The sequence below is a fragment of the Ambystoma mexicanum genome, chromosome 14 (genome assembly GCF_040938575.1).
Source record: "Ambystoma mexicanum isolate Mex_15411 chromosome 14, UKY_AmexF1_1, whole genome shotgun sequence".
Lineage (NCBI taxonomy): Eukaryota > Metazoa > Chordata > Amphibia > Caudata > Ambystomatidae > Ambystoma > Ambystoma mexicanum.
In genome coordinates this window covers 503,193,097-503,337,275 of record NC_090940.1, presented here as the reverse complement: position 1 = coordinate 503,337,275, position 144,179 = coordinate 503,193,097, and positions in this window count along the sequence as shown.

Below are 144,179 nucleotides of genomic sequence, written 5' to 3'. Positions count from 1 at the left end.
GTGGACTGCCTGGACAGTACCCCTATGGGAGCACCTCCATGCGCCACCACATCCAATACAACCACTGCAATGCTCTCAGAAAGGTTGTTCCTTTCTTAGCAAGTAGTAGGCGTCTCCCTCCACCTTAACTTCCTCAACCAATAGAGTAATCATACAGCCTCTTCTCTGGGACACAAAATCCCGCCAGCCACCTTGCAAGCAATAAAAGAGGCTGTTGATCCATATCTTTTGAAGACAACAGTCATCTGTATATACTGCAACACACCACTCTGCAGGGGGGAGCAATTTCGAAGTGCCTTTGAAGGTGTAATCAAGGAGCCTGAGAAACACTGCCCCCTACTTTAGATGTAACACATGCACAATATCTTCCCCTGTCCACCTGCCCCTCCATATTAGTAGTTGGTGCCTCTTCCCTCATTTCCCTCCCCACCTTACTTTCTGACTTCTCCTGCAAAAACAAAAAAGAAGTTGCCCTTAGGAACCACCTTTCACAGTTAAAATATAGAAGTAAAAGAAATACTCTTATAGACTCTGTCTACTTTACATCACTCTGTACGATTCTCCAACATTTACATTGGCATTTTGTCTTATACTAATGGGAATAATTTGGCCTTTATCCCCCGTTCCAGGGTCTGGAACGGGAATAATGGCCTGACAGCCCAAGTTATCGCCCCAAGTTAAGCGAGGGCAGATAACTAGGGCTCCGGGCCATTATCTTCCTGTTCCAGCCCCTTCAACAAGGGATGAAGGCCATTAGCACCCGGTTGCCAAAGTGGTAAACAATTCCTTTCCCAAAATGGCCACCATGGAAAGGGTAGGCCGGACTACATATGGAGCCCCTCTTCCATTTCCATGGCGGTGTGCGGGAGGTGAAGTGAAGGAGCGAATGCAGTGGCGGCACCCACCGCTACTGAAATAAGGTAAGTAGAGGGGTGAGGGGTTAATAAAAGAAATGGAACGGAGGGTGGGGAGATGGGGTTGGGGAGAACCGGCTGTCAGGTGGCTTGGAACAGGGGCTTATAATGGGGGTTCAAGCCTGCGTTCCTAGACACCTGATTGGCTGGCTCCCCCGCCCAGGGTGGCTAATGGACAATTGTATGCTAGAGAAAAATATAAAAGGACAGAAACATTTTCTGTCCCAAATACTTTTCTCTAGCATGTAATCGATGGATCTTTGTAACTATCCACGGTCTCCACAGTCCCCTTTCCAGGCCATGGATCATTAAAAGACCTGTATGGCATGTGCACACCATTGCACAGGGTACCCCTTATACCCTTTGTATTTTTATATTTGTAACGCTCCCTCAGGCCTGCTTCCAAACAGGCAGATCCATCCACCAATCACTTCCAAAAAGTGTACCTATAACCCTATGACCATATTGAGCTGTAGAATGCACCGTAATGTCTCTTTTGGCTTTGCAGGTGCCGAGGAGCCGCGCGAACAGATTGGAAGCAAACGTAACACAGGTGAGCAGTCGTGTAACAAAACGTTACTAACCGAAGTATCTTGCCTTGCAGGTGCCGGAATGCAGCGCGAGCTGAGTTGGTATGAGCGTAACACAGGTAAGCAGGCTCTGTAGTTAAATATTACTGACCGATGTTCTTTCTCTTTGCAGATGTCGGATGCCGGAAGAGAAAGGCAGAAAAAGGCGCTTCGGATGCTGCCGTTGGATTAGGTAAGTAGATTCGCTGCCTTTGCTTTAGCCTAACCTGTGCCCTTATCTTGCAGGAGCTGCAGTAGACTGAAGAAGACTGAAGGTTGGATCCCAGCAGGTTATTTTGTATTCACAGGATCTGGAGCTGGAGGTTTCCTGGAGCTGACACGGTGAGCGTCCTGCTGCAGATGCAGAATAACGCGAAGCACGTGAAACCAATCGGGTGTGATTTAAATAGCCTTCCGTAGTGCTTAGGCGTCTTCTTCCACGGCCCCACCCAGGTAAGAAAAGAGTTCCAGATTTCTAGAAGAGTTCCTGTGTTCTGCTTCCAGGGAGTGGCTCCTGCTCCACCCAGACAGAAAAGTAGTCCCAGGCAGAGAAGGATCAGGAGACCAGTTAGCTGGTAAGTAAGCAGCATGGTCTGCTACAGGTAGGTCCACCAAGCACTCTTACCTAATATGAGATATGAGCCCGGCGCTTCCAGTGCCGGGACCGGTCACCATCATGAGCCTGGCACCACTGACGCCAGGACAAGGTCCAAAAGGTCCCAATCGGGACTGGCTGGTTCCTGGGATCAGAGATATGGGCCTGCTTCCAAGGTCGTGGGGCAAGTCCTGACCCCTTGGAAGCAGGGATCATGACACCATAACTACAGGGTCGCTACCACAGGGAAGAGGGTAGTTTTGTGGCAGGGGAGCATATGGAGAGGATAACAGAGGAGATTTGTGACAGTTTGGGGACTGTGGATAATGTTGATCTGTTATCTTTTCTGGAGAGCTTCCCGCGAGATTGTCATCAAAGCTCTTTGATTCTTTCCAAATGGCAAAAGAAAAGGGTATATACTCCACAAATATAAAGTATGATTTTGCAAGCACAGTATACGTGAGTCACAGTAAGATAATTATTTTAAGTGAATTTAGAATGTGATTATTCCTTTGTTATTATACAACTGTTATTATAAAACACTGCATGGATTGCTTCCTAAATTAATCTAAAGTATGTGGGAACCTGGTATTAGGGGATTTTATGATTTGAGGATGCGGGATTGTTCAAGAAAGCATTCATTTTTGAATAGATATGTTAAAAAATGAACCGCCAAAGCCTAAAAGGAATGGATAAGATTTTCACATGATTTAACAATGAAGATTTAGATTTTTTTTAAAGTATCTCAATTATCATTGCTATCTAAAAATCTCAATTCTTATTGAGGGCTCATCAGCGGTGAAGATCTCAATCTTCATATAAGACCTGTGCATTTAAATACAAATATAAAGAGAAGAGAAATGTCTTACTGTATCTATCAAGGGGGCATTTAAGAAGCATTAAAGAGAGGTAGGGGTCGATTCACTTTGGAAATTGATAAAGAGAGGAGAGGGGAAAAATACATACTATCTTTTCAAGGATCTTGATTCCCATCTAAGATATGATTTTTTATCAAGCAGCAAAAGAAAAGAGTAAATCCTTCACAAATATAAAATAATAAATGTTACTTGCCCAGAATATGCTAGTCAAGGTAAGAGTAGAATTTTAAGTGCATTTAGGAAGTCATCCCAGTGATTTTATTATAACATAAATGCAGGGATTTCTTCCTAAATTAACTCAAAATGGGGTTGATGGTGGTATTGTGGGCATTGTACGGTTTGGGAATGTGGAATTGTCTTTCAAAGCTTTAATTTGTGGATTAAAATTGATTTGAAAAAGACTGCCACAGAAGAGCAAATGGCGGCGAGGCATGGTTTTATCATCCTTTGTTTTGACATGACACACATTTCAATTGATTTATCAACAAAGATCTTTATCTTCTTTGCATGTCAGTGGTGAAGCTCTCAATCTTCAGATATGATCCATGTTTTTAAATACATATATAAAATAGTCATTTGCAAGTAATGGATCAAGGGAACATGTAAGCAGCAATAAAGAGAATCACTTTGGAAATTGATATAGTGAGGAGGGAGAACGTCACCCACTATATTTTCAAAGCTCTGGATTCTTGTTTCAATTCGAGGAGCAGAACATTAAAAAAAACAGATATTTGCGATGGAAATCATGACTGCAGAAAGAAAAGAGTATACACTTAAAAAATGTAAAATAATATGATTTGACAAGCACAAAGTATGCTAGTTGGGGTAGAGATGTATTTTAGGCAAATTTAAATATGCAATGAAGATCTTAATTCTTTTGGCCGTCATCTCTGACGATGTTGCTTCTTATAGAGTGGACGAAGAAAATATTAAATGCTTGCTAAACCTCATGTTGCATAGCTTAATTACAAACATTGATAATGAAGAATATGACCTCAGTTTTGTTATCAGAAGAAAACAAGTTAGTATGCAGGTGGTGGGAGGTGTAGCAGAACACAATCCTTGAAATGTGGTGAAAAAACTTTAGTTAAAACACAGTTAAGGGGAATACGTTCAGTATAAAAAAATCCCTGAAAGTCAGTGAAAAAAACTTTAGTTGAAGTGACATTAAGGTGCCAATTTAATGCACCAAACCTCTGACATTTAACAGGTGTTGGCAACAACACTACCTTAACTTTGAACCCCCATTGCACAGCACGTAAGAACAAAAGCACTGCCCTTTAAGACAAACATACTTTCCTAGCGATAACGGCTTCCATTTGGGCCAATTTGCATACCCACAATGCTTTGCTCATCTGGTTCTGAAGTGGAGAAATTTACTGGGTGGCACTATGGCGTGTGTGACTTGGCTCAAATTCTTCAGGAAACCTAATATGTTTTACTTGACGTTAATAAAAATGTTGGGGTGGCCAGGAAAGGGCCCACCGGAAGATGGGTTCATGCTGCACTCGCCATATTTGTGTCTGGGGGTGTGGCAAAATTGGCGCGATGTTACAATTTCATTTGTATACAGTATCATTAAAAGTGAATGGGATATGATACTTAAGTGTTAATTTGTGTTCAGGATTGATACATAATAGATTTGCACATGCATAGAAAGATAAAATGCCAAAACCACCATATGAAATATAAAACATGATCCAGATATGGTGTGCTACAAAGTATTTAAAAACTGAGTGACAGGGAGTTTTGTAATGCGCATGCGAAGAAGGGGCCTGTCCTGAAGAACCCACCGTAAAGGAGAGATAATTTTTTTTCATTGTATTCGGTTTATATAAAAAGCCTTTACAAAAACATACATGCAGACAGAGGAACATACAAAGGGAATTTATAAATCTGTAAGTAGTGAGCTTTCATGAATTAATTTTGAATCTGCAGCGAGCGGTTTGTTTGGTGATTTCAGGTGGCTGATAAAATCTAGTTCTGCAGGGTTGAGGGCTGGGGGAGGAACAATGATTAACCAAGCAGATGGTCAGTCTTTGAATAGTACACAGTATTTATGGCTTGGTAGTTCCACAGGAGGCAAATTTAATCTCTTTAAGTGCATTGAAATTTTGCAAAGCACCTCTGCCATTTGTTTTGACCAACAATAAATATGGGGTGAAGTACCGCTCGAGGCTAAAGTGATCGATACCCAGGAATTTCAAATGTATACTCAGGTGTGCCATGAATGTTGAAATGGTAGTGATTTAGATTAGTATATTCCAATGGCACCAGTAAGTCGGGCGGATGAGATAGTTATCGCCTGTTCAAAGAGAACCTGTTTATTCAGCCTTCCTCATGCTATTTGGAGTATCCGTGCAAACCATGTGCAATTATGATTAAGGTTAAAGCTCTCAGGCTAGTTGTTACTTGAAATTAATCATTTTTGTAAACAAATGTTTAACTGTGTGATGATGTCATAACCTACCACGGACGAATCCCAAGAGGGGGTGTGCTATAAATATGATCTGAAGATGGTAGTTAAGATAACAAGTTTCCAATGAAAATGGAAGAAGCAGAGAAAGATGGGATTTCTTTGTATAGGTCTTATCCAATCACACGTGGAGGATGGATTGTAATAAAATATATGTGAGTGTTTTAACTGTTGCAAAATTGTATATAATGTATCAATTTATGTGAGTTGGTGAGACTTGGGCTAGTTTGACTCGGCAGCATCATCTAGCTGCTCCTTGGATGATTGTACAATACATGTGCTTTACGTACAAACATGCACTTGTTCCTTCAGTGGTGGGCCTGCTTGGTAAACTGGTTAGGGGCCCACCCCAAAACAAGGAAGATCCAATTGTTTGAAGAGAACCTAGGAAGAACTGGGATGGAATATTGATATATTTTAATTTTAGGCTGGTTATGGGGCTAAACAATTGAGAACCACCAAATGTTTCAACAGCCAATGGTCTCATTTTTAAACTTTTCTGGTTGGTGTATTAAGATGGTTGGCTAAATAGCTTTGTTGGGTCAAATTGTTGCTTATTTTATGATCCACCAATAATGTGGCTTTCTTTTCTTTTTATAGTGTAGCAGTGCTTTAAGTGGGGCAGTAAAATGAGGGGGGCTCTCCTTAGGGGTATTGCCTAAGTATGACTGCGTAGGCCACACCCCCATGAGAGCCCCCAACAAGAGCCTCCCAGCCCTTAATTCAAGGAGCCATGATTAAAGAATTGCCTGGGGTCGCTGAGCCTCCAAGACAACCCTTTAACCCAGTGGTCTTCAAACTTTTTTGGCCAGGGCCCCCCTGAGCAAAATTTGGGCAGGTCGGGACCCCCCAGAAATGCCAAATGGACAGTATATATTGCGCGCCGTCACCTGCTCCCATCAAAGTCGCTGGGCTCCCTCATCCCACTCCTACCCAGTCGCTGGTCTCTCCCCACCCCATCACACACCCAGGGCTCTCCCCACTCTGCTCCCATCACTATCCCATGGTTCCCGCCCATTGTGCTCCCACCATAGTCCCTCGGTTCCCCCATCCCGTTCCCAACACAGTCTGAGGGCCAGTGGCGGCTGGTGAATCTTTTTTAAGTGGAGGGGCATTAAGGGGAGGTTCGGGGGGGTTTCCCCCTGTGAATTTTTTTTTAAATAATAGGTTAAAATGTTGCATTGTAGAGCATACTTTTAACAAAAAAATGGGTAAATAGCCAAACAGTTTGCAATTGTTGCTGGGAGTCCAGGGGGCAGGCATTGATATTTTATTTCTATCGCGCTCGTACACAAGTGTTTCAGAGCGCGACAAGGCAAGGGAGGGGAACAGAGGAGAATAAAACAGCGATCTTACTAGGCCCAGTGACATTGAGAACGCGCAAGTGTGAGGGGAAAAGTGCATGGAAGGGGGGAGAAGTGGAAAGTGCGAAGCAGAGGAGAAACAGATAAATAACAATAAATAAATAATAAAGGCAACAAACAGTGGTAGTGCAGCCAGCAATTTGCAAGTGCTACGTTTAAGGCAGCAGACAGGGTAGGTCTGATAAGTGCAGGAAGAAAGATGGTTCTCCTCAAGTTTTAGAGTGGCAGGGCGCTGTTCCAGAGGGAGGCCCCAGCCGAAGACGGAGATCTACCCCCAGCTCGTTTCTTTGATAAACGACTGACCCTGAGGGAGTTGGAGGTAGAGGAGTGAAGAGCTCGAGAGGGGAGGTATTTGCGGAGGAATAGCTGAAGGTATTTTGGACCGAGGCCCCAGAAAGCCTTGTGGACAAGGCAGAGGGTTTTGAATGATAGATGTCCGGTAAAAAGATACCATCCCTGTCCCCTGGGCCCCACTGGTCCTAACACAATGAACATGATTATGTGTATATGCAAGGCGCTGCACATTCATACAGCAATCACTCTATCATTCACATGGGCATCCATCACCATACACTCACTCATAACGCATCCATACACATGTTTAAATAAAAACAATGAACATAAACGTACCTTCTGCATTGGCCTGTGTGTGGGTGCTGCTCCAGCTGCTCTGTCCGTATGTGCGAGGAGGCGCAGGAGCTCCCCCTCGGACATACAGACATGCAGTGCCCCAGCCAGCATTTCCAATGAGCTATGCAATGCTGGCGAAGCAAAACGCCCCAGCACTTGCATGGCTCAGTGAGCATGTGCGGCTGGGGAACTAAACTGAACTGTCAAAGGGAAACAGTGTTTCCCTTTGACAGTTCAGCCAGCCCAGGAGCACTCCATTAGCTGGATAAAGCAGCTGAGGGAGTGCTCACTGTTTCACTGGGCTGGCTCCTTAGCTCCTCCATAATGGGTGAGGGGCCACTATGCAGTTAGTAATGTTGACCATTGTTGCTGAATATATCACAATTTACTTACATTTTAACACAAAGCATCCCTTTGGGTACTATTGAAACAGTGGGCTTCATAACTACTCTGACGGTAGCTGTGCCGGTAAAACCGGCACGGCTGCCACTGGAGTTGCATCCGGGTCTGGCACCCGCGAATGGGCAATTACTAGGTCATGCCGAGTTAGGCGGACATGATAATTGCCCTTTCGAAGGTGCCGGTAGATCCCATTCCCATTTGAGCCCCATATGGCTCAAATGGGAAGGGGGAGCTCGGATGCACCGGCACCGTTAATAACGGTGCTGGTGCATCCGACGAGCTGAGGTCAGACCTGGCGGGGGCTGTCAAGCACCCACGAGCACAACTCTTACTATGGCGGAACGGTAGCAACGGTGCCGGTAGCTTACCAGCACCGTTGTTACTGGTCCGCCATAGTAGTAATGAGGCCCAGTCTGTGACTAAAGGAATGAATATCCATTTAAAACTGTGGGCCACTTTTTCATTGTTGCCTGAGACAGTTTCATGCTTCAGCCCGCCCATGTGGGCCACCCCTGCCCATTTCTTCCAATCTAAAAAAAAAAAAAAAAAAAAATAAAAAATCTTTTTTCATGCTGAGCTCTCAGGGCCCCCCTGGGATGCACCCGCGGACCCCTAGGGGGTCGCGACCCACAGTTTGAATACCACTGCTTTAACCCCACGTCTCCTTGAACCCAATGGGGTGTCTGCTGTGTGATGTCTCTTCATTCCAAAAGAGGAGGAGGGCAGGGTTGGCGAGCATCTTTTTATTTTCATATTAATGAGCTAACGCGCAGTGGAGGCCCTTTAACCAAGCCCGGTTAATGGGCTTCCTGCTGCATGTTAGCTCTTTGCTCGGAAAGAAAAGGATAGGATGGCCGACCCAGCCCTCCTCCTGTTTCTGAATAAAGAGACATCACCCAGCAGGTTTACGCGTAGCGCTGCTCGGTTACACGACTGGCTTCAGGTTTCAGTATTTCGGATTAGAAAAAAGAAAGGTTGATGCCTTTTCTTTTTTCTAATCCAAAATGCTGATATCTACAGGCAGCTGTGTAATTGTGCAGTGCTCGGCTAAACTGCTGCCTGAGAGGTCGGTGTGGCTGGGGCTGGAGTTAGTCGGTGGGAGCCCTATCCCATCTCAGGGACTGCTGGGGCTTGACCCCGGCTTGCCCTGGCCCACTTAAAGCACGGCGTTTAGTCAATGGTTGCTGGGGTGTTGGTCCGTTTTGTGCTACTGGTGGACAGAACTGCAGGGGTGCAGGGAGCGTTTGCAAGGACATTTGTACCAACACACAAATTACACGTTTAGTGAAAAGATGACATTTTACACCAATAAGCCAGTGCAAATGTCAGTGTCAAATTGTCTTGCAATCGTATCAAAGTGCTGGCACAAAGTGTGTTATGTAACGTGGTACAAGTGGAATATCACCGAGATGTGTGCATAAATTGCACCACCAAATGCAGTTTATGTCATCCGTCTACAAAAGTATTACAGCATGGCCTCCCTGGCCGGACAATGGGCCGTGTATTTGCACTGATTGGATTGATGTGCACCAGTGAAAGCTTCGTTCGGAAAGTATGGAGTAAGAAAAGGGACAATATTTGTGGCAACCACTTGAATATGCAATTCTGGCGTTTTCCTTTTCTGGAAAGGAAAAATGACATGAACCAGAGTTCACGCCAGGGTGGTCCTGTGCACTGGTCCAATTTGGCAACTATGAGGAGGGGAACGCGGTCTCTTCTACGCATTAACGGTAGCCATGTGAAATATCCTGGACACGGCGAGTGAGTGTCTGGAAAAGGGATTCCTTTCCCGCTGACTGGATTTCTGCAGAAATTAACATTACACTCGTAGTGGCTGATCAGCAGAAAGGGGCCGCCTTTGAAGTGGAACCGGACCCCGTTCTGTCTGCGAGGCTGGGGCTGCTTGATGAAAGGAAATTAACCCCTCAGGAGAAGGGCCAAAGAAACGGGGCCAGGCGCAGAGATTCAGCGTGCCAAATTGGCCTCTGTGCTCTGGGGGAAGAGCAGGTTTTATTTTCAGGCGAACATAGTACATGATTAACATCAAACGGCAAGGCGCCGTGAAACGAGTTGTTTTGCATGTAAGCGCTTTACATGAAAAGCAACAAAAATGACAGTACGTGGGCTCATTTCTCAATTACCTTTGGGCATAAAGACATCACTATTTTTCTCCTTCTAGAAGTTTGATTGGAAATGATAGCCGAGACAATGACCTGTTATTTTAAAGCAACCATTCCTTGCAGCTAACGTTATTCCAATCTTTTTTTTTCCCTTCGAGTTCAGAATTATAACCGTGCACTATTACGGTAGGAAGATGCTAATCAATAGTGGCACGACGCTACCTTAGTGATGCGACGTTCGATTGCATTGTTGTGGTTTTTGCTCCAGTGGTGCAGTCTTGCACCGGGACTACTGGGCATGCCGATGGTGAATTGCACCAGATAACATTCTTCACCTGTAGTGTGAGGTGTTTATAGGCAATGCCAACAGTTTTGGCTTTTGTGTAGGCATGGGAAAGGCATTTACCTAATACCAATACACAAGCCAAGACTGTTGGCTTTGCCAATGGTTGTTTTTAACAGGACTTCAGTGAAGGACACGCATAGTGCTTATAAATCGAGTAGCGGAAGGCAGACCTGTTTAAGACATTTTTATTACACCAGTAGCAAATTTACAGCTCCAATTAAGGGGCTGATTCATGGAATTTTTGTGCTGAAAAATGGCGATTTGTGCACCATTCTGCCCGCAAATCCCCATTTGTTAAACAGGGATTTGCGGGCAGAATGGCGCACAAATCTCTGTTTTTCGGCGCAAATAATTCCATGAATCAGCCCCTTAGTCATTAACTCTAAGAAGACTGCTTTGAAAAACACTGCAAGGTACTTTGAGAAAAAAGTTTGATGGTGAAGCTTGACAAATCTACCTCAAAGAGATTTCAGGAGGGTGTGTTTTGGGAAAGGAGGGGCAGGAAGTGGGTGGGAATGGTCAAAGGGATGAGCATTACAATGGGCAGTCAATGGATGGGTAAATGGCCAAACAACAGCTCCAACCTTTGCGTCCCTCCTCATATGCCAGCTCACCCTATCTGTACCCTCTAGCAATAGAGTGGTTTATAAGCGGTGCTTTAAAACAACCAAATAGCCAAAACTAAAAAACAAAAACGCTCTTAAAAAGTGAAACGTATCAACCAGTGCTAATTACCACCATCAAGTGCAACTTTACTCTGTGCCATTCAGCACCGCTGGCGAAAAATAACACACAGAAATGCAAGTTAGCCCAATATTCCTAATTTACGCGGCCAAGGGCCCGATTCGAAGGTTAGGTTCGAGTGAAGAAAGCTGGAAAGCTGGAATGCTATTACTCCTGTGCCAAACTCACAGGCCCTCATTTTGTGATAGGCCTGTGACTCGTCTCGAATGACATATCTTTAGATGTAAAAGGATGTAAAGCTACATAGAAACCTATATTCTTGTCACTGTGACATTTTTGACAAATACCTCTACTTTTCTTAACTTACAAAAGTGCTTCCGGTGATTATAACCAGCGGCATTTTTGTAAATTCAGAAAAGTTGAGGTACTTTAGGAAAATGGTACTGCAAATAACTATTAAATGGAAAAGGGACAATTAATTAATATTTCATAATGCACTGAATACTGGAGACCAGTGTCCAAGGGCAGGACCGGTATTCGAACCTGTGTTTCTTGCTTCCCAAAAAAGTCTTTGCCCCTTAGTTATCCTCCTGGATACTCTACTTGTGGGAGATCATTAGTTCTGTTCAGTTTTTCTTTTGGTGTAGGCATGTAAATATTGAGCAGGCAGTTGTGGGCGATTGGCGTTCAGAAGCAGTTATGTGGATAACGAAACAAATAGTGACAGGTGACATGTAATGATAGCCCAGCAAGTGACATCGCTCTCACCGGATGCCACCAGGGTACTTTAAACACCCATATTTCCACGTCCCTCATTAGTCCCTTCCTCCACTGCTGGACTAGAGTGGACAAGGATATGATGGGGATATTAGTATCCAGAGGTTTCAAAGCGCGGACGTGGGGATCGAACCTGTGGTGATCTGTGTTGTCTTGCGAGCACGTTGCCCTGAGCTATTCTCCCGAGACCATCTCTCGGGCACTAGCAGGTACTGTTGACTTGTGCCTTGCTTACTGCTTCTTTGTCGCTACTTGTTGTGTACATGAGAAGGTACGGCACCATCTAACTTTTACAAACAAAAGAAAAGTGGGGCTAACGGAGTGGTAAATGCGCAGAAATCCCTGTCAAAATCCTCACTACAAAAAATGAAGTTACTGGTGAAGCTTCTATGCCGTAAGGTGAGGATGTCCAAAACCTTCCAAAAGTGGTGATCAATGCTGATTTCCACCACTTTCTTGCTCTCAGAATGAGGTGCAAATATATTGTTTTTCTAATCTACAACAAGAGTTTCCTTTTTTTAGTGCCTACTCAGGCCACCAACAAAGTTTACGTCATTTGGTCCCTTATTTTTTTTTTTATATAAAGAGTGTTGTGTTTTTCAATATGTTTATATCACACTTTTTTTTTTAAAATGCGCAATTGATGAGAACAAACTTTGACTGCACGTTTTAATAAATAAATAAATAACACCCATGATGGCGGGTGGTGAGGAAGAGCTGGGCGGGAACTGGGCGGCGAGGTTGATGGTGACCCACTATATTACTCCATTTGCTTTACTCGGGCGTCCAGCTCCTGCCAAGCTCTCATTGGAACATGAACACCGACTCCGGGCACTTCTAGAGGAGAACCAGCGGCAGGTCAGCATATGCACAAGGAAAGGAAAATTCCAACACAAATGGTGTTTTGTCATCTGTGCGGCCCACCCTTACCGGGCATCGACGCCCTGGAGCGGTAGAGGGTAAAGCGGCCATCACATGGCCCTCCTCCTTCCATCCCGGGTCATTGATGAACAGCTGAGGAGGTGGGAGAGAAGCCGCCAAGCTCCTGACACACATTAGGAATGCTGATTCCTGAAGAGTTTGGGGACCATGGCCACTTTGATAAAGAACCCTAGACAGCGGCTTGACTGGGGGCTGGCTGCAATGTTCAAAGATCATTGGCAACCACCAATTGAAATACAATCTAGAGAAATAAGAACGATTTTCCTACTCCCCAGTCATCTTTGAAGAAAAGTAAGAGCACTCAAGCTATTGTAATGTTTCGTGGAGCTTATATGGGAACCTTATACCAATTAACGGTCTCCTGGTGATAAAAAGGGCACAGATTGGACCTTGATACCAAAATATATGAAGTTATCGATCAAATGGTAAACTGAAAAGAAAAGTCTTGAATTATTTCTGTGAGAGAGAGAGTTGAATAATGTTCAAAATGGGTGAATTTGGGTGTGATCTTTTGAAGTCTTGAGGCTGAGAGTCAAGCACCTGTGGGATTTAATGATTCAATGTATCTAACAGGAATGAGAGACCATAGCTGTAGAATACAAGATGTGCTACGCATGATGTGATATCGAACTTCACTCTCGACACGATGGGAAGCAAATGCAGTTCCTGAATGCAGGACGGGCCGAACCGCTGTATTTTGAAAATGTTGAAGACACTGCAAGAGGTAAACTGGTAGTCCCAAATAAAGAAAATGTGCATAGTCAGATTTTAGAGAACAAGTGCAATGGTAACAGTTGCCATCTGCTACTTCTGTAAACATGGGAGTTTTTCTTTTAACATATCCAGCAGCCAGAACCCAAATTGCCCATTCAGAGTAATGAGTAGTATCAAAGACAAAATGTCATCTAAAATCAACCCTTGGATTCTACCTTGGGCCGCAGGAGCTGGATAAATCCCCAGCTCAGCTGGTCAGGTAGAGGTTATCTAGGTCTGAGGGTGAGGTCTGACTATCACACCTTCTGATTTAGTGGGGCTCATCTTTAAAAGATTCTCATTCAACCAATTGTTGATGGCTGTAAGACAGGGCGTGAGAGGAACAGGTGAATGTTATACAATGAGCTCGGTATCATCAGCATAGCCCTAAAAACGCGGTCCAAAACTCCTGGTAAATGTCTTATAGAGGAGAATATACAGGTGAAAAGAAGGGGAAAGAGGGGTGAGCCCTGTGGGACTCCACAAGCTGAAATCATGAAGTTGTATTTTAAAGGTGAATGGGCGATCACAGAAGCATGAGCGCCCATGAAAGAGGCCATCCATTGAATTGCAGACCCATCAATACCCAGATTCCTAGATTTCTCCACCAAGATGCCTTGCGTACCATGTCTACTCCATTGGCAGATCAAGGAAGATGCAGGCCAAGGCGACCCCGCTTAGACTCAAAGGTAATGCAAAACAAAGAGTAAGACTGATTCAGTCCCACTTGTAGGTCTGAAGCTGGCCTGTAATTGATTGAGAATATTAAGGAGGGTCAATAAACTGTGAGGTTAAAGCCCTTTCAAGTAACTATGCTGGCTACAGGAGGACCAGACTTCAGACATTAATGCAGAGATGTGAAGGATCAGCATTTGGTATCTTTAACAGTGACAGAGCAGTGGTAAACAGAGCGGCACTGTTGCAGAAGGGACAAAGGCATTCATCATCTTCTTCATTATAAGAAGTTCTTTTTACATTTCTTTTTCATATTATGTCTATTTAGGTCATACACATATTTTACTGGAACTGTATATAGATTTGCTATTTGCACGCACATCAGCATTGGAGCTGGACCCAAGGAAACGCCATGTAGTGTAATAATCTGACTTTGATCCTTTTCCCCAGCACCTATGCTCAAGAGCGCAACTCTTTTTTTAAATTGTCAAGTTCTTCTAAAGACATTTTCTAACATGTTTGCTATTTAGGCCTTCGATATATTTTATTGAAAATGTAGCTAGGTTTGCTTTCTGCACACTTACACACACAAGCTTGGACCAGCAGCTGCAAGCGTAGTCTGTCTTTAGTGTTTATCATTGGAGAGGGTTTGACACTGGAGCCAGGGCGACAGAGCAGGAGGGGCAATAGCAACTTGCCAAAGGTGCACCAAAGACAAGCCTGCCCGCACCCGCCTGCCCCTGTCTGGTCCATGGTGGCCAGGGGCCTATTCACTCAGCCTCGAAACTCGCTTGCACATCTATCTCCTGGAAGGGTGAAATGGAATGCTAACTACTTGATATCCCATAAGACTATTCGAACCATTAATGTACTGCAACTTACACGTAAAGACCATTAACCCCCCTGTCAGTATATGACCACATAATGATTTGATATGATGTGGCATTCATAATGTGCCTATACACAAATGTTTCAAGACGCAACAAGGAAAGGGGGGAAACGGAGGGAAGACAGAGACAATTATCCTACTAGTCCAGGTAACATTGAGATTGCACAAGTGCAGGCGAGGGGGGAAGGGGAAAAGTGTGGGGGGAAAGGGGAGGGGGCAGTGCAGTGCATAGGATAGCAGTAAAATAATAAATACAATAAATAAAATTGTGGCCAGCTGGTGGCAAGGGTAAGTGCAGACATCAGGGGTCAAGTGCTAGTTGGGGCTGTAGGGATACAGAAACAGTTCCCGAGTGCAAGGGTTGCCAGCGGGGCAGTGCAGATGAGCAACTGGCAGGGAGGGGACCTGGGCCCGAGGTAAGAGGGTAGCCAGGTAACCGGTGTAATTTCAGATTCAGCCAGAAGATCAAAAGGGGAGAGGAGAAGAGGAAGCAGAAACAAAGAGGAAGGTCTTGAGGTGCTTCCGGAACCAGGGATGGTTCTCCTTAAGTTTCAGAGAGGCAGGGAGGCTGTTCCAGAGGGAGGCCCCAGCAGAAGAAAGAGATTGACTACCAACTCGCTGCTTGGAGAAGCGACTAACCCTGATGGCGCTGGAGGCGGATGAGCAAAGAGCTCGAGACAGAAGATATTTAGGAAGAGAGAGTTGAAGATATGAAGTCCCAGGCCCCAGAAGGCCTTGTGGACAATGCAGAGGGGTTTGAACTTAATCCTTGTTGCCACTAGGAGCAAGTGCATGGATTTCTCTCCTGGAGAGATACGATCCCTGGGCTCGAGGCCAAGGACAAGTCTTGCAGTCCTGTTTTGGATGAGTTGCAGAGGGCGGAGAGTAGAGGCAGGCAGATTTAGAAAGAGGCTGTTGCAGTAGTCCAGCCTAGAGAGAACCAGAACTCTGGAGACAGTGAGCCTCTGGGGGAAGGAGAGGAAAGGAAGAATACCTCTGAGGAGCTGCATCTGGTATTGTGACTTCTTAGAGACATCAGAGATGTGAGGAGAGAAGGAAAGCGTGGAGTCGAAGATGATCCCTAGGTTTTTTGCTCCACATGTGGGAGCATGAAGAGGGCCAAGAGAGGCCGTCCAAAGGGTGACAGGAAAGGACAGAGCAGGTGTGCCGATGAGGAGAATCTTGGTCATACTGGCATTAAGGCAGAGACCATTGGCGGCACACCACTCATGGATGGCGGAGAGACAGTCAGAGATGAGAGAAGTATAAGAGGTGGCTGAAGGGAGCCTGAAAATGAGTTGGGTGTCAACCGCATAGCACTGAAAGTTGGGGCAGAGAGCATCAATGCGGTGGGCAAGAAGTGCCAAGTATTGGTTGAATAGCCAGGGAGAGATGTTAGACTCCTCTGGAACACCACAGGTAGAAATAGAGATAGAGGAGAGGAAGGACCCAAGTTGGAGCTGGGAGGGTCGATCAGACAGGAAGGAGGTACGCCAAGCCAGGGCCTGATCGGTGATACCAAGTTTATCACGGAGACAGTTGAGCAGGATGGCATGGTTGACCATGTCAAAGGCAGAAGAGTGATCAAGTAAGATGGGGATACAGGGGAGAGTTGGAATCAAGATTGGAGAGCAGGTCTTCACGAATGTTTAGGAGAGCAGTTTCCATGCTTCTGGCAGCTCTAAAGCCAGACTGATGGTCAGGGAGACAACCCACAGATTCAGTGTGAAGATTTATCTGGGAGATGGCCAGCTTTTCCAGGAGTTTGCCGAGGAAAGGAGTGATGGAGATTGGGCGATAGTTAGTAGGGCAGGAGGGGTAGGCAGATGGTTTCTTAAGAAGAGGGTGCATAAGGGAATGCTTCAGAGGGGAGCGGAAGACTCCAGTGGCGAAGGAGTGGTTGCAGAAATCATCCAGAGCAATGAGCCTTGCATGGATCCAGTAGGCTATTAGCTGTCCATGCAGTGATGATAATGATCAGTATTGCATGCTAATCAATGTTTGATCAAGCATAGATCCGAAAGGTTTGCTATGATTACTGATAATTACTTTGATTTCTTGTTTATAACCAAAACCTTTCCATATACTTGAGCCCAATATTGGATGAGGTGGCCCCATCCAATATAAAAATTACATGTATAAATTATCACAGTGTCAATATTATGGGTTAACCTTAATATGAAAACAAAAATACACATTAAAAGTCGTTGTCCATCCATCTCTACCACACGGTGAGTCGAAACTAGAAAATCCCCCGCCGACTTTACACACTTTTTACTCATATAAAGATCACATTTTATGCCATCCTATTTTCGTGGCAATCGCACCAATATAACTTCTCAAGTCGGTCACGGACACTCCCATCATCATCTATTGGGAGATCCTAACCTTTGACTTCCCATAGCTCAGTGGTAACGTGCTCACTTTGGAAACACAGGTTAGGTCCCCGGGTCCGCACTTAGAAACCTCAGGGTATTCGGCGGGTTATAAATAGCCAATTATAATTAGAACTTCTGCAGAATCTATGTCCACGGCAATTGGTTGCGACTCTGTCCATCATGTAGGCCACATTGTTCCTTGCCCACGAGTCATGGTGTTGGTCCATACATCGAGCATGATCCACACAGGACACCTTCCACGCCTGCTCTGGTCTGCCCTCCTTCTTTCAGTGGCCCACAAGTGTCGCATTCCTAGTTTTTCTATGCTCTCTCTCTCTCTCTTCTTTACTTTTCCCTTGCTATACCTGCTTCTCAGTGCCTCCCAACCATTCATTTTGTAGTGTGTGCTATATACCCATTTAATTTGAAAGATACACGTAAATTGGTTGGTATATGCTGACATATGAGGTGGCGCCTGACATCTGATGGCTGCAAATGGGCATGTGTCTCGTGCCCTGCGATTCTATGACTGCAGTCTCTCTGTAAATGAACCTGAAGTGGGAATAAATAAATAAATAAATGAATGAAGGTCTACTGGCTTTGTCCATACGTATTGAAACTCGCTCCAAGTTGTAGCTTCCTGCTCTCAAGTCAGACTTCTTGCTCCTCACATATAAGAAACGACACGAAGTACTTTCACAGATTTTGCACGGGGGAAAAATTGATTTGGATCTATGAGGTTTCCGAGAACAACGTTGCTGAATTTGTTTTGCCCGATTTTACCACTTTCTTTCACCACTGAAACTGGGGGCTGCATCCCCTTTCAACCCCCCCACCGCCACAACCTTCTATTTACCAAGCCCAAGCATACCATCTATGGTTTGGCTGTAAAAAAAAGTAGTTAAAGCATTTGGAAAGTTGTAGTGGGGAAAGTGAGGAGTACGATTGTTTTTACAGTAACTTTGTACAACAGTTGACAATTGCTAAGTAACCAACATATTTTTGCTACAGACGCAGCGGGTCAATTTCCCTTGAATAAGAAGCACGATGGTGTTCACCATTCTTTACTGACACATTTCAATATCATTCCACATTTTTCCCCATTTGAACTGTTCATAGAGTAAGTGGCTAGATTGAGGGTGCCCTCGTAGTGCTTCAAAGCAGCATTGACTCCCCAAGCAGAAGAGTTCTCTTTGAAGAACTTAAAAATGAAATATATTGCTAAACAGCACCAGGTCCTGGACAGCACTAAAGTAAACCTTGCAACAAAAATATAGGCAATATTTGTTGCCTGGAACCTCTTGCAGTGGCTGTATTTGGTGATGCACCAGAGGACTGAACTGTTCTCTTCTTCCAAACTTTCCACTCCGAGTCAACTTGCATGATAGGGATGTGTTTGTACCCCGGGATGAAGGCCATCTTCCCCCTTCCCTGAGAACACTTTCATCTTCAGCAAAATGTATCCCTTGATATAGTAGCCTAGTATCTCATTGAGGCAGAATTTGGCATCACGATCAGCATACGAGCCCGTGGCTTCAGGGGTGGCCGGCTGTTGATTAGAGTCTGTTTTGTGGTTGCACTCTTGATCCTGAAGTTGTGGTCTATAGATTTGGGAGCAGTTCAGTGCCACCAGGCTCAATGGTGATCGCGTTTTGGGGTGGTGTGTTCCCTGGCAGCTGTGTCCCGGCTTACAGTGGTGTTGTGGTAGATAGCAGTAGTAGCCCATTGTTGTCTCCTGTTATTTATTACCATGTCCCCCTTCCTGGTACCCACCGCTTTATATTACTGATCCACTATGGTGACTTCTTTCTAGTCTAGGCTTTCTAGCAAGACAGTATAAAAAGCTGCCACAGACGGCGGGAAGACACACATGGATCTCATTCAATGGTCAGTTCGCTAACAATGTGGAAGTATAGAGATTGTTCTACATTTACCATACCACTGCAAGTAAGTGTTTTGATATTGATATTTTATTTGTATTGCGCTCGTAGACAAGTGTTTCAGAGCGCGACGAGGCAAGGGAGGGGAACAAGGGAGAACAAAACAGCGATCTTACTAGGCCCAGTGACATTAGGAAGGCGCAAGTGCATGGGAGAGGGAAAGTGGAAAGTGCATGAGGGGGGAGAAGTGGAAAGTGCTGAGCAAAGTAATACAAATTAATAAATAAATTATAAAAAGCAACAAACAGAGGTAGTGCAGCCAGCAATTGGCAAGTGCTAGATTTAACACAACAGACAGGGTGTGTCTGATAAGTGCAAAAAAAAGGGGGGTGACTGTAGGGTTACAGATACAAACCCCACTGCAAGGGATTGCCATGAGGCAGTGCGGGTGGTGACAGGGTAAGCAGGTACCTGGGCCCAAAAGTCAGAGGGTACCAGGTGCACGATGCTGAGACAGAACAGATCAGCAGGGGAGAGGAGGAGCGAAGGCACAAGCAAAGAGGAAGGTCTGGAGGTGCTTCCGGAACCAGAGGTGGTTCTCCTCATGTTTCAGAGTGACATGGAGGCTGTTCCAGAGGGAGGCTCCAGATAAATACAGAGATCTACCCCCAGCTTGTTTCTTTGAAAAACGACTGACCCTGAAGGAGTTAGAGGTAGAGAAGCAAAGAGCTCAGGAGGGAAGGTATTTACCGAGGGACAGCTGAAGGTATTTTGGACCCAGGTCCCAGAAAGCCTAGTAAACAATGCAAAGGGTCTTGAATTTAATCCTTGCAGCCACTGGGATCCAGTGGAGAGATTTCAGGGCTGGAGAGATACAATCCCAGGGCTTGAGGCTAAGGACAAGTGACATAGTCCTGTTCTGGATAAGGTGCAAAGGGCAAATTGTAGAAGCAGGTAGATTTAGAAAGAGACTGTTTCAATAATCCAACGTAGAGAGAACCAGGGCCAGAGAGACAGTGAACTTCTGGACAAAGGAGAGGAAAGGCAGAGTACCTCTGAGGAGGTGCAGGAGGAAGTTTGACTTTTAGAGACATCAGAGATGTGGGCAGTAATGAAAGCGTGGCGTCAAAGATGACCCTGAGGTTCTTAGCCTCACAGGTGGGGGTAGGAGGAGGGCCAAGGGAGGCCGGCCAGAGAGTGACAGGAAGGAAGGGTGAAGGTGTGCCGATTAGGAAGATCTCTGTCTTGCTGCCATTCAGTCAGAGATCGTTGGTGGCACACCAATCCTGAATGGCAGATAGGCAATGAAAGATGAGAGAAAGAGAAGAGGTGGCAGAGGAAAGCCTGAAAATGAGTTGAGTGTCATCAGCATAGCACTGACAACTGGTGCAGAAAATGGCAATGCAGTGGGTCAGAGTTGCCAGGTATTGTTTGAAAAGCCAGGCTGACAGGTTAGACCCCTTGGGAACACCACAGATAGAAAGGGAGACAGATGAAAGGAAGTGCCTAAAATGGATCTGGGAGGGTCAATCAGAGAGGAAAGAAGTCAGCCAGGCCAGAGCCTGATCGGTGATACCCAGGTTATCATGGAGACAGTTGAGCAGGATGGTATGGTTGACCATGTTGAAGGCAGAAGACAGATTGAGTAGGATGAGGACAGAGGGGATGTTAGAGTCAAGGTTCGAGAGCAGATCTTCACAGATGTTCAGCAGGAGAGTGGTTTCCATGCTTCTAAAGCCAGACTGATGGTCATTGAGATAACCAACAGAATCAGAGTGAAGGTTAAGCTGCGAGATGGCCAGCTTTACCAGAAGTTGGCCAAGAAAAGGAGTGATGGAGATTGGGCAAAAGTTAGCCGGCAAGAAAGGTCAGCTGTGGGTTTCTTGAGAAGAGGGTGCACACAAGAGTGCTACATAGGGGAGGGGAAGCTCCTGAGGAAAAGGAGAGGTTGCAGATATCAGCCAGGGCAGGAGCGAGGGTGTCAGGTGGTCCTTGATGGTTTTGGAAGAACTGGGAGTAACCTGTTTGACCAGACTTTCATAGATCAGACTTGTCTAGAGTCCTTTTCAGGGGAGAAAAGAGGAAAGGACGAGAAAGAGGGTGGAGGGTGGCTGTAGAAGGGCCGAGTTCACAGAATGAGAGTGGAGAAGATGGGGGAGGGGACGAGAGGGTGGACAGGATATCCTGTTTTTTTAGATCAAGTGAGAGGCAAGGGCTTTGCAAAGGGCCTGGGAGGCGACATGAGAGGTAGAGACTGCAGCAGGGATAGCCAGCTCCTTGCAGATTTTAAAGAGTTTGGCTGGGTTGTAGATACTGCAGAGACGCAGGCTTGGATGTGGGCTCTCTTCTTAGTGTGGACAGAGAGTCAGTACTGCCTTTGGAGCAGGCGAAAGGCCAGTTTGTCAGAGGATGAACAAGAAACCCTCCATTTCCTCTCAGCCACTCTACACTTGCGTTTAAATATAGCCAGGTCAGAGTCATACCAAGAATTGCACTTGACTTTAGGCTTCAAACGGATCCTCATGAAAGGTGCAAGAGCATTAAGAGTATTGGAAATAGAAGAGTAGAGCATAGACAGGGTCATGTCAGGATGTGAGTCATCCAGAGGTGGAGGGGGGAGAGTGGGTGGTGGCAAAAGCCTCAGCTGACACATGCTTCATGGGCCAGATGTCTGAGAAGATAGGTGGCAGTGTTGGGGTAAGCTTGAACTGGGGGAAGAGAGGGAGAGATGAGCGGAGAGAGGAGTGGTCAGAGGGATGGAGAGGGGGAGGTCAGAGAAGATCAAGACATCAAGTGTGTGCTCTGCAGAGTGAGTCGGGCCAGAGAGGAGGATAGAAAGGGAGAGGGAATCACAGAGGTCACGGAAGAGTACAGAGGAGGAACAATGAGATGCATATTTAGGTCACCAAGAAGGAGGAGTTGAATGGATGAGGCCAGGAGGGAGGAGGAGAGGTCGGCCCCCTGAGAGAGAAATGAAGTGATCTGACCAGGAGGCCATTAGATATTAGCCACGGTAAGACAGTGGCTAGGAGAGAGAGAAAGCCTGCAGACAAGGCATTCAAAAGAGGAGTATTTCTGCATGGGAATGATAGAGGCAGGAATCCACTCAGGAAAGATCAGGGCTAAACCCCCCAGATCGGGTGGTTCCGGGTGCAGAGAGAATCTTGTAGCCATCAGGGAGTGGAGTGTCAAAGCTCATGACAGAGCTGGCCGTGAACCATGCATCAGTAAGACCTAGGACATCAAGGTCAAGTTCTTCCAGGAGGTGGCAGATGTCAGAGGAGTGTTTGACAGCAGAGCGAGAGTTCAGAGTGGCAAGATGAAGAAGGTTGCCAGCCCTAAAGGCATTCCGTGAAGGGGTACAGATCTGAGGTACGCCCTGCGCAGTGAAGAAGGAGCCTGAGGTTGGGCAGGAAAGGAGGGAAGAGAGGGCAAGGTAGCCAAGGGGGAGGAGGGGACAGCAGGAGATGAAAGGAAATGATTCACAGATGAAACTCAAAAGAACGGTATGGTTTTATGCAAAGGAAACTGCATCCCCATGAAAACTTTACAGCATTCCATCATATCGCATTTCCCAAATTGAGTGCCATAGAACACGATGATGGGGATTAATGAAAGATTGCGCGTGACTCTGCATGCAATAACAGTAAGTCCTTTTGGCGGTATTACTGAAGATGATACTGCTAAACTCTGAATGAGGCCCATAGCAGTGGCTTTTCTATTACTCACTTCAGATTGCCACTTTTTAGTCTTCTGTTCAGTTTTCTTCTCTGGCTTCTCAGCCCTGATTGTTCCTCTGAATCTTACCTGTGTTTTCCTTTCATGACTGGACCCTTTTCCCCCAGAAAGTGGTCCTGTCCGTGGGTCGCTCTACATTTGTCTTTGTATTTGTATTTTATTTGGGTTATACCTGGTTTGGCTGTACATGTGATGAAAATGGTACAATAAATGAAGATTAGCAAAACACAAAATCAATTTAACCAGAATGAAGTAAGTAGGAGTGCAAAGAGTAATGGAAAACAGAATAAACAGAGATAGAGCGAACAGAAATCGGAAGAACATTCCAGTGCAAGGGGTCCAGCAGGGAGAAAGGGTGAAAACATGACTGAGCACAAGGAGGAGGAGGGACAGCAAAACTAAACTGGAAACAAGAACAAAGTAAGCGAGTGGGAGCAGAGAATGAGACTAGGGAAGATAGGTAATCAGGAACCAGGCCATAGAGAGAGATTTAAAGACCAAACACAAGACATCGAATTTGATGCGAGACTGGAATGAAAGCCAGCTGAGAGATAAAAGAGAAGAAGAAATAGAGCCACGGGGGGTAGGTGGTAGAAGACAGAGTAGACGAAAGGAAGTGTTAAAGACAGATTAATGAGGAGCTAGACGAGTAAAAGGGAGACCAAAAAGCACTGAGGAGCAGTAGAAAATATGAGAGAAAATTAACGAGGAAATCAGGAGTTTGGTGACTTCAAAGGTCAATAATGACGAACCTTCCATATATTGTATAGGTGAAAGCGTCAAACTCATGAAGAGAGAGAAATGTGATATTTAAACAAAAGATGAGTTTCAAAGTTGAGTCCATGGTTACAAGCAGTAGGGGAGATAGGTAGGTGAGGGGGTGGAAAGGAGATGAAGAAGGCGGGGAGAGGAGGGGGTATTGTGCTCGCAGGAAAAAATGTGTTCTTCAGTTTTGGTAGTGTTAAGAACCAAAAAGTGAGCTGACATCCAAGATTGAATAGCCAATAGACAAGTAGATAGTTTGTTGTGGATATCAGAAGAAAAAGATGAGAAGGACAGAAACAGCTGGGTATTATCAGCATAGAAGTGATGGGAGAGACCCGAGAAGGAGATAACACCAGCTAAAGGAGAAGTGTAAAGATAAATTAGAAAAGGACCATGAACAGACCCTTGAGGAACACCATAGGTAAGTGGAAGTGTGACAGAGAAAGACCCTGCCCAAGAGACTGAGAACGTTCTTTGATAGAGATAGGACCTAAACCAGGAGTGAACTGAGAATGAGAAACCAAGAGAAGATAAAGATGCAAGTAAGTGGGAATGGTTGACAGTATAAAAAGCAGCAGAAAGGAAGGACAAATGTTTGACATTCCAAGCAGAAAGAAGAGAATCAAGAACCGAGAGAAGAGCCATCTCAGTGGAATGAAAAGAGTGAAATGCAGATTGAAAGCGAGGAAGAATAGCATTATCAGAAACAAAAGTAGAGACTTAAGAGTAAACACTGTGTTCAAGTAGTTCAGAGAGATAGGGAAGTAGAGAAATAGGGCAAAAGTAGAGACTTATGAGTAAACACTGTGTTGAAGTAGAGAAATAGGGCAAAAGTAGAGACTTAAGAGTAAACACTGTGTTCAAGTAGTTCAGAGAGATAGGGAAGTAGAGAAATAGGGCAAAAGTAGAGACTTAAGAGTAAACACTGTGTTCAAGTAGTTCAGAGAGATAGGGAAGTAGAGAAATAGGGCAAAAGTAGAGACTTAAGAGTAAACACTGTGTTCAAGTAGTTCAGAGAGATAGGGAAGTAGAGAAATAGGGCAAAAGTAGAGACTTAAGAGTAAACACTGTGTTCAAGTAGTTCAGAGAGATAGGGAAGTAGAGAAATAGGGCAAAAGTAGAGACTTAAGAGTAAACACTGTGTTCAAGTAGTTCAGAGAGATAGGGAAGTAGAGAAATAGGGCAAAAGTAGAGACTTAAGAGTAAACACTGTGTTCAAGTAGTTCAGAGAGATAGGGAAGTAGAGAAATAGGGCAAAAGTAGAGACTTAAGAGTAAACACTGTGTTCAAGTAGTTCAGAGAGATAGGGAAGTAGAGAAATAGGGCAAAAGTAGAGACTTAAGAGTAAACACTGTGTTCAAGTAGTTCAGAGAGATAGGGAAGTAGAGAAATAGGGCAAAAGTAGAGACTTAAGAGTAAACACTGTGTTCAAGTAGTTCAGAGAGATAGGGAAGTAGAGAAATAGGGCAAAAGTAGAGACTTAAGAGTAAACACTGTGTTCAAGTAGTTCAGAGAGATAGGGAAGTAGAGAAATAGGGCAAAAGTAGAGACTTAAGAGTAAACACTGTGTTCAAGTACTTTAGAGAGATAGGGAAGTAGAGAAATAGGGCAGAAATTGGAAGCTAGTGACGGATCAGCAGAAGGTTTTTTTTAGAATAGGAATAACTGAAGCATGTTTAAATACAGAGGGAAATGTAGAGGTGGGAAGACAATATCGAAGAAAGAAGTAAGATAGGAAACGAGAGAAGGATAGATTTTAGGGATAAGTGTCAATGGTATAGGGTTGGTAGGGGAAGCAGTAGGATGTGCCTGAGCCAACAGGCAAGAGGTCCCTTCATTAGTGATAGGAGTGAAAGAGAAAATCATTCCTTTAAAAACAGGAGTGGGAAAGCTAATTGAAAATTGGGAAGTCGAAAATTCGATAGCAGAGTGGGCAAAGTCAGAAGCTGAGAGTGTAGAATTAATAGAGTGATCAGGGAGGGAGGAGATAGGAGACGAGAAAGAGTTTGAAAAAGACGTCTAGGGTGGGTAGAATGTGCATGTAAAAGATCAGAATAATAGAAATATTTAGCTAGGAGAAGACAATCATAAAGAACGTGATAAGAAGAATAGGAACTATAGTTACCCTCAGTCATGGATTTCAGCTAGCGTTGTTCAAGGCATCAGGGAACACGACGCGTAGCGCAGAGCTGGAAAGAAATGCATGGCTGAGGAGGTATATGGGAAGGGTGAAAAGAAGAAGCAGGATAGAGGATATCAAGTGAGGAAGAGAGCGAAGAGGAAAGGAGAGATGCAGCTTCGTCGGCCCGTGTGAAGGCGAAGGAAGAATGAGCAGGCAGAGTAGAGATTCAGGTAGAGATAAAGTGAGGGGCATTTAAGTTGCACAAGTCATGGCCAGAATAGAATGGAGAGGTAGATGAGGAAGAAGAAATGGTAGCTGTAGACGTTTGGAGGATTTAATCAGAAAGAAGAAAGTGATCAGAGAGGTAGGTTGGGAGTGACGTCACGGAAGTACATACATTTGGTTCTGCTTCAGGGATAGAGTACAGGATTTAAAGAAAGCAGGTCCATGCATTTTGAACAAGAAGTACTGCAGGGCCAATATGACAAGAACAAATGTGATCCGCACCCAGGGAAGGGCGCTCAGCCAATCAGGTGGCTGGAACAGTGGGTTAGAATATACATTCTGCTCCCACTTTTTCCAGCCACCCAAAGCCCTTCCCGGTGTGATGCCATCTTTTTCTTTTTTTTATGTATGAAGGCAACAGTGAGCCTCTCCCCGTTGCATCCCCTCTGCCCCAAAACAATCCACACCCCTTTCCACCCTTACCACTTAACTGCTGGACCGGAGCTTTGTGCTCCGGGCCCACCGCTCCTCCTGTCTCCCAGCCACAAAAGACATAGAAAAGGGACGTATTCCCTTCTACCTATGGTGGTGGCCATCTTTCACTCCTTTTTTTTTCCTTGGAGATTGGCTGCGCAAGCAACGCCAATCTCCAGAGGGAAAAAAATAAACCATTTGCACCCAAGATCAACTGAATGACTTTCACCCCCACTGTGAGGGGTGAGCATGGCCGGTAACAGCCCCCAGCCCTCACTGAGGCAGGCCGTTACCGGCCATGTCCACCGTCCACAGCAGGTGTGAAAGGCATAAAAGCGTATGTAAAGAAAATAATTAATTAGCATTCCTACAAAAGCCTTGGTCCTGCATCTTACAGGAGCAGAGGTAAACCAAGACTCTTCAAGTTATAGATATCTTTAGTAACTTTAGTCGAGCGCAGGACTAAGCTTAAACTCAGGAGATATAGCCACACTGTCACTTGCATTATGGAATAACACACATTCATTCTTCACAAGTTGAGGAGCTATTGGGAGGCTTTATAAAGAGGAACGTCTGTAAGGGATCCAAAAAGGAGGTCATGTCAGGCTGAAGGCTCACCTAGATGGGTTTATCCCCACTTAAATAGTGTAAAATGCAGCCATAAACTGGTAAGCAAGCCAAGAGCCTGTAATGAGGTAAACTAGTTCTGCTAAAGATAACGTGAGCGACAAGTGTGGCCTTAATTTGAAAGTTGTCACTACTCAAAAAAAGGAGTCCTTATTAAACAAGCTTGCATGTGCTTTCCAAGGTCCACAAGAAGAAGGATCCACACTCTGGCCTAGTGTTCAACTAGGAAAAGGAGCTGCAATCTTTGGCTCGCTACATGTTTTGGACTACATCTCCCAATACCCTCAACCAGCATAGTTAATGGTGAGGAATCATGTGAGTTGTAGTCCAAATAATCTGGAGAGCCTAAGGATGCAGAGCCCTGTACTAGGACTACATCGCTCAATCTCCTCTAGGGTTTTCTGTGTGTGGCTGGAGTTGGGATCGCTAGGTTCTCGTTGCTGGTTACAAGCGGATACAAGAAGACATTCTGTGGCTTTGTGACAGCGTCTTGAGATAGTGCAACTGGGATATGACTTATGGAATCCCAGGGTTATGGACCAGAGTACGGGTTGGGACAGGCTGCGAAGGCTGCTCAGTGAATGGTTCTGTGCAGCAGGTCTCAGTCGTACTTTTGCGTTTAGGTCTGGATACAATGATGCCATTTTCTCATTTTTTTATCTGGGGAAAATGATGCTATTTCTCCATTGCCAAACCGTCTTCCCTACTTATAAATCAGAGATCAGCAGAATGCTCACTAAAATGTATGTTTCATGGGAAAATGCCAAATATTTAAAAACTCCCAGAAACATAGAGGAACGGGCTGGCATCTCAAAGAAACAGCATCTGGAAATAATTAATGAAGAAGCAACCATCAAACCCAGAAGAGGAGATAATAACCAACATTTTATAACTGTTCAAATCAATCAATTGACTATCATATTAAAAGGAATGTAGCGTACAATTTACCAACAATATTCAAAAATTATATACTCAACCGATACTACAGATGACAATGAAGGAGCCATGACAAGAACACACAAGTGCTGGACATCTAGAAGCGTATATATGTCCAAACTCAAGAGAAGGCCAGAGCTGTCAACCAATATCAGTTTTGGTAAATTCCAGTGGAGTCCCTTTGTCTCTGTTCTGGGGCTGAGACTGTTGTCCTCCATCAAGTCCTGATGATGTATGCAACCAAGTTACCTCAGCTTTCCCACACCATCCTAATGCACTCTGTGACTAAGGCCATGAAGCATGCGGTGCCCTTGGCAGCACTCAGGCTTGATACTAACACTACTGTCTACTCCCCTGTTGAGAAGCTCACAATGTTCAAACAAAGTCCAGATCTGACATATGTTTACCAGGACAAATAAAAATAAATGCCCTCAAGGACAAAAATGTGCATAAAAGTAACTCAACCGTGGTCAAGATGGCCGTGCACTACATTTCGTGTGAGGGTCTCTCTGAAAGGTTCAAAAGATCCAAAGTAATAGTTCTTTCAGTTATCGATAAGGCCACAACAAAACTAAATGTGGGGGTAGGTGCTCAGTTTCCCAAATCAAATGTAGACAGTTATTAACAAATGCCTCTCCAATTCTCGTTGTTTCAGTCAGCTGCACATATTCAATCTCTGGTAATCTCCTTAGCGATATTCTTGTGCCTGTAGCATATGATGGGGTGCCCTCCTTGTGGGACTTAAATCTGCACAGCACCCTGGTGCTTGATCTTGCAGTTGTGAACATGCTGGAGCGGGCCCTAAAATAAGTCCAGTAGTCTTAGGTAGAAAGGAGGCCACCCTGGAACATCTATAGGGCCTTATAGGCACTGGCCACCCTGGGAACATCTATAGGGCACCCTAGGAACTGGACTTATAGGGTCCTTCAAGGCACCTCAACACCTTCCTCGCTTGGGGTCTTTGTTCTATAGCCTACAAACTCAAAATCTCGCTCTTCCTTGAAGACCCACCACAACCACTGAGCTAGGGGACCTTCTCTTTAAACAACCCTCTCTTTCTCTCTGTTCTTGTGCTCCTCCTGCACCTAATTGATACTATGCCTCCTGCTTGGTTCTCCATCCATCCCAGGTTTTCCCTGACACCTTTTCTAATTCTCCTCCTGCTCTTCTACGTCCCTCCCTAAACTTTCTTTCCACCACCTCTTTCCCACTACGGGCGATGTCCTCCTTCACCTCACCACTCTGGTCACCCTTCTCTTTAATCATCTCCTCATTGATTTCCACCTTCCCTTTGGGCACCTCCTTTTTAGGCATGTCGATTTTAAGAGATGGCTTATACTCCCCCTCTTTTCCGTTTCCTCTCACCAACATTTCCCTATCTTTAATCAATACGTCCGCCTTAAACACCTATGTAACCATAGCTAGCTACACAATCCCTCTCTTCAAACTTTCTGGGTTCTTTTCTCCTGAAGGTCCGGGTTTTCCTCCCAATCCCAATATTTCCTGTCCTTCCTTTTCCCATCTTCCTGGGTTTCTCTATCCACACGCTCCAGGTTCTTACTCTTTACCCAGCCTCCAGAGTCTCCATCTCCAAACCGCCACAGCATTTTGCCAGAGTGCCTTAATTGAACCCACCTTCCATACTCAAAGGGAACTTGTGTATGTCTCCTAAGCGATTGGTATGGAGATTGGTATATGGTTCCCACTCATCGGGGTGGCTTTCAGTTCTGATGCAGTACTTGGAGTTGGTTAATCCCTCTGCTGGGCGGTGCTTTCTCTGCTGGCCACACTCTGGCATCACCCGCCTGAAGGGCCTTCTTGGTTTAACAATTTTTTAGGCATATGTGTGTGCGTGGTGTCATTGTTGTGTAACTGATCAATTGCTTGAGTTTCCTTTCATAAATTCCCTGCTTCCTGCACGTGGCATAGTGGGAGTAGCCGGGGCATCTTCTGAATGCAATCCCAGGGCATAGAATCACCTGACTTGTGGCAGCTGCTTACCTCCTTGGCACTCCCATTATACACCTGCAAAGTTAGTAAGGGAACATAATCACACCCTGCAACATGGAGCTTGCATAAACCCATGGCAAGTGAATACTATTTGCCAGTGGTTTCGAAAAGCGTGCTTGGCATAGCAGTGCTGTTACGCTCTTGTACTCACTGTGTAATCCTCTAGTCCTCTATTCTTGAACGACTCAGCTCAAAATGCAGGGGCTTCAGCATGGGCTTCTAAGACCCTTAGATCTTGACTGCACACCAGACGCCAGTCTCTACACGTGTTTTACTTATTTATTCCTGGCCCCATAGGCACATGAGCAGCCTAGCTTTCCAAAGCCATTTTTTTTAGGAACTTAAGCAATTACATTGTCTCTCGGTGCACCACATTTGATGCCTATGTTTAGAAGCTTTCAAAGCTCGGCTGAAGTCAGTCCGATGGTTACATTTTTGGAGCACATCCAATGCATCAGTCAAGTCAACATCAGCCTCCTTTGCAAGCGATACCTGGAAGCATGAGGCATAATAGAATTACAGCTGCTGCTTCTTCATGGTCATTGCGGGAAAAGCTACTTCCAACCTGATAGAATTGATGGGACATTTCAGAAAGTTTGTACTCTTTTCCAGGTTTTCCTTTCTGTTAATTAACAAAAAAGATCCTTGACTTCAGCCCAGAGCTTTTCTCCTTAATAAAAATAGGAGCCATGGTTTGGGCAAATCTCGCCCAACCTTGGCTATCATTTTGGTAGCAAATATGAATTTGCATCTGGGACTAATGTGGAGGCACGGTCAGCATCCTGCACAGCGGCAGATCACATCTGCGTCTAATGTGGAGGCGCAGTCAGCATCATGCACAGCGGCAGACCGCATCTGGGTCTAATGTGGAGGCACAGTCAGCATCATGCACAGTGGCGGACCGCATGTGGGGCTAATGTGGAGGCACGGTCAGCATCCTGCACAGTGGCGGACCGCATCTGGGGCTAATGTGGGGGCACAGTCAGCATCCTGCACAGTGGCGGACCACATCCAGAGCTAATGTGGAGGCACGGTCAGCATCCTGCACAGTGGTGGACCGCATCTGGGGCTAATGTGGAGGCACGGTCAGAATCGTGCACAGTGGCGGACCGCACCTGGGGCTAATGTGGAGGCATGGTCTGCATCATGCACAGTGGTGCACTGCATCTGGGGTTAATGTGAAGGCACAGTCAGCATCCTGCACAGTGGCGGACTGCATCTGGGGCTAATGTGGAGGCATGGTCAGCATCCTGCACAGTGGCGGACCAATCCGTCATGCGTTCTTGGGAACTAACTGCCTCCAGAAGAAGAGCAACACACATTTCTCCACACTGGGTTGGTTGAGGATAGATTCAATCTGAATTTCCTTTTTTCCAGTTCTTGGCCATTCTGTGCGAACCCCAATGGTCCCATTTTGTGGGGTTGGACAAGTGGGTGCAACCTTCCTGAGGGAAATGTCTCACGCAAAGAGAATTTGCTGCAGAGTCAATTGTTTAAGGCTAAAACTTTCCTCAATTATGAAGTGTTTGTGTTATAACGGAAGTCTTGCTTGTTATGTAAATGCTTTAAAACTTTGAACCTGATTGGGAATTGTAGTAAACAGTTTAATCTGGGCTTGAAATTGCCCGCAGATTCCATACCCACCATCAAAAACGATGGGTCTCTTCACAGGTTTGGCGGTAACTCTGACTTGCCACCAAACTCGTTTACTGTTACTGCTGTATGGTCCCGCAGATCTATCATGTGATTACGGGTGGTGGAAAGCTGTGTTAGTCCCCATTTTTGGAGACTGCAATGGTACATTTGATAATTTTTGGCTGTGAAGAGGGGATGTGCCGGGGGAAATCCTCCACTTGTCCTTCAATCGGTGCGGGGAAAGTGGCCGTAAAGTGGTGGTAATTCCCTTGATGCTATTTGACCACCATTTTGTCAGACACCATCAAATGTGTAATGTGACCCAAAGTATTTACTGCATCTATTAAGACGTGTATTTGAGTTAAAACCCTATTTAAGTTAGACCTTGGGGTGTGACTGACAACACTGGCACCCATGGGCGCATGGAGGCAGCTATCTAGTACCACTAGGTTCACTCAAGGCGGGGTGCATTTCTCTGGTTGGCTGGGATGTCAGTGGCCGCCCCACATTTTGCAGGAGTAATGCGTTAAGTCACTGAGCCGAGTGACAACAATCGCTTGGTGTTTGGATGTACATCAGTGCTCTTTCCTGAAACCAGCTGCTGTGGGTGTCTCGCATTTGCGAATATTTCACCAGCTTTCGCCTTTATTGTATCTGGCGTTTGATTGCAAACATCGGCGTTGTTTGGCTTTCCTCCCACGATGAGACGCGACTTGGATGATCAACGCTCCATTTCACGTGCCTTTATAGCAGGATTCAGTGTCCGGGTCTGGTTATTGAATTTGCTTCTTCGCGTGTGTGGCGCTAACCCCGCACTCTGTTCTCAGGCCAAGCCTGCCTCGGCAGACCCCAAACCAGATGTGCACCCGAGCCACTGCTGAACTTAACTTTGCCACTGGAGCTGCACCATCAGCTCCTTCTCCCTTGGCCTCCCTTTCATGCCCTGTACTTGCGATCATATTAATTACAGTGCAAGTTATTGCTTTAAGTGTGATAAGGCCCCGTACACACCACAAAATTGAAAACGTGTCCCGTCAGCTGTTTCCAAAGCATCTTGTTGCAATTTTGAAGATCGCTAACTTATAATGAGTTGAGGCAGCTATTGTGAGAAATTGACGAGGATCTTCATTACAGAAATATTGCACCGTGCAAGTGAAAGTGTGCACGGAAATAGGACTAAGACAACATTTTCCCTAGTACAGAAAATGAATTCTTCCAATGCAATTTTGCCATGGGTCAATTTTTGAGCTGATGCTAACAGCAAGCTAGCACCGGTGCACAGTTTCAGTAATGAGACCCCGGATCTCCTAAAGACTTAAGAACAATAATGCTTTTGCGCTCTTTAGCTTGAGCGAAAGCGATTTAGGATAATTCATCGTCGCGCGGAGCATGTCAGTTATCATTACTGCGTGATCTCCACATGAGATGAAAGGAGGAGCCCCGTCGAATCCAGGATCTTCACCTTTACATTGTGTTCCTGTAAGTTGGATGGCTGATTCAGGAAAATGCCAGTAATTTCGCTCTGCTCTAAACATCATGAATATTCAGTTGTTGACAATAGACTGCACGCAGATGGCAAACCATAGCATTTAGCTGTCAAATAGCGCATTTAATGATTCCCTTTGAAAAGTGTGCATTATTTCGAGCAGCCCAAAATGCTTTGGAGGGATTCTTTTGTAAATATGAAGGCGGTGACAACTTGAAAGCCGTGTTGTTCTACTGGCGCGTCTCACGCGCACAAACAAATGTGACAAACACTATATAGATGAGCAGGTATAAGAGATCTTAGATCTTTTAGGATTTCCATGGCGGTGAAGCTTTAATTAAGCTTGTGATTTTTTCTTTGTGCCTTCTGCTTTCATTCAGAAGCCCTGTGATAGTTAGCAACACTAGTTTCTGTCTAAACCTCTGCATGCATTAATATCTAAGACTTTATCTGGATTAACACCTACAGGGAACATTCCAGTACATCAGCATCACACACCGTTTTGAGCGTACACATTTATTGGGCGTATTATTGAAGATCTATTAGGATATCCATATTATTTTCTGATCACTTGCCGATTGAAAATTAAGGTTGCCAATTCTTCGATAACGGATAAGACGTCTTCCACATTGCACATTCCATCACTAGTCTTTCAGTGCCATGGCGGGGTGGAAATATTGGTTGCGGAGGAGAATGTCTCTACTTGGCTATATTACTCAAGATCAAACTCTAAATTCATGGCTACTTTTTAATCACATTTCTATCTCCAGCTTGCTTGAATTCAAAGGTTTAATATAGTGATTTCATGGATGTATGGAATTCATGAGGCCGCTGTGAGAATGCTGAGTGAGTGAGTGGAATGTTTGTCGTTGAAGTGGGGTCCAGCCGAGGCAGTTACAGAGATGTGAGCCTGAGTGGCGGGAGTCAGTGGGTCTCCCTCAGGTATGTCTCCTGATGTAACTTAATCAAATGAACGTAATCCAATGTACCTGATGTCCCAGCTTTCATTGATTATATCAATTGCGATGAGGATGGGATAAGGAGTAGTTTTTTTTGGCCAGGACTAGTCATCTAGTTTCAGGTTATGCAGGGACAGTGACATCCGGCTTGCTGCAGCCCAATAAAGATTTCAGCACAAGGACAACTCAGGGTAGGAAGTGGTCTGGCTCCGCCCCGGGAAGACTATTAACGAGCTGGGTCATGTGCACCATGTTAGTTGACTGGACCTCGACACCATAGCGCTCCACGCCCAGAGGTGAGGAGGTTTGGAGTACTTACCCCATGACACGACGGGGGCAAGTACGTTGGACAGGTTGTGAGCAGGAGCTCCGCTGTGCTCTGTTGACCGGTACTGAGTGCTGACAGGGATGGCGAAGGCTGGACATTTCCAGTGGGCCGTGTAGCGCAAGAGCTCCGAGTAGCTCCATGATCTGAATGCCCACAACGATGTCAATGGTATGTCAGCTGCATTGATAAGCATCTGAATGAGCACAAATGTTCAGATCCTTAAACTGTGACGACAAGGAAAATGAGAAAAGAGGACCTTTAAACATTCTCTCTGCGTTATGACGTCCATGGTTATGCAGGAACGACCATCCTTTGCTCGATTTTGTATATATGGAGGGAATTCATTTTTTAAGAGCAGTCTTTCACGTTGTATTTAGTTTTCGGTGAATCAGTAAAATTGCTTTATGTAATTAAGTGTCTAATGAAAGAACATACAATGCTTAAGCTTTGCTCTGATTGTGTCCAGTGTAATTTGAGGGTTACTGTTTTAAGTTATGTAACTATCAGTCCTGAAAATGAAAACTAAAAAAGTATGTTCATTAATATTATGTTTGAGGCCTGGCAGGTTTACAGCTGCTGCATGCTAAGATTTAAAGGTGGTTTTCTTGGATATAAGGTTTTCAGGTTTCCTCTTTTGGAATAGCATGTAGTAATGTGGATCGGGTGTGCTGCTGGTTGTTGATATGTGTAATTACTGTAAGGCTGTAGAAGAAGGAAAACAACACCCAGGTGGGATTGTTGTGATTTACAAGCTTTATATTCAAAGTAAAAAAGGGTTGGGAAAGGCCTAACAATCCCTAACCACTAAGAGGGTTTGCCATGCCTCAACAAAAGGAGAATACTATGGACTCTGTCAGGATATCCGTCAAGCAAAGGGTCCACCTTCCTGTGTCTAATCCTGTTTCCGTCCCTTACAGGTTATTTCTAAATAAAGGAAACATTGGTGTCTTCTACATTCCAGAAAGAGGCCTCTCCTGTTCTGGTTGTTGATACCCAAGTGCAGTTCTTCTGCCAAAAGAACATAAATTGTGCAATGTTAATAATTCAATGTTCACTATTCACCAGTTCATCCAACTTAAAGATAACCCAGTTCCCTGGTCTCCTGAGGGGAACCTCTTGCTGGGGTCTTGGTTCCTTCTATCTGCAAAAATAACTTTCCTCATAGATCCTCTAAGAAATTCTTCTTTCTTCATTTCGAAGCACAAAGAATGATCCTTCCCAGTCTCTTGTCAAGATTGGTTCACCAACCTTCCAGACCTTACTGTACACTTTTGCAATAAGGTATAAAGCCTGGTTTACTCGCCTGCCAGACTTGACTTCAACAAGTTTCACTTTCCTTGATATTCGTGTTTTGGACTCCAGCCCACTGGTTATATTTCTGCTCATGTAGATGCGGGTACTCAACCTTCCACTGTTGAGCTTTGCCTGCTTTCAGCTGGGTCCCAGACCCTGTTCCTCTGACTTGGTGGGATCCCTGACCCTTCATTACCTGGTGTCCACTAGGACAGACCTGGTATACTCCCCTGCCCGGTTCTGTGCTACCTATGTGTACTTTCAATGTCCTTAACTGTCCATATGGCCTGCTTTCTTTTTTCTTGTGTCCCTTGGGACGAGGTTTTTTGCTTCACACAGTTTGTAAAGTATTGTAGGTTCTCTTTCACCTGGTTGTGCTCTTTGGGATGTCCCTACTGGGCTTATAACATGTGCAACTATTTGTATGTTTCCTTTTTCATCCCTTTGTAATCTTCAGGGGGTTTTCATAAAGTTTGTAAAGTTTGTATTGTGATGCACAAGATTGCTTTCACACCCTTGTGCTCTTTGGGATATTATCATTAGCTTCCACAGCTCCCTTAACTCCCCCTCTGACTGATCTAGCCCTTTGCCTACCTTTGGGAACTCTCAGAAAGTCTCTGGTCTCTTCGGGAGTTGAAGCAAAGCTTCTCCGCTCCTGCCGTGCTCGGCACTCCTCTTCCCACAGCTCCACAGCCGCAGCGTCCCTCTCCCACCTCCAGCTGCCTGCGTCACTGTTCCAGGTCGGGCTCCACTGGTCTGGCTTCCTGCATCTCTGCAACTGATCAGGTCTACCTCCTGGAGACTGCTCAGGCACCTGTGACAGTCCACGTCCCAGTGTGCAGTTCTTGGGCTTTTTGGTACGGAACCAGATCTCCTTCCCTACTACTACTGGGGATGGTTGGGAAACCAGAACAACAATGTGAGTCCTTCTTCCCTTCGTACCATCAATCATGTCTTTGGACAGCTGAACCTTGTGTGTTGGTTCCACGGTGGGATTTCGCCTCCTTGCTTCATCTTCCTCATCACAGTAATCTTTTGAATCAGGTTCGGGTGAGTCTCCCTCTTCCTCTTTGCAGTCCTTTTACGGATGTCCTCTGTTAAACAATTACATATAGTGGTGTGGGGGACCAAAAGGACTTCAGTGGGGATTTAGAAAGGTGGAGACAACACAGGTGTGAAGGAATACTGGCTTCTCCCAAGGCCATTGTCCTCAATCCCATGAGGGATTTCCCCTCCCATCAGATCCACCCACTGAGTCCACCCCCAGGGTTACTATTGGGTAGCAGCCTCACTTCCCTGGCCTCATAGAAAGCAGCCTCCCCCATGGAAGAATTGACAATACCCTGGGATTTGTCACATTACAAATGTTGAGAAGATCCTATCTGTGCGTCCCGCAGACCAGCGTGAGCGAATCAGTTATGCCTGTGAGTATTGAAGGAAGGGAGGTGTGTTATGTGGTGTCTGATAGCATGCAGGAGGTGTGAATGTCTTCCCCTGTTGTGTGTGTGTAAAGGGGGAGGTTTCTTATACATTGGTTTCATGCACGTATGGAATGCATGAGGATACCTTGAGAATGCGGAGTGAGTGATGGAATGTTTATCCTTGAAGTGGGTTCCAGCCGAGGCAGTTACAGAGCTGTGAGCCTGAGCGGTGGGAGCCAGTGGATCTCACTTAGATCTGTCGCCTGTCTCCTGATGTTACTTAATAAAAGGAACATAATTCAACTTACCTGATGTCCCAGTTTTCATTGATTATAACGACATGTTTTGGTCATTTCCAGAATGAAGGCATCTGGTAGCATGTTCTTCGGTATTAAGACAGAGATATCAACAGTAAACTTGATGTTTTATTGCCAAACTGAGATTAACACCTGAAAATGACTTTGTAATAACGCATCTAAGGAGAAATGTTGCTTAAAGAATCTTTTTTTAAAAACATTAACATGCTCCTGTAAAACATCTGCCATCAATAAATCATGAGTCCATTGTGAAACACTAAAGGTAAGCTGAAATGTTTGGGTAAGATGTGGGCCTTACATCAGTAGGAAATAACAAAAATAGCCCCCACAAAAAAACAAAACGTTATTTAAATAAGGTAACAAATTAAAAACGTGTGAAAAACGAAATTAAATAAACATTCTATTATTTAAAAGACTGTATTCCAAAAGCAATACATTAAAAGCAAAACCGGAATTATTTGGAGTGAAAACAATTAAAAAAGAATATATTACATGGAACCATATTTAGAGATTGGCTTTACGAGAACGAATGAATAATCCCAGCTATTGCCTCGTTTGACAACTAAGTTGTTCCCATTTGCCTTGTTAGTCACACTACATTGGCAAACACATACGAGTCACTGTTCATCATCAGGTAATGCACATCAAAGGCACAATTCACCCACATACAATATACATCCAAAGCTGCATACATCCACAGGCAAAACAAGTCCAAGGCACCATTTACCAACAGGCAGTACACATCCAAGGCACCCTTCACCCAGAGACAATACACATCCAAGGCACCATTCATCCACAGGCAACACGCATCTAATGCATCCTTCACCCAGAAGCAATACACATCAAAGACAGCATAGATCCACGGGGAAAATACCTCCATGCACCAGTCACCCAGAGGCAATACACATCCAAGGCACCATTCATCCACAGGCAATACTCATCTAAGGCACCCTTCACACAGGGGCAATACACATCCAAGGCAGCATCCATCCACAGGCAAAACACATCCATGGCACCATTGACCCAGGGGCAATACACATTCAAGGCACCATTCACCCACAGACAATACACATCCAAAGCACCATTCATCCACAGTCACAACACATCCAAGGCACCCTTCATCCACAGGCAATACATATCTAAGGCACCCTCCACCCAGAGGCAATACACATCCAAGGCAGCATACATCCATGGACAAAACACATCTATGGCAACAGTCACCCAGGGGTCATATACATCCAAGGCACCATTCACTCACAGTCAATACACATCCAAGGCACCGTTCACCCAGAGGCAAAACACATCTAAGGCACCCTTTACCCACGGACAATACACATCCAAGGCGCCATTCATCCACAGGCAATATGCATCTAAGGCATCCTTCACCTATAGGCACTATACATCCATGGCACCATTCATCCAAAGGCAAAACACATCCATGGCACCATTCATCCACAGGCAATACACATCAAAGGCAGTGTTCATCCATGGGCAAAACACATCTAAGGCATCCTTCACCCAGAGGCAATACACATCCAAGGCAGCATACATCATCCACAGGCAAAACACATCCATGGCACCATTCACCCAGGGGCAATAGACAGACAAGGCACAGTTCATCCACAGGCAAAACACACCCTTTACCAGAGGCAATACACATCTAAGCCACTATTCAACTAGGGGCAACACACATCCAGGGCACCATTCACCCACAGACAAAGCACATCTAAGGCACCATTCCCCCTATGTTATGTTATGTTATGTTCAGGACAGTTGTGAGAGTAGGGAGAGTCGACGGCGCATGTGCGCACCGGGTATGTGTGCAGCTTGTGCAGTATTCGTGAAATAGCTGCTTCTTATCGGTAGGTGTGGTGGTTGAGATCAGGGATATGTGATCGTTCTGGCAGGATTTATCCAGACCGACTGTGGCTGTGTTAGGCCTGAGGAGAACGCCTGGCTGGGGTGTGTGTAACCAGCAGTGTTTATTTAGAATGATGGGGAGTGAGCGGGAGATGTTAGTATGAGAACAGTTATACCAAATGGTGTCATAGTATCTCTGTGTTCTAGTTGAGTGGTGGTGTAAAGAAGAGAGTGAGTGTGGGGTGTGATATGATGGGTTACATGCTCTTTCAAATGTTCCCTGCATTCCAGACCATACTATGTATGTCCCGCAGTTCTATGCGCTCCAGTCCGTTCTATGTACTTTTATTCATTCCATGCGTCCCCGTATGGGCTACACACTCCGGTCTGCTCGATGCACTCATGCATTCCAGTCCTCCCCTGCGCGCTCAAGTCCGCCCTGCGCGCTCCAGTCTGCCCCATGCATGCACTCCTGTTTGCCCCACGCATATGACCAGAGGAGGATTTGATACAAAAGTAAACACAATTTAATTTGTCCATTGATTAGTGGTCTAAAACAAACCCATACCTCTTTTGGCGGGTGTCACCTGCCACTTAGACAGCTCTCTCACCCGCCAAGCTTCCTACACGCCCATAGGAATCAATGGGCTTTCACCTGCCAAATGTAAAATCTGGTATTTTCACCCGCCCACTGACCATGAAAGGTTGAGAGCTATGACAAACCCCCACAAGTTTTACAGTAAAAAATGTTCCTGTCATATTGTAATATGGTCTTGTTTGTTTGAAATGCAAAAAAATATGTTTTTTTAAATGTTACTTTTACTTATTCAGGCACAAAATAAGTCGTACCACAATGCAACCCAATTGGAGAATTCCATTCTCCTGCTTTCTGTAGCAGAATCTTCCTCCCAGGTGCTGCAAAATGTTGGCATGTATGGTTTGGGATTTGTGCGTCCTGTGGCACATGGGTGTGTCGCGCTTTATAAAAATGTAAATAAATACAACTCCCATCAGCCCTAGCCATCAATGTCTATGGTGTCCTCATGGGAGTTGTAGTTCAAAAGATCCAGCGAGGCACTGGGGTGACAGACAGTAATAAATGGCAGCATTGTTCTCATATGACTAGGGAGTTCCCTCCTTAAATAAGCAGGGTTGGCATGTATTCCGTCCAGTCCTGTTTTATAATATGCTCTTTATATTGCGAGGCCTTTTAACAATAAGTTAAACGTGGTGAGGGAAAACATCTGCGTGGCGGGTTCCTTCCGGGTACCCCATAGCTAACGTGGGTACGCCCGACGTCACACACATGACGTACTATGAAGTGCAGCATGCATCCACAGGCAAAACACATCCATGCCACCATTCTCCCACAGTCAATGCACATCCAAGCCATCATTTATTCAGAGGCAAAACACATCTAAGGCACCCTTCACCCAGAGGCAACACACATTCAAGGCACTATTCATGCACAGGCAAAACACATCCAAGGCAGCTTTTACCTCGAACCAATACACACGCAAGGCACCATTCACCCACATGCAATGCAAATGCAAGACACTATTCAGCCTATTGCCTAACCTACATTCTAGGATACGTCAAAAGCTTCGCTAATCTTTTTAAAAGGATGTGTTATTTGAAGGTTTATTGTTTATGTTATCAAGAGCTCTCAAGTTTCCTCTGCCAATGCGCGACAAGGCTGATCCAGCCCTATTTTTGCTTTGAATTCTGGGACTTGTAATTTATCTATATTGCAAATGGGAAATAAAAAAAACAATTGTAGTGTTATTATGGTAGTGTTGTATTCTCACGAACTTGCTTATTATGCAGCATTGTTGCTTTATTAAACAACGTGCAAACAAAAAACAAAAAAAACTACAAGTCCCAGAATCCAAAGAGGGAAAACCAGGACTGGGTGGTCTTCTCACGCTTAGCCATGACAAACTTGACAGCTCTGCTCTCACTTGCTGCTCCTAGACTCAAACAGTCAGGAATATTTAGAGCTTTGTTTTTCATACAGCGGGAAAAGAGCATATCATAAACATTTACAAACAATCATGAACGCCCCCAAAATCTAGAAAGTTCAAATTGCAACCAAATCGAAAAACCAGATTCAGACGTGCACAATATATCATATGTTATATTCCTTTGCATGCAGCATTCTATGCTGGTTTATATTTTGAGGGATTCAAATGTTAATTGTCTTGTCACTAATCTGTGTTTTTAACCTGGGACTGGACTGTGTCTTGGCCTTGCTGTAATCAGTGTTTATATCCTGAGGGAAGCAACTTTACCTCGGTCGGGCAGTAATCTGTGTTTATATCCTGAGGGAAGCAACTTTACCTCGGCGGGGCAGTAATCTGTGTTTATATCCTGAGGGAAGCAACTTTACCTCGGCTGGGCAGTAATCTGTGTTTATATCCTGAGGGAAGCAACTTTACCTCGGCCGGGCAGTAATCTGTGTTTATATCCTGAGGGAAGCAACTTTACCTCGGTCGGGCAGTAATCTGTGTTTATATCCTGAGGGAAGCAACTTTACCTCGGCCGGGCAGTAATCTGTGTTTATATCCTGAGGGAAGCAACTTTACCTCGGCCGGTCAGTAATCTGTGTTTATATCCTGAGGGAAGCAATTTTACCTCGGCCGGGCAGTAATCTGTGTTTATACCCTGAGGGAAGCAACTTTACCTCGGCCGGGCAGTAATCTGTGTTTATATCCTGGGGGAAGCAACTTTACCTCGGCCGGGCAGTAATCTGTGTTTATATCCTGAGGGAAGCAACTTTACCTCGGTCGGGCAGTAATCTGTGTTTATATCCTGAAGTATGTCATTATGTCTCGGTCTGACTGTAATATGTGTTTAGGTTCTGAAGTTTGCCATTGTGACTCGGTCTGGCAGTAATCTGTGTTTATATCCTAAAGTATGCCATTGTGACTCGGTCTGGCAGTAATCTGTGTTTATATCCTAAAGTATGCCATTGTGACTCGGTCTGGCAGCAATCTGTGTTCATATCCTAAAGTATGCCATTGTGACTCGGTCTGGCAGCAATCTGTGTTTATATCCTAAAGTATGCCATTGTGACTCCATCTGGCAGCAATTTGTGTTTATTTCCTGAAGTATGTCATTTTGACTCGGTCTGGCAGCAATCTGTGTTCACATCCTGAAGTATGCCATTGTGACTTGGCTCGGCTGTGATAGGTGTTTATATGCTGAAGTATGCGATCGTGAGTCGGTGTGGTAGCAATCAGTGTTTATATCCTGAAGTATGCCATAGTGACTGGATCTGGCAGCAATCTGTGTTTATACCCTGAGGTATGCCTTTGTCACTGAGTGTGGCTGTAATCTGGGTTTATGTCCTGAAGGATGCCATGTGACTCGATCTGACAGTAATATGTGTTTATATCCTGAAGTATGCCATTGTGACTCAGTCTGGCTGTAATATGTGTATATCCACTGAAGTATGCCATTGCGACTCTGTCTGGGAGAAATCTGTGTTTATATGCTGAAGTATTTGAATTTGGTTTATTTATATTGCGCACCTGGCCATGGGGCATCTGGGCGCATATCTTACAAAGGTTACAGGTAACAACCTCTAAGTTACATTACTTGAGGTACATGGTACATAGAGGAAGGGCAAGTAATAGTGGAACATAGAAGTAATATATTACATTGAGCACGCATGATATACACAAGTACGTACACAAGAATTATAGCAAGTAACTGAGGCTGACGGCATAAGAGGGTCTTGACAGGTATTTACCATTTATGCGTTAGTGGAGGCTAGGTCTTGCTCAGTGAGCCAAGATTTGGCTTTGTTCTTGAATGTGGTGTATCGGGGTCCAGATCTCAGTGAGTTGGGGAGTGTGTTCCAAAGTTTGGAGGCAAGGACTGGGAAACTGGACCCCCCTGCATTCTGAAATTAGGTATAGCAAGTGAGTGTGCTTGTGCAGATCAAAGTGGTCGGGTAGCTGTGTGTGCTGTTAAGCGGTTGGCCAGGTATTCAGGGGCTTGATTAGCTCGGCACTTGTGTGTAAGTGCAAGGGCTTGGTGAGAAATTCTGAGTGCCACAGGGAGCCAGTGGAGGTTCCGTCTGGTGTCAGAGATGTGCATTTTTCTAGGGATATTGAGGGCCGCTCTGATAGCATTATTCTGGGTTACTTGGAGCTTGTTAATGTTCTTTTGGCTAGTCCCCAGATAAAGGGCATTGCAATAGTCAAATTTGGCTATTACAAGGGTTCTTGCCAAAATGATGCAAATTGGCGTGGTGATTAAGGCTCTGCAAGCTGTCACCAATTTACAAGTGTAGGCAGATGCTGAGCCATTGTGGCTCGATTTTACAGTAATATATGTTTATATCGTGAAGTACTGCATTGTGACTCGGTGTGGCAGCAATCTGTGTCTATATCTTGAAGTACACCTTTGTGACTGGGTCTGGCTGTAATAAGTGTATATATCCTGAAGTATGCCATTGTGACTATCTGGGTGCAATCTTTGTTTATATCCTAAAGTATGCCATTGTGACTCGGTCTGGCAGCAAACTCTGTTTATATAATTAAGTATTCCATTGTGACTCGGTCTGCCAGTAATCTGTGTTTATATCCTGACGTATGCCATTGTGGCTCTGTCTGATTGTAATATGTGTTTATATCCTGAGGTATGCCATTGCAGCTCGGTCTTGTTGTAATATGTGTTTATATCCTGAAGTATGCTATTGTGATTTGGTCTGGCAGCAATCTGTTTTCATATCCTGAAGTATGCCATTGTGATTCTGTCTGGCAGTAATCTTTGTTGATAACTCAGTGGCTGCAATCTGTGTCTATATCCTGAAGTATGCCAATGTGACTCGATCTGGCAGTAATCTGTGTTTATATCCTGAAGTATGCCATTGTGACTTGGTCTGGCAGTAATCTGTGTTTATATCCTGAAGTATGCCATTGTGACTTGGTCTGGCAGCAATCTGTGTTTATATCCTGATGTATGTCATTGTGACTTGGTCTGGCAGCAATCTGTGTTTATATCCTGATGTGTGTCATTGTGACTTGTTCTGGCTGCAATGTGTGTTTTTATCTTGAAGTATGCCATTGTGACTCGGTCCTGCTGCAATATGTTTTTATATCCTGAAGTATGCCATTCTGATTTAGTACCCAGCACGGCACAAACAGCAAACGATCTTTACAGTGATTGGCCAATTTTAAGCCTTACCTCACTCTAATCCAATTCACCAATGGTGTGCATCTTGTGCCGGAGCCAGCCCAACTTTCCGGTTCCAGAATTAGCCACCTTTTTCTTCCTTACTTACTTTTTTTTTTCTTTCCATTTAGCAATCCATTAATATGGAGCAACAGGAAGCTAAAATAGCACCCTGCTGCTCCATATAAATGAATCACAACGCGTAGTCAAGTCTTATTGTGACTAGCGCGTCCTGCAACTGCTGCAGTGAAAACCACAAAGGCAGACGCCAAATTTAAATGTGATTCCATTAGTATGCCAGGGTTTTAACCCCGGAATACTAATGGCAATAAGCCTCTCGGCACCTGATGTGGTAATACCCCCGGGGCCTTCACTGAGGCCCTTGCTGCGATCGGGTCTGCAACTATGGGCCCCGGGGCATTACCTGACAGGGTAATGCCCCAACGGCTCTGGGCATATTGTCTAAGTATGCCATTGTGACTTGGTCTGGCAGTAATCTGTGTTTATATCCTGAAGTATTAGCCAAGTGTTTATCTGGGTTAGGTGTCCCAGATGACTGGAAGGTCCTGTGTGGAAATCCACATAATGTATTCTTCCCTTTCTATCGTAGCAGTCTTTATGTGAAAGAATGATGATTCATCAAACGTCTTAGTGATTTTCGCAAACGATAGTCTTTCTTCTAAATAAAACGGTTAGAGAATAGGCCTGTTGCAAATTTTGTCCAATGCATTTTGGTAATCAGTGACCACCTTCAGGGACTGTTACAAAAAATAGAAAAGAACATAAACAAATAACCATAATTAGGCTAAACGTTTCATGAATCTATGTTAGTCTAATTTCATTGCATGCTAGGTTACTTTTTCATTCATATTCACCAGGCTCCTTATATATTCACTTTCTGTTTGCCAAAGTATGACTTGCATTCATTCTGGTGTCCTCAATGTATCTGTAATACATCAGTGAATTTGCTACTCTTGCAATTTCTTATAGAATCTTAGATTATAATGATGTAGTCACAGTTCTATTGCATAAAAATATCAGTTGATGTTGTACCTTACTGTATAATTGGATTGGTTCCAGAAGTGCTTGCAGGACCTGTGTGTGAAAACATTTATTTGTTTCAATTGGTACCCCGATTGTTTAAAAGTTAAAAAATCCTTAGTATCAAAATTTATCTCCAACATGGAGTAGGTCTTACCTCATTTTTCATGTGGGACACCAGATTTGCAATGATGTGCGTTTCTCTGTTTCCTGCTTGTTTTTTATATGCCAAAATGGCACCGGTGTGTGTAGCATGATGTCTTCATTGCGCGATGGCAGACATTTTGAATTGTACAAGAAATTTGTGGTGTTGTTGATATTCATATAGCAATATTCTTGTGTTGTGTATACTCAGAAAACATGGATAAATAGTTACAGTATGGTAGAAACACAATGGTGATGTTTCTTCATGTAAAGTCAATTATTGTAGTATTTACAAATTGAATCTAATGCGTTTGTTTTGTTTGTTTGTTTTATTATTTATATTGTGCACCAGACCCGGGGTTATTCGGGCTCGAAGGCATAATGAGTGTTGTTCAGCTTATGTTTAGGTTACAAGTTATACACAGGCAAATACAGCTGTGGTTACAATGCTGTGTACATGCATAGTCAATGGTTTATATACAGTGAAATTACAAGAATGCAGGTATGGTACAAATAAAACGAGGCAAATATACAAAAGATCCCAGAGGGCTATCATTGGGGTATGGTTAGGCGTCATGTTCTTTTAGCCAATGAATGAGAGTGGTTCTGAATTGAAGGTAGTGGAGATCTTCCCTTAAGGCAGGGGAAGGGAGTTCCAATATTGTGCTGCTTTAACAGGGAAGCTGCTCCCACCGGATTTAGTAAGTTTAAATCTCGGTACTAGCAGGAGGTTGGAGTTGGCTTTTCTTAGGGGGCGAGAGGCTGTTTGTCTGGTGAATCTGTCTATGAGGTATTGTGGGGCTGCGTGTTTAAGGCATTTGTGTGTTAGGGATGCAGTTTTGAGGAGGATTTTGTCTTTTGTGGAGAGCCAATTGGTGGATCTCCTGAGGTCTGATGTATGGGCGTTTTTAGGGAAGTTTAGGGAGGCTCTCAGGGCATTGTTTTGGAGGGTCTGAATTTTGAGGTGATGTATTTATTGCTGCCTATGTAGAGGGCGTTACAGTAGTCTAGTTTAGACAGGATAAGTGCTCTTGCTAGGGTGACACAGTTGTTGGGTGTGAGGAAGGGCTTAGCTGCTATAATTAGTTTGCAGGTATGGGAAGTGGCTGAGGCCATGGCATTTACTTGTTTGCCAAAGGTAAGCATGGAGTCTATGTAGAAACTGAGAGTTTTGACTACCTTGGCCACAGTAATGATGTTATTGTCGATTATGAAGGAGTCATAATTGGGGCCTAATTTTTTGATTTTGGAAGATGTGCCTAGAATGAGGAGTTCAATTTTGTCATCATTCAGGCATAATCCATGGGAGGCCATCCATGCCTGGATGATGAGGTAGACTCTGTTCACAGAGGCCAAATCCTTGTCATAATCTCCCGACAACGGGATGAGGATCTGTGTATCATCTGCACAATTAGTGTAGGTGATACCTAGACCGTCTAGATCATCGAAAAGGGGCTTTGTGAAAATGTTATACAGAGTAGGAGACACATATGAGCCTTGGGGTATGCCACATGTTATGGGTGCGGGGTCTGCGCTGCTAGGGCAGAGAAGACTCGCATTGTCCTGTTATCTAGGAATGACTGGATCCATGCGATTGCCTCATGAGAGAAGCAGGCTGCCGTGGCCAAATGCTTGCAGAGTATTGCGTGGTCTACGAGATCAAATGTGGCAGAGAGGTCGAGGAGTAGTAGGAGAGACGTCAAGCCTTTGTCTCTTAGTGTGTAGATTTGTGCCTTAAGGTCTAGGAGAGCAGTCTCAGTACCATGCTGTGGTCTGAAACCAAACTGGCGAACTCCTAGGAGTTGGTGTAGTTCCAGATGGTGCTGAATTTGTAGGCAGGCTACTTTATACAGGATTATAAGTAGGAATGGCACAGTGGTTATAGGGCGGTAATTGGTTGGGATGGAGGGGTCCAAAGTTTGCTTTTTAAGGAGAGGTGGGACCCAGGAGTGTTTCAAGTTGATGGGTATAGTACCTGTTGTGAATGAGGCATTTAAAAGTTTAGTAATGAAGGGTGAGAGTTCACGGGCAGCATCTTTTATAATTTGAGCTGGACATGGGTCGCCCTGGCAATTGGAAGGTTTGAGAGTAAGGATGACTATCTCGACTTCTTTGGTGGAGACTTTGCGAAAGTAGAAGCGGGGGTGTCTGGTGTGGGTGGTCTTAGGGTGGATAGCGGAATAGGTAAAGTATTCATGGTAGTCTTGGAGGTGCTGCCATTGCTAACAGCTTTTAGAGCAGTTAGGGTAGTTTTTTTGTTGTTAATCTTCGCCTGGAGCATTGTTATCTTGTTGGCAAGGGCATTTTGTATGCTTATACAGCAGATCTTATCCTTGAGGCAATGGTCAGGAACTTGTATACGGGATTCTACTTCCTTTAGGATGGCGACAGGTCTTTGGTGTTAGATTTGGCTTGAGCGATTCGGGAATTGTAGGAGGTTTGTTTAGCTAGGATGATTTCTTTTTTGTACAGGGTAGCTAATTTCTTCAAGTTCATTTTGTTGATGTCTGAGCGGTCTGATCTCCAGATTTTTTCACTTAGACGTTTCTTATGTCAGATATCTTTCAGAAGAGGTGTGAAACAGGTATTTAGGTGTTGGCGGGGGTTTGCTCTTTCTAGTCTTCAGTGGCACGATGGCATCCAGGGAAGCGAGCATCACAATTCCACAATTCTGGTGGCTGGGTCAGACTGATCTGGGATGAAGTTTAAGTTGGGGAGGATGAGGGGGATGAGATTTTCAGGAGTAATGTTTTTTCTATTTCTGGTAGGTGCGGTAGGAGCTAGGGTACTAATATTCATGGGTGGTGTGACTTCTAGGTTGAAGGATATCGAGTGGTGGTCGTACCAGACTTGGGGTAGTATGGAGGTAATTGTGGTTGGGCAATTATGCTCGGCAATCCAATCAAGGGTCCTTCCTTTGATATGTGTGGGTTCTGTAATCTTTTGGGTAAATCCTAGTTCCTCGAGGGAGCTATTGATTTGTAAGGCATTAGGGTCTCGTGAGTCATTAAATCCAAGGTTGAAGTCGCCTAGGATGAGGCATTGAGTAGAGTTTTTTAAATTGTCAGATAATAGGTTCATGAGGTCTTCCTCAAAGGAACCTATGGGGCCTGGTGGTCGGATATCAGGTGAATGTTGATGGTTTGGTTGTTGGCTATGGTGAGTTTGGCTGTGCGGGATTCACAGGAGTTGGTAATGTGGGGTTTGGAGAGTCTTAGCGTTAGGTTATTTTTAACAATTATAGCAAGGCCGCCGCCTTTAGACGTAGTGCGATCCAGGCGTATAAGGGTGTAATTGTCTGGAATGGCTAGCATGATATCTGGTCCTGCTGCGGGGTGGAGCCAGGATTCGGTGATTGCTAGGAGATCTATGTTTTCATTTTGGATTGTGTCCGCTATTTCAGTGGCCTTGGCGACCATATAGCGGGCATTTATTAAGGCACCTTTTATTCCGAATAGGGTGGGTGGAGCAGAGTGTGGCTGATATTTGTGTTGGTGTTTTGAGGGGGAGGTTGAATCTCTAAAGATTAGACAGTTAAGTTGTAGTGGGTGTTGGCCATAGTTCTCTATGTGGGGTGGAGTGTTGGTAGTGTGCATAGTGTGCCTAAGGTGACTTTTGGTAGGGTGGACTTTAGTTAGCGGATCTTAAATTCTTGGGAGTCTAGCGCAAAGTTTTAAGTTTCGTTGTTGGAGGCTGCAAGGTTTGGTGGTCATGCTGGTAGGCTCAGCGGGTACACTTCCGTGCAGTAGCTGGATACGTAGCTGGGACATGTTCATGTTATGAAAGGTGATCAAATTGAGGGTAGTTCTAAATAGAACCGTGTAGAGTAGTGGTAGACACATAGTATGCTTATTTGGGTGACTTAGAAAGCTGGCAAACTAGATGCAGATTTGCTAATAAAAGCACGAGTAGGTAGGCATTACCTTGTGGCTGGTGGACATTTATAGGCAGCCTAAATGCAGATTTGTTAATAGGTGCAGGAATAGGTAGACACTGGCTGGTAGCTAATGGGCATGAGCAGGCAACCTAAATGCCACTTTGCTAAAACAATAGTATATGCAACCTAAATGCCACTTTGCTAAAACAATAGTATATGCAACCTAAATGCCACTTTGATAAAACAGTAGTATAGGCAACCTAAATGCAGATTAGCTGCGACAGTAGTATAGACAACCTACATGTCACTTTGCTAAAACAGTAGCCTAGGCAACCTAAATGCCACTTTGCTTAAACAATAGTATAGGCAACCTAAATGCCACTTTGCTAAAACAATAGTATATGCAACCTAAATGCCACTTTGCTAAAACAATAGTATAGGCAACCTAAATGCAGATTAGCTGCGACAGTAGTATAGACAACCTACATGTCACTTTGCTAAAACAGTAGCCTAGGCAACCTAAATGCCACTTTGCTTAAACAATAGTATAGGCAACCTAAATGCCACTTTGATAAAACAGTAGTATAGGCAACCTAAATGCAGATTAGCTGAGACAGTAGTATAGACAACTTTGCCACTTTGCTAAAACAGTAGTATAGGCAACCTAAATGCAGATTAGCTGAGACAGTATTATAGGCAACCTAAATTCCACTTTGCTAAAACAGTAGTATAGGCAACCTAAATGCAGATTAGCTGAGACAGTAGTATAGACAACTTTGCCACTATGCTAAAACAGTAGTATAGGCAACCTAAATGCAGATTAGCTGAGACAGTATTATAGGCAACCTAAATGCCACTTTGCTAAAACAGTAGTATAGGCAATCTAAATGCAGATTAAATGAGACAGTAGTATAGGCAGTTTAATTGCAAATATGCTAACGTGTGGCACAATGACTAAATGTGGAGCGGGTAAGGGCGTCTAGATTGATTGGCAGAGAAAATGATGTGAATCAGTTGGAGACAGGCCTGAGAGGGGATCAATGGTGTTAAATTCAAAGCAAAAAAAAGGTGATGGCTGCAAGGTTTTGAATTAATCATAACCACAGGCATAGCTCTGGGCAACTCTCCAGACAATCGTTTTTCAGCATGCAAAGCCATTACAGAAGTGGAAAAACCATATGCAAATCAGGCTTGGTCCTACTCCAAAAGGGGCAGTCCAGCCCAAACTGCTAGGTCACATCCCTTCTGCACAAGACCACAAGCATTCCCAGACATGTTTCAGCCTTGTTGGGTATCATCAGTGAGGAGTAGCTTGGGTCTCTAGGCCTGGAAGACTCAGGGCCCACATCTGGGCATACCCGTCCCACTCGGGGTGACTTTAGCAAAACAAAAAGTTGATGGCTGGAAAGTTTTGAATTAATCATAACCACAGGCATAGCTCTGTGCAACCCTCCAGACCATCGTTTTCCAGCCTGCCAAGCCATTACAGAAGGGGAAAACCATATGCAAATCAGGCTTGGTCCTGCCCCAAAAGGGGCAGTCCAGCCCGAACTGCTAAGTCACATCCCTTCTGCATGAGAGCACAAACATCCCCCAGACATGTTTCAGCCTTGTTGGGCATCATCAGTGAGATGTAGCTTGTGTCTCTAGGCTGGGCAGACTCGGACCCACGTCTGGGCCTACCCGTCTCACTCGGGGTGACTTTAGCAAAACAAAAAGGTGATGGCTGAAAGATTTTGAATTAATCACAACCACGGGCATAGCTCTGGGTAACCCTGCAGACCATTGTTTTTTCAGCCTGCCAAGCCATTACAGAAGGGGAAAAGCCATATGCACATCAGGCTTGGTCCTATCCCAAAAGGGGCAGTCCAGCCTGAACTGCTAGGTCACATCCCTTCTGCACGAGACCACAAGCATCCCCAGACATGTTTCAGCGTTGTTGGGCATCATCAGTGAGGAGTAGTTTGGGTCTCAAGGCCGGGCAGACTCAGGACCGACAACTGTGCATACCCATCCCACTCAGGGTGACTTTAACAAAACAAAAAGTTGATGGCTGAAAGATTTTGAATTAATCATAACCACGGGCATAGCTCAAACAACTGATATTGAACAACAAGACAGAGGGGAAGGAACAAGCACTGGCCATAGAAACCCAACAACATGACGATTTACCATCACAAGTACTATTTTTTTAGGAAGGGGAGCAAGAGGAAACGGACCAAGAGGGGATGGATTAAGAGAACTGTGACGCCCAAACACAGGACAGAACCCCCGGAAAACCAAGCAATGAACCTATCAGACCAATCTCGGAGCACAAACTACTACAAAAAGGATTGAATTTTTTCCCAACATACAGTGCAAACTTGATTGAGAAGAAAGTAAAGGTGTGTAAATTCTCAAGGAAACTGAGACTTAAAGCATTATTTGCCTCCATTGACAATGCACCACTAGAAGAATCATCAGAGGAACTTGTGATCAAAGAATTCAAGATCAAGGGGGTCATCACAAGTTGGGAGTAGCCCTTAAGTTTAGCGGAAACTGTATTTTTCCGCCGCCAATACCTCTCTGCTGGATCATGACTGCAAATCCTGGCAGCGCTATTACAGCTGGCACGAATAGAGCCGGCCATAATAGCGCTGACTGTAATAGCGGCGGCAACCAAACGCGCTGTTAGAGACCCATCACAAGTACAGCGTTGGTGCTCTTAGCACCGGAAAAGTGGCGCTAATACAGCCAAAAATAGCCCTGGCGAAATGCTGGAGGCAAAAGAACACATGAGACAGCAATAAGGGCCCAGGTGGAAACAAGGCACACAAGAAGCCTACAAAAGACCCAACCATGGCCTACACACCTTCCCCAACCCCATGTTTTCATTTGGAGCCGGGAGCCTTGATGTGGACATGTACATGCTGTAGCTGGAGGTACAGAGGCCTGACAACCTGGCCAAGGCCCTGGGATCACAGGGGGGTGGGAAGGAGGGGGAGACCAGCAAGGTGGCCAGCTATTTCCATGGTCAGGCCAAAACCCTGGGCCCTGACTGATGGACAGTTGGTCTCTGAGTACAGGATAGACAGGGCGACCGTCACCCATTTGCTTGACACAATCCAGGCTGACATAGGCAGTTGTATAGCAATTAGCACCGCAGTGCCCCCACTTGTGAAGCATGTGTCCGTCCTACAATACATCAGGACTGGCAGCTTCCAAAACACTGTTGGCATGATGCATGGTATGGTCCAGTCCACATTCAGTGCCGTGCTGGGATAGGTGCTGGATGCACTGCTGCTCCATGTTAACAAGCAAATTGCATTGCCAGCCACACAGGCACAGGTCAACCAAGTCAATGCCATTGCCCAAGTCCCAAACGTGATTACAGCCCTAAACTGCACTGATGTTGCACTTGAGGCACCCTGGGACCATGAGGCAGCCTACAGGAATCAGAGGAGTTTCCATTCCCTTAACGTGCAGATGACATGTAACCCCGACCTAACTTTTAGCCACTGCTGCGTCCGCTACCCAGGATCTACCCACGACTCCATGGTACTGTGCAACAGTACCCTGCCAGCCTACATGGATAGGCACCATGGACAACAAACATGGATGTTGGGTGAGTACAATTCCTGCATGAAATGCATGACAACGTTCACCTGATGGGGGAAGGGCATACACAAAGGAATCCCTGCATGCCACCAGGAGACAGAGCCAGCACTAGCACTGCACCATTTCCATGCATGTGAGTCACACAAGAACCCCTGCACACATTCCCCAAAGCAGAACACACCGAAGTTGAATGCCACACACTTGTGAAAGCACAATCACATGAGAAAACACAACAACTACAATGTATCTTGTCTGTGTTGCAGTGCTGCTACTGACCATGACACCCAAGAGTATTCACACCCTGGCCACCACACAGGAATTGAAGTGAGTCAAATTGTAAGCACATTCACAAAACCACTGTAGATGAGCAGTTGGAGTCACAACCATAAACATCCCTGAGATAGTGACCCCTGAATGCCCATTCGCATGCCTGGCCAAATGTTGAAAAATGTGCACAGTAGCAAACACGACACCAGCCATAGAGAAAGCCACAACACATCACCTAACAATATATTACATGATCAGGCAAATATGACTTGAGCCTCATCCTGAAGTAAGGGATGCACCACCGTGGCAATGAGACACAGGGGTGGTGCATGCAGTAAGTACCCCATAAAGGAAATGGCGCACATTGCAGAGCACACATGGTGCACAAGATGACACTCTAATCAAAGTAGTAATGTAATAATGACCGTACTTGTTCAGCATGAGTGTCACATACATAACCATGAATATAGGGGGTCATTACAAGGTGGGCGGTAAGGGATACCGGGCACCGGTAAGGAGATCGGTGCCGGTAATCCCTTACCACCCTATTCCAAGGTCGCCTGGCGGGGACCATAAGGAACGTCTGGTCTGACCACACGTCCCTTACGGGTCCCGCTAAGGGACCAGGGCGCTAATAACGGGCTTGCAAGTCGCGAGCCCGTTATTAGCACCCTCCCCATTGGGAATGGGGAATGGCATGTTTAATGGGGATTTACCGGTCCTGCCAGGGTTGGACTACACTGGTAAGTCCCCATTGAACTACACCGGTGCCGGACCCGTTATTGGTGGCAGTCATGGTGCAAATTGCGCCATGACTACCACCAATCTTGGAATGAGGCCCAAAGTCTTCGATCCACTGCTGCATGTACATTGACACCAAGTGCATGAAAATTGAACCTGCCACATAACACCTCACTAATTTACACAGGCTGTAGGTCAGGCCATGCATGTCCGTAAATATGATGGATGAATACCAACATTGCAATGAGACAACATGTACCTGTTGCACACATACCTGACCATAATGCTTACTTAAATGATGTGTAACCCTTTCACGTCCATTGAACTGACCTAGGCCTAATGTACACGCTTGTCCCCTTGCAGGTGATTCCCGATACCCGCAGTACACATGGCTCATGTCCCCTGAGCGTAATCCACAAACTCCTGCAGAGCTGGCATGTAACATTGCCCATAGGGGTGCACGCATCTGTGTGTGTTAAACTGTATTGGTATAATACTGCTTTGTTATGAATATTGGCCTAAGCCCATTCACATTTCACAGAAAACTGCGTCTGAAATTTTTCGACTTCTGATCAACTTCACTGCCATTTTAAGAATCATCCGCCATTTTGATTTCAAATCTTGTTCTGTGTCCTAAAATGGTGGACTGTGTTTTGAACTGCAGTCGAGCTGAACGACCTTTGAGTTGTTCAAACATTTAGGCTGTCCAGGAGCAGACTGTTTGTCATAAGCAAAGAAACCTTGTGACTTGTATGAACTGCAATCCAAGCACTGTCTGCACTCACAAGCCTCATCCTCATATATAGCTGGCCAAGTGGCACAGCGAGTAGAGCGCTCGCTTTGACATCAGTGCAGAGCCTGCTGACGCAGGTTCGAATCCCGGCAGCGCCAAACTCAGCGTTTCTTCCTTCCGAGGTCGATAAATGAGCACCACACACCGTGAGTAATAATAAGCAGCGCTCAGATACCTGAGGGTTCTTAGCGCTATATAAATGCCGAATTATTATTATTATTAAACAACGAGACAATGTAGAACAAACTCAGATTGTGTGTTTTGCTGAACTGCATTGTAGCGATTATTGAAACAAGGCTTACTGTGGATCAGAGAACCAATGTTACCAATGTCACTTCATGAACATGCAAACTTGTTAAATCCGTTGTACAATATTGTAATATTTGTTATATGAATTGGGCACGAACCTAGCATGTAACTCATCAGTTTGGAGAGGGGCTGGACAATCTTTGGAAAATTGTATAAAAACGTCTGTGTTAAGATGTCCAGCACTCTCAACCCTCACTGTGCCTGTTGGTACACACTGCGAAGTGTTGGGAGCCAGATAGCTATCTGTTTGCTTTGAAATCTGTACAGAATAAAAGATACTTGTATCTTTTCGACCCGTGATTGGCGTATTTCATTCTGTGGTACTAAGCCTCGATATTTATTTGGTCTTTCATGTGGAAATGGCATTTGGATTGATGAAGGCATGTTTCCGGTGGCTAAACCGAACAGGAAGGGCATTGATGCATGCGCCAGAGAAAGTGGGGATAATTGTGCTCACCTGTGCCATGATGCACAACATCTGCTGCCGCAGGCATGTGCCACTGCCCCCGGATGCTGATGGCCAACAACATGGGGATGGGAGTGACGATGAGCATGAGCTCGTAGCCGGGGCAAATGCACACAGCGATGGGGTGAGGGAGGGGAGGTTGGCCAGACAGGCTTTGATTGACAATTGTTTCTGATCTGGTGGATGAGTACATGTCACATATATCACTTGTCAAATAAAAGGCACTTAAACACAATCATGAATGCCCAAGCCTTCTATGGAGTGTGAACGGGATTTATTTTGCATTTAGCAAACCCACCCAACTCCCAGCATACCTTCCCCACCAACACCCCAGCACACATCCCCCCTCCCCCAACACCCAGCACGCATTCCCCCTCGACCCCAATACCCCAACACACATTCCCCCTGGCCCCACCAACACCCCAAAACAGTGCATGTGGGTCCATGTGGCCAGCCCTCAGCCCAACTGTTCTCTCTCCATCTATGAAGGATGTTGAGGCTTCCCATGTCCAGGTCCCTATGGTGAGTGGTGTTGGGGATAGTGCAAGGAACGTCGCCTGGGCGAACCCTGCAGAGATCCCTCGGTGGGTGTCGTGGAGGTTGATGATATTGATCCAGCCAACTGTGCAGCTGCAGGCAGAGGAGATTGTTGGCCTCCCGCTTCTGCTCTGCATGACCAGATTGGACCTCACAGAGCTCACAGACTCTCTCATCAAATCCAGTGAGGGCCACAGTGCACCCCTCAACCACTCGACAGGTGCAGGCAGTGTCCTGCGCCATGGTCTTGGCTGCCCCACGCGTGGCACGGCTAATCGCCTTTATGTGGCAGTTGTGTTCACCCGCCATGGCCTCAATTTTCCTCCAACATTCCTCGATGATGTCCAGCCGTACCATTAATGCAGCTCCCATGACTATGGGTGTCTCAGGTGTCTTATCATCGGCATGCCAGGTCTACGCAGGGCGGTAGGGGAGCTGTCATTGGACATGGTGGCCTGTCTGGTGTGGCTGCCGCGGGTGGAGGGACTGCCTTCAGGGGGCCCAATAAGAGGAAGTGTCCACATCGGGAAATGGCATGTAGGCATGAAGTACACATGCAGGGACATGGGGAATGTGCATTTCTACTGTCACTTGCTCCGGGGTCCCTTAGGGTGTGGCAATTTCCTGATTGCCACTCTGGCTAGGTGAGAACACTGGTGCACCATATTCATCATCAGTGGATATGTAGCCATCCTTGGATTTTGTCCTACTGGTGGCTCCCTCCCGATATTGCAATGCCCTGGTGGCTTCAGGCATTTGAGGCGGTGACACGCTGGTGGCTTTGGGCGTTTCAGGTGATAACACCGTGGTGGCTTGGGGACACTGAGCCAGTCTGACTGTGCTGCGGTAGGGTGAGCTGGGGTGTGTCCTGCATATTGATTTCTCAGGCCGGTCCCTTCTCAGGGTGGTGGTGCTGGTCGATGTGCGTCTGGACGTGCATATGGATGGGCCTGCTTCCTCTTCATGGATGTTGCCCTGCGATGATCGCTGAGTCCCTGTAGGTTACATAGGGTCTGGTATCTGGAGAGGGCAACTTACATTTGTATCATGCATTGCATGCTTTACAGGGGGTGAGGGTACATTTTGTATCATACTTGGCCATTACATGTTTCTTATTCACTATGTTGGGATTGCTGGAACATGCTACAGGAGTTGGACACTGCATGGACATGTTGGTGTGGCATCTTCAGATGTCTGATGTGAATGCACAGCTCCCATGGTGATATACGTTAGGGGGACTTTGATACGCAAGCATACATCACATTGCTGTGGCCAGACCATGGAATTGTTTTCCTTGGGGCTAACATTGACACATTGTAGGAACTTCAGGCTAACTGGATACCTCGGGGCGCTAGAGTACGATGGCACAAGGGCCCACTCATGGGTGGCAGCAGTGCATCACACGCATTGCAGCCACAAACATTCACACTGGGTATGGAGGGGTGGGGCAGACACAATGAGGCTTTTTCAAAGGTTTGGGCTTCTCACCTGCAACCTCCTGGGTGCCAGTGCCTGCCTCCACTCCTCCAACTCCCTCAATTGTACCCATATCAATCAGGGTAGTCAGCTGTTCCTCTGAAATTGTGAGCTCGGTGGTGGTGGTGGTGGCCCTCCACCTGTCACCATGGTCACACTCCTATGCTGGGCCTGGAGCCCACAGACACGGACCAGCAAGTAGTTGATCTGCTTCCGGCAATCCTCCCCGTCCCTGTGCACACAGCCCACCACTGTCACCTCATGGATGACTTCTATCCAGATATGTGCGCGCTACTGTGTACTGGTATTTCACTGCTGTGGCCCATATCGCTCATCTTGATGGCCCAGTAGCTCTTCCACGGGTATAGTTAGTTGTTGGTCAGAGGACTTGGGTTTTCTGACCCTGTCCAAGGTAGACTTGCCCCTGGTATGCTCCTGGGGCATATTGCAGTATTTTCAGTAGTGGATGGCTTCCAGTGGCTGTGATTTATGGTGGATTGTGATTTCCAAAATGGCCACCGCTTTATTTCCTGTTCCGGCGGTGACACATTTCCTGGGGCGCTAATAGCGCAGTTTCCAGACCCTAGTGCAATGCGTGCTGGATTTTCGGGTTCACAGCCACTGTGCCCACCGGGTGCTATTTGCGTTAATGCCAAAGCCGTGTGCACGTTCACGCCGACTCTTGATCTGTTTTTATTTATGCCACAAATTGTGGTGTTAACACAAATGGTGCTCGGTGGATTTTATACAGGGATACCACCAAACTCATGATGACCCCTCAAGAGTACATTCATTCCACCTATAAGTTATACAATTATAGATCTTTTTCAGAGAATGGTGACCACTGACCTCAAGAAATTATCCTATGCACCACCAAAAAGGAGCAATTTTCCAAAAAAAGGATTTGAATATATTCAGAATTTGTTCTGCAACGAGAGGATCACATTCAAACCAGTGGACAAAGGAGGAGGATTAGTCATTCTCAACACCAAAGACTATGAAGAAGAGTGTGCGACCCAATTGGCAGACCGATCAACGTGCGCTCCTATAAACTCAGACCCCGCACCAGATATACAAAGGAATTTAGAACACCTTTTTAAAGTAGCTGAAGAAAAAGCGTGTAGAACAGACAAAACACATCAATTTCTCACAGCTTCTCACCCAAGAATAACAGTTTTTTACACAATTCCCAAGAATCCCAAGAGACTGATTAAACCCAAGGGAGACCCATATTCCCAGCAACCAATGGCATCCTCCAACTACTGGGAACTTATCTCAACTACTTTCCACAACCCCTAATTCAGAGAACTAAGATATACATTAAGGACACCACCCACTTCCTCAATATCCTACAGAAACTACCAACACCAAACAACACATCCTCTTTACAGCAGACGTACGAAGTCTATTTACCTCCATACCCCACAACCTAGGACAAGAAGCTTTCGAGTGGCTATTCCTACACACCAGAGACATGAAAGCTTCCAAAGAATCTGTAATGCTGCTACTATAGTTCATTGCTCAAAACTCATATTTCAGATAAAAAATCAGTACTATATTCAAGTAAGTGGAACATCAATGGGAGCAACCATGGCCCCAACATTACGGCCCCAAGTTACGCCAACATTTTCATCTATAGGTTTGAAACAGATCACATCATCAACCACACTATCTGGCAAGAACATCTACACTACTGGGGTCATTACACTGACAACGTATTCGGTATCTGGAAGGGGACAGAAGAACAATTCAACACATTTGTGGAATATATTAACACAATTGATGAACAAATCCATTTCACGACGACACACAGCTACAGCGAGGTTAACTTCCTAGACATCACAATCAAGAACATAAAATCCAAATTAACGACGACTCTGTATCGGATGCCAAGTGATCGGAACAACCTGTTACATAGACTGAGTTTTCATCCACCCAACTCTCTAAGAAGCTTACCATTCAGCCAATTGCTTTGAGGCAAAAAAAAATAGTACAAGACGAGACCGAATGCACCAGACTATTAAAGGAAATGGCCAAAAGATTTGAACAAAGAGGATACCTCGAAGACGAGATCAAGCGCTTGTTACAAAAGACTGAGACTATCAGTAGGAGAACCATATCAAAGAAAGAGAAAACCACAAAGGAAACCCCCTGATATATGTAACAAAGTCTTCCAACGAAGAGAAAATTGTAGAAAAGCACTGGGATTTCCTATAAGAAGACAGTATTCTGCGAAACCTCCACACCACGGCACCCATGTTCGCATATGCTCGCAGCAGAAATGTAAAGGACATGTTAGTAAGAAGCAACTTAAGGAAACTCAGCGAGAGACCAACAAGGAGGGGCACATACCCCTGTCTGAACTCTTCAAATTGTAATATGGTGCAAGAAGGAGAAGTAATATTTCAAACTAACATCGGCCAAACTTTTTTTGAAGAACTACGCAAGATGCGATACTGCCAATGTGATCTACAGCATCAAATGCCCATGTGGCAAGTACTACGTCGGGCAAACGTCTAGAAAAGATATGCTGGAATGAACATCAGTTCGGACTGGATACATCAAATCCCCAGTATCATGACATTTTAGAGAGGCACAACACCATTTTTCACAGATGAAATATCAGATACTAGACATCATAGAAAAGAGAGGAGATGCCAATGTGGACATCAACAAACTTCAAACTTTTAAACCAAAAAGAGACTTACTGGAAATAAAGACTAAATTCCCTACACCCAGGGGGCATGAGCGAAGAATGCAACTATGCATGTTTTATCTAAATGTAACGACATTGCTCTGTCCACATCACACAACTAACACTGAGCATCATAATAAATCACCATAGTTCCTTGATACCCAGAGTAATGGCTTAAATACCATGAAGGACTTTGAACTTCACACCCTTGAGCCCCTCTAGGGCCTGTCTCCAACTGATTCACAACATCATTTCCTCTACCAATCAATCTAGACACATTAGATTCAATTTGAAAATACAACAATAATTGAATTTACATAAAACAACTTCACCATTTTGTTTCTACCATACTGTAACTATTTTTTCTATGTTTTCTGTGGATACACAACACAAGAATATTGTTATTTGAATATCAATACCATACATTTTATGGCCAAATCAAAATGGCCACTGGCGTGCGATGACGTCATCATGCTGATGAGGTCATCACGCTATGCACACCGGTGCCATTCTGGCATATAAAAAACAAACAGGACACAGACAGAAACTCGCATCCCTGCGGATCTGGTGTCCAGCTGGCCAAGCTCACGAAAAATGAGGTAAAACCTTCTCCATGTTGGAGATGCATTTTGATACTAAGATTTTTGAACTAAGGATTATTGAAACAAATGAATGTTTTCACACACAGGTCCTGCAAAGACTTCTGGACCCTATCCAATTATACAGATTAAGGTATGACATTAAGTGATATTTTTATGCAATAGAACTGTGACTACTTCATTATAATATAAGATTCTGTAAGAAATTGCAATAGTAGCACATTCAATTGATGTATTACAGATACATTGTGGACACCAGATTGAATGCAAGTCACACGTTGTCAAACAGCAAGTGAAGATATAAGAAGCCTGGTCAATATTAATGAAAAAGTAACCTAGCATGCAATGAAATTAGACTTACATAGTTTCATGAAACGATTAATCTAATTATGTTTTTTTGTATATGTTATTTTCAATTTTTCGAAACAGTCCCTGAAGATGGTCACTGATGACCGAAATGCATTGGACAAAATTTGCAACAGGTCTATTCTCTAACGGTTTTATTTAAAATAAAGAATATCTTTTTTGAAAATCACTAAAACATTCAACGAATCATCATTCATTCACATTCATACTGCTGAGATAGAAAGGGAAGAATACATTAAGTGGATTTCCGCACAGGTCCTTACAGTCATCTGGGACACCTAACCCAAATAAACACTTGGCTAACACAACGGAGCACCCCACTGTGCGAATAGTGTGACATCTGGCGACAGGACCAAATCATTTGAATATGAATAAGAACTATCTATACATCATCAATGAATTGAGCTGTGCCCACTCAACCCTACTTGGTAAACCTATATCCTCAAGTATACCCTATGCCATTGTGACTCGGTCTGGCAGTAATCTGTGTTTATATTCTGAGTGATAGAAAAGCCCCATTGCATGGAAACAGTCTGTGTTTATAATGAGAGGGATGGATAAGTGTCTTGTCCTAGAATTAGTCCGTGTTTATATTCTCAGTGATCAAAATGTTTTTACTCTATGCTCTTCGGTGGGAATTTTCATTTCCAAATAAAATTTGTATCTACTCTAATGTGTCCCAAGTGGCGGCAGTAATCTTGACTTCCTTTATGAGGGCTCGCAATGTGCCTTGGTCTGGCACTAATCTTGGTTTATAGTCTGAAGGTTGGACATTTGCCTTTGCTTGGCAGTAATCTGGTATTACGGTCTGGTGGTTGGACGTTTGCCTTTGCTTGGCAGTAATCTGCTATTAGAGACCGAGGGTTGGACATTTGCATTTTCTTGGCAGTAAACTGGTATTAGAGACCGAGGGCTGGACATTTGCTTGGCAGTAATCTGGTATTTGAGTCTGAGGGTTGGACATTTGCCTTTGCTTGGCAGTAATCTGGTATTACGGTCTGGTGGTTGGACGTTTGCCTTTGCTTGGCAGTAATCTGCTATTAGAGACCGAGGGTTGGACATTTGCATTTTCTTGGCAGTAAACTGGTATTAGAGACCGAGGGCTGGACATTTGCTTGGCAGTAATCTGGTATTTGAGTCTGAGGGTTGGACATTTGCCTTTGCTTGGCAGTAATCTGGTATTACAATCTGAGGGTTGGACATTTGCCTTTGCTTGGTAGTAATCTGTTATTTGAGTGTGAGGGTTGGACATTTGCCTTTGCTTGGCAGTAATCTGGTATTTGAGTCTGAGGGTTGGACATTTGCCTTTGCTTGGCAGTAATCTGGTATTAGAGACCGAGGGTTGGACATTTGCATTTTCTTGGCAGTAAACTGGTATTAGAGCCCGAGGGCTGGACATTTGCATTTGCTTGGCAGTAATCTGGTATTTGAGTTTGAGGGTTGGACATTTGCCTTTGCTTGGCAGTAATCTGGTATTTGAGTCTGAGGGTTGGACATTTGCCTTTGCTTGGCAGTAATCTGGTATTTGAGTCTGAGGGTTGGACATTTGCCTTTGCTTGGCAGTAATCTGCTATTAGAGACCGGGGGTTGGACATTTGCCTTTGCTTGGCAGTAATCTGGTATTAGAGACCCAGGGATGGACATTTGCATTTGCTTGGCAGTAATCTTGGTTTAGAGTCTGAGTGTCGGACATATGCTTTGGTCTTGCAGTCATATATGTTTACATTTTGAGGGGTAAACATGTGCTCACGTTTTCATCCCTGAAGGTGCATGCCATCTGATATGGGTTTCAAATGGGTGGAAACATGTAGACACGTGTGGCTAGCCTGTTCTTTTTTCAAAGGAGAATAATTTGTATATTCATGTAATTAGGCACCCTACAGACACCAAGGCATGGCAACCAGTGTGCGGAATTAACATGGGTGTACCTGATGTGTGAACAATGTTAGATTATGCAATATTCCCTCTGAGGTAGTTAAGAGTGGGTTTGGTTTAAAGCTATAGTGGAATAAATTCATTACATTAGTCAATTTGGAAATCTTTTTCACTATATCCCAACAATCAGCAAATGTAAGGGTGTCAATCACCACACTGTCCTTTCAGCCACAACATCATGAAACAAATTCATAAATGATATAACCTACGGCGAACATTTGTGTGGGTGTGCAGACGAATCTGTCGATATATATATTATACATGCTTAAACTGTGTATGTTGGTAATCCATGTGTGTTCATTGACTTCCACTGAGGCACGACTTGGGTTATAAATCACGGATGACATCTGTCCCACGGGTCAGGAACCACTCCCCTACGATGTCTGAAACGAGCGGATGTGGCGGTATGAGAGGCAGACGAAGGAAACAAAGGCTGTGTTGCTCAAGACACAACACTGCCATTCAGAGCCCAGTAGGTTGCCTTGAAGTCAAGTATCTTAGTGTTACCCATTGTGTGAAAACAATGGAGCCAACGTGTTTCTCGTTGACGTGTAGCCGTGCCTACCTGGGACCCACCCCACCCCACTTAATGTCTGCTATTACTTTCCAGTAGACCATTGGATGCGCGGCTATGTTCTGCCGGCTTGCGTTGCATCATTCTAGTAACTTGTGTGAAGACTCCACGCCACGCTCCTAGACATGCTCTCTCCAAGCTACACCAAGCAAACAAAACTCTGCAAGTGTTTGCTTTTACATGAGCTGTAGACTATTTAGAGTAGACCACTGCGTGCGCGGCTAGGTTCTGCTTGCTTGCGTTGCATCGCTCCTTGGAGCTGGGGGCGCAGCCCTCAGATAGGGCTGCTAGAAATACTCTCCCCAAACAACACCAAGCAAACAAAACTCTGCAAGTGTTTGATTTTACTAGAGCTGTAGACTATTTAGAGTAGACCACTGGGTGCGCGGCTAGGTTCTGCTTGCTTGCGTTGCGTTGCTCCTTGAAGCTGGGCGAAGCCCTCAGGGCTGCTAGAAATACTCTCCCCAAACAACACCAAGCAAACAAAACTCTGCAAGTGTTTGTTTTAACAAGAGCTGTAGACCATTTTCAGTAGACCATCGGATGCGCGGCTGGGTTCTGCTTGCTTGCGTTGCCTTGCTCCTTGAAGCTGGGCGAAGCCCTCAGGGCTGCTAGAAATACTCTCCCCAAACAACACCAAGCAAACATAACTCTGCAGGTGTTTGCTTTTGCTAGAGCTGTAGACTATTTAGAGTAGACCACTGCGTGCGCGGCTAGGTTCTGCTTGCTTGCGTTGCATCGCTCCTTGGAGCTGGGCGCAGCCCTCAGATAGGGCTGCTAGAAATACTCTCCCCAAACAACACCAAGCAAACAAAACTCTGCAAGTGTTTGCTTTTACTAGAGCTGTAGACTATTTGGAGTAGACCACTGCGTACGCGGCTAGGTTCTGCTTGCTTGCGTTGCGTCGTTCCTAGGAACTGGATGAAGTCCTCACATAGGGCTGCTAGAAATACTCTCTCAAATCTACGGCAAGCAGATAAAACTATGTGAGAATTTGTTTGGACTGGAGCTGGGTTGAACCAGCAAAGGAATATTATGAAGAATAGACGCACAGAGGTCACTTGTGTATGCTGCATGGATGTGCACTGAGGAGGAGATATCGGCCCTCTTAAGTGGATACACTGTGGCTAGGCGTGGTGTGGAGAATAGATTATGAATCCTGCCTTCATCACTTGACTACATTGACTGATGCTGTGGAAATCGCATCTTCATGTCACTTTTCAAGCTTTTCTGTGAAATGTTGGCATTTTCAAAATAGCCTATATATGAACGCCTGGAGACTAGCGGTAGCGGTGCGCTGTGTAAATCAACATATCAGAACATCAGAACATCACCTTATGCTGCTGTTAAACAGTATGCACATTGGGGCTCTGCAGTTTCCTCCACACCACATGCACATACATGAATGCACATTATTGTAACCGTCACAATAATGCACATTTGTACAAGAGATTGACAATGCACCAAAAATGTAAGGGAGAACAGAGAGGAAGCCTTTAGAACTACAACTTCCATGATCCCTCGCCTTTGATGATGCTAGCTGGGGTTGATGGGAGTTGTAGCCTGAAACATCTGCAGAGCAAAAGATTGCAGGCCCTTAGAGTAGGGCATGTTAGTGTGTAGGATTGAAGGAGTGGGGTGCGACTCCGTAGGGATTTGGGCGGAATTGTAGTGAGAAGTAATTGTTGGCAGTCTCGGGAGGATAGCTCAGAAGCAACGTGCTCGCCTTGGAAGCAAGACGACACGGAGCAACACTGGTTCGATCCCTGGGTCCGCTATAAATAACCTATCATATCTTGTATCATATCATTAAAGTGGAGGATTGCTGTCCAGTCCCAGAAAATGTTGCTAACGGAACCACTGCCACCTTATTACCACTCCGCAAAATTCTTTATGAGCTCCATGAGCCGGATCACATATTCCACCCGTCACATGCATACCATGCTTTTCTCATGTTTCTCTTTCACTAAACATATAGTTGATGTATGCCCACACTGACCTCACATTTAAAAAATATAAACACGCATACAGACCCATTTACTATCCCGTGAAAATTGCATGCATGGGCACACCAACTTTAGCACTTACATGCTGTTGGTTACCCTGCATGCAGTTTTAAATGTTCACAAAGTAGAGTGGACGGAATACATAAGAGCTAAACAGGGCTAATTCCCGTTTACGCTTTAGTTTTCCTCTCTTTCTCGTGAAGAAATAAATACCGCCTGCATATTGCGCTTTGCAGGCGGCATTTACTGACGGATTCCCGTGGAATCCACCTGATCTTTAGCAGGTGCAAAACTAAAAGCCAGTTCTATAGGAATCCATTAGTTGTACGCCGGCATTACTAATGCCATAATGAAATGCATTGACAAGGCGGGGACGGCAGCACGGCCGGGATCTTATCTCTACAGTGCCTTGTCACTGCAGGAAAAATGGGGACGACGGGAAATGGAAGCGTAAAAGCATCACGGCCCGCTTTCACCTTTACATTGACCGCTGCAACCCATTAAAACGAGGCTGATCATGTGTAGAGCATGCCATGGCAGAACGTGTCCATCAGCACGGTCAATACTGCGCTATGCAATTCAGTCCCACGGAAGAGATATCACACATATGATCGGACAGAAATTCAGCGCGGGAAGCGCTTGCCTCGGAGCGCTGAGTGCAACCAGCAGGAACAGGTTTGAATCCCAGCATGGCCGACTCAGCCTTTCATCATTTCAAGGGCAGTACAGCGTGTACCATTGAACGTGCTAAATATGAACACCAATTATTGCAGTGCTTATTAGCCGAAGGTATGGGCACAGAAAAATGTTTTTTTTGTGTTTACTAAACAATGCTTTTTTCTTGCATTGCACTTTTCAGTGCACACGTCTCTTATGACACACCTTTCAACCGATATATTGACTGGTCATTTTGTAATGTGCTATATGCCACTGACAGTCTATTTTAAATAACCAAATTGGGCACAAATGAATATGCCCCTAAAAGACAACGAGACGGCCAATCGGTCTTCAGTAAAAGAAGGCTAATTTTCTGAATGGTTGATTTCATTGCATGAACTCTACCGTGTCGGCCAATTGAAAGCTGGCGCGCTTCTACGTCAGGGGTTTTCCTGCCTTGATTCGCATTTGATCAGCGTCACCTCTTTTTTTTCCCCTATAGAGAGAACATTTGCCTTGCTTTTTCATGCTACTTTTGATGGGTGACCCTGTCTGAGCAGAGTGGTCTGATTTACATTTGAGTGTTTGCACAAATTGCTATTTCCCGCTGACTGCGGGGAAACCGAAGAAATACCTCACCTGGGACGGGTGAAATATGTCTGTTATCAGTCATGGCTAGGCGCAGGCCATCAAGAAGCCACCCGACTTTCGGCTCCTTCCTGTGCATATTAAAAAGGCTTCAAATGTAGGCCTGCAATTCTTCCTGTCGACAGGAAATCTGAATTGGAAATTGAGTTGCGTTGCGCAGCGGCGCAAATGTGCAGCGGAAAGTCGCAATTTGCTAATTGCAGAACACCTGGTCAAATGTAGCATTAATACGAGCACTATCGCTTCTGAACAACAATGCTTAAACATGTTTGCATTATTTCCATGAGTGGTTTTCAATTTGCTCTTATATTCTTAATATATGGCGTACATCACTTGGATTTTAACAAGCGCTGCATTAGGTAGCTTGTTATACGTTTAGCCCCAAAATATCCCCAGCAACACATATCCACTAAATATACTGGACATGCATTTAAGATCTAGGCCGTGATTGATAGAAGCATGTTATAAAAGTGCAAGTGAATCAGGCCTTACAGTTTAATAGCACCATGAAAAGGAACGTCAATGCTCGACATCAACGCTGTGTCCCGACTATGCTTTCAATGGAGTTGGGTGTTTCAAATGGGCGGTGTTACATCAATTTTGCACCAGTGCAGGTACAATTTTCTTTCAATGTATTTTTGCACCAGAGCGATGCTTAACCTACTCCTATTCCTTTGCCTGTTGCAAACATGTATTGAAAGTGTATGTTTTCTCACTTGGGTAATTTTTGTCCATGTGCACCCTCACTTTTGCAAAGTGACCGTAGTACCACCTATAGACCTACACGAGCGAACCATTGCATCAGGGATGTTCAAGTAGCACTAGAGCAATAATTGCTCTGTAGCAAAAAACAAGAGGCCTCATTACGAATTTGGTGGTAATTCGAATTACCGCCAAACTCGATATCTGTTACCACCACTCTGTCCAGTGGATTTACTACAGGATTACATGCGGTGGTTATTCCTAATTTTTGAAGTCAATAGGTTTTTTGGTGGATTTACCGCTGGTGGTGTTACCGCGTGGTAACTCTGTTGATTTTTGGTTATAAAGTGGCAGGTTCGACCCTTACTTACTATAGTCACCCCAAGTTGAAGGATTATGCCCAGATGTGGGTCCTGAGACTGCTGGCTCTAAAGACCCAGGCTACTCCTCAATGATGAGGCCCAACAATGGTGAAACATGTTTGGGGATGCTTATGGTCTCGTGCAGAAGGGATTCGACCAAGCAGTTTAGGCTGTACTGCCCCTTTCGGGGTGGGCCCAGCCTGATTTGCATATGATCTTTCCCCTTTTGTAATGACTTGCCAGGCTAAGAATGATGGTCTGGAGGGTTGCCCAGAGCAATGCCAGAGGATAGACCTTCCAGCCATCATGCCTTTTGTTTTGCTATAGTCACGCCAAGTGGGACGGGTATGCCCAGACTTGGGTCCTATGCCTGCTGGGCCTAGAGACCCAAGCTACTCCTAACTGATGAGGCACAAGGAGGCCAAAACATGTTTGGGGATGCTTGTGGTCTCGTGCAGAAGGGATGCTACCAAGCACTTTGGGCCGGACTAAGCCTGCTTTGCATAAGTTCTTTTCCCTTTTGTAATGGTTTGGCAGGCGAAGAACGATTGTCTTGAGGGTTGCGTAGAGCGATGCCAATGGTTAAGATTGATTTCAAACCTTCCAGCCATCATGCTTTTGTTTTGCAGATTCACCTCTAGCTTGTTGCTGGATCTGAATCCTCCACTTCATCTCCAATGTTATCTGGTGGTGCGGGAAAAGCAGAACTATTTGCATTGCTGGCCAAAAAGTGGCACTAACAGAATTACCAACACTTTATTCCCGCTCCACCAAACTTGTAATGAGCCCCATCATTCAATGACTTTTTGCACAAGAGCAAATTTTGTGCTAATGCCCAGAATAGAGCAAATATTGCCTTGGTGCAAAAATCCATTGAAAGAATGTGTTTTGTGGCACGTGGGATTCTTTTGCTCAATTGTTAATTCCACTTGAAGCTGTACATAGTTTATATAATCCCAACCATTGCACTGCTTCCAGGCCTAACACGCACCTAGGAGCTGTAACTGCAACCCTACAGCCCAGCCCCTCTTTGTTCTCCTTGCACAACCCAGACTCTCGGGAGGATAGCTCAGCGGCAACATGCTCGCCTTGAAAGCAAGACGACACGGAGCAACACAGATTCGATCCCCGGCTCCGCGCTTAGAAACCTCTGGGTATTAAGCACGTTATAAATAACATATCATCATCAAGAGCCGCGCAGCCCTGGGTACACTTACTTATGATATGATAGGTTATTGCTACCCTGTTTTCCCCTCCCCTCTCCCTTGCACTTCCCCCCTCCCTTTCCCCTTGAACTTCTCGTTCTCACACTTGCATGATCTGAATGACACAAGGCCTAGTGAGATCGTTTGTCTTGTCCTCCCTCTGTCACCCCCTCCCTTGTCTTGCGCACCTAGAAACACTTGTGTCGAGGCACGTTATAAATGACTTTATCATATCATAACCATAATATAGCTTCATATAATAGGGAGAGCTTCTTGTAGGGGCTTCCATTTTCTCTGCATGCTGAGATTATGTTATGCAGCTGTTAAGTGCATGCTCGAGATGGTTGCTGTAGATATATTTGTATGGCATTTGTGCAGGAGAGTCTTTTAATCATTAGGATTTAGAACATTTAGGTACTGTAATGGAGTTATAAAGTTACTTGTCTTTTGTCTGAGACTTATAAGTGGGTGAAACATGATATATTTTGGATTACCATAAACAAATTCACCTATTACATTAGCGTGAGAGAGGTGCTCTTTTAAGTCTCCACCCAATTTATTATTATTATTATTATTATTAGTCTATTTATTGAGTGTGGATCTAACTCCGAGAAGCAATGGAGCGCTTTACAGAGGTGTACAACATTATAGATGCATAATAGAGCGCTTTACAGAGGCATGCAACAGTACAGATGCATAACAGAGTGCTTTTCAGAGGTAACACCAGAACAGGCATACAGTGGGGGGTGGGATACAGAGGCAGACAGAGGAGGGGTACAGCTGTATAGGGTGGTGGGGAGGAGTGGGGGATATGGTGATATAGTTATGCGATCTGGACCACGGCTGTGTCGCTGCTTCTAAAGACAGATCAGGAAGATAGGACATGATGCTTCATATCCTGCTGAAGAACACCTATGTGCAGTGCCGTGAAGGCATGCGAAGCAGGGAGGGTGAGGAAAGGGGGACACTTAGGACACTTGGGTGGCAGCCTACCTGATGTCTGACCGAGTGGAGACAGAAAAAGAGTAATCAGTAATCCTGCCAAAAATGAAACGCCGACAGCCAGTGATTGTGGGCTGGATCAGAGGCTCGCTAAATGCTCTAGCTCGGACCTAAAGAATGAGTGGTAAGATTAGACAGAGACAGAAAAAGCAGACCATGAACATTGGAACCCATAGAGTAAAGCAGCATAGTGATGCCACAGAGTCTGGAAGCACATTGAGAAAGGATATGGCCCTACAAGAGCAGCACCATTAGGGACTGGCCCGTGGGCCATGCCACGGTCCTTTGATTTCACTGCTCTGCTGCAATGTCTTCCGGGTGGGGAGGGGCAAAACAGCAGACAGGTGATGGTCTTCCTTACCTGCATCCGGTGGGCCTGCGGGTATGATAGGGCAGAAAGTGCCATTCTCAGCCTCTTTCCCGCCGCCGCCAGCGCCTCAGGAGAAGAAAGGTCAAGGCCATGGTAACCACTTATGGTTGATGTAAAGGCCACGTGGGGTCTCCGTCAGGATTTGCGAGAATTTTTCAGTGATAAAATGCGGCTTGTTTTACCTCCAAAACTGATGTAATATTTTTTGTGTATACAATGTGTGTGTCATGAAGACATGGACATATACAAGTGCACCCACTGTAATGGGATCCTCAGAAGGAGGCATCAAATAAATTAAGTGCGCTTACAAGGCCATGTGAATGAAGCTCCACAACACCCTGGAAAACGCTGCATGCTAGGCTACTGACTTGCTGTGAAAACGCTGCATGCTAGGCTACTGACTTGCTGTGAAAACGCTGCATGCTAGGCTACTGACTTGCTGTGAAAATGCTGCATGCTAGGCTACTGACTTGCTGTGAAACCGCTGCATGCTAGGATATTGACTTGCTGTGAAAATGCTGCATGCTAGGCTACTGACTTGCTGTGAAAATGCTGCCTGCTAGGCTACTGACTTGCTGTGAAAATGCTGCCTGCTAGGCTACTGACTTGCTGTGAAAATGCTGCCTGCTAGGCTACTGACTTGCTGTGAAAATGCTGCCTGCTAGGCTATTGGCTTGCTGTGAAACCGCTGCATGCTAGGCTATTGACTTGCTGTGAAACCGCTGCATGCTAGGCTAGTGACTTGGTGTGAAACCGCTGCATGCTAGGCTATTGACTTGCTGTGAAACCGCTGAATGCTAGGCTATTGACTTGGTGTGAAGACGCTGCACATGGAGATTAAATGTTATGCTATAGTATGATATTGGGATTTATAAAGAGCACCACTACTTTTTGCACAGTCCCTAAGTGATCAAGTGGGTTCGAATGGGAAGGTGTGTCTGTGCGTGAGGGTGGTTGGTTTGTTAGGAGAGGAGAGGGAAAAAATGTCTCATTAAAGGTTTGGCGGTAAGCAGCAAAAGTGGCGGTAACAGTATTACTGCCACTTCTACCACAACGCTGAATTACAGACTTGTTACTAATTCCACTGGTGGAATCACCCCTGGCGGAATTACCACTGAGATACAGCTGAATTAGGCTGGGGCTAATTCCACCAGTGGAATTACCGCCATTACCAGAAATGGTATTTCCACCGTATTACAGGTTGAAAAACAGCTGAATTACCACAGAAAATAAATGGGTTTTCAGTCAAAAACACAGTACAGTTACCTTCATTGAAAAGGTGGAAGTAAATGCACACAGGTGATAGAAGTCAAATCACAGATGCGCCTAATCCACTCAGGAGGAGTATATACGACCCACACCATCCCCAAACACACATCCAAGCAACATGCAGCCACAAGCAGACGTTGATTATGGGATTAACAACTTCCTACTATTCATCCAGCTATTGCACCATGCAAGACCACCCCAGCAGGGAAGGAGAAACCCACCACAAACGTGCAGGAGACATGTGCTGTGGAGAGCACACATACCACCTGCCCGCCCATCGCCTTGGACGCTGATGGGCAATAAATTAGTGTCACTGTATCGTTTGGACCGTCACACCATCACAGATCTGCTTACCCTGATCGAGGTTGATCTCCACAGCACGATCGCAATCAGAACTGCCACCTTGTCCCCCTGGTAAAGCTTGTGTCCGTCCTACAATTGTGCCATGGACAGATCCCAGCCCACTGTTGTGACGCTGCATGGGTTGTCCCAGCCAACTTCCTTAAAGGTGCTGGAACAAGTCCTGGATGCGCTCATGAGAGATGCCCAACAGCACATCTTCATCTTCATCACATCTTCATCTTCATCTTCACCCAGGCCTAGGTGCACGCAGCAAAGGCACATTTCTACGCCATTGCCCTCATCCCCAAAGCCAAAGCAGCAGTGGATTGCACACATTTAGCATTAGTGCCCCCCAGGCAATGGCGATGCATACCGGAACAGGGAACAGTTTGATTCCATGAATGTCCAAATGACATGTGATTCCGACCTCATAATTATCCACTGCTGTGCCCGATACCCTGGTGCCACAGGATGCCATGATACTCAGAAACAGTACCCTACCAGCGTAAATGGGCCCACACAGAGGACAGCGTACCTTGCTTGTGGGTAAGTAGTAGTAGTCAATCAGACAAACACATAGCACAGTGACACACATGGAGAAGGGAATGAGAATGAATGTGAGCAAACTCCAAGTCCCATAATGCATCTCCTAGAAAGCAATGAATAGGCGATGAGCCATGACTGACTTACCCCAGTACACATAGCAAAAACAAAGAGGGATGTGGCCTAGCAGTTCGGGCTGGACTGCCCCTTTTGGGGTGGGGCCAAGCCTGATTTGCATATGGTCTTTCCCTTCTGTAATGGCTTGGCAGGCGAAGAACGGTGGTCTGGAGGGTTGCCCAGAGCATTGCCAGTGGTTAAGATTAATTCTAAACCTTCCAGCCATCACCTCTTTGTTTTTGCTATGTCACCCCGAGTGGGACGGGTATGCCCAGACGTGGGTCCCGTGCCTGCTGGGCCTAGAGACCCAAGCTACTCCTCACTGATGAGCCCCAACAAGGGCGAAACATGTTTGGGGATGCTTGTGGTCTCGTGAAGAAGGGATGTGGCCTAGCAGTTCGGGCTGGACTGCCCCTTTTGGGGTGGGGCCAAGCCTGATTTGCATATGGTCTTTCCCTTCTGTAATGGCTTGGCAGGCGAAGAACGGTGGTCTGGAGGGTTGCCCAGAGCATTGCCAGTGGTTAAGATTAATTCTAAACCTTCCAGCCATCACCTCTTTGTTTTTGCTATGTCACCCCGAGTGGGACGGGTATGCCCAGACGTGGGTCCCGTGCCTGCTGGGCCTAGAGACCCAAGCTACTCCTCACTGATGAGCCCCAACAAGGGCGAAACATGTTTGGGGATGCTTGTGGTCTCGTGCAGAAGGGATGTGGCCTAGCAGTTCGGGCTGGACTGCCCCTTTTGGGGTGGGGCCAAGCCTGATTTGCATATGGTCTTTCCCTTCTATAATGGCTTGGCAGGCGAAGAACGGTGGTCTGGAGGGTTGCCCAGAGCATTGCCAGTGGTTAAGATTAATTCTAAACCTTCCAGCCATCACCTCTTTGTTTTTGCTATGTCACCCCGAGTGGGACGGGTATGCCCAGACGTGGGTCCCGTGCCTGCTGGGCCTAGAGACCCAAGCTACTCCTCACTGATGAGCCCCAACAAGGGCGAAACATGTTTGGGGATGCTTGTGGTCTCGTGCAGAAGGGATGTGGCCTAGCAGTTCGGGCTGGACTGCCCCTTTTGGGGTGGGGCCAAGCCTGATTTGCATATGGTCTTTCCCTTCTGTAATGGCTTGGCAGGCGAAGAACGGTGGTCTGGAGGGTTGCCCAGAGCATTGCCAGTGGTTAAGATTAATTCTAAACCTTCCAGCCATCACCTCTTTGTTTTTGCTATGTCACCCCGAGTGGGACGGGTATGCCCAGACGTGGGTCCCGTGCCTGCTGGGCCTAGAGACCCAAGCTACTCCTCACTGATGAGCCCCAACAAGGGCGAAACATGTTTGGGGATGCTTGTGGTCTCGTGCAGAAGGGATGTGGCATAGCAGTTCGGGCTGGACTGCCCCTTTTGGGGTGGGGCCAAGCCTGATTTGCATATGGTCTTTCCCTTCTGTAATGGCTTGGCAGGCGAAGAACGGTGGTCTGGAGGGTTGCCCAGAGCATTGCCAGTGGTTAAGATTAATTCTAAACCTTCCAGCCATCACCTCTTTGTTTTTGCTATGTCACCCCGAGTGGGACGGGTATGCCCAGACGTGGGTCCCGTGCCTGCTGGGCCTAGAGACCCAAGCTACTCCTCACTGATGAGCCCCAACAAGGGCGAAACATGTTTGGGGATGCTTGTGGTCTCGTGCAGAAGGGATGTGGCCTAGCAGTTCGGGCTGGACTGCCCCTTTTGGGGTGGGGCCAAGCCTGATTTGCATATGGTCTTTCCCTTCTGTAATGGCTTGGCAGGCGAAGAACGGTGGTCTGGAGGGTTGCCCAGAGCATTGCCAGTGGTTAAGATTAATTCTAAACCTTCCAGCCATCACCTCTTTGTTTTTGTTACCCCAGTACACATACTGAACTCAGTTGACTCCACACGACATCCTGACAAGCAAGGTAACAGAACGCAATCAGTGACACCAAGTAAGGCAGCTGTCGAAACCATTCCCAGCCAATGTATGGTCATAAAGTGGTACATGGTCTACCATCATTTCCATAGTGTCAACTGCATGGGAGACGTCAGTGCAAAGACAAACACACGATGAATGATGTTGCATACACTGTGAATGACTGAAAGTGCACTCTGTAGGCCAATGCCTCTCCACCACAATTGATGCAAGGTGTGCCATTCAAATGCACAGATGAGTGCACATAGGCCAACGGCACAATAGGTCCATATACAGGTACTGCAACAGACAAACAGCCATGTCTGACACTGCACATTCAATTTCCTGTAGGTGGCTCAAGCTATCCACAGTTACCCTGGCTGATGACACCTGTGAGTAACCCTGGTACACCACAGTAGGTTGCCTATACTGAGGCCGAAAGGAGGACCAGGACAAGCATTGAGCAGACCAATGGAATGCTGAAGGCTAGATTCAGGTGCATCCACCACACAGGTGGGGCACTCATCTACAGCTCTGCAACAGTGCGTATAATTGTATTCCTATGATCAATGCTGCACAACACATGCATACCAAGAAACATACAAATGCCTCCAGATGAGGACCATTCCACCCCCTGGCTCTGATGAGGAAGTTGTTGCAGGTGACTACAGGGCACCTCTTGACATACGTCTGGAGCTGAGGGAAGGACGAATGGTGCACCAGGACCTCAGGTACAACTTTTATTGACTTAGCACATATGCACCTCTGACGTCACTGATGATTCACTGAATGTACATGTATCACCATCATAGAATAAACACTGTACATATTCTCTACACTCAACAGTGATTTATTACCAAATCAACAAACCTGATCCCCAACTCCACACCCACCCTTCTCCCTGATCCTCAACTCCATCACCCACCCCACACCCTTATCACCAACTCCATTACCCACCCTAAACCCTGATCCCCAACTACATCCCCCACCCCACATCCTGATCCCCAACTCCATCACCGACCACAAACTCTCAGTCTGTCCCATGTGCTTAACCACTAGTGCTTCCTCTTGTCCCCTTTTTGCATGGCCAGAGGAGCATGAAACGTGTGGTGCCGGGAATGCCTGGGTGGTGTGCTGGCCACTTATCCCTCAGTAGGGGTCGCTGACACGGTACTAACTGGCTCACTGCCCCCGGCGGTGTTGCATGGTTACATTGATGCCCCTGGCCATGGTCTTATGTGAGGCCAAGATTTGTTCAGAAATCTCCCTCACCCTCTGGCTAATGGGGGTATTAGTTGCATTTGAGTGCACCGTATTCTGGCACAGTCGGTCAATGGATGTGGCCACCTGCCTGGAGGCCCCCTGTATTACATTGCACATGGACTGTGGATGGTGGAATTGCTCATGGGCGATAGCATGCATTTCTTCCTGCCGTTCCTCTATTCTTTCCAGCCACTCCCAAATGACCTGCAATGTGGGGCCCTGCACTGCCCATAATATCATTTCCGGATGCCCGGCCTGTCTGCTCTGCATGGCCATACGTGTCACCCGAGTGCTCAAAGTGGAGGGCATGGCGAGATGACAAGGGGAGGAGGAGAACCACATGGGTAAGAGGCTTCACAGGTGGAGAGGAGTCGGGTGAGAAGTGTCTCACAGGTGAACCTGTAGGACTGAAGTTGGAGGAGGCAGGCTCAAATTTCATGGTGGCAGAGGGTGCAGTGGGCTGAGCCCATGTCTGGATGTTGTCAGCATTTGGGCACGTGTGTTTTACTCCTGAGTCCCCAGCAGTGTTGGAGGGTGCCCCTGTTGCGGGTGGAGAAGCAGTCTCCATACTGGGCAGATTAGGTGGTTCAATTGTGGCCGGTATGCCAGTGGCCATACAGGTGGACGCTACTGTGGCCTTTGCTGCGCCTGCTGGTGCCGGTGTGCCCGAGGTAGTGGCACCTTCCAAGGGTTCCTGGGTGTCTTGTGTGCCTGTTGGGAGACATGAACTTGTGTGTCACTACCTTGATGGAAATGTGTTAGGTGTGTTGTCATGTAGTGTTGTGTGTACCATTGTGTCACAGGGTGCTAGGCCTCTAGAGTGACATACTTCATGTTAAGAGAACACATGCAATGAGGAGGGAGCCGTGTCAGGGCTTTCTTGCCTCCAACTTGCTGCTCTGCCTCGTCAGGTCCAACCACAATACTCATCCTTGTCTAATTCACTAGTTCATAGTCCCTCTTCTCTGACTCGACCTGTCAGAGAGGTCGTAGAATTACCCCCCTCTCAGCATAAAGCAGATAGAACTTTAAAAATAGTTTTGCTGAACACAAGATCACTTAATAGCCATGCTATCAACATACATGATTACATTTCTAAAAGTGACCTTGATTTCATGTGCCTCACAGAAACTTGGATCCATGAGGACAGTGGTCCAATGATAAACTTGGCTGTTTCAAGTGGCTATTTTTTTTTCTTTAGCAATATAGAGCCTGGTCGGACTGGTGGTGGTGGGGGTGGGGGGGTTGTAGCTATAATTTAAAAAACTGATTTGGATCTCTTCCCTTCACCTTGTCACTTTGAAGGCTGTGAGATTTTACATATCAGGAGGCCTGCAACTAATCCATCTTGAATCCATTTTATATTGATTTATCATCCTCCCTATGTGATGTCGGATTTCAATAACAAAATCACTCAGTTACTGTCTAGATTTAATGGACCAAACAGTTGGACCTTGTTCCTAGGTGATTTAAACTGTTTGCGAGGTAACGTCCTTGATAAGAAGCCATTGATTTGGAACAGTCTCTGTTAAACACTGAATGTCATGTCATGAACAATGAGCCCACAAATGTCAAGGATAACATATTAGACTGGGTTGTGACAAGAAACCTCACTGTTCATGTTGATCAAACATCCCCATGTATCTGGTCTGATCATCACACAATTGAATTTTCAATCAATCCCCAGTTTCGTTTGAGAAAACCTTGTAACCCTATGAAGAAGGTTCTGAGTCGGAATTTCAAAGTAATATGACTCACAGATATTCAAAGATGTTTGACCTCCCTCGTGTCATCTACATCAGACTACGACTCAGTAGAGTCCTTAATAACATCTTGTTCCTCCTCTTTTCAGGCAATGATTGATCGAGTTGCTTCTTTGCGTCCGAAGTTGGTCAGAGCCAATTCCAAACATAAAAATTGATTTAGGCATGAACTGTGTACCATAAGGGAGCCAAACACTCTCTCGAAATGTAAATGGTTGAAATACCCAACCAGCGAAAATTAAGATCGGTGGAAGGCCCAAGATAAGCATTACAAACTACAAATCATTGAAACAAAAAAGAATGTCTTCAAAATCCAGATTAACGAAGCAGCAAATACATCCTGGAAACTTTTTCAAATGTTCAAACTGCTAGAAAAGCCAAAGTGTGTTCTACCACGGTCGTTCCTACAGTGTCCGATTGTTTGGAAGTTCAGGTAGCATTCAAAGCCAAAATCACTAAGGCCAGGAACAAGAACACTATTGGGAAAAATTCTCTGAAACCCAGTGATAAACCTGCAACTCTTGCCCAGGGAGATCATGATTGTCCGCACTTCCCCTTATCCCCAATATCCATCTCCAACATGGAGAAGTTACTCTACTCTATGAAGCCTACCTCATCTGCCAAAAATATTCTTCCTCCTAGAGTGATTCTGAGATATGGAGCTACATTTGCATCTCTTTATACTCCCATAGTCAATGCATCTTTTCATGACAAGTATATTTTCCCCTCTATTAAGGCAGTTTGTGTGATGCCCCTTCCCAAAAAACAGGATGCGAACCTAGAGATCCGGCCAACCTCAGACCTGTTACTAACCCTATTTTGTGTAAAAAATTCCTGACACTGTGCTTCTCGATCTACAGTGACAAATGCAGGGGATCCTTGCAAAAGGCAAGACTGGCCTACTGGCCCTTTTAGACCTTTCAGTGACTTTCGATTTGCTCAACCATCGGCAGATCTTTAGTATGTTGGAGTGCTAAGGAAATTGCTCTAAAGAAGCAATTGAATGCATCAGTTTCATCGAGTATCCAGAATACACTGGGGTAATGTGTTTTCATCTTCTGCCTCCATCCCTTGCGTGTGCCTCAAGGTGCTTGTCTGTCATCAGTGTTTTTTGACATCTACACACAACCCCTTTTCACCCTCCTTGAAGGCTTTGACATATTTTCACCAATTATGCAGATGATACAGAGCTGATTCTGAAACTTAGGGTAACTATTCCCACAACTACTCAAAACTTGATTGAGTCATGGATGTCCCAGAATTGGATTTGTCTGAATGTGGAATGACCAATCTTTTCATTTGTGGCTCGTCTCAGTCCAGATCCAAATTGAATATCGAATATGAACGTTTGATTAACGACAGTTTCATCACCATCCAGAATAAGGTCAAAACGTTAGCCATTATTTTGTAATCCTATCTCAATGCTGATGAGCATATCAATCTGATTACCATAAATTGTAATTACTATCTTTTCCTTTTAAGAAACTTTCGGCGTCTGCTATCGGAGGAGAATTGTGCCACCATTGCCCGTGCTACCATCTTGTCATGGTTAGATTACTGCAATGCCCTGTTAATTGGGGCAAACACCTCTTGTTTAAAGAAATGTCAACTCATTCAAAATGATGCCGTTCTGATCATTAAGAATGCTTTTAGAAAGGAACACATCTCGAAGCACAGGAGAGATCTCGATTGGCTACCTATTCAAGATTGTATTAATTTCAAAGCTTGTAACTTGGTTCACTGTTGTATTTACGATACCTCCCCTCCTATCTAAAGTCTTCAATTTACCATTACACTCCCTCCAGACCTCTGCGTTCATCCAATCTTAATCAGATCCACTTTCCCGGTTTCAAACGTTTCAGAGGCTTAGGAAGATATTTTCTTACTTGTGCTGCTAGGTTCTGGAATTCTCTTTCCCCTGATTTAAGATTGAATATGAATTTGATTTCCTTTCACAAGACACTGAAAACCCTGCTATTTAAATGGGCTACTTCCCTCTCCTTGCTCTTTCTATCATATCTTATTCTGCTTGTAACATTCTTTTTGTATGGTCCAATGTGTTTTGGTGTGCCCTGATGCCTGTGGGTTGCCGGCGTGTAAGAAATCAATAAATAAATGAATAAATAAACAGTGGGACAATGATGTCGGAACTCACTATGAATGCAAATGTGAGTAAGTATAATGTAGCCAACGCCAGCTCTTGTATCTGGTGCACAGTGCGCTTTAAGGTATCCTTATTTAACATTGAGAAACACATTACACACATTGTAAACACATGGTGTATAATATTTATGGTGGCCATTTTGAATGCTAATGTTACTTTGTTTGGGTTAGATAAACTTGTTACCTAAACTTTTAATGATGAATTGATAATCATTTTTTTTACTTTTATGTCTTCAGGCAAAAATACATAAAAGGCATTACATTGCGTAAGAATCATTACTCCACTGAACAAACAATACTGCAATTAAAACGTATCTACTCATTTCAACATAATAACGATTGACATTGGTATAGACATAACAATTCCTTATTCTTCAAATTAGTTAAAAATCAGCAATTGAAAGCAATATTTGTTTTCATTTTTGAATTTATTTAAGGAGCATTTAGGTGTCATAAAACAAACTTTCACACACAAACATTAAACATTACATACAATGGTGTAAAACAAGATAGAGAATTAAGTAAAATTGTAAAATTGTAGATAACAATACTTGTCAGGATTTATCATTTTGTTTCAAATATATGACAAAAGTGCTTTTTTTAACCGTACATTTTTAAATCACATCAAAAGTTAATAATTTAAAGAAATAGTACACAGGATTAATCTTAAGCAAAATTTGAGAGAAAGGGCACCTGGTTAAGGCCCTGCTCTACCCAGGTAGGTAGATATTTATATAACATAATTGAGCAAGGTCATAAAACCCAAGAACAACGTCGAGGCTCATGTCATCCCCCACAAGGGACCATAGAGAATGTAACTGCTGATAATTCTGACCCAAAAAATTCATTTGGGACACACATTCATGTACTATGTTATGTATGTTCTATGTATTTCATTGTGTATCCTATGTTTGCCTCACTTATATATAACACATGCTTCTTATGTATTAAATCATAATCAAAAGTAGCAGTCATCATAACTATTTGTTTGCATACTGACTGTTAGGAGTTAGTATTAATCTTAAACCAGACATGGTAAGCCGCAGTAATGATAACATATGACTCTGCACTATACAGCATACTCCAGAACTGATCAGTGCCGTAGTCAACACATTTTGCATGTCCCCTTTCATAAAAAATATCTAATACGGACCACTGTCAGCATATGCCGCACTGCTTCAATCTGAGAGCTGCAAAGCCTACAGTTATGCTCCTCTCTCTTAATTCCTCTCCAGGCTCCTGTGTTTACCAAAAGCTGGAGCAAATGAAGGTGAACATACAAAATAAAACGTATACCTGCAAGAAATCGAAGCGTAACAAGGTATTTCCTTGGGCAATTATCAGAAAGACCCAGTGGTGAATAGATCGCATACTTGCGCATTACTGCCAATCTACTCATAGAGGAAATACGGTCAAATAAACGTGATTTCCTGTTCAAATCCTATCCTTCAAAAATAGTGGAACATCAAGCAAACTAGTACAGTGTAGTTCGATGTCCTGACAGTGGCTTCAGACCATGGATTCCAATTCCCAAAATCAAATACTCTTAGATAGGAGGTCACTGTGTATTTGTGTGTTATAAAGCAAAGAGACCGTGGACTCCAGTTATATTTGATCTCAACCCAGAATTTGCAAGCCGCAATTTTCCAGGATGACAGAAGTGACGCTGGCTCCATTCTAATCTCAAGACCACAACGGGAACCAGTGAGGGAAGATTTAAGATAGAACGTAAAATGTTTGCCTCCAGCTTAGTAAGCCAGAGAACTTACTTAAGAGGGAAAACTTCCAATGCATACAGAATCATAGGTGTTATAGCCCCCTTATATGCCATAATGAGTGCTTCGATACTTCCCCCTTATCACAAATGACCCTTCTTGTAGCCAGCCACTAGTTCCATACTTTATCCACTGTACGTTCCTCAAGATGCACTAATGAGCCTGTAAATACATGCTGAGATACTTGTAGGAATGGACTAGCTCCAAGCGTACATTATCTAATACCCAGGCATAGGAACCCTTTCCATTGGATTTTCTAGCACATATCATGACCTATAGTTTCCTGATGTTAATTTTCAGGCCATTAGCTGCCGAGTAGACTTGAAGCACATTTAGTGGGTAATTCATAGAATTCGGCGCAGAAGTGGCGCACGCGGCTGGCGCACAGTGTGCGCATGCGGCAGTCTGCGCCAGCCGCGTGCGCCAAAACCCATTTCAGCGCACAGTGTATTCATGAATTTCAACATCCGTAACCAGCCGTGGCGCAGAGTGGCGCAGCGACCCTGCAGGAGCACCAGTTACGCCCCCAACACCGCCCCGTGCGCCATGAACAGCGCACAAATCCAGTACATGGCGCAAAGGCCAGTGGACCACCATACAGCCCCTCAACAACGAAAACGCATGTAAAACTCCCTGCGCAACCCTCAGAATAAACGTACCCCTCAAGCGCTAGCAAAATCGCATGTAAAACTCCCTGCGCACCACTCAGAATACACGTACCCCTCACGCGCTAGCGAAATCGCATGTAAAACTCCCCGTGCACCTTAGAATACACATACCCCTCTCGCGCTAGCGAAATCGCGTGTAAAACTCCCCGCGCACCCTTCAGAATACACATAACCCTCTCGCGCTAGCAAAATCGCGTGTAAAACTCCCTGTGCACCCCTCAGAATACACGTACCCCTCTCACGCTAGCGAAATCATGCGTAAAACTCCCTGCGCACCCCTCAGAATACACGTACCCCGCTCGCGTCAGGTAAATTGCATGAAAAAGTCCCCCCTGTGGTGTGGGCTGCCTGTGGGGCATGGGGTGGGTGGATGGGCAGCCTGTGTGATTTTCGGGGGTGCGTGGAAGTTTCAAACGCGATAGGCCCTGTGCAAGCGGGGTAAGTGTATTTGTGGGGTGCGCGCAAAGTTTCACACGCGATAGGCCTTGGGCGAGTGTGGTACGTGTATTTGTGGGGTACACGGGAAGTTTCAAATGCGATAGGCCTTGGGAAAGTGTGGTACGTGTATTTGCGGGGTACATGGGAAGTTTCATACACGATAGTCCCTGTGTGAGCGGGGTACGTGTATTTATGGGGTACGCGGGAAGTTTCACACGCAATAGGCCTTGGGCGAGTGTGATACGTGTATTTGTCAGGTACGCAGGAAGTTTCACACGTGATAGGCCTTGGGGACGGGGGTACGTGTATTTCAGGGGTGCACGGGAACTTTTACACATGTTTTCGCTAGCGCAAGAGGGGTACATGTATTCTGAGGGGTGCGCAGGGAGTTTTACACGCATTTTCGCTAGCGTGAGAGGGGTATGTGTATTCTGAGGTGTGCGCAGTGAGTTTTACACACGATTTTGCTAGCGCGAGAGGGGTACATGTATTCGGAGGGGTGCGCGGGGAGGTTTACACGCGATTTTGCTAGCGCGTGAGGGGTATGTGTATTCTGAGGGGTGCGCTGGGAGTTTGACATGCACTTTGGCAGTGTGGGTCCTCCTGGGTGTGCCCTCTGCCCAGGGCCTGCAGGCAGCCCACACCACAGGGGACTACCCTACACCCCTGGCCATGCCCTGCATGCAGCCCATCCACCCTGGCCATGCCCCGCAGGCAGCCCATCCACCCTGGGCATGCGCCACAGGCAGCCCACATGGCAACATGCACTTGTGAGCCCCAACACATGTCCCACCCAGCATTGACAGGCACCTGCCAGCAGGCCTGGACTCATGCCCCGCTGAACCCTCAGCCATCCAACATTGACGGGCACCTGCCAGCAGGCCCCGACTCATGTCCCCCTGCACCCCCAGCCACCCAGCATTCACGGGCACCTGCCAGCAGGCCCCGACTCATGCCCCCCTGCACCCTCAGCCATCCAACATTGACGGGCACCTGCCAGCAGGCCCCGACTCATGTCCCCCTACACCCTCAGCCAGCCAGCATTCACGGGCACCTGCCAGCAGGCCCCGACTCATGTCCCCTGCACACCCAGCCACCCAGCATTGACGGGCACCTGCCAGCAGGCCCCGACTCATGCCCCCCCAACACGTCATCACGATCCACACTCATGGCCCTTATGGCCACCCAAATCCCACCCCACACCACCCCTGTCCAAACACCCAACCAAGTATTCCATCCACCCCACATTGAAATCCCCAATCCCCATTACATGATACATCCCAAATGGCAAGCATGCACATCCATACATGTCCGTCACACACACACAATGGGTGCAAGTGAATGAGAAAACCCACATCGTGACATGCATGAAACCAATGATAGAATACCACACAAATGAAGTATGAAACCAAAATGTATTAAATATAAAATCAAGGGAATGAAATAAAACCTCACAATAATATAAATAATAAACAAAAGGTTGCATGTCCAAAATAATAGAAAAAAAAATAATATGAATGCAGAATCAAAATAAATCCAAATGAAAATGGCTCCAAAGGGTTCGTCCATCAAAGCAAATCTAAAGGAAAAACATTAAAAAACATCCATTGCTCCATGGTAAAAAATAGAAAAAATGAAGTCTAATCCAGTCTTTAACTATATACAATGTACAAATCCAGGGTCCATGAGCCCAAAAATCCAAATAAAACCTACAAAAAACCCTACCTAATAAACAACTATATACAAAAAGGTGGGGCATAGTCCATGCGCCCCAAATGAAAGAAAAATAGAAAGGAAACCTAAGACTAACTAACTTTATACAATGGTGGTGGGCAAGTCCTACGGCTCACTCTGTGATGTTCCGGGCCAGGGCATCATCGAACTCCATGTCGATGTCCCGGAGGCGGGCCTCTTCCCACTCCTCGAGGTCTAGCAGGGATGCAGTCATGGCCTGTTCCAACTCCCTGCGAGTTGCCTCGAGGCTCTCAGCCCGCCTCAATGCCCTGCGCATGGAGTTCTCTGCCCTGACCATAGTGAGCCGTGCCTCCTCCACCCGCCGCCTCTCCGCATCTATCCGCTGGCCCAACCGCTGCCACACGGAAGACACTCCCATTCCTGGGTCCTACTGCCCTCTGGCCGATGCCTGCCCCTCTGATGTTGATGGCCCCTAGCCATGATGCCTCCCACGTTGAGCCTGCCGCTGCCTCCGACGCAACTGCCTCTGCCAGCACGACGGCATCCGGGCTGATGGAATCCCTGCCCGATGATGCCGGCACATCCTCCATCTGCTGGGGTCCAGTTGCTGGGGTGTCCATCCCTGCTGGACCTCCGACTCCCGACTGTGGCAGGGATAGGATCTCCACCGAGCTGGCTGCGTTGGTCTGGGCAAGTTCACAGGGGAACCCTGGTGGCATCTGGGCCAGAAGACGGCATGGAGAACGACTGGCGCATAGTCTGCACAGAGGAGGAGAGAGCCGCCAGAGTGCCCGACACATGTAGGAAACCCCTGACCGTGTCCCCTCCCAAATGGGCCACGTTGGCACACAGCTCTTCGTGATGACGTGCGTGGTCCCCCCGGAAGCACGCATGTCATCACGAATGTCACGCGTGCGCAACGCGACACCAATCAGGATGGTCTCCATACGGTCACGGGTCCCCTCGTCTGCAGGTAAAGGAGTGCCAGATGAAGTGGACCTCCCCCCTACCTGCGGACGGGCCTGGGATGGGGCATCCCTGCTGGTGCATGTTGGTGCAGTCACAGTGTCAGGGACAGTGACATGCACAGGCCCCTCCACAGCGACCTGTGCTGCCTCCTGCCCCTGCCCCTGGACTGCACCACTTGCACCAGTGGTTCCACCCCCACCAGGGCCCATGTGCGGCTCAGTAGCGGCCTCCTCCTCCTCTGTGCAAACCACCAACCTGGATGGCTCCACACCGTCTTCCGCCATCGCAAGCCCCTGTGGGGGCTCACTCACCCCTTCCACTGCAGCTGTAGTGACAGACGAGGCACCAGTCCCCTCGCTCCCGGATGATGGTAATTCCTGGGAGGGTGACTGGGCCTTGCGTCGCCGGCTGGTGGAGGCCTCCCCGCTGCTTTGCTCCACAGCGCTGTCTCCGCCCTCCTCTTCACTCGCCGCTGTGTAGAGGGAGACATAGAACACAAGCATCAGGGTACTGTACAATAGTCCCCTAGACAGGAAGCAATAGCACATGAGTGGCACTGTCAAACGTCACTTCCATCATGTCCCTCCACAACACATAGGTCAGTGCAGGCAACACACATGCAGAAACATGCATGGTGCATGCAAAGAACATTTGCATCCATGTCCAAGGAACTGTTGAAACTTACAATGGTGGTTTGAAAGTCACATGCATCATGGGTCATACTGATCACATGCACACACATCACCGTAGTTTCATGCATCTGGCCTCGTACACCCCAGGCTCAGTGGATACAAGGATGACTAGGCTGCATCAGTGAATCAGAACATCGTCACGGACATGTGTCATGCATCCATGGTGTTTACAAGTCACACACACGCTACTCAGACACACAGACATGTACACCATACATGTCCATGACAGCAGCATCCATCTCTCACACCCCAACCATGTCCAAGAACAGAGACAGGCATGCATTCATATGTGCATTCCACATGCTGCTCCGCATGTTGCATTGTCACACATACACCATCCATGTTGTTCACGCCTGACTGTTCTCACATGCAGCACAATCATGTCCCTGCACACACACATCCGTACATGGCCCATGTCACACATGCAGGCAAATAGCTAACTACCAGCACACTGCAACATGCCCTGTTTCACACAGCAATGCATGGCCACTTACCGCTGGACTCCACCACGGGCCTGCATCCTGAGGATCTGGTGGTGAAGCACTGGGCAAATGCACTCGAGGACCCTCATCTGCTGGTTGGTAAGCTGGCCCTGGTGCTCCACTGCATCCACTGTGTCTAAGAGGAGCCAGGCCTTCTTGAGGGTCCTGGACTTGTAGTTCTCCCAGCGCTTCTGGACATGTTTGATGTCGCGGGGTGCCACCACCTCAACGTTGATGGCACCCACTATGTCCGTCCAGATCCTCATACGTCCTTCCTTGTCGGCGCGCGATGGTGTGAAGAGGGCATCATAATGCCCCAGGACTTGCTCCACCATGATGCCAACTTCGTTGGAAGTGAAGCTGGCGCTCAACCCCCGAGGCAGGTGTGTGTGGGCAACTGGGTCCTGGGCTGGGCTGTGGAGCGATGGAATACCACTCAGGAGTCCTCCTTTCCAGCAGGGGTGATCACGGCAACTGGACCCCTGGAGATGGCAGATGTGCAGGCACCAAATGGCAGGGCACGGTGGCAGCAGACAGGCAGGCAGCAGCAGATGGCTCATGGGAGGCTGCTCGGGGCTCTGGGGGGCAGTAATTCGGCCTTCTGGGCAGGAGTGTGGTCTTCCATGTGTTGTCGCGTGGCCAGCTTGATACGGAGTGAATAGGCACGTGAAAAAACTGCACATCAGCATGTAATTCGAGGAAAGGCCCTTAGCGCGTAAGCGCATCTGTGACATTACGCGCGCGGGCGTTTCCCTCGTGACGGGTGCATAGTGATTCAGCACGTGAAAAAACACTCGTGTAATCCGAGGAAAGGGCCTAAGTGCATAAGTGATGTGACGCACGTGGGTGTTTCCCTCAGCACGGGGTAAAGGTGAGCGGGGCCGCAGTTCGCTGTACGTGCTTTTCATGGAGACAGACGTGTGTGTTGTTACTTCGTGTTGTTTCGCGCACCATCACAACTTCACAGCGGATCAAGGTCGTATCTCTTCTTTTGGCGGGGGTATTGGCTACGTGTGTTTTTCATTATCACACTAGTCTGACGGTGAGTCGCACATGCTTTTTTCGTGGTCATAGTAGCCTGCGTGTCCCACACGTACGTGTTTTCCGTGTCCCTGGGTGCCACGGCGTACTGCGGGAGGTTAATTCCACACACGAGGGCTAATGGGGGTTCCATGCACGGTTTTACTGCAGTTTTCGGGTGCTTGAGCATTGTGTGACCCGTCACTTTATCACTGGGGTCACATACAGCCTTGCAGGTGCAGTGGTGCTGTTAACATCTTGTATCCCACCCCCTCCACACCAATTTGCCCAGGACAATTGTCGTGTACACCTTCCATTGGCACTACTACATCTGTGCCGGCACTACTCCATCTTTGCCATGGCAGGGAGGCCACGAAAGGTGAGGGGCGCCTCAGCTGGGTGTACTCCAAGTGGCGGGCATGGTCAGGGACGTGGCCTTGGAGACCAGGGAGTAGGGGGACTCCAGGGTGTCAAGGGTGGCTGCAGAGGGGGAAGAGGCAGGGGTGCGCCAGCTCGGCACGATGTTGTGCCATGTGTTGGTGCAGTCATGCCACCACCCCCTGCGGCTACGGGAGATACAGTTCTTGCTTCTGACACTGGCACCCATGTGACCCGGCAGTCCGTTTCATCGACTGCCACGGGCCCAAGGATAGTGGTAGCTGCAGGTGCAGCTGTGGACACCACCACCCAGGCTCAGGGTCTGCCAGCGCAGGCTGCGTTGGCACCTGAAGAGTCCATGGAAGATTTCAGGAGGTCCGGAGGCACACCGTAGGTGCACACAGGGCTGCCCTGACCGAGGCACGTGTCCCTGGGGCAGTAATGTCATCTGCTGCCCCGACCAGCTGGGTGTTGGCAAGTGCATGAGCAGATGCAGCTGACACAACCCCGGTTGTGACTCTACCATCCAGGACAGTCCCGGTCAATGACCCTGGCACAGCGGATGTTGCTACGCAGGGTCCATTCCAGGGCACCCAGCAGCCACTGACGCAAGTCAGGGCTTCCGTCCTTGTTCCACCTGCCACTCCCTCAGTTCAATCCACCAGCGCCACTGCCCATACTGATCAGGGTGGCATTTGCCAGCCAGGGCCCACACCACTGTCCAAGAGGAGGAAGGTTGCACCTGCAGTAGAGGCTGGGACCCCAGACACAGCTCCGGCCTTCGGCACCTCGAGGAAGAAGCCTTTCTGCAAGCAGGAACTGGACTTCCTTGTGGACTATGTGCGGGACCACAACCGTGATATGCTAGTGGGGCTGAATTGTCAAACTACGGCTGCCTATCGTATGTCCCACTGGAAGAAAGTTGTGGATCATGTGAGTGCATTCGGCCATGAGGTGACACAGCTCAAGAGTGCAAAAAGCGTTGGGATGACCTCAAACGCAGTACTAAGGCAAAGTGTGCCTCTAATTACAACATGACTCTGGTGACGGGCAGTGGGCCACCACCTGAGGAGGAAGACCTCACTTTGCATGAGTCAGTCGCTGCAGAGTTCATACCAGCGGGAATGGTCGAAGGAGTGGGAGAGATGCTGGACTTTGATGCCCCGTCCAGTGAGTCTTGTCACGTGTTTGTCAAGGCCATGTGTGTTTTGCTTGTGTGATGTGGTGTGCTTGACTGCCACTACATGTCATGTGTACATGGTTCTCATGTGCAAGTCATGCAATGCTTCACTGATGCCTGCCTGCTGTGCAGGATAGTGGACATGTAGAGCAGACTGGGACTGTCCTTATCACCACACTTGCACCCTACTCACATGCTAGTCACCCGGCTGCCCCTACGGTCCATGTTCCAGCACACTGGACCTTCTGCATGTAGCCTGGGGTGTCTTTCATCTCAGCACTGGACTATGTCATTGCATGACTGACGTGCATGTGTCTTCGGCCTGCATGCGGGTACTCCACGTAGGCATGCTCCCTTGCCCCTCCCCCATGCACCACCATTTCACCATGGCACTGGTGTGCATCATGTTGGCGTGCTGCAATGGCCTGTTCAAGGCTCCGGTGTACATGCAAACTTCCACCAGCCAACCTGCCCGACACATGCAGGGGGGTACATCCTCTGTCCTTGATGCAGGGTGTGTCACTTGGACTGTGCAGATGGTAGATGCTCTGCAGGGACATGAGTGCTCATTCATGCTCCATGTGCATTCCATGCATGCCCCTATGTGTCCTTGACTGGATTATCATAGTAGTACGTGTCCAGGCTGATCTACATATCATGGCATTTTATCAACAATTCCATGCCCACTCTGGCTCAGGCCAGCATCACACACAGGTTTATGGTGTCACAGTCTGTGTGGAGCACAGGCCTCACCCTGTTTCTGGCCCACTGACTCTGTTCAACTGGTGTAGTGGCTCCTGCACACATGGGTGTACTACTGAGAGTTCATCATGTGTCCTGCTTACTGTCCCATCATCATCTACTTTGTTGTCAGTTGACTCTGATGATGCAATTTCGCTAGTCAACACTGTCTGGCAATACACAGGTCTCTGGTCCCCCTTTCGCTGCCATGCAATGCCTCCCTGCATTTTACACTTAGGTGGGTCGGGGGTTTGCCTGTAACCATGCAACCAATTGCATGCATATTGCACGTGATGCCTGAACTTGCCCTTGCACTGCTCACATGTGTATTTGTAGACTTCATAATGTACTTTTTCATGTAGATAGTGGGGCACGTACACATGTTCTGCACTGCATCAACAAATTCCTGAGCCGGGTTACACCCTTCTACATGACTACTCATTGATGCTATGTCAAAGTCACCTGGCATGTATGGACTGTTTTTCATCCCTTCTCTGTCATGTATGCGACGGGCACAGGTGCATCCTGTAACACATGTTATAAGTGTTAGGACTACGCAGTTGTTGTTTAGATTAGTTTATTGGTCAATGTGCGGCCTATACCAACTGGCAAAGGGCACTGATTGGATGTAGCTGGCCAATTGGGTTGTGATGACTGTGGAGCATCCTTCACGTGTGTATGTGTGCACTTTCACATACACCTAAGCAAGCAGTGTTATAGCTGCTTGCTTTGGTGTATTGGATGCTGGTCATGTTCACAATACAACTGTATGGGAAAATGTGTGTTTTTGAACGCTTCCACATGTACAAAAGCAAGCAGCTTCAACTTTGTCTGGTACAACTTTGCGAGTACTTACTTATGTGTTTGTGAAAGTGTCCATTTACACCTGTGTCTTCCGCAGATTTATTGTTGACTGACTGATATGTAGTTGATAGACGTTTATGCTGGTGAGATTTCGGCATTGCGCATGTTATGTGAAAGTGGCATGATCCCAATGGTTCACTGTTGTGCAGTATGTGTATGCCCAGGCCCACTTACCTACTATGTTGGGTCCTGGGCATGTACTTTTCCTCAGGGAATGATGTAACAGGGCACATTCACAGCCCAATCTGGACAATCAGGCGCTGAGGGGTGTTGTGGAGGCCTCATGTCCTGCAGTTCGGACGGTACAGGGCATTATGTTCCCTCATGCCTGGTTGCTGGGCCTTACTTTGCTTGTGACATTCACTATTTCTACATGGGCCATGCCACCCGGTACGGGGCGAGCTGCAGATTGATGTAGCTATATTGATGATGATGCTTCATTGATGCATGGCTACATGCATGTTACCTGTGTCATTGTGTGTTTGGATTCACTTGCAGCAGTGGTCAATTTGCAGTTCAGGCATGCTTATGGTGTGTTGCATGTCTTAGTTGGAATCTGTCTTTTCTGCCTGTGACATGTGCCTGAGAGAGGTGGTTTCTAATGGAGTTCATATAGTACATGTTTTAATAGTGTAGGCTTTGCTATTTACACACATCCATTTCTGCTTTTGTGATGTGTTTGCATATCAAGTCCACTGGATGCATGCCAGGTTCTCATTTGTGTGTGACATGTCTGCTTCATGTGTTGGCTGTCTGTGTGATGTCTATGTGTGTGTGTGTGTTATGTGTTTCGGACATATGTACTAATGTTATTTTTTCTCCACTTTTCAGATGATGACGCAATGGAGCCAGAGGATGGTGTTGTCATGCCAGACACAGGTTTGCTATCACACCAGCAACCCGGCACAAGTGGGGGTTGTGGGGTGGTAGACCACGAGAACCCACATGTGTTACAGACCATCTTGTCTGTGGCTGGCAATGAGTCAAGCCCGGATAATCACTCTGACGACAATGTCGAGTTGGATGTGCATCGGGTCCATTCGTCAGGGGTGAGCGACTCTGATGTGGACGCTCCTCTGTCCGCGACACTTGCACTGAGGGGCCAGACGGTGGTGGGACCTCCGCCTGTGGTGGATCGGGACGCAGGGTCACCCTCCACACTAGTTTCTGATGTGCCTGGGGCATCACGTCGACGGGGGAATGTAGTCCTGCAACCGCGGGCGGTGCCAACCCAACAAGGACGTCGGCTCCTTGGGCCCCGCAGGTGTCAAGCCCAGCAATGCGGTGGCCGCGTGCCACTGGGGTATACTGAGTGGGAGCAAGCCATGGTTGCCAATTCAGAACACCAGGGGGCAGCAATTGATAACATCGCTGAGGGCTTGGACTGTGCAGCCCAATCCGTGCTACCCCCTGCTAGGCAGGTGGAACTCCAGCAGCGGGTGGCACAGTCCACAGCCCGCTCGCTCAGGCTGCACATGGCGGCGACAGACAGGGCACACCGGCTGAAATTGTGTCTTGCGTCAAGCAATTGCTGCTCACGCACAGGCACACATGGATGCCATGAAGTTTGAGTATGATTCCCTCAGATCTACTCTGGGTGTGCTCTTGTTGTCCAAAAGTAAGCGGTCAGAGGAGAGGTTGGAGCAGCTAGAGAGTACCATCTCGGCTGAGCTACGTGCTTTCCGGGAGGTATACCAGTTGTCCAGCCAGGCCACGCAGGAAGAACTCCGTGTTAGACGTGCTACCTTGCAAGAGGAATCACGCGTATCACGCAAGGTTCTACATGCTGACCTACGTGTCATCGCCACACAGAACCAAGCTCACCCGTCCCGCAGACTTGCTGCCGACGAGGGGCAAGCTGCGCCTAGGCGTGGTCAGGGTACTGTGCCACGTCAACCTTTTCAGGAACAGGGTGATGAGGACGATGAGATATCTCCCACAGAGGACGGGCTGTGCAGGCGTTGAGCCCATGGAGGTTTTTCTTTTTGTCTCAACATCATCGCATGTGGGTGTTGAGGTGCACCCTGTACCTCCTCCCTCCTGGGTGCCGCCCCCTCCCCGGGTCGTATGTGGCCATTTCTGATTTTTCTTCTTAGTTTAGTTAGTTAATATGGTTTTTGATAGTTAGTTTAATTAGGCAATGTAGGTTTTTTATAGTTAGTTTAATTAGTTAATATAGTTTAAAATTGCTTGGTTATTGTGCATTCATGTGATGCTGTGGTGCTTTGTGGCTTTTGAAAGTATCCACTGTCTGTTCCAGCTGGGTCCTTCAAGCTTGTCTCGTGTATGTGTTTGAAGCTTGGGGTCCTGACTCACATAGGCCACTCCTGCTTCCCTTATCCATGGGCTCGCAAGGATGGTTCGGTGTAACAAACATTTACACAAGGGCTTTGGACTGTCATATCTGTGGCCTCCCTGCTGCTGTACTGCTTGTGTTAACAACCCTAGTGGGGATTGTGGGGGGTTTATCCACGGCATGTCTGTGATCAATTTGGGTGGGTTCATGATTGATGTGTGCATTAATTGATCTAGATTGTGATGTATGTTATTTTCTTTCATGTATATGTGCTTGATGCACTTCATGCTGTAGACAGTAGCCTGCACCCTTGCCTGTCAAAGTCAAACTGATGGTGGGAGGAGTTCTGATGTAGGTCTCTAACATAGCCCAGTGTCAACCAGCATGAAGACACACACACAGGGAACTTTCAAGCATTTTTTATATGTTTTATGCCCTTTCTGCAGGATAATGAGCCTCCAGACCACCTTTGCCAGCAGACACAGGGTGAAGTACTACAGAAACCTGGCTACGTTCGGTGGTGCGGACATGCGAATGAGTGCGCAAGCAGTAGCACAGGGCTTGTGCTCAGACATCCAACAGAAGCAGACATGTTTCCAGGAGCTCCAAGCAAGGTGAGCAGCACAAGGGGCCACAACGCAGCCAACCTTCTACCAGGCCACTTACACATGCATGCTAATTAGCACCACTGATGGGGAGCTTGGCCAGAAATTGTTGTAGAAGTGCACAGTACGGCAAGATGCGTTGAGGGACAAATGCCAAGTAGCTTGACAAATTGTCAGGGGCACACGCAGGGGCCGTCGCACATATCCTCCAGTACCCCCTGCTCCATAGAAGCTGCGTTATTCACACAGTAGCGTTCCAAACCAGAAACGTATACAGCGCACAGGGACACCCGGCGAGGCACTGACTCGTGTGTAGTGCATGTCATTTGCATGTGCAAATTGCCACTTGCACTACCTATTGTAATCCACGGCTGCCAGAACACGACTTGTACTGAAGTTGCACCTCGCTATACGCGTCTAGCAGGTCACCCAGGGAACATTCTATCATGTGTGATTCTTGACACATTGGTCTTCCATTAACTGCGCGCCCACGTGCACCTGCCTTACTGCATTGAAAGTGTATGAACCATCACAGGGGCAAGCTAACATATACGTGCATAGCAGCAGACAAGGGTGATTGTTTGTGGAGAAATCACTTCCTTTATGGCAGGAATGTTGTGTGTGTGTTCTAAACACACACTGATTAGTAACTCACGCTCTCTTTGCAGCATTGCACTGATCCTGTTACCGGACCTGAGAGTGTGCAGGCAGGAGGCCAGCACTCACCCCAGAGATAAGTCTCTCTTAGTCCTGCATTTCACTCATTTCGTACTATGTGCATGTGGAACATGGTTTCTCTGATTGAGTATGTGTTATTGTCATTGGTTGTATTTTGTATTTTGCCTACTTTCCCTTGCAAATCCAACTCCCCTCTCCTGCCCCTCTTTCGGGTTATCCTGAATACACATGCCTGCCCAACCAACGGATCCCTGACCCTCTTTCCTCGCCGCGGTCTCGGAGGCCTGTGTAAGTTTTACCTTGCAGGCGCCCAGACCACGGAGGGGGTGGTTGGTTCGTGCTACTCCTGCGCCTGGAGACCGGAGCTGTGACACTACCCATCATTTGTTGCATCCTCATTGTATGTTGTTTCCGGTGAAAGGTACCTTTCATGTTGAACCATTGTTGAACTGTGCTTACTTGGTAGTTCGATCATTCTGCTTGTACATGTGCCAGGACTTTTTTTTCCACTTCGAGTAATCTACTAGAGACTCTTCCAAGGTATTATTGTGCCAAGAGGCTTTTTACCTGGTTTGGGGCTTTGGCTCCTTGGAGTTGTCTGCGATTTGGGTTTTTTAACAGTCAAGGAGGCCTCTGAGGGGGCTGGACCTTATTTACACGCAAGGTGGAACATGAAGAACAAGGGTTAGGGGGATCCTGTAGCCAGGTAGACTAAAAGGGAGAAGGCTGCATACCACAGACACAGTTCAGAAGGTCATGGTGATGTGTAAATGAGGGAGGGCCTTTTGTTGTTGGACAGTGAGCCTGCGCTACAGTGTTTGGTCACTCTCTGACAATGTCATTGTGGGGTACTATGTACATGATGTGTTCTGCTGGTCAATGGCTGTTCCTGTGTTGTATTTACTTTTCAGGTGTCAGGGAATTTTTGTGGTTTGACATGCTGGGGTGTACACATGGGCAATGTTCACATGTGATGTGTATAGGACACTGAGGGTCACTTGATTTGGCATGCATATATTGAGTGCATGTCACTACTGACACACACAGTTGCACAATGCTCCACCACATGTACAACCATCCTTCCATGCCCACAGGTGCACACATATTGCCTTCTCGGGCACGCTGTGTCCCTGCAGCGCATGATCAATTACCATTTGGGGATCCTGTACATGCGTCAATGGGAAAATGTGTGAATTGGTCCTTTTGATGTGATGCTCAAGGTGTATCCCAACACAATGGCTGCTCATTGTGCTCTGTGCTGAGCAGTGTGTAGCAGGAGACACACACAGCACACATGTTTGGGAGTGGCAAATTTACCTTGCCCAATGTGCATGTGAACAGACATTCAGTGCTGTGTTGAAGCTACTACTGGTGTACAGCATTTGTGTATGACTTGGTATGTGTGGGAGGTTGTTGTCAGTCATTTCATCTGAATTCATGTCAGGCATCATTGTCTCGGGCGACTTTCCATTCATCACATGTCACTTCGTATATTATTGGTCATGTGTTGGCCTTTTGCTGTTGCATGCCATGTCATGGTGTGGCAGACAAGGGCGATGTGGTTTGGGAGGGTTTGGGTGACATACCAGGGATTGTCATGGCCTGTTTTGTGGGAGGGTGTGATACACGCCTTGCATATGTTCCTTTTGGTCACATAGGATTGGTTATGTTTAAGTAGCTAGGGATGCACACAATGTAGCACTCCAATGGCAACATCCTCGGGGTGGTAAGGTTGTGACAGTTGACTTTCTCTTTGTCATCATCGATTGTCACCTGGTATGTGCCAGGCCTTTGTGCACTCCGCAGGGGTGGGAGTTTAGGTGAAAAATGTGGCCACAAGCTGGGTCCGGGAGGCCTCGCCACTTGCTCTTTCCCCTCCCATGGGCAGCGCCTGTGCATGTGGTTGGGTATGTGGGGGCACCACCATGTCCACTGGAATGCCCTGCCGTGTTGCAACATTGTGCATGACACATGCTGCCACAATGATCCTGCACACTACTGGGGGTGCATATAGTAGCTGGCCGCCAGAGAGGTCAAGGGAGCGGAAGCGTGACTTGAGCACTCCGATTGTGTGCTCCACTATGGCCCTGGTTGCAATATGGGCAGCGTTGTATCTTACCAGGGGTGGTGTGATGGGGTTCCGGATTGGCATCATCATGTGGTTGCTCAGAGGGTAGGCACTGTCCCCTGGGGAGGTGATAATGGTTGTGATTAATTGGGTTTGTGAATATGTCTGTATGTGACATGCATGCATGTGCACAGGCATTTGTACTCACCTAAGAGCCATGTGTCGCCATGCTTCCAAGCTTCCAAGGCCCGGCTCAGGGCGGACATTCTGTATATGAAACTGTCCTGGGTTGAGCCAGGATAGTTTGCATAGACAGAGGTAATGATTCCCTTTGCATCGCATACAACCTGCACGTTGATGGAATGCCAGTGCTTGCGGTTTCGATAGATGTGCTCAGTGGCCCTAGGTGGACGTAGGGCCACATGGGTGCAATCTATGGCACCGAGCACTTTGGGGAAGTGTGCCACCCTGTAGAAGTCCTGGACCACGGCCTGCCTTTCTGCGGGTGTTCTGTGCATGTATATGTGCCTGCGGACTGAGGGGCGCGCAGTCATGATTGTCAACACCTGGTGTAGGCAGCATGACTGCATGGCCTGTGAGACCCCTCCCACTATGGCAGTTGTCCGCTGAAATGACCCGGTGGCCAAGAAATATGGGACATTGAGCACCTTCTCCAAGGGGCTCAATGCTTGGCAGCACAGGGTGGGGGATGTAAGGTCATCTTCCCACTCCCTGACAAGGTCTAGGATGATATGAGGTAGAAACCTATACCTGCCATAGACCTAGTCGTCAGGAAGCCCGCGGGAGAAAGGGTGCGGGTGTTTGCGTCCTGCAGGAGGATCTGCTTGGCCCAGGAGGGCCTCCATACTGAAGGCACGCCCCTGCCAATACTTTTGCTCGTCTCCAGAACCCGCCAGGGTGAAGCCCGCGGAAGAAAGGGCGCGGGTGTTTGCGTCCCGCGGGAGGATCTGCTTGGTCCGGGAGGGCCTCCATACTGAAGCCACGCCCCTCCACTACTTTTGTTCGCCTCCAGCACCCGCCAGGGTGAAGTCCGCGGGAGAAAGGGCGTGGGTGTTTGCGTCCCGCAGGGTGTTAGCGGATCCATGGGGGCGCTAGATAGACTGGCCTACAACGACCTGGACTGCACCGTAAGTCTCCAAGGTGAGCAAAAGTCAGCCACTACCATTCCTGCCATTCCTGGGAAGGGGGGGGGTCCAACCATTCTCCAACCTTTCCTCAGAGTGCATGAGGCTCTTTTCAACAGCCAAGCCCACAACAAGATACTCATGAAGGGTGGCGAGGTGTGACCTCTTTAGTCGGTAACCCACTACGGAAGGCTTCTTCCTATCTGACCCGCACAATGGTTGGCCCTCTTTGAGGTACTCACTCAAGAGCCATGGAGGGAGGAGATAGTTCATCTCCCTTTTCCCCCCTCTATCTCTCCAAATCCTCTCTCCTATCTACATTACAGGGACCCTTGGCTCCATCGGGAGCTTGGAAGCCTATCATGGGCATAAGACGGAGGGAGGGCTTGTTGAGCAAAGCTCCGGTGGCTATGCAGGCAGAAGGCACCACATGCCTTGGCGCGGATGGAACACCTGTCCAACTGCCTCCGGCCTCGGCATGCGTCAGAGAGGGAGATCCCGGTGCACCCACACCCAAGTTACCCTTGTTATCCTGTAAGACTGGACCGCAGATGGGGGCCTCAACACGGCTCTTTGGGTCTACCTGTGGCCATGCTCCCATTGCTCCCTCTGCTCACTCTATCTCAGATTTGGCAAGCCCCTTTTCAGATGAAACGAGGATTCCTGCAAATCTGTTAACCCTAGGAGGAGGTCTCGACTCAGTTGCCACAGCCGTCCTTCTGGACACCCTGGCCAATGGTTGCGAGAAGATCTCCAAGGGCATCTCGAAACTGTCTGGAAGGCTTGTCCCGTTGGCCCAACCTTTGGCCCCTCTACCGGTTTCAGCCCCTTTCCATCCCTCATTTTATCCAAACTCTGATTTATCAGCCCCTCATACGTCACTGGTTCTCTCTGAGGATCTCTCCCCCCTTTCTCATATGCCTTTGCCTTCGGTTTCCAGGGGTGGGGGTCCAGTGGGTTTGGGTACGGGAGTGAAGCCTAGTCTCCCATGTAGCATTGGGAGTGAGCCTATGCTTGATGCTCCTGTGGAAGCCCCAATATCCACAGCATCAGCCATCCCACCAAGCTGCTCCTGTCATTACCTCTGTTCTGAGATGGCCGAGGGAAAAAACCTCCTACTTGTTCTGATTAATGGGCTGCTGGAAGCCAGGGGGAGGGGAGTTGTGGGGAGGGGTGGAATTAGCTCAGTAGAGGTTGGGCGAGGGGGGGCGAATTCTGACTCTGACAAAGGGCTATATCCCTCACATTTCTGTCCATCCTCTCCTTCCCCACCATCCTTGAGGAGACAACCAGAGGTAGCTCTTCCCCCAGTGCCACCTTCATGAAGGGGGCCAATCTTTTACCATTGTTGCTTACCCTCTGGAGGGCCCAGAGCAATATGTGTTCAGTGGGAAGGGAGGAAATTGCTCCAAACTCGGGTCAGGGTAGGCTCTTGTTGGGGCATCACTCCTCGGAGGGCTGTGGCCGTTCAACTGTGTTTCTTCATGGAGTCCCAAAACTATCTACTGCCTCTAGAGAACCAAGGGATGCACTACGGAACAAATGCCTTCATTGGTTGCGGGCTGTTGGAGAATGTGGGGCTGTATCCGGGGACTCCATGCTGAATTGTACCAGAATGTCCAACTTTTCAGCCATCATGTATGTTGTCAAAGTGGTCTTTGGGGACGCCCATACGGCAAGGGTCGTTGCGGAAAAATGTAATGGCCCTTGCGGTCATGGCAAAGTGATATTAGGGCCAGCTTACTCCTTATTCCTGCCCTCGCGTGTCCCACAGGAGTTCTCCCCAGTAATATCCCCTTTCAGGGGCAGATTTGACTGCCTTGGGTCCAAGGTGCTATGGAAGACTCCAGAGGCAAGGGGTCAGTGGTACATGATCTTGGGTCTATATGTTTGCCCGGGGGTACTTTCGGATGGTGCAGCATTCTGCGGGACTTTGCATTGCTGTTTTTCTTTTTTTCTTTTCGCCAAGTTTAATATAATTTTGTATTAGTATTGTTTTTTAGGATGCACTTTGATGGCCTTTTTGGCCGAATAAAGTTGTTTGACATCCCGAAAAGGCTGGTCCTGGGCAAAAAAATGCGGGGCCTGGCTCTTCTCCTCCTCTTGCAGTGTCCCACGATCAGCACTGCGACAAATGGGGCATTCATCGTACCTGTGTATACGTGTTTGTTGTTGAGCACACTTTTATACTGTGCGCGGAGACGCTTCTGCCTGCCTTCGTGTGGCGGACGTGTTGACACCTGCGCGTGTCTTTTAGCATGCGCGGGTTTCCCGTATTCGATTACATGAATATGTGTTGTTCGCGTCCGTGTGGGTGTTCCGTGTATTTCCCTGCAGTACTTCCCCAGTTACGCCTTCTTTTTCACGTGTTGTTCCCCATTCCCCATGTCCCGCCCCCTTTTCGGTGTCTGCGCCGACGTTGTGCGCTATCGCTGAGCACGTCGCGCACGGCATTCGGAATGTTGAAATGACATGCGCGCCCGTGTGCGCCACGCAAGGATTTGGCGCACATCCTGCAGTAAATATGCGCAGTCTCTTCCATGAATCGCACACGTGCGCGTGCGCTTGCTTTTTCACGCTTGCATCACCTTGCGCCAAGATTTTCAGTGCACATTTGTTCCATGAATCGGCCCCTTAAAGTGCACTGTAATCCAATTAGGGTCCTGTCCATTAGCACTGTATCATCGGCATACATAAGGCAGGTTGTCTTGTTTTTACCAAATAGATGTGGAAAATTCGGAGCAGACTCAATAGCCCTGTGTAAATCGTAGAAATAGAGATTGTCCAAAAGGGGTACCAATGCACACCCCTGCTTAAGCCCCACATATGTTGGAAAATGTCCTGTCAATGCTCCGTCCTGGGAGAGTCTCACTCTTACACTGGTATCACCATAGAGTAGTTTTATAAAATGTCATAAGGCGCTGTCAATGCCCCATTGCCGAAGGTTTTCCCCATAAGCAGAAAAACTATCGAAGGTGCGCTTAAGTCCACGAAACATAGATACAGCAGCACCATTGAATAGCAATGGGCATCAGAAATTAGGGACTGCATTATCCATATGGAATGGGAGGTGTTAAATCCCTTCCTAAATCCTGACTGATGGGGACCCAATAGATGGACATTTTCAATTTAGGCTAAAAGTAACTTTAAGAGGAGACCAGCAAAGAGGTGGGAACTGCAGTCCAAGATAGCAAGAAGGCGGTAGCAAATGGGGTCCTCATGCAAGCCCTGTGTAAATATAGGTATTAAAATGGAACCACGCCAAGATTGGGAGAATATCACCTATTTCACATACATACAAAAAATAGCATTTCAGTAGTGCAGCCCATAGTGGAGGATCTAATTTCAGGACTGCATTGCAGAGCCCATCAGGACCCCCTGCTCGAGAAGCCTAGGACTTTCTAATCATTCCCTCTAAATCCGCAGAGTCCACGTGGGACAAAAACTGTGTTGTAAGCCATGGGTGCAACCGTTTGCACAAGACCCACCTCTGGTGCTGACCAATAAAGAGTCATAATGAATTTACCCCAATCCGCTTCCGCAACACTGCAGGCTTCATGAGCCTCTGCAGTGGTACGCTAAGAACGATGCAGGTACCAAAACATCTCAGTGTTGTGTGTTCTAATCAAAGTATGTAAGAATTGCCATCTAGCAGATATATGGCTCACTCTGTGGGCCTTACGCCACACCTTATATTGATATTTTATCATTTTAATGTGTTCTTTAACACACCATGGCTCATTGGTCATGTTACGCTTCTGTCTCAAAGCATACCTAACTGCTCTTTTTTACAGGCAATGGCCGCATCATAGGGAGCACCACGATTGGATGTTATAATACGCTTAGCACACATCTCTGACCCTGCGGCCAAAATACCTCCGTAAATTGTCCCAAGTCCCATTGGCAAATCTCGAATACAAATTCCACCGTCCAGTTTCCGCTAGTCAGAGCCTGATTAAAGCGGCCCATTTTGGCAGAGGACCAAAGTAGCCTATTCCCCTGGAGGCTAAACTGTGGGATATGGCCGAGGTAATCATCATTTTTGCCGTTGTTTGGTTTGCAAAAAAGTTTCATTAGAACATGGTCACTCGAACTGACTTGTTGGGTACAAAAGTGGGGAGAAGACTTCCTAACTACTGTATTAACAAAAATAAGATACATTCTACTGGAATGGACCACATTTGACCAAGTAAACTTCACTTCAGGGGGATTTACGGTCAAAGGGGTCAATTCAGAAGTGGCCAATAATTTATGCCATTCCCTCGCTCATTTCCTAGTGGACTTGCCCACATTACCCCAGGGGCCAAGGTCTCATCCGCAAGGTAATCCACATTAAAGTCTCCAGCAAGGAAAATACCCCTGTTCCTTGATTGGCCCAACCAGACCTGTCTGTAGTATATCATATACCGAATCCGTAAGGTTTTCTGTTCCCCCTCCCCCCCACCTCCCACGGAGGATCGTAGAGAGTTACTACCAAGGTTCTACATTACTTAACCAGAAAATCAGAAAGAGTCACATCCAGGATATGGTCCTCCTTCTTCACCCCCATAAGAGAGGAGGGAGAGTATTGTCATCTGGCCCCTATACAAAGATCCCCAGTATGGCGGCCTATCAGTAGCCGTTGAGAAATGGAAAAAGACATAGCATAGCCATCCAAAGAAAACGGAGAGGTGAGCTAAGTTTCCTGCAAAAAAACATGGGAGGATCGTAGTTTCTTAAGACCAAAAGGATTGGCAAGGAATGAGCGATGGCCACGTGTATTCCAAGATTGAGCTACCACACTTCAGCCCTGAATATTACAAGAGCGAGCCCACCATCCGATCAGCAAACTCTCCCAAATCATGTGACCCACCATGTGTTGCACTGACCATACGAGCAGAGGCATCACTTGCATAAAAAAACAAAAGTATCAAAACCCAACTCAAGTAGCAACTACGTTTACACCATGGTGGATGGCGGATTTACCGGCCCATTCCAAGGTGAGTGGGGCTGTAAATCCCCATTTCCCAATTTTTGCCCCATAGGGCATAATGGGAGTGGGGAAGGCGCTAATTACGCCGCCGTAAATTACGGTGGCGTAATTAGCACCATGGCGGGTTAGCGCCATGGACTTAAACGCCTGCCAAAAGCAGGCGTTAAAGTGGGAATCCGGCGTTAAGGGTTAACGCCGTTGTTAACCCTTAACGCCGGGGTTGTAATGAGGGCCTCAGGCGTTAAGGGTTAACGGTGGCGTTAACCCTTAACGCCTGAGTTGTAATGAGGGCCCTGGTCTGGGTTCTCTTTTGACCGACACCCCAGATTATCCATAAGGGGTTTGCTTTCACAGTATGTTGTTAGCTTCTTTTGTTTCATAGGGAGGGGATCATCCTGCTTCACTTTCTTGGGGTGCAATTTTCGAGGTTGTATGGACTTGGCAACATAGGGGGCCCACGTGACGGCACACATTGCCGCTCTGCGAGGGGCAGGTTTCAGTGGATTGATTTTCCCCATATGCTTGCACAATGAAGTAATGGCAGTAAGAGTGGAGACATGCCTCTGCAGTCTAAGGCACAGCAAATAGGGAATTGCAAACTAATGCAAGGAAGAGAAAATCAAGGCTTGCCACTCACCAAGCTCTTTTCTACCGAATGGACCCTTAACCTATGTTCATTAACAGTAATGTTACCCACCGGTTACCATGGGTGGATGAATCCCGATCCAGTGTCTCACCAACGCTCTCTTCAGAAGCTGGCCTGGAAGGAGGAGAGGGCCCAATGTAGGGGGACAAAAAAGGGGAGGGTGTCCACTCCACATCTGGGCCCGGGCCAGAGAGCCAATTCCTCAACCCGACAAACACCGTCAAACACTTGCAGCACTTCGCTGCGCTTCGCGAGATTACCAGTTTATGTTTGGAAGTCCCACAGAATTCTTAAAGGGGACCACACTCCCTGTCCTTATGGCAGCACCACTGTGGACATCCTCCTTGCTCCAAACAACGTCAAACACTTGCAGCACTTCGCTGCGCTTCGCGAGATTACCAGTTTATGTTTGGAAGTCCCACAGAATTCTTAAAGGGGACCACACTCCCTGTCCTTATGGCAGCACCACTGTGGACATCCTCCTTGCTCCAAACACCGTCAAACACTTGCAGCACTTCGCTGCGCGAGATTACCAGTTTATGTTTGGAAGTCCCACAGAATTCTTAAAGGGGACCACACTCCCTGTCCTTATGGCAGCACCACTGTGGACATCCTCCTTGCTCCAAACACCCCCAAACACTTGCAGCACTCGCTGCGCTTCGCTGGATTTCCAGTTTATGTTGGGAAATCCTGCCGAATTATTAAAGGGGACTACACTCCTTGTCCTTCTGGTAGCACCACAGAAGATGTTCTGCTTGCTCCAAACACTGTCAAACACTTGCAGCACTTCCTGTATCAGCAACTGCTGCTCAAATGCCGCAGGCGTGGTTCCTGTCAGGGGTAATCCGTGGAATATTTTCATTTCTACAGAGCTAGCATTTAAAAAGTCCCCTGTTACACTACAAAAAAAGAAAATATAAACCCTACTTAGATTAAGACTTCTTAAATTATAATTATAATTGGTTATTTATAACGCGCTTAATACCCAGAGGTTTCTAAGCACGGACAGGCATAGCAGTAAACAATATCAAATGTGGCACCCTTACATCTAGAGTGCTTGCAATACATGTTTTCCTAGCCAGGCTCAGGGAATGTACTTGGCCACAGAGTCTCAGATCATCAGATTTTCTGGCAAATTGATTAGCATCCCTTAAAGTGCGGACATCATGCAATTCAAGCAATGGTTAGAGGTATTTAGTCTTTAGGTCTTTCAACCCTTCGCATATGAACAAAAAGTGCACAATGCCTTCCTTGGTTGCACCACATAATATGCAATTTATACCATTTATTTGTATATTCCCATACTCTCAGATATCCTGTTCTAAAATCGATGTACAGGGCCCGAGCGTAATTTGGAGCAATCATATCTAGGTAGGGTTTGCACCCGGGGATCTGTTTGAAAGCCAAGTAATCCAAGCCCCGAGACAGAGACAAACAGCCCCTATTCATATTGTTAGCCCTTAATGTTGCCCAGTCCTTTTTCATCACAGATTTCCTAGATGTGGTAATCATACCTGGGTTCACCCAATAGCATGAGAGATCTAGAGGCTAGAGATACCAGAGAGTTTTTGACATGAACACCACGGAAGAGACCTCCCCCCCTTCCAAGTTCATCACCTGCACAAGAGCATAACAGAATTTGCCAAATACTGTGTTCCCCCAAATTCTGAACCAATAGAAGGTAGGCTTCATGCAAGCTCCTCTTCCAGAGGGCACACATTGCATTTCATGCGGACCAGAGCTGTTGGGGCACCTTGGCGCAATAACAAAACACTTTTTATGAACTTATTTTCGATTGTGTTTGGAGTCTTACCCCTTAACTGACCCCATATGTTCGCACCATAAAGTGCGGCTGATTTTGCTTGCGCTTTATAGACTTTCAACATGTGTCCAACTGCAACACCTGCCTGAGTGAAGAAGAATGTTTTCAGTGACCCACAATTTTTGCCCAGACCCCCAGCAATCCTGTTCAGGTGGAGAGCCCAGCCACCATTTCAAGTGAAACGTGTTCCAAGGTAGTCATACCTGTTTACTTCCTCTAGTTCGGTCACTCCCAATATAACAGATAAAGGTTTGCTTGGGGAATTCTTGGGGGAGAAGGCCATAGTCTTTGTTGTTCCTACATTTAATTCAAGACCCAGCTGAGGGCAATTCTTATGAAACACTTGTGTACAGGTGCTTTATAAATGCCATATCATATTATATGAAAGCAGGACAGACACAGTTTTAGACCAGAAGGGGTGGTAGAAAAAAGAACGGCGTCATCTGCAAAAATAATGCTGGGAATCTATCGTTCTCCAGCCACGGGAAGTCAACATTATTTTAATGACACATTGAGAATTGTTGTGGCTCTCTAGGATGGTGCACGTTTTCCTTATAGGGTTTAAAAGTAAAAGGTGCGTGTCATCTTCCCCATACATGCGGGCTTGGCATGGAATAGAGTAGGGGTTTGTAACCATTGGCTTTGCAGATTTTTTAGACTACATCTCACGCTAACCCTTCCCAGCATAGTTAATAGTGAGGAGACCTGGGAGTTGTAGTCCAAAACATCTGGGGAGCTTCAGGCTACAGAGCCCTGGCCTAGAGGCCCCTTTGATTACAAAGGGAAGTGTGCAACTGCTGGTATGGACAACTATTACAAGCTAAATGGGTTTAAAAAGCATGATTTGCTACACATTTCTGCAACAATGCATTCCTACCTACAGCTCACTTGTTTTGTCGTGAGCAGCCATGTAATACACTTTGTAAATGTGGCCACTTTGTACTTGGCACCCGTGGTCATTTCTTTGACCCTGCCTTCACGGCCTATGGGATCAGGAAAGCTGTTCCTACAGCTTCATAGCCACAATCCTCTAGTGCACGGATGTGGTCAAACATTTATATATATCTCTCTGTCGTGATCATTAGTTTATTTCTACAGAAATACTGTATTTTTAATTGCAAAGTTCTTCATGTTTGCTTTCCTATTTTTCTCCTTGCATCCACCTGACCCAGTTCGATGTGTATATATTTTTTTAGTGCTGATCGAAAGCATAGGATCTGACAATTCAATACTATTGACTGGCCTCTGACTAACGAGGAAGGCAGAAACTAGCACTTTGAAAGTACATCCACATTGTGTTGTAGCAGTACTTTGGGAGATGGGTGATCACCAGAGCTGTGACGTCACATGGCAACAATTACACCTCGGTCTCCCCGGCCGCCTGCTCTGCAGGCGCGCGCGTTACGCACGATAACGTGCCTGGTGTAATCATGCATATACTTGGTATCCAGATACCCAGGATGAAGCTGTAGGAACTAATGTATTCTGAGTCAGACCAACTGCTGCTCGCGAAGGGGGAAAAAAGCGGCTTGCTTGAGTAACCGTAATAATTGGAAAATTATTTTGATAGCCTGAAACAATCTAATATATTACAGAATTTTATTAAAATAATATCAAATCAAATTAACTGCTATTCCATAATGAATTAGGTAACAAGGTAGGCAGATATTAATCGGCCTTGGCTCCCAGGCAGGGAAGCCAAGAATTTATTAGCTCTGGAGGCTTTTGAGGGCGAAGACAGAAATCTGTATCACAGGCTGCGCGGGAACCCCGGGAGACAGCAGCGCTTTACATTTCTTCTCACTTTCACTTTATAATCCATCATTAAACACTTGTATTTCTTTTATGTAGGGCCTTATGCATTTTTTTAATTTTTAAATTGCTTTGTGATTTTGTAATGAGAGTGTTTGTCAAATAGAAAACTCTCCATTGGCATAGAAATCAGATTGCTTTTTCCCCTCAATATCCTATAGAAGTTTATATAAGAAGGAAGAGGGTTTTCTTTACTACCCACTGTTGCTTGTGTGGACACTTTTAATCTATGTGGATATTTTTGATAAAACCACTAATTGATGCCGGTGAAAACACTGACATGACCTCTCTTATACAAATCAAGGTTGACAGAGGTGGCAAGTGTCAAGCACAACGCAGCTTCAGTATCTTAAAACCATCTCTATTTATGTTGCAATGCTGATGGCAGGTGGGGGGATGGGTGGGGGCTAGGTGTCCCCAATCCCACCTACCTTTGGCAAAATGTAGACAATATCCTGGCACTGAAGGGTTAACTAATGGGTACTTTCATTATGTTCATCAGTTAAAAGCAGGAGCGTTTTTATTTTGCGTAACTGGAAGACTGTTTTGACTCTGAATGTTGAGACATGGTTGCCTGAAATGCAAGATTTGGCAGCTATGGAGAGGACAGTTTTCAGAAGAGTGGGGAAAATGGGTGTATTTGAGAGGATCTGGGGTAAAGTTCTTCAGCTATACTAGACTTGGTATTGTTCTTGTGTATATTGGGGTTGGGAGGGTGACTGAATTGTTGTTGATTTGGCTGGGGGTTTAACTTGTAATGTATATAGTTGTTTTGTATACCGTTTTAAGTATTTTGGGGTTCAATGTACTCAGTTGTATGTGATTAATACGGTTTGTAAATAAAACTTAAAAAAAAAAAAAAAAAAAAAACAGGAGCCTGAATATATCATAACTGCAATAACAATGAGTTCTATTACTTGTGTTCAGTACTGTATTTTCAAATCATATTGGTGTGCGACGTTTCTAAGATTTGCAGTTGGATTAGTGAACTGTTTATAATATGTGTGGGCTCAAAAGCTATAGAAATAGAGAAAAACATTGGCGAAACAACAGAACCTGACTCTCTCTAGCACTTTGCTCTATCAAGACTAGTGATTCGGGTCGAAGTTGCCCTTAGCCGTAATTAGACAAAAATTGTCTACCAGTTCCCAGCTACGGAAACACCAGAACCTGATGCCCAATCCACCATACAACACTTACCAGCAGTGACTTGCTGTGCACAGCAGTAAGGGACTAACTTCAGAGTACGGAAGAGCTCCGCTCCGCTCTGCTTTGTTTTTTTGTTGTTGTATTTAAGTACATTAAAGTACGATTAACGTTAGATGGCGGCAGACACAGCAGTGCGTGGGAAATAGGGAGTGACTGTGATCTGTGCCATGTACCTTACCTTAGATGGTGCAAATGTTGGGTAATTAGCAAAGGGAGAGGTGCATAAAACATGCTCTGTGAAATAATGACTAGAAGTAGCTGATTGTGTCATGCATTTCCTTTCCTTTGGGAGTATCCTACTACCAGGACTCAGTCCAGCACTTACTAATTTTCAAAGTCTTCCTGGTGGTCCTTGGCCTTAATTCGACACCTTACTTCAAGTTTCTCCTCCTATCCTTGAAAACTCAGTTGCGGATCATTCCTCTTTCCAATGTTCTAAATGGTCTTCTCCACAGTTGTATGCTTCTCAGTGTGAATGGTTAAGGACCCCCAAAGGGCATGCGGACATGATTTGTCTGCTAAAGTTTGATGGTTCATGATCACAAGGAATGTGAACATGGAAATCAAGTTATGGGAGGAGTTTGGGAAATATGCAAATACCTGATGTGTCATCTGTACAAGGATAAGCCCAAGCGTTTTCTATTTTTCTTCCAATTTCAGTGGACATTGCTTAGGGAATTCCCACCGATTGACTTTAGCAATACTTGTCCCAGCCCTGCGAACTCCATAGTTTGAGGGCTCTTGGGGTTACTGAATTAAGGCACTCACACCACCATCTTGGATCCAGCCAGTTTGGACTCAACGGAACAATGGGACTATATTCATGGCCGGAAAAACATCAGGGGTTGTGGACCTATGCCCATCGTCTGAGGAGGTGGATCCGGATATCATCAGCGCAGAGCAATGGACCTGGAAGGAAATGATCATGTGGGAAGGAGTATCCAGATGGAAACCGAGGACAGACTACCATAAGGAACAATTGGTTGCATTGTGATTTCCAGGTGGGTGAGAAAAGTCAATCAGACATGATGTCAAATTGATGGGGCCAGACCATGAGGGGATTTAAGCGGAAGGCAAGTTGGAGGCAGGATAGATTACATTGGGTGGTGGGCTAATTGGGTGCCGGCTGTTTATTCTGTGTGCAAACCTGGTTTGAACAAATATTCTTGCGTTGTCCATTCTCTCTGTGACTATAGAGTCTCTTATTTGATTTGCATTGATAGATGGCGACCACGATACAGATCCCATTGCGCTATCTGCAGACCTCCGGCTCCAGAGGGCATCCATCTGGACACCTCACGAGCGCTCTCCACGATTAGGTAGGAAACCTACATTCAAAACTCCCAGGGGGGTTTCCGGAGGAGGATATTGGGGCTGGTGACAGTGCATGCAGGGCCTCCCAGGGGAGCGAGGGGTCATATTGGGACGAGGAAATGGACAACACAGGAAGGAACATTTTAAAGGGGTGTGCAGGAAGGGGATGGACATTCTGAGGAGGATATATAGTGTTGAGCTATGTTTCCTGCTGCCCTGCTCTTGCTCCCCACAAACCCCATCACCACGCCCCCTCCCACACACAATACACGCACCTGGACACTTTCACCTGCTGTTTAAGGGAACGTTCAGTGCAGTGCCAGTGCACTGAAAGTGCAAGTTTCAACTTCTTCCTACACTTATATTTTAAAACGAAACCATTCTGGAACGGTTTCTTTTTAAATTAAAAGTATAGGAGCCGTAAAGGGAAATTAAAAAAAGAGGAGCACTGCTCCCGACCGCTCCCGCTCACTTTGACCACTGGTTGTTCGTTGTTTTTGGCTGTGTTATTGTGATTTCAGTCATTTAGTCATTTAGTCTTTTTTCTATCCACAGATTAATTTTGAAAAATATTATTGAGGCTAGCGGCTGAGTTGGTGTAGTAATTTGGAGATATATATATATATATATATATATATATATATATATATATATATATATATATATATATATATCGGGGTATTGGCTTGGGTGACGAAGAAACCCCATGTACTTGTGTCAACCTTTCTATACTTGTAGTCTTGGGATGAGGAAGAGCAGGGCTGACTATGTTGCATCTCCAGGGAAAACTACTACGACGAGGAAGAGGCACGGAGCCAACATGGAACACTTAGAGAACCTGGTGGAGCATTCTAGTGCTCAAACCTCAAGCGGCTTAAAGATAGAAGAGGAACTAACATTAGAGACAGTCCCACCTCGGAGGCACTGTGAGCAAATTTTGTTTCCCGAGTCAGAGCAAGAGAGCCCATGTCAGTGGACTGGGACAGGGCGAGGGAAGTGTAGACGTCCTAACCTGCTTCGCAAATGTCAAAAGTGCTGGAACAGGGCATGACAGTATGCTGTGGTACAGGAGAGCGTCACACATTGAGGACAAGGAGGTACGCACTCTGCGGCTCCACGGAAGTGAAGCAGAGCCGTGTAACTCCGCACAAACACAGACGAGAGCGAAGCAGAGCTGTCAGAATGCTCAAAGAGACCAATGAAGGAGGAAGACGACCGGTATCCTTGGGAGAATGTACAGGGGATGACCATGGAACTCTGAGCCTTGAATGAAACCATTGTAAAGGGATCAGGGACCCAAAGCCAAGAAAGCACTATAAAGGAATCTGGGACCCGTGTATCAAAAACCATTGAGAAGGGGTCTGGGGCCGAAGGCAATGCTTGGCGTGAGAGCACAACCGTGTTGCCTGTTGAACTGTCAACTCATTGTGAAAGGGTCTGAGTCCCAAGGTAATCCCAGGGTACAGCAGGGATGCCGGTAGAGTGTCATAAGAAGACCTAAACAAGGTCTGGAAAAGGTAGGGTAAGGGAGACATTCCGACAACCACATTGAACTGGTAAGCAAAGCCTGAGGAATGGCAGGGAAAGGGAAACATTCCCCAACCACATTGAATTGCCAAGAGAAGCCTGGGAAAGGCCAGGGGAAGGGAGACATTCCACCAACCACATTGAACCGCTAGAGAAGCCAGAGAAAGGGAGACATTCCCCCCTACTTGGTGAACCATAAACGTCCAGAAGAAGGGAGTCATTCATTCTTCTGGACCAACCAGAGACATCTCGTTTAGTTATAATTGTGAGGGATAGATGTAGAATTTTGATGCTGGATGGTGGACACTTTATTTTTGGACATTCTGACATTTCCTTAGTGTTTTGTTGAGGCAGGGAAACACCTCTTAGAATTAGGGATAAAATAAAAGTATTTGCTCAAAAACATGCCACCTGTGTGTCACCCTCCTCCTTCCACTATGTTACAGGAGACAGAGCTGCAAGGCCAGCTTTTTGGGGGAAGGACCACAAGACTGGTTGTAGAGGTTCACTGAACTGGGTAGAAGAGAGCAAGGGGTGTGCATATGGTCCCAGAAACAAATAGAAAAATTAATGTCACCTAGGGGAGAAACATTGATGTCTAAGAGAACATAGGCATTACTGCGGGATTGTGCCCACATTTGCAGTCACCAAATTGGCTAGACGTTCTCCCACAGATTCTAATAATACATATTTCAAAGGGTTCATTCATTTGAAAACCTGTTGATAGGTTTGTGTAATTTTTCTGGGCACTTGCCAGTCATTTGACTTCTTGGAATATTATTCCGATTTCAATGCTACAGTGGAAATCTGTCTGAGGCACAGAGATCTTACTGTCTTATAAATTTCTGGGAAGGAAATTAACCTATCCCACCACCCTAGGAGCTTTAGGGTGAGGAAAATCCCATGAAAACACCTGTGATATGCCAGGGTGGAGGGGTGGGTGCCAAGAGACCCTGCACGGACATAATATTACGAGAACTGTAGATGACTTACTGCGCTAATAAACAGGCACCATTTTGTAGCTATGGCAGAAACATTGGGCCTGCATAGCAGTGCAGTAGACACAGGCCGCAAACCTGATGAAGAAACCTGCATAGGGCCAAGCGCTGATGAGAGAGCTGCGTTGTTAATTTCCACAAAAACCCTCCTTTGTTCTACAACTGTTGCCAATACAAATTATCCGGATAAAGAATGTGTCCTGCAAGGCCATGAGATGGTGCTAGACGCCTCGTTAAACGTGTTAACACAACAAGGCCAGAACAAACCTGTGACCTCCCACCCAGCCAACTATGAGTTATAGCCCCTACAACTATCCGAGTCCCGAGACCCCTGAATTCTAAGATACAAGCTGAGCCTAGGCCACCAACCATAAACCAGACAACCATAATGATCTACAAGAATGGCCCCCATATCGGAAATTTACAATGGCATGATTTGTAATGTGAGGTGCGGGGAGGGATGCATTATAGATCAAAAGCGAGGCTGGACGCCTTGGACACCGGACGACACAGCTGGGATGAGTGAAATGTGTTCGAGTCACAGTGACTTAGAGCCTCCCTCTGTACCAGCCCATGATCATGCCAGGTGCCCTGTGTAGTATTAGAGTACCATTTTTATAATAACAAATTTAATTGTATTCTCGACTGTGGTTCCCTGGAGACGATGAGCCCAGCTGACTCCACGTGATGGAAGACGAAGGGACGGGGCTGGGCCCAACGGCCTGGCATCCCCTATGGAGTAGACTGACCATGAATATGGTCACACCAACCAGCCGCTGTAGTTTTTACTGTACAGCGATGACGCTATACCCCTTTTTATGCTCTTGCTTGCACCCTTTTTGCTCTGAACTTTTCCGAGGAGCAGAGTTATTTGTTGGCACACCTATTTTTTGTATCATTAAAACTTGTTATCCTTGCAACAACCTCTTGACCCTTTTTCACTAGCGTGTTTCATTTTTTCCAGTGTGACCATTTGGGGGCGTGCCTTCAAAAGGACCTTCCTTTTTTATGGCAATGTGCATGCATAAAGAGAAATATCTTAAAATGACAATATTAGAAACTGGAACCACAGTTGGCCCTGAAACGTTGGTGAAATAAATTTGGATAAAGTGAACAAAGTAATTTCAATATTTGGAAATAATCCACGTAAGACAGAACTTCCAGCATCCACAATAAATGAGTGGAGCAGCCTTAATTCAAAAGCAGTACAAAACTCTAACAGCAATTTGTTTTCAATTACTTACATATCTGACATGTTCTACAGAACATTAGGACTCCTTCTGTTCTTCAAAGAACTGGAAGAGACCTTGTTAACATCTATCAGAAACAAAACACTTACAAAGGGTTGACAAGAAAGCACTACTCCAAGGTGACCGCTCATCTCTGAAGCTGCCTTTCAAACTGTATCAAACTGAAAGTACTATATCAGGGTGACAATCTAGTGCTCACAATTCACAACCACACCAGGTCTCCAAGATGACAACTGCTAATGTGAATAACTCTCATTTAGCTTCACCAAACCAGGTAAAAGACTACTACACCAGAGGTGCCCTTCTTCCCTGCCAAATGCTCTCTCTCATCTCTTCCTCTGCCTATCCAGTTCCCACCTGATACTCTCCCCTACTCTTCTTCAGCTAGAAACTTCAGCTTCATCCATGACCCTTCTCTATTTTCAGCTCCAAAACTGAAACAGCAGCTCACCTCAACCTCCTACATATTAGGAAAATCAGGCACCTCCTTCCATTCAACACTGCCAAGCATCTCTTACCTACTCTTGTCTTCCCTAAGCTGGACTACTGTGCAGCATCCTCGTTGGTCTCCCCAACTATGCTTTCTGTCCTCTTGACAAGATCATTAACTTCACTACCAGGACTCTCTTTGAACTCCCTCACTTCACACCTTCTTCCTCATACTGTCACAAGGCTGGATGGCTGACAATGAAAAACAAGGCCAAATTTAAATGTCTTCTCCTGGCTCACAAACCTATTCATGGTAAGGCACCACTATATCTATTCGAACTCTACAAGCCTTCTTATAATCTCCTCTCTGCCTCCATAACTACCCTTGCAGCTCCTCGCAGTCCCTGTGCTTTGTCTCACTTTTGCTTTTTCTCTCTTCTTGCTCCACTTGCACGGAATTATCTTCCCCCAGACATCCAAAGAACATCCCACACAGATTTGTTCAAAACCAAATTAAAAGCCTACCCCCTCGCCTCTGAGTTACCCTCTTACCTACCTCTCATCTGCCTTCTAGCTAATTTGTCCCTTGCCTCTAACCTGCCCCTATTTCTTACTTTCTCTGCCTCCATTCTAGCACTTCACCCGGTGTCCAGTCATAATGTCGAATACAATAATTTCGAAAGTCAAAATGTCGAAAATATTTATTCGAAAATAAAAATGTCGAATTACAAAAATGTCGAATTATTTTCGATTTTTTTTCGAATTAATGTTTAAATAAATAATTAATTAATTATAGTTTATAAAACATAATTTTTTTAAATGGTTAAAGGTATATCCATGGTGGGTGGGGGGGATGGGGAGGAGGGGGGGTTGGGGTAGGGGTTTGGGATGGGGTTTTTTAATAATTAATTATTTAATTAATGTTTTATTAAATACTTTTTTAAAAAAATTAAAGGTATATCCATGGGGGGTGTTGGGGGGATGGGGAGGAGTGGAGGGTTGGGGTAGGGGTTTGGGATGTGGGGTTTGGGGGGGGGACCCCCCCAATAAAAAACGTTAGTATGTGTGACATTTTACATAGTTATTTTAACATTGGTTTTTCGATTTTTTTTTCGACATTTTATTTTCGAATTAATGACTTTTTCTATTATATGTATGTGTTTTCGACATTTTTTTTTCGACATTTTTTTTTCGACATTTTTGTAATTCGACATTATTTTTTCGATATTATGACTATAAACCACTTCACCCATCATGGTCACATCCAGAGCACAGCTGGCCGCACCACATAGCTGCACTTAAAACTGCCTAATGTTGTTTTTTTATTCATCTATTTATGTCCACTTATATATTGTCCCGAGTGACTGTTCCATTTACTCCCCTCTCCAACATGGTCGGAATATCCCTCAAACTCCCCATTGTAAGAAGCTCACTTCTTCCTGTCAAATCTGATTTCTTATCTAATGTACATTCTTTTGTGATCAAAAGAGCATTGTTCATCCCTGTATATAAATAAATAACTTGGACAACTGGAGAAGCCGGTACTGTAGCTCGTTGGTGCTTTTTCAGACTGCTATGACTGTCTCTCTGGAGCAGACGGGTCAGCAAGCCCTGAATATTTGGCTTTTGGATTCTTTGACTTTGTAAGCCTATTTTTTTTTTTAAAGTAAATCAACCATTGATTATTGACTTTTATTTGATTTTAACCTGATTTACTCAAGACCTGTGAACACTTAAAGTTGGCAACTGTGCTACCTTGCACATAACTGCACTTTGCACAACTTTGCACAATTGCTTTACTTGCACTTGCCAAAATCCCCGTACTTGCGTATTTGCACAGACTGCATGTACTGTCTTGTTCGGGTGTGCAGATTGACTGGTGTATGCCGACCTGCCATGTGTAAGATACTACAGTAGTCCGGGTTATATCAGTGTTGGTCAGTGGGAGTGTGGCTGGGAGCGTGCCAAAATGGTTACAAGGAAGGCTACTAGTTCTATCTCTTCTGCAGAGGGCCATGAAAGGTTATTTAGACCACTAAACCTATTGATGAGGTTAACATTTTGATTTCAGAGATTAAAGGCTTCTTAAATGACACTGAGAGAATCGATTTGGGTAACGCTGTTGATGCCATTGTTGATGCCAGGGATACCACCCATGTGCCATCCGGAATGTGTACTGCAGCCTCTAAGTGCAGTGTACATTTAAACATAAACTGTAGTGCAAATCCTAACATGCTTGATTTGATGTCAATTTTACCGGGCATGGAAGTATCTAGGGCCCAGGCCTCAACCAAAATAGTGAGAGGGAAAACAGTAGCAGACCCGTTGGAGCCTTATAAGGTAGTAAACCCCCCGGATCAGAGTGAAGGGAAGAAATATGTGTTCCCAATCTCTGGAACAGAGAATTGCCCAGGAAGAGGTCCCATTGAATGTCACCCCCAAACCCCCACGCTGATCCCCACTATTGCAAAGTGAAGTGTAGGATGCACACCTGAGGGTAGCTTGGGGCCAAAGTGGTTGCACGGAGGCTGCCCGGGTGGAAGTGGTGGAAATTGACCCTCCCCCTGTCCCTTCCCTAGTGATCAATCTCGTTTTGGTGGTTCGAGGGGATCAAGCTGGTCATGCAAAACGGGGCAGGGGGAACATGACCTGATTAACTTGACCGATATAACTGAATACATTGGCCCAGCAATAAGTGTATCGAATAGCTTTGAAATTTTGGACCCATTGGCTCAGAACTGAGAGGTGGAGGAGAGTTGGATGGGGAAGGGAAGTAAGACAAGGGGTGGGAGGAGGATAGGGAGGGAGTAAGCTCACTCGTTCAATGGGCGGTGCAGGTCATTGACAATTATCCCATGTGCCAGAGCCCACCCCATTGTGCGGTGGGACTTTGTGATGGAGGGGGTTTGAATGGAATAAAAGATGTTCGGGGCAATATTATAAATGATTTGGCAACCCTGAAAAAAATATGACAGACCTGCTTAGATCCACTAAGGCAGTGCGGATGGCCCCCATAGAATTTATGCCTTCTGTGATGGGGGGTGGTAAAATGACGAAGTCTTAGGCAGTGGTGAAGTGTGATCTCACACATGAAAGATCTTTAAAAAGGCCTGGCAGTTTCAACAGAGGGGCTGAGAGTAATAATAGTAATGACTCAGCAAACAAAGTTCTATTGCCGGGATGGGTAATTCCAACTGACCACATGCATAGGAACAGGAACAAGCCTCGGCACTCAGACACCGCAATGGGGGGCCCACAGGGATGCCTATAAGCCAGTACATCAACCACATTAACCAAATCTAAGAGACATTAATCAGTCCAGCGCTCAGGGAGCCCCGGAGTGAGGTATAGGTAGGGGTATATATGTATATGATGTGCCACAACTAAGGGTAGGCTTTTTTGAAGATCAGTCATCATAGGTGAACAAAGTCATATACTGAATACGCAATGTTAGAGACTGTACATCTGTGGTCATCGATGGTATTGTTCACTGTGTGAGAGGAAAAATGCCCATGGGCAAAGAAGATTACATTCAAGTTACCTTGATCAATACGGCTTTGGAGGAAGGACTCTTGTCAGTGGAATTTAGATCATGCTCGACGCCCATACTAACATCTCTATGCGACCTAGACTACTGATTTGCAGATATTCTGCATTAGGTATGTCTAATGAAACATGCATACCGCTGGGAGTTGCCAGACACGGGTCTGGATGAGGTAGATTGACTGACCGAGGTCAACAATGTTAACTCCCCCTGTTTGGTATTTGACCCTCAACAACCACCAGTAGAGGCAGAAATATACATGATCAAAGGGATGATGGTGCTCTCATGCAATGTTGCTGGTGTGTATAAACTCATGACGGACTCAGAGAGACTCAAAGCTTGGTATGTCTCCAGGAAACGTGGGCAACTGAGAACATTGAGCTACAGGGGTTTAGCTCGTACTGTTTAAGTGCAACAAAAGGCTCCAGCGAAGAACCAAAGGAGGACTGGTGATTTTAGTTAGTCCTACACTTGATCTGTCACTTAGATTGCTGTCAACAGGCTCAGATGATCTCCAGTGTTTGGTGGCAACTAATGCAAGGGTGGGGATACACTGATTATTAATAGATATAACAAGCCATGGGGGAGTGCACCCATGGAAATCCTTAGGATCATGTGTGACATGATTGGTGACTTTCAAATGTAAAAAATATATCCCCATTTAATTATGGCAATGGGCGACTTCAGCGTACACTAAGAAGCAATAAATGTGTTAAATGGTCCCTGGGACTACCAGGATGTAGCGTTTGGGATTCCAAAATTGGAGTCTGTTAAAGCTATTAGGCTACACCCTGGTGCTATTGAAGCTGCTAGGTTATTATATGAGGTGGACCGGCGCTCATGCAATGGGAGGATCCTCCCGGACAAGGCTGATTTACTAACTTATGAAGGTACGCAGGGCAGCTCACAAATAGATTTTATTATTCTAAATGTGGTATGCTGGGCTGTGGTTATCAGTATGGAAGTCATAAAATGGCCCAATAGTGACCACCACCCACTAAGCTGCTTGTTAACGTTTGATATGGGGGTTGAACACATGTGGGGATAAGAGGGGAGAGGAGGTCAATCACTGTAACAGGCAATCCAGGCAGGTGGTTAAATGGTCATCATTGGACCATAGTGTGGTCAAGCCACAAATATACAAGAGTATTTTCCAGCACATTTCGGAAATTTTTCTGGGTGATTCCAATCCCTCCAACCGTGGAGAACAATACTGTGACATGGTGAATATTCTGTTCTATTTCACCAAACCAGTTAGCAGTATTAGGAAATACAATTTGGATAACAAGGAGCGGTTTGATGAAGAATGTTTTATAGCGAAGCAGAATTTGTCAATTGTCTAAAGAATGTAGGATTGTCGACAAGCACAATTTAAAGAGCCTGCGGACAAAGTAGAAGGCTGTTTTGGCAGTAGAAAAGGCAGAATATTCTGAAAATAAATGGGTTGAACTACTGTTCTATAGTAGGAATGGTGACTAGGAACATTTCTGGAGGTTGGGTGGGGGACGTGAAGTGATCTTGGTTGGTCCGGTCTCTAGCCAGATTTCACCACCCGAATGGTTCACCCAATTTGCAAACCTGTATAGGAATGGACAGGATGAGCTCTGGATCCCAACAAGGCAGCAAACTGGTAGGGACTGTGATGAGTGACCACTAAAATGTACAACAGCTGAGGTGGCGCAGGCCATTATGGGGCTTGGGAAATCCCTGGGGCAGATGGAATTCCTATCGATTTGTTAAAGGATGAGCCTTTCAACTGGGCTCCTCTGCTAACCCGAGTATTTCTTCACGTTGCAAGTTTGAGTGATCTCCCCCAATCATGGTGTGAGGCAATTATTGTACCATTATACAAGAAGGGAGATAACAAGAAGCCTGGGAACTACAGACCGATTTCACTGTCCGATGCAGTTAGAAAGGTATATGCACAGGTACTGTTGAGCCGTCTACAGTGCTTGGACAACTACCATATCAACCATCTGCAGGCTGGTTTTCAGCCTGGCATTGGATCAGTTGACCAGTGCCTCCGGCTGTATGCAGTCCTTGCCAAGTATGTTTCTTTGCAACATCATAGGATTTATGCTGTCTTCGTAGACTTACGGACTGCATTTGACAGGGTTTCAGAAGTTAAACTTTGGTCTGTTTTGAGAAATAAGGGTGTTTCATATTCATTGCTGTCTTGTATTAAATCCCTTTACTCTAACAATGGTGCCTCTGTACGGTGGGGATTGGGAGGGGAAACCACTGACACCTTTTCCGTAGGGGTGCGTGCTAGCCCACCTCCAACCCTCACATTTAGTCTTTACATAAATATAATAATTGAAGAGCTGTTAGTAAGTGGTTTCGACCTCCCCAAACCTGGCACATGTACATTCCCAGCAATCCTCTACGGCAGGGGTGCACAACTGATTTTGACAGAGGGCCGAAAGTACCTTACATGATGGCTATAGTGGGCCAAAAAGTAAATGTGGGTGGGGCGGTAGGCGCGGTGGGGCGTGGTGTGGCAGGAGGCTTTTTCAACCCCCTATTTTTATTAAACACTATGCCCCATAGCCCCCACCCCTCAAGCAAACACTATGCCCCATGGCTCCCACCCCCAAACACTATGCCCCATGACACCCACCCCTCATGCAAACACTATGCCCCATGGCCCCCACCCCTCATGCAAACACTATGCCCCAAGACACCCACCCCTCAAGCAAACACTATGCCCCATGGCTCCCACCCCTCAACCAAACACTATGCCCCATGACACCCACCCCTCATGCAAACACTATGCCCCATGGCCCCCACCCATCATGCAAACACTATGCCCCAAGACACCCACCCCTCATGCAAACACTATGCCTCAAGACACCCACCCCTCATGCAAACACTATGCCCCAAGACACCCAACCCTCATGCAAACACTATGCCCCAAGACACCCACCCCTCTAGCAAACACTATGCCCCATGGCCCCCACCCCTCAAGCAAACACTATGCCCCATGGCCCCCACCCCTCATGCAAACACTATGCCCCAAGACACCCACCCCTCATGCAAACACTATGTCCCAAGGCACCCACCCCTCATGCAAACACTATGCCCGAACACACCCACCGCTCAAGCAAACACTATGCCCCATGGCCCCGACCCCTCATGCAAACACTATGCCCCAAGACACCCACCCCTCAACCAAACACTATGCCCCATGGCCCTGACCCCTCATGCAAACACTATGCCCCAAGACACCCACCCCTCAACCGAACACTATGCCCCATGACACCCACCCCTCATGCAAACACTATGCCCCATACTCATACAGACCCCAACCCCCCCACCCCTGCATACAAACTAACAAGTATACACCATGCACCCATACAGACCCGAACCCCCACCCCGCAACTCAGCACACAAACCCACAAGCATACACCATGCACCCATACAGACCCGAACCCCCCACCCCCAACTCAGCACACAAACCCACAAGAATACACCATGCACCCATACAAACTCGAGCCCCCCCAACTCAGCACACAAACTCGCAAGCATGCACGCATACAGACTCGGACCCCCCACATCTAAACATACACTGAACGTGCACACAACAACAACAAACATTCAGGCAGACCCGACCCCACCCCCCCTGCCCCCCCACCCCCATCCTCCCAGCATCTCAACATACACTGCACTTGCACACAAACACATTCAGGCAGACCCGACCCCACCACCCCCCCACATCTCAACATACACTGCACTTGCCCACAAACACATTCAGGCAGACCCGACACACACCCCACACCCGCATCTCAACATGCACTTTCACACAACAACAAACATTCAGGCAGACCCGACACACACCCCCCGTCCGCATCTCAACACACACTGCACTTGCACACAAACACATTCAGGCAGACCCGACACACACCCCCTCTCCGCATCTCAACATACACTGCACTTGCACACAAACACATTCAGGCAGACCCGACACACACCCCACCCCCGCATCTCAACATACACTGAACTTGCACATAAACACATTCAGGCAGACCTGACACACACCCCACCCCCGCATCTCAACATACACTGCAGATATACAAATACAAACACACCCATAGACACCCGACACCCCCCCCACCTCCGCATCTCAACATACAATGCAGACATACAAATACAAACACACCCATACACACCCGACACACACCCCCACCTCCGCATCTCAACATACATACAAAAACAAAAAACACAGGATGGAGCCGGGACAGACACACACACAAACATACAGCCCCCCCACCATGTACTTACCCAGATGTCCTGGAACGCTGGCGAAGCTTCTGGCACTGCCCAAATCGTTTTGGGTTGGAAGTACCTCTACATCTGTGCACCCCAGTGCACAGATGTAGAAGTATACCCAACCCAAAACGATTTTTAGAAATGGAGGGACAGATGCAAAACAAGAGCCGCTTGCTTTGCATCCGTCCCTCCATTTTTAAACATCTTTTTTCTCCGACTTTTACCCGGGCCGCCAGAGAGAGACAGTATGGATGGAACAAAGGGCCATCCATACTGCCCCTCTTCGGTGCGGCCCGTTGGGGGGTGGGGATTGCTCAGCCCCGACTTCATTCTGCCGGGGGCGGGGGGGAGGAGGGCCCCGCAGCCCCCCTACTCTGCACCCCTGCCAGGGCAGATTAGGTCACTGAGCCCCAGCTTCCCTGGCAGCATACACACACACACTGCGTGACTCACGGCCTGGCAAGGAAAACAAAGACTTTCTTAATGGAGGGAGACCTTTGCTGCTTGCGGGCCGCCTTCCATTAGGAAAGTCTTCAACCCTGCCGGACCGCATCCAGCAGCATCACGGGCCGCACTTGGCCCGCGGGCCGTATGTTGTGCACCCATGCTCTACGGAGACGATGCAGTATTGTTAGCCACCACTCCCATGGGTTTAATATATCATTTGAAAGTTTTCATTGAAATGTGTGAAGATCTATCGATAGATGTAATACTGAGAAAACAAAGGTGATGGTGTTTGGTCACAAAAACAGTAAGAACATTAATTTGAGGATCCTAATAGAAGAGTGTACCTTGGAGCAGGTATGTCATTATTACTACTTGGGGATCAGGCTCATGGAAGTTGTTACATGGACAGCTCAATGTGCCAAGGCGGTGACCTCCCTATAAGCATAGTAGTGGAATTCACCATTTCTTTTTAACACGCACAGTGGATATTTGCAGTTTCCCCAGCTCTTAATCTGTATAGAGCCCAGGGTGGGGCAGCAACCCTTTATGGGGCAGAGCTATCGGGGTATCTGCAGGAATCTGTCCTGATACATTCTGGTTTCACCATCACCATCTTGTGGCCAATGCTGGATTTGACTTCTTTGGACTTCATTCATTCACAGTCCATCACTCTTTCTCAACTCTCATGCTGGACTTGCTTTGCATCTTCTACTCATGGTGGCCCTGAATCATGCTGTTCCCATCTTCATCTTGTATCCTGGCTTGCAACATTATGTGTTACTACTGACATCTCCAATTGTATTTGCTCTCCACTCTTGCTTCTCCACTCATCTTAACTGCTTACTCTCTGTCCTCTCCTCCTTTCCCTTCTCCCTTTTCCTATCTCCTCCCCTTACTTTCTTCTATGCACTTACTCTATCAGAATTGTCCCTGTACCTAATATGATAGCAACCTCGTCTGTTTCCTCCACCCTCCCATTACTGTTTTTTTCCTCCCCACCACCCCTCCAGCACTATCTGAAATGTCGTCAGGCCTAGTATGATAGTCGCTTGTTTTGTTCCTTCCCTCCCTTTCTGCACCCCTCTCCCTCACCTTTTGTTTTTTTCCGGCTCTACCAGAAATGTCTACCAAAAGGCCTAGTATGGTAGTCACAAAAGTGATGGGTGGAAGGTTTTGAATGAATCTGAACCACTGGCATTGCTCTGGGCAACCTTCCACACCACTGTTTTTTAGCGCGTCTGCGGCATTGCTAAAGGGGACCAGCCATATCCAAATCAGTCACCTCACTGAGGAGGCCCAACAAGGCCGAAACATGTCTGGGGATGCTTGTGTTTCCGTGCAGAGGGGACCTGGCCTAGCAGTTCGGGCTGGGTTGCTACCATTGGTGGCAGTACCAGACTGATTTGCATATGCCTGGACCGCTTTTGCTTATGCAACCGAAGGGCGCTTCAATGGCTTCATTTTTTACTTCTGTGTCCTGGGTGCCTGGACCTTGGGACATGCTATTTTGTCCCTCTTTTCAGGCTAAAAGGTGTAAGGCAAACTGATGGAGCTATAACCTTCTGTAAAAGCACTACTGATATGAACAATATCTATTTTATTGCTAAATGTATTCATAGAGCATGGTTAAGAAGAGCAAAATATGTGTTGTAAGAATGAAAACTATAGACGTAAATAGGAATTTGATTTTTAAATACCACCAATTATGAATGGTTCTTAATGTAATAACATGTTTTGTTTTGGATGGTTATATACACATTTGTTCTAATCGTTTTAATTGTAATACTGCTTTTGTGGTTAAAAATGACAAACAAAGCTTGTTTGAACAAATAACTTTATATAAATACATCTTTATGGATATCCTAAAAACATCGCGTGGATTTAGCTCAAGTACTAGATTTGGAGACCCCTGTGCTATTTGCATTGTTAGAAAAGTGAAAGTTCATGAAAGTAATGAAACTCCTGGTGGGGGCGATGAGCGTGCTGATATGACAATCTGTCACTGCCAACTCTGAGTGGCATGTTACTCAACATACAGTCCAACACAAGTGTAATTGGTAGCATTGTTGTAACGCTCACCTGACTCCCACGGAGGCGCTGGCCTGGTTCGTGCTGCTGTGACCTCTTCTAAGGTGATGTGCAGGGTTCGGAAGACGGACTGGACCGGGCCCCCAAATCTGGTTTGTCTGGCTCGCAGAAGTATCCTTCATAGGGTCTGGAAGGACGAGCTCTCCATCCTGCTTCTGATGCAGGGGCGCGTTGGTATCCAGTTACTTCACTGGATTTTCGGATTGGTGAGAACCAAACTTGCTTGGCTTCCAGGTAAGTTTTTTGATAAGAGGTTCCCCTTGTGTCCATGCATTAATGTACTAATGCTAGTGTCTTTTTCCCCATAGGGGCCGGGGTACGGAATGCCGGGGAACAGGCTCCGACCCGAGATGAGAGGTGAAATCCTTGTAGAAATCAGGTAAGTCTTTAATGAGCGTTTTTTGGTAATGTCTTTTCATTCGCTCATTAACGCTGATGTCTCTTTTTCCCCTTAGGGGCCGGGGTCCGGAAATGCCAGGATGCGGCGCGGACCCGAAATGAAGAGGGAATGAATCAACAGGTAAGTCTTAACATGGAGATTTAGCTTTCCTTATTCCCTTCTCTCTCTCACCTTTTGTTCTGGTCTTTTTCTCCCTAGGCGCTGGGGTGTGACTGCGAATCCGGATAATCGCTGCTGAACATGGAGGCGCCCTGTAAAGGTGAGTGGAATGCGGCGCTGCAGCGATCGACGCGATGAGCTTTTAAATAAAAGTCTTCCTTTTCAGGATTGTCGGCGAGATGTCTCCGGAATGCGGATTTAGCAGGTAAGGACTTTTCCTTCTTCTGTTCTCTTCTTCTCTTCCTTTGCAGGTGATCCAGGATGCTGGCAGGCGTGGCAGAAGTCAGGATGCAGAAGCAGACACGGTGAGCGTCCAGCTGCTAGATGCAGAACAACGCGAAGCACGTGTGGCTGTTCGGGTGGGGTTTAAATAGCCTCGGTAGAAGTGGTATGTATCCTTCCTCCAATCAGGTATGTATCCTTCCCCCGAACACGCCCGGATGGTAAATTAGTCCCACAGGTAAAGTAGTTCCTTTCAGGCCTCAAGGAGGCCGGGATCCTGCAGCATGGTCTGCATCAGGTAAGTGCACCCAAGCACTTCCATAATGAGCCTGGCGCCTATGGCGCCAGGACTGATGTCTTTTAAGAGCCTGGTGCCATAGGCGCCAGGACACTGTCCAAAGGGCCCCTATATGGGGTTGCTGAGTCCTTCCTTGGGGACTGGATGTCCGCTTTCGGGGACGCAGGGCTTGAACCGGCTCCCCGGAAGCGGGCATCATGACAATTGTAAAGTTTAATTAGTATACATTAAACATAGTTTAATAATTAAATTGTTAAAATCCAAACATTTTTCCAAGTAGTAGTTCAATCTGTATTTTAATATGTGAGAGAAGATAAAAACTCAATGTAATATATTCTGTGCACTATACATATTCAATGAAATTGTTGATAAGCAATGCATTTTTAAGTTCCCATGAAGTAAAAGTAAAGCATGACCATTGTTTTCTACATGCGTGTTTGTCATTTCAATGCAACTGAAATCTTGGAAGCCTGGTCTGTATTCATTGAAGGGAAATTCCCAAGAAAAAGGTTCTGAGCTCAGCTCTCTGGTATGACAAGTTCCACCATTAATCAGTGTCGTATTGCTTATCTCAGCTGAACATGCCTTTTTATGTCAGAAAACCCAAATTTTCTGGATCAAAAGTTCATTGACCTGCTTCTTAGTTAAACAATGCTTCAAAAGACCAAGGGCCTGATTCACAGAACGTTTTCCTAGGGGATTGCGCAATTATAAAACACTTCTGTGAATCAGGCACCAAATGTTCATGCAGCCCTCATCCTTTTGGCTAATGGCAGAGCAATGTCATGTGCTTACATAACAGAAGGTGAGAAGATACTCACAATGCTATGCGTAGGCCCGGTATGGCTCGACTGGTGTTATAGCCTGACAACTCTGGGAACCCTCAATCTGAGAGTCTCCTCTAAAGAGAATAACCTTTCTTATGAAACGCTGTTCTGCCTGTTTCAATTGGGCAGACAAAACTGAGGTTCACATGAAAAAGCAGATACCACAAGGTATTCGCCATGCTGTAGAAAGAAGGAACAGATGGTATTAACGTGTGTTCTAAATGAAGGTATACTGAATGTGTTACTAGAAGAACTAACCTGAAATACACCTGGTCATTGTTTAGGAAAAGGAGTGGAAGGACGTCCGGTGTGATCACCCAGCATCTATGTCTGGCGAATGATGGCAAATGTGAAGCTCTGAATGCAAGACCAGGAACAATATTAGGTGTATTGCAAATGAACCTACCCTGGGTTGGGCTATGATGAGACCAGAAGAGTGGGAATGGTAGAAGGCCTAGAAGAGGAAGGAAAAGGATGTTAGAGTTAGTTAGTAAGGACCTACCCCAGGTGGTACGAGGACACACTCACGACTAATGGAGATACGCTTTGCCTAAATACTGTACAGCGCTCATGGAAGTCCAGTACAAAGTGTAATCTGCTGTTAATCTCACTAAACCAATCCAACACTGTTTAATCCTATGTTGTGAAAGTGTGATGTAACCGGGTTCCAAGAAGAATGCAATCTAAGGGTAATCCAATCTCAATCTAAGTCAAAGCATAGGTAAAATAACAAGTGAGAAGAAATAACAAGGCAAAGGGTAATCCAAAAGGCCGTTAATTAAAACAGAAATGGGACAGAGATATCTTAGCATAAGATATGGTACCGTGTAGTAGAAACCAAAGAGGAAGTCAAGAACGAAGGCCGGGATCAAGAATGAGGAAGTCAAACAGGAAACTGGAATTCACGGGGTAACCCCGAGAGTACTAACTTCAATTAGAAGCACCTGCGTTTGGCTTCTGTCCTCTTTTAAGGAGCACAGCGATACGCGATGATAAACCGCCACGTTTTCTGGTTTCTGGACAACATAAATGTAGGCAGTGTAGACACAGTCTGGCAAGACGCTACTGGAATTGACAGAGCCGCCATGGTAACCACCAGGATTTGAAGTGAAGTGTGACAAGCAATGAAAGATTTGGCAGTGTGTGTGTGCTCAATGGCCTTGGATTTCAGAGGCCTACTATGAATATTTAAGTTAATGAGTAACTCTGATAAAATTATGCAAATCACAGCTATTCAAACAGGAAATAAACAATTGCTAAATTTAAATAGCACCAAAATAAAATCAGATCCTCAGCCATCACTTCTTCAGAATGCTTTGTTTGATTTAAAAAACAAAAAGACATTTGGATTTAGCTAAGACCTCCAAATCATTCGCTTTTGCAAATTATTAATACATTTGCATATTTCAGTGCCTTTCTCATATTTCCAGTTATTGGAACATGAAGGATGTTTATGAGTTCTGTATTTTCTTGCAATTTCGTATATACAGGTTTCAATAATGGTACAGATCCATAACAACAATGGTGATAGCAAAATAGATTTCAGTCTAATTTCGTTATAACTCCAGAAGGAGAGTAGATAACAACCTCCTCTTGTCACGTGGCAATAACACTAGAACAAACAAAATAAAGGGAAGAATAATAGAGAGTGTCACTAACTGAAGAGTCATAACAAAAGGCTGATCCAATGAGAACATTCTGCTTCAAATGACGATGCATTAGTCTATCAAGTAGTAAAGGCCAAACATCCAGGAAACAGAGAACGTTCTTGGAAAATCTGCCCATGAAGAGAACCTGCGCCACAGGAGAAGGACTGATTTGGAGGTTCTACTTTGGATGTACCTGATGGAAATCCCCCTTAAGAAGGCCTTTTCCAAAGGCAGCCTGATGCAGAAGCCTTGCCCAAGACAGAACCAGATTACCTAAAATGGATTTTAAAATCAGAGGACAATCTCAGGGCAGAGATTGCTTGGTGGAGTGGCCTTAAGCTATTTATGTTCCTACTTGTCCTTCTTCTTTAAAAAGAAAAACCAAAAGTGAGTGTAACAATCCCTGTGCATTTAGATATATGTCCCAAGAATTAATTTTACACCAGATAACACTTGAAAGTCATTTAGGGGAATCTTTTACCAGTTAGGCCACTGAAGGGGGACTGGGATGTACGGGAATGTTTATGGAGATATATTTAAAACAGGATACCCTTTAACTCTGTACCGGCATGTAATAGTCTCTGACAGTAGCCAGTTCAATTAATACCCAAGTTTTCCCAGGGATAGTTTATGTCATAGTTTGTGACATGAAGTGCTACATGTTTTCACAGTTTGACAGGAATTCTTAAACTTATTAACCCGTGGCAACCATAATTTACATGAAAAAGAGAAATAATAGAGATGTATCTTTTAAAGTGAAACATGAAGAAGGTTAACTTGTTCACTTTACTCCCTAGAAAATAATATCAATTTAAAGAATCCATGTCATTTTTCCAAATAACATTGAACCGAAAAAAGAAAGGATTCTGCATTAAGCGGACTACTAATGCCAAGTAGAAACGAATAGTTGATTCCTTTTCTATCTCAAGGTTACATTGTCATGCTTGTATGGCTCTCCAAATGAACCTAGTGTTTGTGCTCTTCCAAAAATAAAAGATATTCTAAACACAAGCCTATTGGTTAATAGTCCAGTATATCCCACCATATATTTTATTATATGCCCAAATAGAAACCAGCCATATAGTACATTCAGAGGAGAATTTCCCTTGAATAAGAATGTTAGATGTTATGTCAATGCACGTTTTTCTTGATACCAACGCTTGATGTTTTTAGGAAATAGTAAGAGAAATATATATTGTATATTTCTAATAAGAATATTGAAATGTTTTAACTTGAAATATAATGCTGAGAAAGTGTAACAACTTGAATATTTATCCTGATGATGATTACATGTATCTGTCTAATATAGTTGTGTTATTATGTAAATGGATGCTTGTATTTTATTATTATCATTAGAGTATTTAATGAGTGTGGACCTAGCTTTGATTGCTTTACAATCATAGGGAGAAGAACACAGTGAAGGAAGCAGAGAAAAAGGAAGCAGGGAGCTAATGTGATGGCGAGTGTGGGCAGCAAGGGATATACAAGCAACCAGGGGAGAAGACTGGGGGGAGCAGATCACCAAGTCTTGGGTAGGGTGGGTAGTGGAGGGTGTGTGGACCTATGTGTTAGGTTTGTGTTTATCGTGGATGTAATTATTAAAGAGAAAATAGCAGGTATGTTTTTTCTCTGCAGGCAACTGCATGTATTTTTATGGAATGTTAAAGGTGATTTCTCCAGCGTAAAGTTAGGGGACCACTTTTAAGTTTGATATATTATTGTAACTAGAACAGAATATTCAGATCAAAAACAGCCTGTTTTTTGTCTCTGATTTTGGGGTGGTATTGTAGTTGTTGAAGTTGGTATTCCAATCCAGGTGCTACTCTTCCAAAATAGCCTAGAAAACCTCCATTTGCATTCTATAAATGATTTGATCTCAAAATGGGGGTGGGGCGGTCCTTTTAGACAATGTTGAATGCCTCACAAAAAGAGAGAATATTTTAGGCTCAGACTTTTGGGACAATTCACATGAGGACTTTGGACATGGAAGAATCAAGTATGTCATCCTCAAGTCCATTTGGACCTGCTAGCATGACATTTCTTTGGATATAAGACTATTTATTAGGCAGGATCAGCACAAAGTGACACCCCTCCCTTCCTACTTATTCAAAGAAACACAGACCCAACAACTGCATCTCGTTTTGACTGTGTATCTGTTCCTCATCTTTGGTCCATCGTAGGGAAGAGAACTTAGGAGGACAGGGCACAGAAATAGGTGAGTGAAGAGACCTGAGGGCTGGGAAAGCACAGAAGGAAAGTCAGAACACTGGAGGCAGAGTACTGGCTGAGCACATTAAGAAGCGTTCAGCCAAAAGAGAGAGGGGTTTAAATATCCCTCAGCTCCTAACTTTGAGGCTGGTGGCATGGTGTGGTGTGGCTGTTGCCACGGTAACCCATGACTTCGGCAAACACTGCGCATGGCCGGAACCCTGGAGCCGGGCCTCTGCACATGCATGGTGAAATTAGCATGGCAGTGCCCAGGAAAGAATGGCATCCATGGCGGTCAGCACCAAGGACGTCACCAGACACAAGCGCCAGTGAGGATAGAGATGGTGAGCCGGCATCACAGGTAAGGGCAGTTGACTTGTGTGTGTGTGCGGGTCTGTGTGTGAGTGGTCTGAATGTGAATGTGGAAGTGCATGTGCTAGTGTGGCTGTGGCTGTTTGCTTGTCTGGATGTGGATGCGTGTCTGCTGGTATGTCTGAGGGTATTTGCTGGTCTTGGTGTGGATGTGCATGTGCTGGTATGACTGAGGGGATTTGCTGGTCTTGGTGTGGATGCGCATGTGCTGGTATGACTGAGGGGATTTGCTGGTCTTGGTGTGGATGCGCATGTGCTGGTATGACTGAGGGGATTTGCTGGTCTTGGTGTGGATGCGCATGTGCTGGTATGACTGAGGGGATTTGCTGGTCTTGGTGTGGATGCGCATGTGCTGGTATGACTGAGGGGATTTGCTGGTCTTGGTGTGGATGCGCATGTGCTGGTATGTCTGAGGGGATTTGCTGGTCTTGGTGTGGATGCGCGTCTGCTGGTATGTCTGAGGGTATTTGCTTGTCTGGATGTGGATGCGCGTCTGCTGGTATGTCTGAGGGGATTTGCTGGTCTTGGTGTGGATGCGCAGATGCTCGTATGGCTGCTGGTGTTTGCTGATCTGGATATGAATGCACGTGTGCTGTTATGGCTGCAGGTGCTTGCTGGTCTGGATGTGGATACGAGTGAGTGTGTGACACGCAGACTGTAATACCATCACGTGTACAGACACTAATCTCAACCTCTGCCTAACAAGTTCTAGCAAGGAGCATTTGCATAAGCCCAGAAGTCTTTTAAAAACCAGGCCACCTGATTTACTTCCAGAAAAAACATCATCAATACAGAAAATCTCAGATCCTTGTACAAGAGAGCGGGTCATTTTCAATGTGTTGGAATCTCAAGGTGCAGGGCATTCGAAGCAGGCAGTGCTGTATTTGGATTGACATTGACATGTTGACTATGGGGACACGTTTTGATCAGTCTAGTGTGGGGTGCAACAGTGTTTCATGGGTTCTTATGGCAACACGTGTATTGTATGAAATGTATGATTTCTTGTAATGGTGCTTCTATTCATATGTTTTAAAGGCTTCAGCTAAACGCACTATTTTTGGAAAACATTTTGATATCTCTAATCGATGTTACAGACAAATCACCAACATTGTCCTTTAATGTCTGAAGCACACACCTTCTTTTCACTGTTCAGTGAAGACCACTATATGCTGCGTCTACATTGAACTACACTCCAGAATATCAGACACAATCTGCTCTTCCCAAACAAGCCCAATCAAAGCATCAATTAAATGTGGACATTCATGGATTAGGCCCCAGCCAAAGGGGTTCAATTGTGTGAGAAGAGCCTGTTTTCTTACCTTCTGCACCCTGTTTCAGCACCAATCGCAGAAAGGCCAGCCGAGCACATTGTTTTGTGTTAAAATGATTTTGGGTATACATTTATATCAGAGATGTCATTTGGGGGTGGCCAGGGGTAGCAGCTGCTACCTCTGGCTCCACCGCTGCTACTCCCAGACCGGCTCTTGCAACCCCTGGGTCACTGGACAAAGAGCCAGTGCCAAGTGCAGATATCTGTGTTGCCTCTGAAAATGGCAGTTGTAAATACAGCTAAATGTGACACCGCTTTTTTCACCTATAATCTAGATCTCGTTAGCTCGAAAAAATAACAGGGATGCAGGAAAGACCATGAAGCCGCCATCATTGACAGGTTGGCAGTCCATTAGTAAAGAATGCCTGAATGGTTTGGTTCAGAGGCGGGGCTGTCTGTGCAGCTCACACCCAGAACTGGAGAAACAGGAAGGGTATGGGGGGCTAATTCTAGCTATCTGGGAAAGGGTACGTGCAGCCTGCAGTACTCAGTGACAGCATAGCATGAATACAAATCTCATGAGTGTTTTTCATCTGCTTTGCACATCCAGTGAGCTACTGGGCCTGTGATGAGCATTGTGTGCCCCAGTTACTTCTGCTACAAATGCTGCCTGGGCACTGTGTGACCTGACCCAGATCTGCCACACCTGCATCCCAGGCACACTGTATATAGACGCAAGGTGAGATCATTAGTTTACATGAAGTTCCCATCTGTCTGTGAAGTAACCCATCTGTTGCTTCCTCAAGCAAAACAAATATATATTTGGACGGATAGCTCAGGGGCAATGCATTTGCTTTGCGAAAACTGGGATGCAGTGCAACATGGATCCAGTTCCTGTTCCAGTGCTTAAGCAAGATATAAAGGACCAAAGAAAATAATAAAAGTGGCCTTTTCTAGGGGTCATGACATGGAGCTGCTGCTGCTGTTTACCTGCAAAGCACCCTTCCCATCTATCTCCCATCTGATGAATAAGCAAAACAGAAAGGTGATGGCTGGAAGGTTTCAAATCATTCATAACCACTGGCACAGCTCTAGGTTTGAGGTGTGTGCTTGAGGCTCAATGTTATGAAGGCTGGTACTGAAGACTTTAGATGTTGTACTAGTGACCTACAGATTTTGGGATAAAGTGTTTGAGACGTAATGTGCTGTGAGTGAGTTAAAATGTATTGAATGCAAATATAAAATGTTTGAGGAGGGTAATTGAGACTCACACTGTTGGGATGTTGAAGGAGGGTGATGGAGACTTAAGTTGCTAGTTATCTTGAGGTTGATGGTGTTGGAGAATGCTGAAGTCCTTAGTTACTGGAGGGTGGCACTGTGTAAACATGAAGGTATTGGAGCAACGCGTTGGAGAGCTGGAGGGCAGAAGTGAGTGCTAGACATTTAAAGCTGTTGATTAAGGGCACTTAGTGACTCACAGTGGATGGTGGGGTACCTGTGGTGAAAATGGTTGGGGGCTACTCAGGCTCTGGGCGACTGGCGGGAGTGGGTTGCTTTGCAATGGTTCAAAGTGCATAATTGATCCCTGCACGTATTATCCAAGTGTAAAAGAATCTAGTGGTACAGCCTCTGATTCTCTTCTGGTTGGACTTGAGTTGGTCAGGTGCTGTTTCCAGTCTGTGGTCAGACACTTGGCAGGTACTGGTTGTCTGCGCTTTGGGGCTTAGGCCTCTTTTGAGGCTCTTTCTGTTTACAGTTAAGACCAAGTGATGTACAATAGTCCAGGTTGTTGTGTTGGACGTCTGCTTACATTCACAGTAATTTGGTAATATGGGCCTATATGCACTGATATAAATGCTACATATGGTGCTACAGTTTTGTATGTGATGTATATCATATTACAGTGATATCTTAACCACATTTTTCTAAGTGTACTGGTGAATAATGCTATGTGATGCCACTTCCTGTTTTGTTAAGGTGTGAAAGGTTGTGTGCAATCACTTCTGGTGATGTCGCTTGGGGCGGGGTCAAATGACACCACTTCCGGTGATGTAATCAGAGGTCAAAGGTCATATGACATCGCTTTCGCTACCCCAGGAATTTTGGCGAAATGACGTTCCTGATTTATATCTGTTCATACTATATAGAATATTAATTCGGCGATATGCTGTGTTGTATTTACAAGCACCTACAATACTATCCAAGTGGTATGTTGGTAGTGCATATCCTCGGAGTATGAAAGAACACAGGAAATATGAATTCAGCTTTAAAAAGAGGCGTTTTATTTGATTTTTAAACCTCACTGCTGAAAGGGGCAGTTTTGAGCCTACGAGTCTTCCTCATTAATATCATACTTTCCTTGATGGGTGAAGTGAACAGAATGGCAAAAATACTGCATTCTTTATGCGTCACAGATTAGTTTCATGGAATGTAATGCATCAGTCTGTAGTGCATCCAGTATGCCACGAGGCTTGCACATGACCAAAATCAACCATATAAAGTTACTAAGGGTTTCTAGTGTCCCGGAAAGAAGGGGCATAGGATGCTCTATGCAGAGATTGAGCACGGTGATGCTCATTAAAATGCTTTACACTTTGAGGCTCATTACGAGTATAGCGGCGCCACAAAAGGTGGCACTAAATTGGTGGTACCACTGCATTACTGCACCGCCGTACTATGGGTTTTGGCAGTAAGGTGGAGGATGTACCTCCAGCCAAAATGGGGAAGTAAATCATCCAACAAAATGGTTGGATCAGGAAAATTCCACAAGGAGTCTGATGGACTCCAAAAATGGGGACTAACATCACTGTGCGGCCCAGTGTTAAATCCACATGACTGAATAGCAATAACAGTAATCAATTTACCACCAAACTCATAATGAGGTCCCTTTTACTTTATGGTCATTTGCACAGTTTATCTGCACACCCACCCAGATCTCGTTGCTGAGCGCCAGAGTGTGCCAGTTGTGTCCTTTCCTGCAATCCTGCTTCTGGGGTGGCGTAGTAAACTAACTAGACTAATTTGAGGGGTAAGAGGGTGGAGTCTTTAACCTTCCTCCATGCTGTGGTATTCCATTATCTCGTTCCCCTCATTATTGAAAATATTGACACTCATCAAATCAGATGATCTGCTATGAGAGAATAATTATTTTTTGAAAGTTGAAGGTTTCAATCTGTGGTATATTGGGAGCACTGCCAACATCTCTAAATGGCTGCCGTAAACAATGTAACATTTCTAGAATTGTGACCAAGAAAATTCCTGTTAGCAGGTGTTGGTCCAGGTCTGTGTGCACAAGGGTTTCAAACTCACTTTTCAAACTCCACCCACAGGGCGTCGCCGTACTACTCCTTGAAATTGTTGGTGTTTCTCAAAGGATAGCTATAGTATAACCCCTTAAGGGCTAAGGAATGTATTCTTCGTTCCACATAAAAAGATGGCAGTTCAAAAGCAGTGTCTGTCAGGTGAGAAATGCCACAGTTGGTAGGTGCATTCCTCATGAAGCGAACTCTCCAGGAGAACTAGTAAAGGAAATCCTGCAGGAGTGCACCAGGCACACGTGGGCAATTTCCTGCTCATTAGAATTTGAGCCTAATTCACCGAGCGTTTTCCATGGGGTTTAGCCACTTTAAAATGTTTCTGTGAATTAGGCCCTTAGGGCCTCATTGCGAGTTGGGCGGTATTCCGGGAGTAAATCTGCAGGAATAGCGCATAATGGAATTACTGTTACCACCACCTGGTCTGGTGGAATTATTCCCAGATTACAAATGGCAGTGATGGAGTTAATCCCCATGTTTTGAGAGTTCATTGGACTCAATGCAGCATTTTTGGTGGAATTACTGCCATGGTAATTTTGCCAATTTTCAGCAGAAAGTGGGAGGATTTACTTTCAGCATGATGCTGGAGGTAAATTACCCACTCCCGGGCCAAACTCGTAGTATGGAGTTGAGGGAAAAGTGGCTTTAATTCTGTTACTGTCCATTTCTTCCCGCACCGGCATAGTTGTTGCAGGTGAAGTAGCAAAAAAACAGTACAGCAATTAAACATGTTTGGTTTATCATACATAACACCTTAAATGTGCATTAGTGGCCAGCCTTGAAACCAACAAGACCATTTGCACAATCTGCAAGGGACCTGATTCAGGCAGCAAAGGAATAATCATAAACAAGCATTGGCAATGCAACAATATGGGCTTTTGTGTGAGCATGGGAAAGGCCCTTGCCAGGCACTGCCTCAGTGCTATTAAATGGCCAATTATGGTAGCAGGTTCAAAATGGTGAGAATACCTAGGCATCTAAAATACGTATACACAAGCGAAAATTGTTGGCTTTGCCAATGCTTGTTTTTAACAGGACTTCAGTGAAGGACATGCAGAGTGCTTATAAATGGAGTGGTTGATGACAGACCTGGGGAAGACAATTTTATTACACCAGTAACAGGTTTACAACTCCAATTATGTCATTAACTCTCAGAAGACTATTTTTCTTAAAACACAGGCAGGCACTTGGACTTCACGGTTTGATGGTAAGGCTTTATTAAAGCCAGCTCAAAGAGTTCCCATGGGGAGGTGTTTTGGGTGGGAGGTGAAGGAACTGGGTGGGAACAACCATGGGGATTAGCATGGCCATGGGCAGTCCATGGGTGGGTTAATAACCAAACAACACCTACACGCTTTGTGTCCCTCCTCATGTGCCATTTCTCCCTGTCTGTACTCTAATGCAATTGTTTCGAATGCTAGGTGGCATAGCCACCTAATAGCCCAAACTTTTTCAAAAATGACTCGCTCAGAGAGTGCCCCCCTGGTTCAAACACGATAATCTCTTAGCAGGTCTGATGTGTTCGCCTGAGTATTATGGTTATACTGAAACGATGATCTTTAATGGCCAGCTGTTAGGGCTTACCATAGACTGCAATGGCCCGTTAGAAGAGCTGTGAGGCCCGAGCATTTCCCAAGAAAACTATGCTTTATTTGTCAGGCACTAGGGATTCTGTGGCCGATAATGGCTCAGGAGCATGCGCTGGAACACTGACCTGACACTCAGTCTTTGGAGTTATTAGCACCAAGGGAAAATGCCTGGGGTTCTAAAGGGCTTTTTTTTAAATGTTAAATGGCCACCAGAGCTGTCTAAGAGAATTTACAGTAATGTTTTTAAGCCCATCCTGGTGGAGATGGCTGTTGCTGAGTTGGCTGAAATACATTCTATGGGGTGGGTGTGATACAATGAGGAACAGGGAGTGGTGGACAAGGATCTGTGGTGGGAAGAGGGCTCCCGTGACACTGGACGAATAAAACAAATGGTGGACCTTCAGGATCGGCACTGGTGGCCAGGCTGGAGTGTGGGCCCTCTTTGCAGGGTTCCACCAATGTAACTAGACAGCTGATTGGCTGGTTCCTCTTCCGTAGGTTCTAATACTGCATCTGCATGTTCCATCAATGCAGATGCTCGATTCCTACATGAAATGCCTCCTTCCCGCTCTCCAAGGCACACATAGGGTTAAGCTGAACCAGAGAATACCTATTGGCATCAGTGCATTGTCAATCTCTACAGGAGAAACTAAACTTCCTGAGGGATCCAAGCAACCACACCTACTTCTATCCTCATGATTGGAAGTTAGGCTACCATGGCAACTCAGCACAGAAAAAAACCCCTCCCATCCTACTGCCGAATCGCAGAGACACGAGACAAGCATGTCATTGACTTGTAATAACAAGCATTAGCAAAGGCAACCGTTTTGTTTTTTTTTTCTACGGGGCAGACATGTTCTACCTATTTCATATATTTTTTAAATTACAATGCTGTATGTAGTATAATGTCCTACAAAGGATCGACGTGTCACTGCTAGTCTTTATCTATGATATACAAAAAGAAGACACATTAAACAATGTAAGTACTTTAATTCATGAGTGTGTGCCAGGATGGCATATTGTTTAGAATTCTAATTCCGGAAGGCTTGCTAAGTGCAATTAATCCATTACTTTTCAGATAGATGCTATTTTATTCAGAAATGTATGTTTAAAATATTCACCATTAATTTGACCTGAATTTAGATATTGATCAGCCTAGTCACTGTAGTAATCAATTACCTTGCAGACGGATACGTTTTGTAGACAGACATATCTATTTTAAATCACCTTAATGTGACAAGAATACATTTTGAGATCATAAGTGTTTGCCAGTGGTCATTCTAGCACATAGTTATTTCTTTACAAATACCCAAACAATTGCCATGCCCAGATATACTTCATCCGACTCCTCCTTGAGGCAAAATTAAGAGAATTAGCACATAGAGATCGTTATTGACCTCCCCTTGGCTAATCAGAATGTTCATAGTGCAGTCAATAACCACTGATATTGACTGCCTTCTGAACAGTCAGTGTTCAAAAGCAAACAGAGAAACAACATTGCAATTTCCAAGCACATTTTTTTTCTCAATAAGGCACTTCTCTCAGGGAGGATCTTTTGTTTGCTGCAACATCCTTATAAAAACTAAATAGAAAACCTAACACATGGTAAAATGCTTTTACTTTCTTATAGAGAAATAGTTTACTTTTACATGACACTTAAGGCATGCTCATGTTAACCTGCTGCCGTCTAACGAGGGTTGCAATTTAAATGCATAAATTATGAAGACAACCTTATTTAAAGAACTACAAAATAAAACACATATTTTTGTCACTTTACTGACTATTAAAGTAATGGTTTTACTTCACCATGAAAACACCAAAACCTGTATTGCAACTGACCACTAGGTGCTGATAGCCTTACAGATTTCGGGAAGGGTCATTATCGCATGGGATAACTTGACAGCGGGTCATTAACCCGTGATAATGACCCCACCCTCGGTCTATAAGGTTGCATTAGAAAAAGGATGAGTGATTGATGAGCGTCGCGGCAGTGAAAACTGTGTTCCTGTAAATCGTTTTAGACCACTGCTAAAGTGTTCTGGGTTTTGTGTTTTTGGAGCCTGACATTGAACAGCAATAATTGTGCATACGGACACAGTAAGACATCCTCATTATCATTGCAATAAAAAAGATACAACACTGTCAAACAGCACTTTGTGGATGGCACAAATCTGCCTACTGTCCATGTGTCAAATATTGTTATCTTTCAGATCATGTATTAAAAATATATGTGCTGGCCTGCCATCCTCTGATCGTGCTAGCCTGTGCTGGCAGAGCCTGTTGGCAGGCCTTTGCATGGCACAATGAACAGCCGGTGTGTGCCAGCCAAGCAGAAAGACAGAACAATACATCTGCTTGTCTTCTGCCTCGCTGTTAATTTTGGGGGCTGAGCACACGTTAGTGGGAGTAGCGGAACCATCAGCACCGCTCACGGGTACCAGGAGAGCAAGCAGGAAATGCAGTGTGTGCGGGTAGTGGTCTAGTGCCCTGGTGGGAGTGGAAGGGGTTTCTAGGCCGCTGGGTAACTATGGCATGCATCCTGGAGGGGTGTGCGGGAGCTAGAGGCTCAAATAAGACACGTAGAGTATGTCTATATTCTTAGGCTGGAGGAAACATATGTTTCCCCACATGTAAATTAACAAGGGGGGTCCTGGGAGACTCTCTGCCAGATATGAGTCCTTGTTACAAGAGCCTTACCCAGATTCTTTAGCTCACTATCTTTCATAGAGGCGAAATATCCCAAACATATCAGTCTTTGTCCTGCCCTGGGGCAGTCCAGCACCAAAATACCAGGCAACTCTCCTCTGAACAAGAGTACCAACAGCAACCCCAGACACGTGTTTCAGTCTGGTTGGACCACATCAGTAAGGTGGAGCTGTGCCTCTCTAAGAATAGTGAGCAATGGGTCCACGTCTGGATTCCCCTAGTAATTTAGGGTGACATAAAGTTACTTAAATTATGCAAATTAACAAGGGGGTCCTGGGAGTCTAAAGACTCTGTGTAAGTCTCTTTTAACCAGGATTAATGTCTGGCAGAGGGACTCCCTGGACCCCCATTGTTAATTTGCATATTTAAGTAACTTTGGGTCACACCCTAAGTTACTAGGGGAATCCAGACGTGGACCCCTTGCTCACTATTCTTAGAAAGCCATAGCTCCACCCTACTGATGAGGTTAAACCAGACCGAAACACGTGTCTGGGGTTGCTGTTGGTACTCCTGTTCAGAGGAGAACTGCCTAGCATTTTGGTGCTGGACTGCCCCAGGGCAGGTAAAAGACTGATATGTTTGGGATATGTCTTCTCTGTGAAAGATAGTGAGCTAAAGACTCTGCTAAGTCTCTTCTAACCAGGACTAATGTCTGGCAGAGTGAATTCTGCAGATTCTACTAATCTTTTTAGCCTATCCTGAAATTATTGTGTAACTTCTGTTTCAGCTCCCACCTTTTGAACTGTTCAACCATGCAAGGTGATCGAGACCCTCTGGGTAGGGTTGAACATAAATTCAAATAAATACAATGTTAATAAATGTCGTCTGGGTTTAATATGAACACAAGTAATGCACACATTAATATAAAACATATGTACTACAATTTAGCCAATTAAAATGGGGACATGACATATACCTCTCAGCAGGGCTCAGGAATGTGCATTTGAACTATGCTATCTACTTTCCAAAGAGGCATATTAACTAAAAAGTTACCAGGGGGAGCTCTGAGTTAGGCCTACAGAAAGGGTATTTGATTCAAGTTACTAGTAGGAACTCTGATTTACTCATGAATTAGCCTTCCCGTTGGATAGGTAAACCAGGAGTAAGTTCGAGGAGTACACCATGAATAAGTCAGAGTTACTCCTAGTAATTTATTTGTAAATCAAAACTTCTCTCTTCAGGAGTATGTCAAAGGAACATGTTTGTAATTCAAATGTTCTCTCCTTAAGAGTAAGTCAAAGTGAATCCGCCACAAACAAATTAGGTTTTTATATTGCGTTTTATGACAGTGTCTAGCCTCAAAGTGTGGGTCCGGGTATTGAACCCATGTTCCTCGCTGTTGTCTTGTTTCTGAAAGGAGTGTGCTGCGCCTGAGCTATCCTCCTGGCCAACAAAGGGTCTTTCAGATTTTTTTGCAGATGGGATGAGATGTGACCTCCATTTGAAAGGTTTTCACAGAAAATCTAATGGAAATTTACGTAAGGGCTATACCAAACAGGGTAGTTTACTTATCTAAGATCACACAGTGTGACACAGGGCTGACCTTGGTTTAGGCTTGCATTTAAGATTGTGTGACATTTAATACACCGAAACCCATGGGACAACCTACTAATCCTGTAAGAGTAAAAACAGTGCTGATGGCATCGTGAGAAATTGAACACTAAGAATAGTGACTTAAAACCAAAAATTATCTTGTATTTTAAAACAATCATCAAATTCATTTCACTTGAAGATGTTATGCGCAAACATGTCAAAGTAATAAACATGTTTGCTTTGCCATACCACAGTACCCTGAAGTAGGAACGGCCAGGTCAATACATTCAACTCAAAAAATTCAGAAAATTCCCTGAACGTGTTGGCCCCAACACACAGAATTGTGTTCTTCGTCAGCTTAGAAGAGGAACTGAGATGCACCCTAGTGGCAATGGTACACAGCGTGTTCCACAGAAAGGCCTGCCAATTCTTACCACAAACCCCTTAGCCCTCACAGGAAATGGCTGAAAAAGGCGTTGAACGTGTTCCATGATCTGAAGAAGGTGATTATCATCTGAATCAACAAATGTTTGAACGTACGAGTGCCAAGAAGCGGAGTGACTACCACTTGCCAAATTCACCTTAACAATTGGTGGAGAGAGGGAAGCGCTCACATGTTCGTCTAATACAGCTTCATTTAATGGAGCTAAGAGTTAAAAAGGGAAGACGGAGACCCGTCTTATCCTTTATTAGCACACAGGGCGGGCACTGCTGCCAATCAGGTTGCTCGGATCTCAGGCTGAATCTCGGGATCCAACCCATGTTCTGAGCAAGCAGGGTGTTGCTTGCACCCGCCACGCCATTTTCTTCCAACCTCCCATTCCTTCCAGTCACTGCCACTTCCAGCCTGCCCCCCCATCACACCTTATTTCTGTTTCGTCAGAACTGCCACCGCTGCTCCTGGACTCAAGTCCAGAATGGAAATGTTAGAGGAGCACCGCACAAAGCCCCACCTTCCATTTCCATAGTGTCCTTCTTGAGTGAGTATTGGTTTGAATAAAAGAATCGCAGCTCACGCACGATCCATTGACTCAAGCAAATATCTTCCTGTCAGCACCCCAGTCTAAAACCCTGCGGTGCTAATAGCAATAATAACTGCCCACCTGCTTCACGGGCCGGTAAGTGCGACTTCTAAGCGCAGGATGGAGGACATCAGCAATGAAGTTCAGGTGAATTTGTGAGGTGTCTACAGGAGTTAAGAAGAAAGAACAGCAAAGGTGCATGGACAGTGAGTTGAGATGGACACATTTCTCTTGTGGAGGTACAAACTGCAGAAAGACTCTGAGACCTCGGGCCAGAAACATGACAGAAGCCAAGTTTAGGCTCAACCTGCGATCTGACCTAATTTACGAAATGCGTTCCCCCAGAAGGGAAATTTGTCTGGCAGAAGCATTTTCACCATTGTGATCACCAGAATGCACTGATGCATAACACTGGAACTGAATAAAAACAAGTGGGGTGTGGCTTAGTTATATGGGGTCTAGGGAAAGTATCAGGATAGTAGAAATCACTGGAGGCCATTTTACAAAGTGTAGCCTGCAAAATGACAGCAGAAAAGCTGTAATGCGTGTTTTCATAGACTATTTAAAGGTTTGCATTTTTTGTGTCTTGCACGTTAGGTCGAAATTGGCCATTGACATGTATATGTATATGTGGGGGTAAGCGAGAAGGCAATTGTGGTGGGGTGGGTGAGAGTGTAGAGAAGGTGCCAAACTCGGTATGCACTCCAACCGCCCATTTTGAAGCACCAGGAACGTTCACGCCAAAATATTTGATGTATGATGAACAAATAAACCAGCAGAGAGCCACAGTGGGGCCCTATCCAGTACCTATCAGAATAACAGCATCTATTGAAGTACCGACACCTAAGGAAACCTGGACAGTAAGGTACCCATTGATAAAACCATATCGACAAACGAGACAGAATAACGATCGACAGAATGTTATACCCGAAGAAGCAAAGAAGATGCTGAAGGAAAACGAATGATGATGTCATAAGAATCAAGACTGACTCACATATAGAAGATACAACAACCTGAGAATGATGACAAACCAGATGAAACAACATGCATATGTGAAATCATAGGGCTAAAGTGAAACAATGGATGTAAAGATGTCAGAAACTTATGCTATATGCGCAATGAAGATAGTCAGTTAGTTTAAACGTGTACGCATGCAAAGTAACCGCAAGAGGCACAGAAATCGTGAGGCTTGTTTATGCTTAGTAGTAAGATAGATTGCGGTAAGCGCCACCTATATATATATATATACCTTAAGGAGCATTTTATATAAGTATACTCCCACTATGCACAAGAGCAGAACCAACCAAAGGTTACTAAAGGTCTCAAGTGGAGAGTTTCACAGCAAACAAATCGAGAATTAAAGACGGAGAGAAACTCATGCGAGTGTAAGCATGCCAAGAAGCCAAGGTCGTATCGGCTAAAATAACCCAACAGTGGATACAATTAATGAGAAGAAGAACAGAGTATCCTGTTCAGAAAGGTCAAGATAAGCCACAGATGGCAGGCGACTGGCAGAATTAAATCAAATACACGAAATTGCATGAAGAAGTATATGATTTCACAGTGTCGGAATCACGTGACCAAGCAAGCAGAAGGGATGAAACTTTCACACCTACGCATGGACCTTGGCCATGCACAGACGCCTTAATGTTCCCAGACCAAGAAGCAGACTCGAGGCCAACCACAAACAAATAATTGACACATGACCACTGAAGTGATGATTAATTGTAGCAATAATTGGAGGAAAGCTGGGGGTGCAGACGAACTCCCTGCACCTGGCCGGCTATTGTGCACGCTGCTAAGCAAGTGGAAAAGTATGAGTGGGGTTGATGCCAACGCAATCATAGTGGACCATGTAATCTAGGGTCCTATAGTTAGTAGAACCAATTGTACTGTTGTACTTTCAGTGACGTTTACTAGCAGCCATTTTGAAGGAAGGGCTTAGTTGCCCCTCCTGACATTGTTTATCCAATTCTTTCTCCCTGTTACCATATACAGATATAGTGCCTATATTAAAGTTACCTTCCTAGAACCAATCAAGTCGCATGCTAAGGTTTGAGAGGTACACATCAGTGGTTACGAGTTTTTGGTATAAATACTATGTTTTTTCTGAAATTAGTTGGAGTTGAAGCGGGATGGAAGATCGAGCGATTCCCGATATTCATGAACTCCCCGTTTTTTGTACTTGTCATTAAACGG